General features: G+C 44.4%; 23 protein-coding genes, 1 long non-coding RNA gene and 4 other non-coding genes across 36 annotated transcripts in view; 12 read left to right on the top strand and 16 right to left on the bottom strand.

Annotated features, from left to right (window-relative positions):
* LOC6618191 (protein diaphanous) overlaps positions 1-2749 on the bottom strand; it is a 9317-nt gene extending 6568 nt beyond the window's left edge. The window contains exons 1-2 of one of the 3 annotated variants that reach the window (XM_032717813.1): positions 2231-2749; positions 135-451 (exon numbers count right to left, since the gene is read on the bottom strand). In XM_032717813.1, the coding sequence (XP_032573704.1) occupies positions 135-450 (316 nt within the window). In that variant the 5' untranslated portion in view covers position 451; positions 2231-2749. Of the gene's footprint in view, positions 1-134; positions 452-515; positions 693-2230 lie in introns of those variants that run through there. The other 2 variants (XM_032717817.1, XM_032717810.1) reach the window with 2 other exon arrangements.
* Positions 2750-3021: 272 nt separating this feature from the next.
* On the top strand, positions 3022-6305 carry LOC6618190 (ATP-dependent DNA/RNA helicase DHX36). Its single transcript, XM_002042429.2, has 6 exons — positions 3022-4937; positions 4999-5391; positions 5446-5559; positions 5614-5886; positions 5943-6071; positions 6130-6305. Exons 1-6 carry the CDS (start codon positions 3106-3108, stop codon positions 6206-6208), a joined length of 2820 nt encoding a protein of 939 aa, XP_002042465.1. The 5' UTR covers positions 3022-3105; the 3' UTR covers positions 6209-6305.
* LOC6618189 (guanine nucleotide-binding protein-like 1) lies at positions 6218-8408 on the bottom strand. Its single transcript, XM_002042428.2, has 4 exons — positions 8196-8408; positions 7777-8105; positions 6521-7712; positions 6218-6453 (listed from the first exon to the last, which is right to left on the bottom strand). Exons 1-4 carry the CDS (start codon positions 8272-8274, stop codon positions 6326-6328), a joined length of 1728 nt encoding a protein of 575 aa, XP_002042464.1. The 5' UTR covers positions 8275-8408; the 3' UTR covers positions 6218-6325.
* Positions 8409-8682: 274 nt separating this feature from the next.
* LOC6618188 (alpha-methylacyl-CoA racemase) lies at positions 8683-9990 on the top strand. Its single transcript, XM_002042427.2, has 2 exons — positions 8683-8813; positions 8899-9990. The coding sequence occupies exons 1-2, from the start codon at positions 8706-8708 to the stop codon at positions 9913-9915; spliced, it is 1125 nt and encodes a 374-aa protein (XP_002042463.1). The 5' UTR covers positions 8683-8705; the 3' UTR covers positions 9916-9990.
* Positions 9991-10776: 786 nt separating this feature from the next.
* On the bottom strand, positions 10777-18075 carry LOC6618187 (importin subunit beta). Of its 2 annotated transcripts, none has more exons than XM_002042426.2 (8): positions 17914-18075; positions 17571-17750; positions 16667-16908; positions 15565-16593; positions 14572-15498; positions 14038-14509; positions 11499-13825; positions 10777-11364 (listed from the first exon to the last, which is right to left on the bottom strand). In XM_002042426.2, the coding sequence occupies exons 2-6, from the start codon at positions 17626-17628 to the stop codon at positions 14111-14113; spliced, it is 2655 nt and encodes an 884-aa protein (XP_002042462.1). In that variant the 5' UTR covers positions 17629-17750; positions 17914-18075; the 3' UTR covers positions 10777-11364; positions 11499-13825; positions 14038-14110. The 2 variants fall into 2 exon arrangements, with proteins under 2 accessions (XP_002042462.1, XP_032581835.1); XM_032725944.1 differs by lacking the exon at positions 17914-18075 and adding an exon at positions 17837-17874.
* Positions 18076-18706: 631 nt separating this feature from the next.
* Positions 18707-22596, top strand: LOC6618186 (transmembrane 9 superfamily member 2). Its single transcript, XM_002042425.2, has 5 exons — positions 18707-19082; positions 20006-20200; positions 20262-21244; positions 21299-21458; positions 21519-22596. Exons 1-5 carry the CDS (start codon positions 18945-18947, stop codon positions 22020-22022), a joined length of 1980 nt encoding a protein of 659 aa, XP_002042461.1. The 5' UTR covers positions 18707-18944; the 3' UTR covers positions 22023-22596.
* Positions 22597-22665: 69 nt separating this feature from the next.
* Positions 22666-25835, top strand: LOC6618185 (carcinine transporter). Its single transcript, XM_032725950.1, has 7 exons — positions 22666-22860; positions 22919-23143; positions 23371-23553; positions 23700-23958; positions 24015-24606; positions 24669-25067; positions 25138-25835. Exons 1-7 carry the CDS (start codon positions 22768-22770, stop codon positions 25409-25411), a joined length of 2025 nt encoding a protein of 674 aa, XP_032581841.1. The 5' UTR covers positions 22666-22767; the 3' UTR covers positions 25412-25835.
* Positions 25836-26418: 583 nt separating this feature from the next.
* LOC6618184 lies at positions 26419-28607 on the top strand. Of its 2 annotated transcripts, XM_032727638.1 has the most exons (4): positions 26419-27096; positions 27162-27862; positions 27921-27996; positions 28074-28605. In XM_032727638.1, exons 1-3 carry the CDS (start codon positions 26502-26504, stop codon positions 27969-27971), a joined length of 1347 nt encoding a protein of 448 aa, XP_032583529.1. In that variant the 5' UTR covers positions 26419-26501; the 3' UTR covers positions 27972-27996; positions 28074-28605. The 2 variants fall into 2 exon arrangements, with proteins under 2 accessions (XP_032583529.1, XP_002042459.1); XM_002042423.2 differs by having other exon boundaries at positions 27921-28607.
* A 4281-nt stretch (positions 28608-32888) lies between these two features.
* On the top strand, positions 32889-33935 carry LOC116802034. Its single transcript, XR_004362431.1, has 2 exons — positions 32889-33050; positions 33278-33935. It is a non-coding gene; the product is annotated as an uncharacterized LOC116802034 (long non-coding RNA).
* Positions 33936-38166: 4231 nt separating this feature from the next.
* On the top strand, positions 38167-65816 carry LOC6618183 (probable nuclear hormone receptor HR38). The gene is made up of 5 exons (XM_002042422.2): positions 38167-39761; positions 61485-61795; positions 62335-63471; positions 63605-64685; positions 64869-65816. The coding sequence occupies exons 1-5, from the start codon at positions 39320-39322 to the stop codon at positions 65123-65125; spliced, it is 3228 nt and encodes a 1075-aa protein (XP_002042458.1). The 5' UTR covers positions 38167-39319; the 3' UTR covers positions 65126-65816.
* Positions 65817-68300: 2484 nt separating this feature from the next.
* On the bottom strand, positions 68301-69569 carry LOC6618182. Its single transcript, XM_002042421.2, has one exon. It carries the CDS (start codon positions 69488-69490, stop codon positions 68675-68677), a length of 816 nt encoding a protein of 271 aa, XP_002042457.1. The 5' UTR covers positions 69491-69569; the 3' UTR covers positions 68301-68674.
* A 554-nt stretch (positions 69570-70123) lies between these two features.
* On the top strand, positions 70124-72900 carry LOC6618181 (cerebellar degeneration-related protein 2-like). The gene is made up of 2 exons (XM_002042420.2): positions 70124-70320; positions 70406-72900. Exon 2 carries the CDS (start codon positions 70447-70449, stop codon positions 72817-72819), a length of 2373 nt encoding a protein of 790 aa, XP_002042456.1. The 5' UTR covers positions 70124-70320; positions 70406-70446; the 3' UTR covers positions 72820-72900.
* A 170-nt stretch (positions 72901-73070) lies between these two features.
* Positions 73071-75725, bottom strand: LOC6618180 (serine/threonine-protein kinase TBK1). Its single transcript, XM_002042419.2, has 6 exons — positions 75560-75725; positions 74461-75487; positions 74125-74404; positions 73993-74068; positions 73807-73931; positions 73071-73738 (listed from the first exon to the last, which is right to left on the bottom strand). The coding sequence occupies exons 1-6, from the start codon at positions 75641-75643 to the stop codon at positions 73168-73170; spliced, it is 2163 nt and encodes a 720-aa protein (XP_002042455.2). The 5' UTR covers positions 75644-75725; the 3' UTR covers positions 73071-73167.
* A 308-nt stretch (positions 75726-76033) lies between these two features.
* LOC6618179 lies at positions 76034-92885 on the top strand. 3 transcript variants are annotated; one of them, XM_032714550.1, is made up of 6 exons: positions 76034-76337; positions 76404-76970; positions 87771-87979; positions 88048-89996; positions 90849-91548; positions 91612-92885. In XM_032714550.1, exons 1-6 carry the CDS (start codon positions 76285-76287, stop codon positions 92376-92378), a joined length of 4245 nt encoding a protein of 1414 aa, XP_032570441.1. In that variant the 5' UTR covers positions 76034-76284; the 3' UTR covers positions 92379-92885. The 3 variants fall into 3 exon arrangements, with proteins under 3 accessions (XP_032570441.1, XP_032570442.1, XP_032570447.1); XM_032714556.1 differs by lacking the exons at positions 76034-76337; positions 76404-76970 and adding exons at positions 87539-87587; positions 87666-87687; XM_032714551.1 differs by lacking the exons at positions 76034-76337; positions 76404-76970 and adding an exon at positions 87350-87687.
* LOC6618178 (eEF1A lysine and N-terminal methyltransferase homolog) lies at positions 92718-95536 on the bottom strand. Its single transcript, XM_002042417.2, has 8 exons — positions 95363-95536; positions 95135-95257; positions 94754-94990; positions 94488-94695; positions 93808-94426; positions 93559-93751; positions 93362-93501; positions 92718-93294 (listed from the first exon to the last, which is right to left on the bottom strand). The coding sequence occupies exons 1-8, from the start codon at positions 95452-95454 to the stop codon at positions 92933-92935; spliced, it is 1974 nt and encodes a 657-aa protein (XP_002042453.1). The 5' UTR covers positions 95455-95536; the 3' UTR covers positions 92718-92932.
* A 641-nt stretch (positions 95537-96177) lies between these two features.
* LOC6618177 (protein brunelleschi) lies at positions 96178-101212 on the top strand. Its single transcript, XM_002042416.2, has 10 exons — positions 96178-96376; positions 96443-97207; positions 97262-98109; positions 98169-98412; positions 98475-99031; positions 99082-99566; positions 99629-99822; positions 99882-100073; positions 100133-100340; positions 100406-101212. The coding sequence occupies exons 1-10, from the start codon at positions 96178-96180 to the stop codon at positions 100674-100676; spliced, it is 3963 nt and encodes a 1320-aa protein (XP_002042452.1). The 3' UTR covers positions 100677-101212.
* LOC6618176 lies at positions 101169-101783 on the bottom strand. Its single transcript, XM_002042415.2, has 2 exons — positions 101504-101783; positions 101169-101427 (listed from the first exon to the last, which is right to left on the bottom strand). The coding sequence occupies exons 1-2, from the start codon at positions 101711-101713 to the stop codon at positions 101239-101241; spliced, it is 399 nt and encodes a 132-aa protein (XP_002042451.1). The 5' UTR covers positions 101714-101783; the 3' UTR covers positions 101169-101238.
* Positions 101784-101879: 96 nt separating this feature from the next.
* On the bottom strand, positions 101880-105043 carry LOC6618175 (probable palmitoyltransferase ZDHHC24). Of its 3 annotated transcripts, XM_032715346.1 has the most exons (6): positions 104741-105034; positions 104508-104574; positions 104269-104333; positions 104026-104092; positions 103788-103849; positions 101880-103411 (listed from the first exon to the last, which is right to left on the bottom strand). In XM_032715346.1, exon 6 carries the CDS (start codon positions 102914-102916, stop codon positions 102014-102016), a length of 903 nt encoding a protein of 300 aa, XP_032571237.1. In that variant the 5' UTR covers positions 102917-103411; positions 103788-103849; positions 104026-104092; positions 104269-104333; positions 104508-104574; positions 104741-105034; the 3' UTR covers positions 101880-102013. The 3 variants fall into 3 exon arrangements, with proteins under 3 accessions (XP_032571237.1, XP_032571242.1, XP_002042450.1); XM_032715351.1 differs by lacking the exon at positions 104269-104333 and having other exon boundaries at positions 104741-105038; XM_002042414.2 differs by lacking the exons at positions 104026-104092; positions 104269-104333 and having other exon boundaries at positions 104741-105043.
* Positions 103913-103987, bottom strand: LOC6618174. Its single transcript, XR_048706.1, has one exon. It is a non-coding gene; the product is annotated as a small nucleolar RNA Me28S-Cm2645 (small nucleolar RNA).
* Positions 104156-104230, bottom strand: LOC116800238. The gene has a single exon (XR_004361214.1). It is a non-coding gene; the product is annotated as a small nucleolar RNA Me28S-Cm2645 (small nucleolar RNA).
* Positions 104395-104469, bottom strand: LOC6618173. The gene has a single exon (XR_048705.1). It is a non-coding gene; the product is annotated as a small nucleolar RNA Me28S-Cm2645 (small nucleolar RNA).
* LOC6618172 lies at positions 104638-104712 on the bottom strand. Its single transcript, XR_048704.2, has one exon. It is a non-coding gene; the product is annotated as a small nucleolar RNA Me28S-Cm2645 (small nucleolar RNA).
* A 94-nt stretch (positions 105044-105137) lies between the features above and the next one.
* LOC6618171 (sperm-associated antigen 7) lies at positions 105138-106694 on the bottom strand. The gene is made up of 2 exons (XM_002042413.2): positions 106564-106694; positions 105138-106480 (listed from the first exon to the last, which is right to left on the bottom strand). Exon 2 carries the CDS (start codon positions 106427-106429, stop codon positions 105662-105664), a length of 768 nt encoding a protein of 255 aa, XP_002042449.1. The 5' UTR covers positions 106430-106480; positions 106564-106694; the 3' UTR covers positions 105138-105661.
* A 363-nt stretch (positions 106695-107057) lies between these two features.
* LOC6618170 (cryptochrome-2) lies at positions 107058-109161 on the top strand. The gene is made up of 2 exons (XM_002042412.2): positions 107058-107863; positions 107928-109161. The coding sequence occupies exons 1-2, from the start codon at positions 107197-107199 to the stop codon at positions 108881-108883; spliced, it is 1623 nt and encodes a 540-aa protein (XP_002042448.1). The 5' UTR covers positions 107058-107196; the 3' UTR covers positions 108884-109161.
* An 81-nt stretch (positions 109162-109242) lies between these two features.
* On the top strand, positions 109243-110192 carry LOC6618169. The gene has a single exon (XM_002042411.2). The coding sequence runs from the start codon at positions 109407-109409 to the stop codon at positions 110043-110045; it is 639 nt and encodes a 212-aa protein (XP_002042447.1). The 5' UTR covers positions 109243-109406; the 3' UTR covers positions 110046-110192.
* A 719-nt stretch (positions 110193-110911) lies between these two features.
* Positions 110912-111541, bottom strand: LOC116803530. Its single transcript, XM_032727222.1, has 2 exons — positions 111487-111541; positions 110912-111420 (listed from the first exon to the last, which is right to left on the bottom strand). Exons 1-2 carry the CDS (start codon positions 111527-111529, stop codon positions 110951-110953), a joined length of 513 nt encoding a protein of 170 aa, XP_032583113.1. The 5' UTR covers positions 111530-111541; the 3' UTR covers positions 110912-110950.
* Positions 111542-111756: 215 nt separating this feature from the next.
* On the bottom strand, positions 111757-112379 carry LOC6618167. The gene is made up of 2 exons (XM_002042409.2): positions 112295-112379; positions 111757-112223 (listed from the first exon to the last, which is right to left on the bottom strand). The coding sequence occupies exons 1-2, from the start codon at positions 112356-112358 to the stop codon at positions 111823-111825; spliced, it is 465 nt and encodes a 154-aa protein (XP_002042445.2). The 5' UTR covers positions 112359-112379; the 3' UTR covers positions 111757-111822.
* A 478-nt stretch (positions 112380-112857) lies between these two features.
* On the bottom strand, positions 112858-113483 carry LOC6618166. The gene is made up of 2 exons (XM_002042408.2): positions 113424-113483; positions 112858-113356 (listed from the first exon to the last, which is right to left on the bottom strand). The coding sequence occupies exons 1-2, from the start codon at positions 113464-113466 to the stop codon at positions 112920-112922; spliced, it is 480 nt and encodes a 159-aa protein (XP_002042444.1). The 5' UTR covers positions 113467-113483; the 3' UTR covers positions 112858-112919.
* Positions 113484-134130: the final 20647 nt, after the last annotated feature.

Genomic DNA, 134130 nt, shown 5'->3' with positions numbered 1-134130 from the left:
ACTAGAGATATACCCTAGTTTAGAATATTCTCTTTATATTCCATAACTATAGTTTATAGCCAAGCGATACTCAATCTTCAAACACAAATGCGGTCTTCTTTTTAGAAACCTTCACTGATGCAAGTGTTCCTTACCTTTCAAGTGCCACATAATCATCTTCTGCCGCTCCTCCTTCGATTTGGCCAACAGGGGCTCCCTCTTGTCCTTCGGAATGTTCATGTCCTCGATGATCTCCAGGAACTTGGCATCCAGCTCCGCAACGCTTAGCTGCTGGATGTACTGCTCAAAGTCCTCCACGCCCGGCACCACATAGTTGTCCGTGGACACAGGTCGTCCGCCATGGGCCAGGGTGCCACTGCTGATGGTTCCTCCCTTCGACTTCGAGGGTCTTCCGAACAGGCTGTCCAGGAGCCCGCCGCCCGTGGATTTGGTTTTCTCGTGACGAGACATTCTGCAAAGAGCACAGAAACATTGAGTTCGATTTCACCTACTTTGTACAAGCTTTAAAATCTAACCCCAGCTTTTTGAGGCGCATTGCGTTGGATAGCTAGGCGAAAACTAAACTAAGACCAAACAGCGATTTTTGGGGCCTGCGCAGTCTTCAATATTTTGGGGGATGCAACTCGCACAGCTGTTCCTTGTTTACAAGTGTTCGAGAGCAGCGAGCAGACCGCGGTTTCTGGTGGCTTCCCAGCGAATGCATCCAATCGATGGACGGATGGCTGGGAGGTGGTCGATCATTATCAGCTTGGGTTTATTTACAATTATCTGGGGTGCCGTAATGTCGATTCAGCCTCAACGGAGTGTGGAATTTTCAATTAACACGTACATTCTGAGGGAACGAGGCCCAATACAGTGGTTCTTCGTATTGGAAAGGGTGCCGTTTTCCTTTTATAAGCTTAAAATATTTAAAGTGTGGGAATCTAATAAGAATTGTATTTTTAATACTGTGTGAATGGAACTGGTAAGTTCAAAAATGATCAATTCATGATTTGGTTTATACAGCAAATAGCAAATATTCTAAAGCCTAACCACTTTCCAATTTCGAATCCGACCACTGTGCTATCCAAAACTCTGACAGCGTGAAAACGGCTGATTATAATTATAAACAAAAACGATAAAAGTTTACCGCAGCAAATTGGACAAATTCATTAATAATGCGCACTAAATTTACAAAACGATGCGATAATCGCGGCTAGCCAAAATAGGAAATAGCACGTTATTCACAGCGCAAAACGGAGAGCCAAACGAAACGCGAGAGAAATTGGTTAGAATATGTGGCTATGGACGGAGTGATTCATTTGACCAGGCTGAAAGGCTGGTCGTTAGCGTTTGAACATTTGAATTGCCTTGTATCGAAGGATGCGTTGGGAACAAGCTTTGGCTTTTTGCGTTAGCTTGGCCAACGCATCTAATGAATCACTAATGAAATCGGAATCGCAGCAGCTGAGCAGCAGAGGTAGAAAACAGAAAATCCAATAAAAAGGCAAACGAGCAACAGGTTTTGCGGATGGTTCTGGCTCGCTACACGGAAAACAAAGTGCTTAAATTGTAAAATTTGACTAGGAAATGAAATAAACTGTCGTTATTAGTGCTTATAAGTTGGATTAACTTTAAATTTCAAGCTATGAGAGCTATAAACTTGCTGCGTTTCAATATCTGCCAAGCGAGGATAAATTCAATAAATAGATAGGTCCCTGGTATTTTTTGCAGTGTGGCGAACGGGCGTGCCAACTGGCGGCAAATCATTCACAGTGCTCGGCTAGAGAAATCAAATTTAATATATGACTCCGCAAAAGGCCAATTGTGAATGGAGTGTTGTGTGTGTGTGTGTGGGCAGCAGAGTGTGCGAGGGAGGGGGCGAGGAGGTGGGTAGTGGAGAGTGGAGCGACAAGTTCAAGCAGGGCAACAATTTCTTTTCAGGTCGCCAGTACACATAAGCATCTGCGGAGGAAATGCTTTCAACAAGATTTCTTTTGCCAAAGAATTTACAGCAATTGCCTCTTTCTCTATTTTGTTTACATGCACTGCATCTCTTTCCCTCCCCTCCACAACAACACAACCCTCCACGACCAACACTCCTTCCACAGACCGATCTACATATGTCTTTCTCGCTCCCGCTCGGCATTAGTTGTGTGCTGCAACTGCGAAAATGTAAACAAGTATAAAACCGTCTAATAACCGCTGGAATTCCAAGAAACGAAGCTAGAATTGGTAAGAATGCGCTCACCTTCGTTTTGATATCTGTGTCGCCTGCTCACTTTTGATTTTTTTTCGGTGGTTTACGTCATAAGACCAGAAAAATAATGGCTTGCCACTCTCACACAGATAGAGCCACACTCGCGCACACAGTCGCACACGCACACAAACTCGCGATCAAACGGCTTTTGTTGTGGTTGTTGTTTTTGGACTCTGGCTTTTTGTTTGTTTTATTGCGCGACGCTCGGCACAAAAAACAAGCTGCCAAGCTGTGCACACCGCTCCAAACACCTTTTCTTGCAGTGTACTACTCCTTACTTATTTAGTTGTTGCTCTTGCTTTCCACTTTCGGCCACTTGTTGCTTCTGCCGGAATGACACATGGAACACACTCCGCTAGCGGACTTTTGTGCAACGCAAACACTGTTCTGCCTGGTTATTGGCCACTTGGCATGCACATCGCTGGCTCTTCACGGCCGTTAATTGCGAAAAAACAAATTCTTAGCACAAGCGATTCGATTTGCTCAGCGCGTTGAGTTGATCGGAATTAGTGTGACCGCAGCGGGATCGCTGAATGAAACCACTCCGATTTCAGCGGTTATAGAAAAATAATCTCGGTGGATTTAGCCTGTACTTGAACCAAACAATAAGCTGCAAGCCAGTTTTTATCACTTATTTATGATTTTTATTTTATTTTACTTCGTCTTTTTAATGAAACCAATTTTATTTGAATAAAATTATTATATTTAAAAATTAACTTTTACCGTAACACAATAGGTGTATATAATTAAGTTGGCAGCCCTAGTCCATCTGATTTGCACATTTTGACAGTCCGACAGCACTATGAATTTTGTTGACTTCGGGTTGGGAATTCTTCTTCTGAATTCCTTCAACTAAATTGAACGAGATGCAGCGCGATACGGACTCTTCCGGCTCTCGCGCCCGCAAGGGCAACCGTCCACCGGGTCTCAGGGGCAAGGACATCGGTTTGTACTATCGCAATCTTGCCCGGCAAAAAAAGAAGGACCGCGGCGAGGATGCGGAATCAAAGGAGCCGCAAATCCGCTTGGGCTGCAATGTCAGTGCTCCCGGTGGAGTGCTGGAGCGTGTGAAGGAGCTGATGGAGGACTATAGGCGGGCACCTGCCAGGGAAGACAAAAATGTGGATGCTAAGTTTGAGCAACAGTTTCGCCACCTTTTAAGTGTAAACTTTGAAGAATTCGTGGCGGAGACCAAGGAACGGAACGCGAATCTGGACTGGATAAACCCCAAGCTGGACGAGAGACTGCAGCTGGAACTGGAGCAAAGCCAGTTGGAGGAGAATGCCAAGAAACGTCTGGCAGCACGGAGAAAACTGCCCACTATGAAATACGCCGATAATATTATCCATGCTGTGCGGGAAAACCAAGTAATACTAATTGTAGGGAGCACTGGATGTGGCAAGACCACTCAGGTGCCTCAAATCCTCCTCGACGACGCCATTTCCCGCGGATGTGCCTCGTCCTGTCGCATCGTTTGCACTCAGCCACGAAGGATTTCAGCCATCGCCATTGCCGAGTGGGTAAGTTACGAGCGCTGCGAGAGCCTGGGCAATTCGGTAGGCTACCAGATTCGCCTAGAGAGCAGGAAGGCCAGGGAGAGAGCCTCCATCACGTACTGCACCACAGGGGTTCTACTGCAGCAGCTTCAATCGGATCCACTGATGCACAGTTTAAGTGTCTTGATCCTGGATGAGATCCACGAACGCAGCGTGGAAACAGATCTCCTAATGGGTCTACTAAAGGTTATCCTGCCACACAGACCCGATCTAAAGGTGATCCTGATGAGTGCAACTGTACGGGAGCAGGATTTCTGTGACTACTTTAACAACTGTCCCATGTTCCGCATCGAGGGCGTGATGTTTCCCGTGAAGATGCTCTACTTGGAGGATATTCTGTCCAAGACGAACTACGAGTTCCAAAAGTCCCGCGATCGTCGCCCCAAGCGGGGTCCGCCTGAGCGCAGGATGAAGCACGAGGCTATGATAGAACCGTATCTACGACGCATCAGGAATTCGTACGATAATCGTGTGCTCGACAAGCTGCGTTTGCCGGAGTCGGAGGGCTGCGAGGACATTGATTTTATAGCCGATTTGGTTTACTACATATGCGAAAACGAACCAGAGGGTGCCATATTAGTATTCCTGCCTGGTTATGATAAGATCTCCCAACTGTACAATATCCTGGATAAACCAAAGACTCCGAAGGGCCAAAGGTGGCGGGATCATATGGCCGTCTTTCCATTGCATTCCCTAATGCAATCAGGGGAACAGCAGGCAGTATTCAGGCGACCACCGGCGGGACAGCGTAAGGTCATTATCTCTACAATTATCGCCGAAACGTCTGTGACCATTGACGATGTGGTTTATGTGATAAACTCTGGCCGGACGAAGGCCACCAACTATGACATCGAAACGAACATACAGTCGTTGGATGAGGTTTGGGTGACCAAGGCAAATACCCAGCAGCGGAAAGGCAGAGCAGGTCGAGTGCGGCCGGGCATATGCTATAATCTGTTCTCCCGCGCTAGAGAGGATCTCATGGACGATATTCCGACGCCGGAGATACTGCGCTCAAAGCTGGAATCCATAATTTTAAGCCTCAAGCTGCTGCACATCGATGATCCGTATCGGTTCCTGCAAACTCTTATTAATGCCCCCAATCCCGAGGCCATCAAGATCGGAGTGGAACTGCTGAAGCGGTGGGTTTAGTAGTTTGGCCCCTTGGTTTTGCACTTATAATTTAACACTTTAATTGAACAGCATCGAGGCGTTGGACCAGACGGGTACCCTCACTCCACTGGGCATGCACTTGGCAAAGCTGCCCATTGATCCGCAGATGGGAAAAATGATCCTGATGTCGGCGCTCTTCTGTTGCTTGGATCCCATCACTTCGGCGGCGGCTGCCTTGTCCTTTAAGTCCCCCTTCTACTCGCCTTTGGGTAAAGAGAGTCGAGTGGATGAAGTCAAGCGGAGAATGGCCCGAAACATGCGGAGCGATCACCTGCTGGTGCACAATACCATTATTGCGTACCGCGATAGCCGCTATTCGCACGCCGAACGAGACTTCTGCTATAATAATTTCCTCAGCTCCATGACACTGCAGCAGTTGGAGAGGATGAAGAATCAGTTCAGTGAGCTGCTCTACAACTACAAGTAAGTTCGTACTGTGACTGGCTTGCGTAAACTAAGCTACTTACCTTATTTCAGATTTCTTGCATCCCCCAAATGCCAGGATGCTGCTTCCAACAAGAGTTCTGAGAAGATTCCCCTACTGAGGGCCATTATAGGAGCGGGACTCTATCCCAACATGGCTCACTTGCGGTAGATACCACCTAATAACAATAGCGGCATTAACTAATCCACAATTTTGTGCAGAAAGTCACGGCAGATCAGGAATAGAGTACGCGCTATCCACACCATGGCAACGGACGATGGACGCCGCGTTAACTTCCATCCCTCCTCGGTGAACAGCGGAGAGAGTGGCTTTGACTCGGCATACTTTGTCTACTTCCAGCGGCAGAAGTCCACCGATCTTTTTCTGCTCGACTCCACAATGGTTTTTCCCATGGCACTGATCATTTTCGGAGATGGCGTGGAAGCGGGAGTGACCCAAAATACGCCGTATCTGTGCGTGGCCAAGACATACTAGTGGGTATAACATATATATTTTCAATAAGATAAATTAAACTTATTTTCTTCCTTAGCTTTAAATGCAATCAGGAAACTGCCGACGTAGTCATTGAATTAAGAAGCTATTTGGAGAAGCTTCTGCTCAAAAAGGCTTGCTATCCGGCGCCGATCGAGGAGAACGGATATGAGAAGCAGTTGATCAAGTTAGTCTTAACCCAAGTTCCACTTAACAACAATAAACACGTTTTTATTTCCGCACAGAGCCATTGAATTGCTTCTCTCGCTGGACGAAAGACTCGGCGAGGTATATATTTCATCCGATGAAATCGATGACATCTAATCTGCCTCCTTAGCTTGGTGTTGTAGTTTATTGTTAGCAAAACATTATATAGCGTAATAATAAATTATAGGTGCAAACTAGTGATGCAGTAACAAAATCGCTTGGTAAATGCAACTTTTAATCGTCCTCCAGCAGAGCAAACACGTTCCGAGACCTGGGTGCGTCCTCCTCGATGGCGCATTCCTCCTCATCAGCATTGGTCTCGTCATTGGAGCTGTCCTCGTCTTCGTCCTCGCTGTCGGCAGCTAAAAAAATGATGGATTATATAAAAACTAGTTTAGTTTTTAGTCTGGGGATTTGTTAGCTACTCACTATCCGAGCAGACGGATGATGTGTCGCCGTTGGTCTCGCTCTCCGGCTCATCTAATTCGACTTGCTGGTACTTCTTGACCTCCGCCACATCGGGATGCTGAAGCCAGTGCTCACGTCGCTCCTCAAATCCGGGCGGATAAAACTGCAATACCAACAGCTGTTGGCCGGCCAGGCACATGCGAAGGATATGATTCGCGGCCCGGTAGCGATCCGGCCTGGCTGCCTTGGCGGTGAGGAATCCCCTCTTATATGCCCAAGCATCGGAGATGGCCACCGCAGACCATTCATCGTAATCCTCGGGCAGGTGGAGACGCAAAAGCTGCGGTAGATTAAGATGTTCGCCGAGGAACTTCAGGGAGCGGTAGGGAACAGCCAGTTGGGATATGGGGAAACTGCCCAAGAGCACTTGCAGGCTTTTGGGAGTACTCGAGGGAAAGACTAGACCGGGACAGTCACAGAGGCGAACAAGTGGGGTGAGGAAAATCGTCTGAAAGTGCTTCGTATGTCCGGGCGTGCGACTAACGCTGACCACCTTGCGTCCCTTCAAGGCATTGATTAGCGACGACTTTCCGACATTGGGAAATCCAACGCAGCCAATGGTCAGGACCCCGCTGTGATACTTAACGTGCTCGTGTGGCGTGGTGTCGATGCTGCTGCTGATCTTGAGTTCACCCTCCACGGCCGTTGATATTTCATCCATGATGTCCAGCTGATCACTACGCATGTCCTCTCGTATCTTCTGCTCCCAAGCCGTTAGATCCACCTCTCCCTGGACATAGCGCTGGCATTCCTTGTAGATATTATACACTCCTTCCATGCTCCTGCGATGAGCCTGCGGACCTCGTTGGCTTCCTTTGCGGGATCGCGGGAGGAAGGATGCAAAGAGCACCACTGGTAGCTGGGGGTAACGTTCGCGGAAGTATTGCCTCCAAGCCACCACCGCATCCGGGTCGACTAGATCCACCTTGTTAAACACCACTATCGCATGTTTCTTTAGCGTGTTGATAATATAGTCGTATAGGGAGGGTGGAAACATCAGCGTGGCATAGCGTACGTCCACAATGATAAGCAGGATGTCCGAGAACTCCAGGACTCGCCATAGCTGACGCCAGGTTTCCAGATTCAGTTCAAACAGGGAAAGCTCCTTCGAGTCTCCAGCACGCTGCTTCTTCTGCAGATCGTCTACGTATTCCTGACAAAAGATTATTAATGGATGTGTAAATATTACTACCGAAGTCGCCAGTAGACTGACCTACCTTAAAGTAGCGATTCTCGGTGCGATCAAGCTGTTCCTTGGACTCCGTCAGCGTCCAAGGTGGACGAACTGGGAAGTCGCAGCCGGCAAAGTATCGGTCGTCCACTTCCCGCTGAGCGGGACTGAGTTTCTCGAACGGTTTAAAGCCCTCCTGTTTCATCTGCTCCAGTTCTTTTTTGCCCTCCTGGTAGAATTGCAGATTATAGCGATTGACGTTCTTGTTTCGGTTTCCGCCGCGCGCAAAAGGCTGCTCCATGAGTTTCCTGGTCGTTTCCGGCACATCGCTGTCCTCGTACGACTCCTGCGTGCTCCTCAGATACTTCGGCGGACCTGCCGGCGTAACAATTGTTAGTCATCCGCTTCGATTTTCCAGCCTTACGCCCCTTTTCACAGGTGGGCACACAATCTCCGTTTTCTCACCTTTTGTGTTGCGCTTCTGCAGCATCTGGTCCTTCTTCTTCTTGCCGCTGAAGGCCACCTTGCGCCGTTGCTGTGGCATGGTTTTTGGGTCACGTCCTGGTCTCACTCCCGGTCAATTTGGTTTCGTCCAGCAGCGGCGGCCAACTGTTATTTGTAGTTAATTGGGATTGAATGTTGTTGCGGCTTTTCCCTTTGGCGAATTAAAAGTTTCGCACCAGTTGGCAGCACCGAGAGCACCGGGTTGTCGAGCTCGACAGTTGAGTCACGAAAATCACGTAAATAAATATAAACTGTCACTGGTCATTTCATGTGGCTCTTTTTGAGTTATCAAGATTAATTTTTATCAACAAAAATGAATGCGAGACCGGAACTGGAGGTTCAAGTTATTTAATTCGACTCCTTGTCTCGTGAGATTATAAAAAATCACCTACAAGTTGGCATCTCTGCTCCAATGCCGTTCAAAGTGCACTTAATTTTCTTATTACTTTTTCCGTCAAAACTCCTTCAAAGATGCCACTTAAAGGCATCAGGGTACTCGAATTCGTGGGTTTAGCACCAGGACCGTTTTGTGGGAAGATCCTAACCGACTTCGGAGCCACCGTCACCCGCATCGATAAGGTAAAATCCAACTGGGCGTTACATTCAATGAACCGATCACCAAATCTGATTTTCAAATGCGAATCCATGTTCCCTTCTCGTTCAGGTGATAGAAAACCCTTTGGATGTACTGCAGCAGGGAAAGCGCACACTTTGCCTGGATCTGAAGAACCCGAAAAGTCAGCAAGTGGTGCAAAACCTGGCCAAGAAGTGCGATGTGCTCATCGAACCCTTTCGACCGGGCGTGATGGAGAAACTGAATCTGGGTCCCACCGACTTGTGCACAGCCAATCCCCGCCTGATTTATGCCCGCCTCACCGGCTTCGGCCAGCATGGAAGACTGGCGCCACGGGCGGGACACGACATCAACTACGCGGCCTTATCGGGAGTGCTGTCCATGCTGGGCAGGCGCAACGAAAAGGTCACTGCACCCATTAATATTCTGGGCGATTTCGCTGGCGGCAGTTTGATGTGCGCTCTGGGAATCTGCCTTGCCCTCTTGGAGCGCCACAGGTCGGGAAGAGGCCAAGTAGTGGACGCCTCGATGGTTGAGGGCGCTGCCTATGTGGCCAGTTGGCTGTTTATGTCCCAGAAACTGGATATTTGGGGGAGGGAGCGGGGTGACAATCTCGTTGATGGTGGATCGTACTTTTACGACACGTACGAAACCAAAGACGGCCGCTACATGTCCGTCGGCGCCCTGGAACCGCAGTTCTTTGAGCTGCTAAAACAGCGCTTGAAACTGCCCGAAGATGTCAGTCAGTTTGGCGAGGAGCATCAGGCTCGGGGAAAGAAGCTTCTGACTGAGGCTTTCCTCTCCAAGACCCAAGCTGAATGGTCGCAAATATTTGAGGATATCGACGCCTGTGTCTATCCCGTTCTGGATTACCGCGAGGTTCACAGACACGATCACAATATGCAGAGGAATTCGTTCGAGGTGACGGAGGATACAGCGACGCCACGTCCTGCTCCAGTCCTGAGCAGAACTCCGGGAAAGCTGCCCAAGGCAACTGATGGTGCTCAGGTGGAGTGGATGATGGACGAACTAGATCTTAAGCCCGACGAACTAAAAGATTTGCTCGACTCGGGGGTACTCACCCTTCCAGAGAGGGCCAAGCTGTAGGATGCCAACCCCGTAGGATGTGCTACCCCCGCCCGGATGTCATCGGAATAAAACACATTTCTTGTTGCTCTTGCACTCAAAATTCTTTTATTCTCGCTCTTGCACACAGACACAGATTACATTTGCTAAAATTTCGCGTACAAACTATCAGTCATACAATTTGTTTCGGAACAGTTAGGCCGCACTTTGATATTCAGAGAGGTTTTCATTGTTTGTAGTTGGTAATACAGCATACTAAGTAACGTAACATAATCGCAATCGTGATCAAAGGTTCTCTCGCGCATCCCTACTTAATGACTAAGTCAGCATTAACTAGCATACCGAGTAGCACATATACTAAGTTTAGTTCCGGCTAAAGCACCGCGCGTCAGCGTCTCCGTGTCCGTGTATATTTAGATAATCATAATCGATTATATTGCTCATATGTACGTTGGTGTTGTGTGAGTAGGCAATGTGTGGGTGAGGTGTAAATTTCACTAGTTGGCGTTGGCGTTTCGTGTGTAGTATTGTTCTAGTGTATGTACGTATGTACGTAGAGTCCCGCGTAAAGTAATCCTCGTGAGTCCTTGGGTAAGTAAGTAGGTTGCGTTGTTATTTGCTGTTCGTATGTATATATAGTAAGTCTCAGTTCTCAGTATAAAAATCAGTACCATATGTTACGTTTCTCATTTGTTTCAGCTCACACCTTCTTGCATTTGTGCATTCACTTGCAATCCTTTAAATGTTTACAAAAAAATATCGCTTCTCTGCTGCGCGGGGTGCTTTCTCTTACTTCACAGATATCATTATACATATATCCACACAGGTCTTTCACACAGCGTACACTCCACACACAGATGATCGACTGAATCACAGGCAAAGTTACAGTTGCGTTTTTAGTTTATTGGGTTTTAAGCTTAAATCAGACGACGACCATTCGCACAGACGGCACGGGTCAAGGGGCAAGCCCATTGAAAACCCTTAGCTTGCATAGTGGGGTGCCAAAAAATGGGTCCATCCACCACCATGCCTTTTTATTGGAGCTTGCCCCTCAACCGTTCGCCAATTCCCTGGCTTACTCTAGTGACATGAACACTCTTCTTAACAGCTAGGTGTAAGAAACTCGTTAGTCCCTCAATTGTTGTAATGATTTATATTTGCTTTTGGAATGGTTACATACAAATTTACTCAGTCACAGTTCCAAACACACTACTCTTACGCTTTGTAAAACTGACAAATGTGGGTGGTATGTATAAAAGGTAGAAATTTGTGCTAAATGAGTGGCGTGACATGTTTAAGTTTGTTGCTAGACGTACTCCTCCCACCATCAGTCACTCCCATAAACAACCATCGACAAGCATCACACTTTTCCAATTCATATATATCATAATCTTCATTCAGTGCTCAAGTGTCATCCGCATAATATTCAGCACCAAGAACCAAGCATCACATCATACTCAATCAACACACCTGCGGGAGAAAGGTTGATAAATGTGATTATTAGCAACGATGGCGCTTGGATTGTGTGAAGGCATGTAAGTCTTCTACGTATATCAGCTAACTTAAGTTGCTAGAGTGAATTCAAAATTCGAGGCATCACTTACACGTTGCATGCCACAGCCATTCCAGTGGGCGTTGCTCAGCTTTCGATTTTCCAAAGATTCGGAGTCAAGTCACTCATCATCTGTATCATCCGCATCCGATCATTCATAGCTAATATTAGTGTTTATCTAATTAATGTTGGCAATTTCACGTTTTCATCAAGTGCTCTAAGCTGCCATTTCAAATTCCAATTTCTGATATGTTCAAATCTGATAAAACAAACTTTCCTTTTTCTCTGAGTGATTTCCTTCGTTCTTGGACGGCTGTGCGATACTTTATTGCGAAACTAGACAAATATTACCAATGAGATTATTTCGCTTTGAAATGGCAACTTGATGAGCCTTAGAATTCATTCGAAGACTTCTAGACGAGATTCAAACATAATTTACCAACACTTGGTTACAATGTGCGCTTATATATAAACTAGTAGTTCACAATAGTTCACTTCATTCTGGTTTTCACGTGTTCGCATTGTAATCTAAAGTTGTGAAAAGATTTTAAACGGTTGCTTTCGACTTCATTTGTATCCTCCATTTACTCTTCTCATAGTTCACAGTCGCGTCTTTTTCGTAAGGTAGTTTCTGGTTATGTTTTTGTATGGTTTGTATATGATAAAACAACTAAATCAAGTGTGTATCGCTGTTTGTCCTATCAAGCTGTCACGTGGTCTTGTCTTTATGCGTTCTATATCTCTATGTATCTTATGGTTTGCAGGTTGCCAGAGAATTTGCAGCAACTTCGAATCTCTCCTCCTCCCAAGGCATCAAAAGAATGCTGGAAAATAGTTTCGATCGAAACATTCAGTGAAATATTTAAAAAACACACTTTAAGAAGCTCTTGGATTGGTTGCTATAAATTTTCCAGCAACTCTGCGTTTTTTTGTAAGTAGTTATGTTTTTGTATACCCTGGTCCGTTGCGCATTTAGTTTTAGTAGTTGCGTTTACCTAATAAATATATTAATTATACAAGTATTGCGTGTGTGCTGCAGGTAGTTGCTTGGTTGTTGTTTTGCTGTTTTTTTTGTTTCTCGTTGCTGTTCTCCCCATTTAAGGTAACTACAAAATGTAAAATGAGGGGCCAACTAAGCGTCATTGGTTGGAATTAATGAGAGCACACTAAATCGTATACACACAAAAAAAGTAAAATAATTTGCAAAGTTCGTGCTTCCGTGGGCTTCGAGCGAGGCTGACTTAAATGTGGGGTTCTGTCTTTAAAGTAAGTTAGGATCTGGGTCTTCTAAACAGCCACGCCGACGCCTTTGTACGTCCCTAAGTCATTTCGTATTCGTAATTCGTTTTAGTTTCTAGTTTGGGTTTCGTTTTCAGTCATCTTTTCAGTGTTTTACATTTAGTTTAGTTTAGTTTCGGTTTGTTTTCATTCGTTTCGTTTGCTTGTAAATTTAAATTCAAGTCCGTTTAAAATCTTTTTGAATTGCTGTTTGGTTTCGCTTATGTCTAAAATCATTCGTTTCACTAGAAAAGTTCTTACGCTTAATCCATAATATCACACAACACGCCGATGCACACGCGCGCCAAACATTTCGGGGGGTTGGTCGCAATCAAAATACCACGTACATAGACACAGTTCCTCGCAAGCATCCATCACAGCATAACTATTGGCATGGGGGTAGGGGTCGGACCACAGGCACGCATCTTATAAAGTCTAGGTGGTACATACTCGCTCTCAGCCATATGGTTCACTCCATCACATTCGGTTCGGTTTGGTTCACACATTCATTCTTAGAATATATTTTTTTTTGTTGCGCTAGTGGGCTAGTGGGTAGATACATGAGTTCTTAGATCCTAAAGTGTGGCTCTTAAATCCGCTACAAGTTAATGTTTCCAAAGGGGCAGCAATGCATTCAATGTATTTGTTCTTATCAAATCAATTATTTTCTACCGATTTTTATAAGTAATTTTGAATTTTACATAATTTGAGTAACATAATTTGGTAATGCTTAAAATCGGGTTAACAAAGCGCTGGTTGCCGTAGCCTACCCAAAACTAAACTGCCATCAAAGCCGGCTTGTAAGAATGTACAGCAGGAACTATCAATTGCGAAGCGCTCTAATCAATGGGTAGTTCGTTTTGGGATCTGCATTACCGAGCGAGGACAATAGGCATATGTAAGGGATAATTAAACTCACACGAATATTAACAGACCTTAATTAAAATATTGAGTCGAAACAGTGGATCGAATTGCGCTTACAGCTAGTGGGGAGGAGTTTTATAAACAAGTGGTCTTAGCATTTAGAAGTTGCACAGCAACAATAGATCGGACAAACAAACTTAGCAGATAGATTCTTTTAATCAGAGAATTCAGACTGGACTGCAAAAATAGAGAAATGTGTGAAAATTAAAAATAAACTCGGATCAATCAGTAGGATAGTCGATTTTGGTGCAAGCGCCATTACAAATATAATAGTATTAAAGGAATTTTTTTTTTTGAATTCTTTCAAGAGGCACTTGCCAAGAATCGACACATCCCAGGTAACCACTCGTTCGATGACGAAATACATAGTGGAAATGTCGTGCACTCACCACTTTGACTGCATTACACACAATCTTGAGGGTCTGGTGGGAAGCTGAGAAACATTAACCTCTAGCAGGCGGCCTACTGCGTGATGACCTGGGTATTGATTTTTTTGATCTCTTTGACGGCCCAGGTGCACAGCATCTTGGTGCGCTGCGCCTTGGAGCGCTTGCCCTCGGCAAGGAATTGGGTAATGATGGCATCATCCAGCAGCGGGTATAGCCGCGGACCAAACGAAGTGCACAGATCGCCAATGAAGCCAGCGGCACTGGCCAACATCGAGTCGGACACGTCGCCCTCCTGAGCGATGCGCTTGATGAACGAAATAATGTGCATCAGGTGGGGCTCCATGTGCATAACGTCTGGATGGGCAGTCTGGTCAACGCCCTTAAGGCCCTGGATGATGCCAGTGTAGGCTTCAAGGATGCTTTCACGCAGCTCGCTGATGTATTCGTTCATATCGAAATTGTTGGCGTCCGTCTGAAAATTAATATAGAAAGTGTTAACGATTGCCTCATATACCATTCGTGTTGTAACCTAACCTGCAGATTGGACGCAACGCGCAACATGTCTAGGACCATGCTCAAGTATGGCAGGAAGTGGCTGCCTATGCTCAACGCAATATCCCCGAAAGCAGACAGAACCTGCGGCTTGACGGTTCGATGGATAGTCGGCTCCGTAAGATTGTTAATCAATACGGTCATAATTTCGTTGGCGTATGGCACCATTAGGTCCTTAAGGGCGCGGAAAATGTCGCCGGTGAGACCAATTGCTGCGCAGCAGACCTGGTACTCCTGGAAGTTCTTTAGACCCATGACGAGGAAGTCCTTGAAAGCGGGTAAGTACTTGGCAAACTGAGCTCCCAAAAGTTCAACCAGTGTCGAAACGGCAAGGAAGGCCTCCTCCTGCACTACACCCGACTTTCCAGCACTTGAAGTGAACATGGTCAGCAGAGCGGTCATGATGGCATCGGAAATTTGAGGAGCATCCTGCTCGTGGACCTTTCTTAAAACGCTTTGCAGAGTGGCGCACAGAAGCGATTGTAGGTCGTTGAACTGATTACGATCGCTGTGATTGTTAATCTGCGTTTCCATCTGCATCACTTGGTTCAAACGCTCCAAAATCACCAGTGTGGTGCGCTGGACCACCAAGTAGCAATCCAAGGGAGAGTTCTTGATCATATCCATTAGTGCCTGATAAGCCGCACACCGCAAATTGGCTTGAGCTCCGTCCGATCGGTCAGTGGTCTCCAGCAGCTGGGTAATGATGTACTCAAAGTACGGGGACAGGGCGTACGTCTCCGGAGTCTCTCCCTCGTTGGTGACCGCGGCCTCGCAAGCGGCATCGGAAAGGCCAATGAAGGCCCAGCACACGTTGGCCGCTACACGGGGCTCCGACTTCAGGCTCTTCACGAAGCACTCCAGAAGCGTTTGAAGATATGTCTCGTTGATAGCCGCCTCGGGAATTATCTGTCAGAAGAGAGCAGTAGAAGGTTAGTAACAATATGAATCACCATAAAAATCAACCCTACGAACATCGCAAATGCGTCCGAATGTCCAGGCGATGGTATCGCGCACGATAACGCTGGAGTCGTACATCAGTCGAATGAGCGTGGGCATGGCCTGCTCCACGAGCGGCTTTAAGGTATTGGTCTCCAATCCATTCAGCACGGAGCCGAAAGTCATCACCGCTGCGTCGCGGAATCGCCAATTAGGTGACTCGATGTTCTCCTTGATGAAGGGAAGCACATGGGGCACGATCTCGTCCTCGCAACAGGTGGCCAGCACCATGAGGCAAACGGAGGCGGCCTTCGCCGGGCTCCAGGTGTCCTCGTCATCGCACTCGTCCTGCTTGGTTAGTTTCTCGACGAGCACCGGCGTCACGAACTGCAGAGCACCGCGAGCATAGTGCTTGGACACTCTCTGCGGAGCGCGGCCCTGATCAGTGGCCTCCTGGCTTTCGATGGCCAGATCTATCTCCTCATCGCAGACGTTCGACCAGAACTCTATGCCCTGCAGCGCTACAGCATCGTTATCAGACTTCATGGCCGCCAAAGTAATAGGGAAGAGAGCCTGTGCCATGTAGGGCTCCATGTACTGGTAGTAAAGGGTCATAATTTTCACCAGACACTGCAGAGCGGCGACGCAGATTTGCGAGTCCTGGCACTGAGTGGCCTCGCACACCACCTCCATGATGAAGTTGCGCTCCATGTCCTTCTCAAAGTTCGATTTGGTGAACTCCAACGAGTTGTGAAGAGCCGTGGTGGCCGCCAAGCGTACATGATTGCTCGGCTCTACCTTTCGCATGCCGTGAATAATAGCAGTCAGCACCTCGTTAGACTGGTTCTCCATGACGCCGAAACGAATGTCCTGGCAAATGTAGCCAATGGCCTCCAACGCCGACTCGCGATGCATCTCGCTGGATCCATCGCTGACCACCTTGTTCACCAGTGTCTGGATGAGTATGGGCCAGCGGTTTATCGGCAGCTCGATTACGGCCACATAGGCCACGCACTGGGCTGCGCAGGAGGGCCGGGTGTTCTCGGTACCCAAAGCAGCCAGGATCTGAAAGCAAGTCGCAGTTATTCAGTGCCAATTGTACAAATCATATGTTTCAACATCAGCGTTTGTAACTCACGTTATTCTTGATCAACTCGCGGATCTCGCTGGGAAACTGATGCCAGCGCTCCTGGTACTGTTGGCTGACCTTCTCGTCCTTGCTGGTCAGGTGGTTCTTCAGCTGGAGACCGGCTGCCATTCGCGCCACTGCGCTGTTGGTCGTGTTCACCAGGATCTCTGATAGCGCCTTGAGAAACTCGGGTAGGTTGCTGGCCGCCGCCTGCTCCAGAAAGTTCTTCGCCGATAGCAGTTCATTTTTGTCTGGAAGTGCGTCAATTGGTTGGTTACAAATTTTGAATTTCCAATTATGTCAACGAAAGATGGTATTTGTGGTCGTGCCTAGACCACCATTTATTGGTCGGCTTAAAGCTTTGGGTTAAGGCCATTGGATTTTACAACGATTTACTTTTGCGAATGTGTAGGCAATATATAAACTTTCATAAAGGTAAGGAGAATATTATTTAATAAGAATACAATGGATGGTCAAAAAAGTGTATGCATATAAAGAACTAAGCAGTGAGGTCTAGTCGAATTCTTCTGAATTGCGGCGGTGGAGCATGAAATCTTCAGGCAAGGCGCATTACTTATCAGCAACCGGAAGAACTGGCCGCCAAGCATGCGATGGTGACTCCGAAGCGACGCCTCAGTGATTCCTAGAGTTAGTGAGGTTATGTCGCAGGCGATTCGTACATCCTTAATTGTAGGAGCGCAAGCATTGCGAATACATACAGACGCGCCGCCAAGGGGAAGATGGGAGTATGTACGTGGATGCACATGTGTGCGGAGGCCCCTAGCAACCAAACATATGCGAGCGCCTATTGCAACCCTGCGCAACATATAACGCGCGTCCCTCCCGCCAATCGAAGAAAAATCCATATTTTTCAGATCTATACACACACGTTTGTAGCAGTGGGGAAACTCACCTGGCGACACCGTCTTCTCCAAAATGGCAATCAATTGCATGGCGATATCGGAAGTCATGTCTTTGCTCTTTTTCTCTCTATATGATTTCTACTTCACTTTCCGTTTCTTTCTGCAGCTCGTGCGTCTGTGTGGGTGATGGAATTTTTGCGTAATTACTAGACAACTAGCTTGTCTGTCGGCTGCAAATGGTGGAGACAAAGGAGGTAAAGTTAGTGGGCTACTCCGCTGAGGCTGGCTTTTATTTTATTTCGACAGGTTGCAACACCTTGATCGTCCCAAGAATTGATTTTTTCGCACACACACACAACAAGCGCGTTCCGTGGAACTCTTCATTCTACTCACATTGTTGTTTGGTTTTTTCGGGAACGGTAAAAAAGCGCGGGATTCCTAACTGCGATTTACTAAGTTATATTATTGTACGCCTATTTAACGGTTGCAGAACCTCTGTTTATCTGCTTTTCGGGAATGGCAGACTATATTTCTTGTGTCTCCGCTGAAACGAAAGCCGATTTTTATTTGATAATACTGAGTTTCGATGAAACAGGCGACACCTATTCGAATGCTTTATTCGACTATCGATAATTTTTAAATCCAATAACGTATTAATTCAATATTAAATGCGCAGGAAATGTGCAACCATTGGACAAATTTTATTATTTGTCAGGAACGACAAGACCGAATTACTTACCAATTATATTAAAACGCGTTAAATTTAAATGTTGGATCTTATCGAAAATGTTCTCAGGCTCAGAAGCTACAAAATTAATCGTTAATTTGAATGTTAGGGCAACAACACAAACAAACTCGTGCAACTAAATAATCGAATACTTCGACTTAAGAGTCGTAGATAAAAAAATTTACAAATGAAAAAAGTTTGATTACTATTTTAAGAAACTGTGGATAAAAAGAGTAATATCTAGAAAGTATCACAAGTATCAAGTATACGTGTGCATAGTGCTTGCATTCGCATAGTCAACAGCGGAATTGATTTATTTAAATATATAAGTTTATTAGGTACACCTAATTTTGAATTGCAAGTAATAATAATAACAGCTAAACGTTTACGCGGTAATATTTAGCCTCGCAAATGGGTGTTTTTTTTTTTTGCCAGCCAGTTGGCAGCACTCTCAGCTGGCCTAGGTGGCAACGCTGCTACAGTGCTGACGTTCGGCAAAAAAGAGGAAACGTAGTAAAAACACTCGAAAAACTCCGTATATTCCGATAAATATCCAGATAGTACGGTTTGTGCGTGGCCCGCCGATCCGAAGAGTGTGGCAGAGAATCGCTGACTCGGCCACGTTGCGATTACAACCCGTACAATTAAAGGAATAAGGTCTGCTACTCCTGCCGTTCGTTGGTCATCCAAATTCGAGATGATCCTGATATCTGGACTTCTGCCGCTCCTGGGCGTCGTCCTCTTGCACCTGGCGACCCCAACACAGGCCTTCTATCTGCCCGGTCTAGCACCGGTAAATTTCTGCAAGAAAACCGACGTCTCATCCACATGCAAGGTAGGTGTATACGTATGTGCAGATGTGCAGATGTACATATGTACGTAGATAGTGGGTGTGTTTGCCCCACGCCCGCCACAATTAGCAAAGGCAGTGGAACTAATGGAGTACATTGGTGCTATATTCCTCTAATGGTGGTCAGAGGCGGAAGCACTGATAAGCGCAGTTTCTAGTTATATGTCGGGTCCATATGTGGCTCTCTATCTCCACGTCTGCTGACGTTGCCTACGCCAGCTCTCTTTCATAGCGAAAGCAAAATGGGAGTTCTAATGTTGGTTCAGCTGGCTCGCGAAGGCAGATTTTGGGGGCTCCCTACCTTAAGAATCTTACCAGTCAGTGGCGGCTAACCAATAACCGAAACAGGGAAAACGGTTAACTTGAGAATGAGATATCATGTCATTTCGTACATCCTTGCATTATGTTTGGGTTTTTTTTTCTTTTTAATAATAATAGTATAACACAATAACAACAACAATTAGTTGACATCCCAAATAGGTAGGGTTAGCCCTTTTAAAAGATGACCTAACTATTGGATGATAAAGTGTGAGCTATTGTTTTTCTTTGCTTTATCTTATCTTTAAACAAATCAAAATAACATTTTAATAAGCCCGTAGTTCAAGGAAGTAGCCCAAATCCTAATCGGTTTATACGCCCTTAAATTAGACGTTTCCCAATGATAAGAATTAATTAAGGTGTTTCACATTCAATTGTTTCTAACAATCTAAGAGAGCTTTTTGATAAGATAAATTTCTAAGAATCCAAATATAAAAGCATATTACCGGGTCAAATTATCGAATACATTTGCAAACTTTTGGAAACCACTCTTTAATAATCAACGATAAGAATAAAATACACTAGCATTATCAACAGTTGTGAATCCCATTGATTGATCTAATTCCTGATTATCTGATTATCTTCCTCAGTCGGAAATCTTATTGTACGTCAACCGCCTGAACACTGAGGAATCCGTAATACCCTATGAGTACCATCACTTCGACTTTTGTTTGGGCGAGGAGCAGAACTCTCCGGTGGAGAATCTGGGACAGGTGGTGTTCGGAGAGCGAATACGCCCAGGACCCTATAAAATTCAGTTCTTGGAAAACCAGCAATGTGCGACCGTAAGATTAAACAGTTTTAACGCATTACCAACATAATGATTTAATGATTCTTCGTATTTAGACCTGTGTCAAGACCTACAAAGGAGACGACCCGGCTAGCAACCGTCGCATGATGGTTCTTAAGAAAGGAATCAGCTTGAACTACCAACACCATTGGATTGTGGACAACATGCCGGTTACATGGTGCTATCCACTGGAGAACGGCAAGCAATACTGCGGAATCGGATTCCCCATGGGTTGTCTAGTTCGCAGTGATGGCGAGGGTTGTCCCATCAACTCTATATATAACCAGCCCATGCATTATTATCCATTCAATCATGTGGATCTCGAGATTACTTATCACAGTGGACAGTCGGAGGACTGGGGAATTCAGTTCGGCAACAGTGGACGCATAATCTCTGTAAAAGTGACTCCCAAATCTATCAAGCACACCGACAAAGAAAACCCCAATTGCTTGAGCACAGAGCCACTGGCAATCAGTGAGAACTCCTTAAAGGCTGGAGAACAGCTGGAGATTGTCTACACGTACAGCGTGAAATTTTTGAAGAACGATTCTATCAAATGGTCGTCACGTTGGGACTACATTTTGGAATCCATGCCGCACACGAATATCCAATGGTTCTCCATTCTCAACTCCCTGGTTATTGTGCTTTTCCTGAGTGGCATGGTGGCAATGATAATGCTGCGTACGCTGCACAAAGATATAGCCCGCTATAATCAGATGGATAGCGGTGAGGATGCCCAGGAGGAGTTTGGCTGGAAACTGGTACATGGTGATGTGTTCAGGCCGCCGCGGAAGGGCATGCTGTTGTCGGTCTTCCTGGGTTCGGGTGTGCAGGTGCTTGTGATGGCCATGATCACCTTAGCATTTGCCTGCCTGGGTTTCTTGTCCCCAGCCAATCGGGGAGCCCTGATGACCTGTTCCATGGTCTTGTTTGTTTCGTTGGGTACACCGGCTGGTTACGTGTCTGCGCGTATCTACAAGAGTTTCGGTGGGCTGAAATGGAAGAGTAATGTCATCCTTACCTCGATCGTTTGCCCTGGGTAAGTACTTTGAAATTAAAGCGATATTGTTATTTAATCGTTTTTCTTTTTTAGTGTGGTCTTCTCATTGTTCTTCGTCATGAACCTGGTGCTGTGGGGGGAAAATAGCTCCGGAGCTGTGCCATTTAGCACGCTAATTGCTCTGCTTGCCTTGTGGTTTGGCGTCTCTGTGCCACTAACCTTTGTTGGAGCTTACTTTGGATTCCGCAAGCGCGTAAGTATATATTTAGATAGTTTTTATCCGGATTCCTTACATTTGTCTGTATGATTTTAGGCACTGGAGCACCCTGTGCGTACCAACCAGATTCCCCGACAGATTCCGGACCAATCGATCTACACACAGCCTATTCCTGGAATCGTTATGGGCGGCGTTCTACCCTTTGGCTGCATCTTCATTCAGCTGTTCTTTATCCTGAGCTCGCTGTGGTCCAGCCAGATTTACTACATGTTCGGCTTTCTGTTCCTGGTCTTTGTCATATTGGTCATCACATGCTCGGAGACCACCATTCTGCTGTGCTACTTCCACTTGTGTGCGGAGGACTATCACTGGTGGTGGCGCTCCTTCCTGACGTCCGGCTTCACAGCAGTCTATCTGTTCATCTACTGCTGCCACTACTTCGTCACAAAGCTTTCGATCAAGGACAGTGCCTCGACGTTCCTGTATTTCGGCTACACGGCCATTATGGTATTCCTGTTCTTCTTGCTGACCGGCACCATCGGGTTCTTTGCGTGCTTTTGGTTCATACGCAAGATCTACAGTGTGGTCAAGGTGGATTAAACCGCATAATTCAAGAGGGAGCTCGTGCGAATGTATTTTTGTATGTGTAGCCACAAATTAACACTTAAGCCTAATGTGTGTGTGATTTCTGCGCTGTGCGCCCGGCACAGACAGTTTTCTGTTTACTATAATTACGATTGATATGTGTATAATAACATATGTTTGTATCAGGCAAAGAACAGTGGAGTAACGAAGCGCGCAATAATTTTTAAGCAGTAAACAGCAACCGTGTTCGAGTTAAAACGACTTGAAGCATCTTTTGTATAGCTCTTCGTTCTGTTAATCTTTAGGCGTAAAATTTAGCAGTGTCCATTTCCCAGCTCTAGCAACGATTCCAAGAAAAGAAGAAATTATTAAGAAAAAAACTGAAATCCCCTTAAAAGTATTGAGCTGCAAAACGAAGTACTTTAAACCCCGTTCTCTACTTGTAATATCAAAGCCTAACAATTGTAATTAGTGGCTCGTCTTAGCCGTAATTCGAGCAGGATTGAATTCACGTGTAATATTTTAAATACTTTAGTTTAAACTATTTAAATCTAACTTGCGACTAAAGAATAAACAAAACTATAAATTACGAATCGCGCCCTCTGCAACGAACTTTTTACTATCAACAGAACCAGCTCATTCTTTCAACCCTAGACAACTGTCAGTTGTCAGTGGGTTGCTTCTATGGCTTCCGTGAGCTGAGCCAACCAGGCAGTGTGAGTAAACATTTCCAGCTCAGAGCTTGTCTAGCGGCGCATCCATGTCAGATATTGAGGACAACGATGGGGACGAATACGATGAACTTTCGGAGCTGCGACAACGCCACAAGCCCGAATCCCAGCCCTCGGTGGATGTGCGTATCTGTGAGACACGGCCCTTGATCTTCTCTAGACTTGCTGTTTTCTTTCCAGGAGGCCTTCGATCTGGACGACCTTCTGCCCACCATTGGCGAATTCGGGAAATACCAGAAGCTCTTGGTTTTCGGAATTTGCCTGCCCGCCTGCATACCGTGCGGTTTTTGTGCCTTTAACCAGTTGTTTATGGCTGATACTCCGGATGACTATTGGTGTCGCATCCCGGAGCTACTCGACATGCCCCTGGAGCAGAGAAAATCGCTGTCCATACCCAAGGAACTGGTGAGTAATTGCAGCCATACGAGTGCCGAGGCTAAGGCAATCAAGTCAGCCCATTGATTGTGCGTTGCTTAAGGTGAAGGGTCGATACGAGGGTGGTTCGATGAGTAATCGAAGGGGCTAACAATGAAATGGGGGAGAGGTAAACTTAAACATAGTGCTGAAGCTAACCTTCTATTCTATGCCTTCTATGAATATATTAAAATAACTGATGAAATAATTCTTTCAAGGATAACGTCGAACTGGTCTACAGCAAATGTTATACCTACGGAGTCAACTGGACGCAGCTCCTTGAATCGGGGGAAGAGGATGACCTGACGACCATGGAGCCGAATGCCAGTTGGCCACTGATCAAGTGCCCCCAGGGATGGGAGTACAACACAAGCGTCGTCTGGTCCTCCATTGTGATTGATGTGCGCAGTCCAGACCATAGGCCTTCATTTGAAACTACAACGTCCTTCATGTAGGAGTCGCTCGAATCATTTCCCAAGCATCAGTACTTCCTTTAGCTTGGAGCGAGGGATTGGCTAACTCAAAACCTTAAATCCTTCACTTTCAGTTCGATCTAGTGTGCGATCGGGATATTTATCCTACCATTGGATTGGCTGCTCTTAATACTGGCGGTCCCGTGGGAGTCTATCTTTTCGGATTACTCAATGATCGTGGTGGACGAAGGCTCTCATATTTCGTCTGCTTGGCCACTTTGCTGGCTGGCAGCCTTATGACTTCGCTGAGCAAGGATTTCTGGACTTGGGCCGGCAGTCGAGTCATCGTAGGACTGACCATTCCAGCTGTCTACCAGATACCATTTATAATATGTGGGTATTTGATTGTTTGGTTCTACGATATGCCATTAACTTCTCTGCGCCTGCAGCTTTGGAACTGGTGGGTGAGAACTATCGATCCTTCGTGACTGTGATGACGTGCACCTTTTACACTTCGGGCATCATGCTCCTGTCCGGCGTCACTTATCTGGAGCGGGATTGGGTGCGCCTCTCCTACATCACCTCCCTGCCGTTTTACGCCTATTTCCTGTACATGTTCGTCATGCCGGAATCACCGCGATGGCTTTTGATGCGCGGTCGCCTGGAGGAGGCCCTCAAGATTCTGGAGCGCATGGCGAAGGTGAATGGCAGGGAGTTTCCCGAGGCTGTGCATCTCAAGCTAGAGGCTCAGATACGACGGGATAAGCTCAAGAAGCAAAAGAAAAAGATGGCCAATGTGGGGCTGGCGGATCTCTGTCGCACCCCCAACATGCGTTTGAAGACCATCCTGATCACGCTGAGTTGGTTCGCCAATGAGACGGTTTATCTGGGACTCAGTTACTACGGACCAGCGCTGGGCACCAATCAGTATGTCAGCTTCTTTCTGTCGGCTGTTGTGGAGCTGCCGAGTTATTTGTGCTGCTGGTACTTCATGGACACCTGGGGCAGAAGATGGCCATTGAGCTTATCAATGATATTGGGGTAGGTGTTTGACCCATCATCATCGGTTTTTTGTGTAAAATTCGAAATTCAACATTTTTCAGTGGCGTGGCCTGTGTGATCACTGTAATGTTGCCCGATGATGCCGTGGATGAGACCCTTGTGCTGTATCTAGTATCCAAGGCCTTGCTATCCGCCTCCTTCCTGATCATATATCCCTTCGCCGGCGAACTTTATCCCACTCAGGTTCGAGGTATCGGCATTGGTGCTTCCAGTTATATCGGAGGATTGGGTCTCATTGGCATACCTTTCATTACCTACTTGGGAAAGGACAATCTTAAGCTGCCCTTGGTCATCATGGGCTTCCTTTCGATGCTGGGCGGCATGACGGGATTGCGGCTGCCGGAAACACTGCATCATCGCTTGCCGCAGACCATCGAGGAGGGCGAGGAGTTCGGGAAGAACTGGCAGCTCAAAGATTGCTGTAGATGCGCTCAAAAGCCGTAAGTTCAAGAAGCATATGGTGACCAAAGCAGGTATAAAACTAATATATATTGTGTTTACTTTATGCAGGGAGATTTTATCTCAACCTGCGTCGTACGAGAACCTGGATGTCCTGGCTGGCTCCTCCACCAATGCTTCTGAGGTGGAACTGGAGCTGCGGGACAGTCGACGGGTTCGGGAGCCGGCTCCTCGGATTGACGAGCGTACGCCCCTGGACACAACGGCCAGTGGAAGTGGGCGACCTGTTCACCGGCCCTCGATGAAGCGATTGGTGCGCCAAATGAGCGTCATGGACACCCAGAGGACTCATGATGGCACCATGCAGTTGACTCATTGGATCTAAGATTTGTAGCGGAAAATCTAATTTAATGCCGCTAAACCTATGTTTAAAAAGATTGCATATGAACTTTTTACTAATCTATTGTTTAACGCTAAGGGATATCTATTAATTATAAAACTATCAATTAATATTATCTGTAATACAAACATACACATATAATTAATCATACAAGTTTACCATTTTTGCAGCACAATGTTAGCAATTGCCATTGTATAAAAATTGAATGTTTCAACAAGTTACTTAACACATACAACAGCACTATTTAATTACTTACTAATTAATTTATAATTTAAATAATAGTACTCTAAGTAAACGCTTTTGATTCCGTGTTATAGAAGTACCCATTAGAACTATGTGCAAATTTATAATTTTAATTTAACTGCTTAAAATTAAATCTATAACAATTTCCCCGTTTAAATACCAGTTTTGTTTTCCTTTTCCATTAATAATTATAGGGCATTGCCATTATGCCTAAGTTGTTTACTTTTGTGAATTACAAAAGCTTTGTAAACAAAAACCGAAACTTAATTCTTCAAACATATCCGGTAAAAATAAATACATAAATAAGTACGTATAGCGTATGGTGTATGGCACTTGTGCGACTTCTCAATCACCGGTAATTGATTTATGCATTTATTCAGGCAATTATGCAATTAATTGTTGTCAAACAAAAAGAAAACTTGCTCATGCGGTGAATAATAGAGGAATGCGCTAAATTGCCACCACCTGTCGACCGTAAACTGCTGGCGGTCACTGTCAACCGTAGGAAGTGCCTGGTCCCATGGGAATTCGAAATGCTGGATCAGATCACAAATATGATGACTCCAAGGAGATCTTGGACAATGCACAGATTTTCCTACTGGCATCAGCACTCACTTCCAAGTTCTAAGATTCGTTAAGATCCTAGTCGTTTTCCCTATGGATCTCTGGTGTATTCAGATCTGGATCTCTAATTACGGTAACCATCAACATGACTAATATTTACCCGGTTACACAAGATCGAGCTTAATTTTTCCTGATTTCCTATCATTACATCTGGGCAGTGTCAAAAATGAACTAATCAAAATTTACGTACAAGCAAATAATCCAAAAAATGCCTAAAGTAAAAACGCAATCGAGATCAGTGAAGTCTCCATCTCCAGTTCGCTCCAATCGCCCGGGTGGCGTCCAAAAAAGTGAGCCTTCGCCATCGCCATCGCCGTCATGCAAGACCAGTCTGCTGGATCTGCCGGAGGACATCATCCGGCTGGTTCTCGAGTTTCTGCCCAAGATTACCGATAAGGCTCTGCTGGCCTGTGTGGCGCCCAAGTTCCGAGAGACCTTCGAGGGCTGGGCGAGAGTGCAACGAAATACCTTGGACATGGTCAGCCTGGAGACGGTGCCTCTGCCGCAATTGATCAGGTTCTTCAAGGTGGCGGGACCCTTTATCAGAGTCCTTCAAGTGGACTGTGCGTCCTACCAAAAGGAGTCCCTGCTGGTGGAGTTCGTCAAGGAATACTGCCCCAATCTGGAGGAGATCAGTTACTCGAACGCCACCGATGAGTTTCACTACCGATCGATTATGTCCAAAATGACGCACTTGAAACGGGTCACTATTGAGTGTTTGGACGCAGAGGATGTGCTCAACTTTGATCTGCAGCCCAACCAGGAGCTGGAGTTTTTTGAGCTGGTTAATGGTTGCTATACAGGTAGGTGTACACTACACTCTATTCACGCGTTTGGGGCACCTCTTCAAACTTTATTTTCGCATCAGGCCAAAATCTCTGCGGGTTTCCCAATCTCAAAACTTTGGTCCTTCGAGACTGTCTGCTATGGAACTCGATGGAGTTTGGAATTCCGCTTAAGTCGTTGCACACTTTGGATCTCGACGACTGTTGTTTCGAGGTTATGAATGTGAGCTTGTACCAGAAAATCGCCGAGAGCTGCACGAACTTGGTGGAACTGATCTTCTCCGGCTGCGATACCAACTTCGAGGTAATCGCCAACCTGCCCAATCTGGAGCGCTGTACACTGAAAACCTGGATGACCTCCAACGAGCTGAATATTGGGTTCCTCACGGTTCTGGCAGAGAAACGAGGAAACAAGCTCACCCATCTGCACCTATCCGGTCAGTTCCATATCACCAATGAGCACGCCAGGTGCCTGGGACAGTTGAGTAGCCTCAGAGATCTGCGGTTCAGCAACAACGATATCCTGGACGACGATCACTTCAAGTTCTTCAACGATCTCAGCCAGCTGGAGCTATTTGGACTGACCGCGTGCGGTCGGGTGATGGACGTGGGTATGATGAGGATGGTGCGGAAGTGTCCCCAGTTGAAAGTGGTTGATTTGACCGATTGCGAGCAGATCACCGAGGAGTTTGTGATCCAGGCCATTGGATTCTGCTTGAAGGGATCGGGTCGTGATGTGGTGCTCAATGTAAAGGGAACCAATATCAGGCGGCCTATATTGACGGTGGGAAAACCAGGGCGGGAGTTTCGAAAACATATACTGACCCTTTCATGTTTTGCAGCATCCGGATTACGTGGATTCCTTCAATCGTCTAAGGGTTAATTTTATTTAAAACGACACCAATCGAATGGAAAATGGTAAGAGAATAAATGTCTACGAATTTGTTGCAATAATTTGAGCAAATTGTGTTTCTTATTGAACATCAATTATCAAGACACTGCCCAAAAATGATTAGATTTGATTTCTATTAATAAAAACCAGTCGAAAAGGAGTGCAAGTATTATGTTTGCCATAAGCTGAGATTACTGGATTAGGGAACAGCCGTGGTGGGGAATTCTTCCGTGAGTGGATGGCCTTGGAGCGCGAATGGCTAAGACAATGGGATCCTCACCGGATCGATGACTCATGGCCCCATGGCTGCCATAAGGAAGTGGACGATCGAAATTTATGATCATGCTCACATTGCTCCATTAGCACGCCGATGATTGCGGACAAGCGTGTGTGTGTCGCTGCACTTTGGGCCTTTGGCGAGTAACAATTGGAAGCTGGTCCGTCCGTCGAGCGGCTGGCTAACAAGCCAAGCGAATGGAAACCGAAATCAAACAATACGATATTGGATACAGTTCTGAATCCGCGATTCAATTCGATCCAAGCGATCGATCGCCGGCAATAAATTTCGCATTCAATTGCTGTTCAATTGGAACTGAACTTTGTTGCTTTGTTGGCCGATGATGTCTGTGTTAGCAGCAGGAAGCTAGTGACCGCGGCCAGTTGATTACACTTGGAAAAATAGAGTACTGTTTTTAGTTATATGCAGAATTTAGGAACTAATGTATGCTGCAGGATTCTTATAATACACATGTCCAGTTGGGATAAATGAAATCCTTTTAGCCTGTCATTCTCCACAGGTTTTTTGAGTGATTTAGAATTATTTGCAGTACAGATCGTAGAGCGAACTCACCTGTGGCCACTCCACTGGTTAGGTTAGTCATCGATCGTTTTGATTGTTTTTTGCGTGTGCTATTTGTTTCACACTGACCTCGAGTGGCTCCTTAAATGGCTGTCGGCGGCTGCAATCGCCGCGACTCTCCGATCGACGGGGCTAGAAGGGGGTTAGCAGGGGGCTAGAAGGGGTTAGCAGGGGGCTAGAAGGGGTTAGCAGGGGGGGGGGTTCTGGTGGCCAGGGGCTCCCCGGCGAATGCCTTGACATGTTCAGGTGTCTGCCATGCTCGGCTATCTGACTAATTAGTGTACTTTAACTGGACCAGCAGAGCAGGCAGCTTGCTGACATTTGGCCACAAGTTGCAGTGGCATCTTCTGCTCATCCGGAGGAGCAGGGTTTGCATGAGTGGGGCAAATTAAGCAGGGATATTTGGCTTACCCTGCCCCTTTGCAATCGTATCTTGCAGATACATACTACTACTATTTACTCGAAGCGTGTCCAATCACGCCTGTGAATTATTTAAAAATCTCGCTGGGCTGTCGTATTTCATAAGAGAGACAAGCCTTAAAATTGTTACCCTGATGCCATAGAAATTCGTGTTGTCGTTGTCGTTGCTCGCCTGTTGTTGTTGTTTGTAGAGGGGGGAGGGATTGCGATTATGGGAAATGGCTTTTGCTATCGCTTAGCACACCTCTCGATGGATGAACTTTTGGTATCGCCCAACGCCTGGGAAGAACCCAATCGAAAAGGGGCGGAATCTGGGGGTTTTCGCTTCAGTGGAGTGAGTGGAAGTAAAAGGCACTCGGTACTCGGCACTCGTCACTCTGCGGACGGTTGAGCTCTGGGAAAGTGCAGCGAATATAATTATATAACGAGTTTTCATCAATTACGCCAAGTACCAACACTGACAATATGACCGACATAATATCTTGAGAAGTTATCCCATTTGCGTATCAACTTTCTAATCAATATATTGCATATATTGAGAAACATTGGCTCTCTTTGCTGGACTAACTTTAAGATGTAAATTCCACTTACTATTACAATTCCTAAACTTGCGTTTTCAAGCCAAATCTCTCTTAATTTCTAATGCTTTTTGTGAAACACTTATTCCGCTCGATTGGAAATAAACTTTTATGAGACACCCACAGTCATGCGGCGAACGACCCACTTTGTTGTGGACTCGCAAATTATTTTGCGGCACGCCACATGCTGCAACACCATGGTGCACCAGCAACAAGAAATCAAGAGCTGCCAACATTAATTTAATATTGAAATTACAATATTCCGTTTCTTTTCTGTGTTTGGGGCAGATCCGAATTCATCTGATTCCCCGGAGATGTTTTCATGCACGATTCGCTCGCTAGTCGATGATGCAAAAGTTAATTTAGTAATGCACACTCCTTGTTCTTTGATGATGAACTTTTTGGCTGCCTGGCTGATTGGCACATTAGCAACAAATTGTTAGTACATCTTATTTAAGCCGCTTAATTAATTCCGCGCATTCTGACTGCCCGAAAAATGCGAGGGAAGTGAAATCAAATGGGATTTGATTGGCATTAGGTAAGCAAGTGGATGCTCTATGGTTCCTAACTAAATATGCTTTCAAATTGTATATTTTATTTTATAACATTTATTTGGTTATACAATTACAAATAAGATTTAGTACTAATATTTAGTTTCTTTTGCTTACCACATGTATTTATAAATCACATAGGATAGGGTATTGCCCGCATTCGGCATCTTGGAGGTTCGTGGGACAACTGAGGGGGAAACAATCAGACGGGCCCGACTGCGAGCAACATCTCTGGCCAATTGGCGGCGGAAGACGTGCCTGGGCTTGTCAAGGTGCCTCGACTTTGTGCGGCTCCCTGGAACTCCATTCGCCGGATCTCCAAGCTGTAGAGGGTCGAGTGTAGAAGCTACCTTCAATTTGACAAAAGCCGCTGGCAGACAACGCGATTGCATGTTGCCTTTCAGCTGCTGACCAAGTTCTCCGTCCTGTTCTGCTCTGTTCTATTCTGCACTATCAATTGATACAAATCTATGCATTTTGGCATAGAAGACACATACAACATGGCCCACTGCGGCCAGGCGATTGCCTCACTGAATGTCAATAAATAATACACTGCAGCCAAGCGACTATCCAAGCATATAAACTCGCACATATCCATATATAAATATATATTATATATATATTATATATATATTTATATATATCTATATAGCTTGAGACAGGTCGAGGTCACCTTTGAGCGCCGCAGGTGAGAAAATAGACAACCGCCGCCGAGGGAGACCAAAGATGCCACTTCTGAGCCTCCGAACATGCAACTGGTTGCCACAGAGTTGGACACTGGAAAAAATCAGGGGATGTTGTAAGCTGAAAGGATTCTTAGACTCACAATTGCTGACTGAATGTTAAAGGTCGATTCTATGTACACAATTTGTACATTAGATAACAAATCAATTGTGAGTGAGTGAGTCCAACTAGATTAGAGACATATTATTTAGCAAATTATGTTTACTTTCAGACGAACTTTTCGCTCTGTGTTCTTCTAGTTTGTGGTGGGCAATTAGAGAAGTCTGCACTTGCAATTGACTATGCACTGGGATTATTTCGTTTTTTATTGAAGAGCCAGATACCGAAGTGGTTTCTTCGTGATTATTAAAATGTTTATGTTTAAATAATTAAAAAATCAAACAGTGCACATACACATACAACATAACTATAAACTCGAACATTTATTATTTTGCGTTGTAATTGTGGCCAGAAGACCTGTGATTTTGGGACCCACAACTCGCGAATTAATTCAATATATATATAGTTTTTTTTTCAATGCCGCGGCATCTTCCATCTTGGGAACTTGCAACTGGAGCTGCCTGTGGTTCTGTCTAGAACATCGTGTGCTCTTTATCACTGACATATTGCAGCGGCCATTTAATTTATGGCGATTTTCACATGCAGTGCATCTCGGAACATCTCGGAACATCTCGGAGCATCTTGGCTCCGCTGGTGGACAACAAAAAGTGTGACGGTATCCAATGGCCGCCGGCCGCTGATGGGGCATTGGAGTTATTCAATCCACAATCCGTTCGCCGGGGCAACCTTTAGAGCCCCATCCATCTGCATAAATCAATTGTTGACGGCGCGACTTACAAATGAGCCAAGGCGGATATCTGCTGCTCCATTGCGGGAGCGGGCTATTTCCCTAATGCCATCGCATGCGGACCGAATCAATGTCAGGTGATTCTAGATTCTCGTTGAGAGGGTCTTGAGATGTCTCATTAATCAGTTTTAGTTGTCGGTTGTTATATAATCTGCATAGTAGGTGATAAAATGAATGCTAACTATTTCATAATCGTTATTTTATAGCACTACTTTTGCGATTTCTAGCCAACTCCACTGGGAAACTCCCCCTACAACTCACTCAGTCCTACTAATTTATTCGATATAATTTTAAAATATTCCATTGTTATTTTCAGCCTTTTCCCACTCAACTTTCCCTGCAACGTGTCACGCTGCATTTTTATGGTCACTGCAAAAACTATTTTAACGGAACAAAACCAGTGGAAGGAATAAGCTCGCGGGGAGCGGGGGCTGCAGCACGTGTCGTTATCCTCTGGCTATTTCCGGGCACTTTCGCTGCAGCGGAGCGGAAAGGCAGGCAGCACGACGGTGACGTCATGGGCGGGTGGTGCTGCACACTCGGAAATAGACCACCCCGTCAAGGACAAGTGACGTCAGACGAGAGCGAGACGACTGGTGTCGCAGCAAGGACGTCATCGCGCAAGCGAGATGGCCACAAGGAAGGGGAACACTGAGCCGCCGGCCGGTGTTTTTCCTCTGCCGCTCTGCCTACTCACCTGGCTATTTTCACCTGGGCGCGATAAGCAGTCCTCCCCCCTCCGCTCACCTCCCGCAAATATCCACTCATTCATTCATGCCCGAAGTCTGCTGTCTCGCTCTGCTCCGCTGCGCATGTCCTCCGACGGCAAAGTGATGACGTCTTTGTTTCGCCAATCGATTTCTCTGCTCGCGCTTTCTCCTGTGACGTCATTAGCTGCGTGCCATCAGCCAGCCGTCGTGTGCTCGCTCGACTATAAATAATGCACAATTAGCGCTGGAAATTGATAATCGACAAAGCCAATTGATGGGCCACCGACTGAACCTGAAACTGAAGCCGCAACCGAAGGATAATGGGATACCGACCTAATGGGATCCTTAGTGAGCGGCGAAAAGGATGTGTGGTAGAGTTCTGATTTAACTGTTTAACTGGGTGGATTCAAAATCGATTTCGCACTTAAAGCCATCTAATAACGTTTTAAAACTATGTTGTCATAGCAAGACCAAAGACATTAGAATAATATTCTAGAGTAGATTAGAATAATATTTTAATGTCTTTGGTAAGACAATCGTTTCCTGGAACCGATTTACCTCGTAATGGAGTTAAGTACAGCTTTCAACGTACTTATAGGTACAAACTGTTTTCAATGAAATGTACAAACCCCATCAAATTACCAAATCACGGCCATCATCCATAATTTATACTAAATAGGTAAGTAATTACAGGCCGGAACAATCTGAATTATTTGGAATGCCGGGTGCCATCCCCCTTATCAACGACTCCTTCTATTGATTTTACACGCATTTCCCACTCGACCACGAGTTCATATACCTATGTGAGAGGAATACAGGACCGCGTTAAGGGGCATATCTATAACTTGGGCTTGTCCGCTGAGGTCAAAGACACACACAGACCACCGGTTCCTTACCCACACCCACCGCCCACCTAATGGAACCGAATGTTCTGTGTGTGACCGAGGTGCCTCCGACGTCATATACTCACTTTATATATCCGGAGGGCCAGCCCCTGCGTCAGTTAATTCAATTTCATTGATAACACGGCCGGGTGGAGATACCTGCGGAACATATTTAATGGGACACACGGCCTGACAGAAGCACTGGAAGTGATGGAAATATGTGTACATGGAGGGAAATGGTTTATCCTGGAAATACATGGTTATTCTGTAAGCACTTCACAGCAACATGAACTCATTTCGCTTAACAAATTTCAATTGTATTACTAGTATTCTAATTATAACTATTTTATAAAATAATATTTCAAAAATGTGCATATTCATTACGATTTTTACTTTCATTCAAGGCAACTCTAACGTTTTTTCCCAGTGTGGAGAACAGATAAGCAAAGGACAAACACGCCGCTGAAAGTGTTGCCTACTTAGGGGCGTGCGTGACGAAAATGCTAGTCAGTCAGTCAGTCGGGAAGGGGGAGGGGGGTGGTGTATATGCAGCAGTGGCAACTTGTAGACGTGACGCGGTCAAGACGCAACGGAAGCAGACCATAAAATCAATGCCGCACTTCCGCTCATCCGCTGGATGGCTCCCTCCTCGGATTGCCGGATGGCGTGCCGATTGCTGCGTAGGGAATTCAACTCCTCGACAGCGGGACAGCTGTGCTCAAGGGGGGGATGTGGGGTTGGTTGGGTTCGAGTGCGAGCTTTCAAGGTCGCGGCTGTCAGGAATAATGGGATAAGTTGTGCGGTCGGACTGGGAAATGGCACTCAGCTAGCTGGGGCAAGTTTAATATTAAAGAAGGAGCAGAACAGAGATTTTAAGGAAAAAGATTCGACTCTCTTGATTTAAACAGAAAATTAAGCTACAGACTTTGTATTTGTCATTCAAATCTTGCTTAGTTTGCTTACTGAAATTCCACTAAAATCAAATAGCTCACATTTCCGCAGACCCAATAATCCTTTGCTTTATTAAGTCATATTTCAACATGAAGTTGATCATATTTATCCAGGTGCCCGCCACAATAATTTGCCAGTGAGTCCGTAAATCATCTCCCTAACCATCGATATACCCCACTAAAAACCGCAAATGGGTATTGCCTCATTGCATTGGCCGTTTTGGAGCAAGAGATTTACCCATGCCAACTGGGCGTATACTTGATGATGTTATGACATGTTCGCCTTTAAAGCCCCCACAAAAATGTTATTTAGGTAGAAAATAGCGCAAAATTGCCAGGGCACTTGGAATACACCTATATATTTATGTGAAGTTACAAATATTAATAGTTAAACGAAGACTGAAAAAAATAATGACAATAATTCGCCACAAAATGCACCTGCAGGCTAAGCACTCAGCGGAGTTTTTGGTTTCGTTTTCCATTTGGTATTAGCTTTATTTTTGTTTTCAGTTAGCCAGGGGAAGTCACAATTTTTTGGGCAAGGCAAAAAGTGGGCATCGAAAGTGAAGTTTATAAAAAAGGGTTGGCGAATCCCAAAATGCAATTTATGCAAATGAGCCGAGAGGCGCCGTTGCAAATGCGGCAGCAATAGAAGAAGTAAAACGGCAAGAAACAATGCAAAGTGCCGCATGCTAATTGAAATTTACAGGGGGGTGGGGAGGGGGGTGGCGAATTTTCGTTTATTTTTTTCCAGCGTTTTTCCATTTTTTTTTCGCAGCAAAATCAAAGCCTAAATAGCAATCAAAAAGAGCAAAAATTCCTTAAATTAAACTCACGAACTGGCGGGCGCAACGATGCGAAAATGATACATGCATTAAGGCCCAGCCAAGTTGACTTGTCCAAAACGAAGCGAATTTGGCTCGGCACATTTAGAATATCATCGCAGTGCAACTACTACGACCACAACCATAAATAATAGACAAAAGGCAGAGAGACAAAAGCAAGGAGTGCCGATTCCGAAGTCGACTTCGACGGAGACTGCGACTTTGGTTTGGCTTGGCTTGGCTCGGCATGTCATGCTTAATACAGCCAATAAAACCGCCAAAAACAACAACAGCAACAATGGCAATCGAATCGCTTTGGAAGCAGCCCAAGAACAACAACCAAGGCACAGCAACAACATCGGCGATAGCCAGCAACAACTAGGAGACTCCAACGCTAAGCTGTTTGCATGCACTTTTTGGGGCCACCAGCAGGTCAGCCAACAGCAGCAGCTCCACTAGCCCCACTAGCACCACTGGCACCACCACCACCACCACCTTAGCCACCTCCATCACCGCCAAAGGAACAGCGGCAGCACCATCGACAACAGCAAGAAAGCTGGCCCAAACCGTGGCTTACAGCCCATTTGATTTGGAGGCGGCTTCTAGGAAGCTTAATGCGCCATGGAACTACTAAAGGGTACTAAAATTGGGAACATTTACATGCACTAATGAGTAACATGGTTATTACTCATAGGAGTATAGAAATGCTACCAAAGTATATAATATACTTTCAAGTATATATAATAAAGATCGGGAATAAACGGATATATAACAAGGATTACTACTTCAGCTCCTAATTACCTCCAGTAGAAGAACTACAATATAATGGCAGCACCACTTTGTCCTAGAAACTACTTCTTTAGTAACCAAGCAGAGGCACCATCCTCTTACGAGTGTTCCACAGCCACTGTGCCGAATGCACATGGTGCCTGCCACAGACCAGTTCCACTTGCGTCGCTCCCAAATCCAACTAATATATATGTACATGGGAAGCCACACCACAGAGCGGCACATTACAGCACACCGCACCCCGGAGCCACCCAGAGCCGGACAAAAGCATTATGGGAAAAAATGTAGCCGAAAACGAAAGGAAGAGCCACTGCGCCCAGAAAGCCAAGTCGCTCGGCTCTGTCGCGCTCGACGCAGCAGTCGGCCGACCCAGCGATCTCACGTTTTGTCTGCTTCTTCCACATGGAGAGGCCCAAGTGCACAGCCCGCGATCTTCGGCTCGTACGCTAATAACAGTTAGAAAACGTGGCTTGGAACCTGTCTAAAAATAGCCACAGCGAATGCAGCCCAGCACACGAGCGGCCGAAGACAAGCCGAATGAAAACGAAACCTTAACCGCCAGAAGACGAGTCTGCGGATCGCGAAGATTTGGACTTGGGTTCGGGTGCCGAGCGCCAAGACTCTCACTCTCTGTGCAGTCGACGCTGGCAGCGCGGTCGACGCCGCGTCTTCGGGTTTACCGTTCTCTGCTCGTGTTTCGCCGATCTTGGGAGAGAAGATTTGGACTGGCTTTGCGTTATTGTTTTCCTCGTTGTTGTTTACGAGCTGCAAACGCCGGTGTCAATGGTAAAGTGCATTAATATTCCCGCTTTTCCGACGGCTCGCGGGGCGGGAAAATCGCTCGGATCGTGTTATTGCTATATTGGCCAAATGATTTGTGGCGCAGCTTATTTATACTTGGGGATGAGGAAAGAGTGATCTCGTTTATGAAGTGGCAGGATGGTATTTTGTTAAGTGGACAAGCGAAATTGGCCTGGGATCTTGTGTGAAATCGATTTGTCTTAGCACTTGGAGTGAAAAAAGCGGGTAACCGAGAAAAATATGACAATAAATTCGTGCTTGAAGTTGAAAGGAAAAGCAGTATCTTTTCTAGTTCGTTTTGCTTATCAATTTAGATTTGAAATATTTATAGCATAATTGTGAATATATTATTAAAAAGTAGTTAATCACCATAAATAGAATATTGAAGGATTGAATTCTTCCCAGTTGATACTTGTTATTCGTTTCGAAATTTCTATCCTCCTATTTAACATGATAGCTTTACTTTTCCACCCACGCGCACCATCGTGGGATTTAGTCGGATAAACATATTCCTAGAAATCTGGTCCATATTCCTTTGAATGCTTTGAATACACCCACACGAGAGCAAGGAAGTCCTTTCCACCAAAGCGACACCACAGAATGCCCACACAGACTTAGTACACTGAGAAAAACAAATTTAATCAATACTGGTTTTGCTTTTAATACACATGGAAAAGAAATTGATATTTAAATGCAAGTGTGTAGATGATGTACAATGTGCATAAGGGAATATTCCTACAAATTGTGCGTCCTAATATATCCTAAAATCCTAAAACATGTTTCCTGTGTACGATAACTGAGAGAAACGGAAGTTTTGGCAGCAGGCGAGAAGTGGATGCCCAGTGGGCGGTTGGAAAAGCGGGAAAGTGGGTGGAGGAGTGGTAGGCCAGAGCAGGTGAAACGGCACCAAGAGCCCCAATCAATCTCAGATGCGAGCAAAAGAGATGGCCAACGTCGCTTTTATGACGCACATAATTTCCGCTTCCGAACTGTCCCACTGGACTGCATTCGGAAAATCGGTCGCTGAAAACGGGCGGGGATGGGGTTTTCCGGCGCAGGCGCTCTGCCAACGACGTCATCGATTTTCCTCGCACGAGCTGCGCTCAGTTGTTGGCCCCAAATGACGTAATAGCCGGGCCGCAAAGGTAGGTCGTGTCCCGCTCGCTCGCCGCCGCCGCCCCCTCTCCGTCGCACACTCACTCTCGCTCTCACTCGCTCTCGCGAGCGCTGCGCGGCGCCAGCTGAGGCAGCGCTGTCGGCGCGACGCGTTGAATATAGTCGCGTGTAACCGTAAAGATAAGTTCAGTCGCGTCACAGACGCCGCATTGTTAACAACTGTAGCCCAAACAGCCACCGCTCACGGAAAAGCCAACACAAAATATAGAACTCAATCGAGGCGAGCTCGGTGGTTCTGAATTTCCGATCTTAAGTCAGCCAACTAAGACTATAGTCCACACAAGTATATAGAAATCGCGTTCAGTACATAAGAAACACAAAGCTAACGCAGGTGTGAGTGCTCAAGAGTTAAACAATTGCAACAAGTTGTCGTTCTTTATCGATTGTGCATTCGTTCTATGCGGAAACGGAAGCCGGTCGACAACGCGGCGTATGCGTAATAACTTCCAACGGTTGACAACACGGCGTATACTTTACCTGTATCTTTCTTAAGCGAACAATGCATATATTTCGGTGTTTACTCTATCTTAACCCGCGAATGTGCATTAAATAAATCTATAGAAATTCAAATTTCGTTTTACTTCTGAGAGACAAGACACAGATATTTTTGAACTGAAAGTTTTGCTAACATTTAATGAGCACGTGAGCTGAAGAACAGTAGTAATTGTTTTTGTGCTGCCCGTTGCGCGCGTGTGTGTATCAGTGTGTAAAGTGTAAGCAACGTCCTTGTGCCTCCCACTACTGCAACTACCACAACCGAATATATATAGAGACCCCAGTTGATATAGTATAGCGTGCGTAAGTCGTTACGTCGCTCACATCGTCACTTGGCCACTGCGCAATCGCCGGAAAAAAGGAAAGGAAAAAAAGGGAGAAGTAAAAAAGAAAGGAGGCAAGTTCAAGTCTAAGGACACACAACAAAAACAACAGTCGGGCAAGGACAGGAAAATGAAGCCCGATTATAACTACTGCAATCAGAGCTACTGCGACAAAAGCTTCGGTCACAACCAAGGAAATTGAGGCAAAATCGCAGCCCAACTCGGAACAGTCGTGCTGGATCACCAGCGCCGCTCGGGGCGCCAAACAGGTGCCTATTTAGAAACCATATAGTGTGTGATCTGTGTTGTCCCGTCCCGTGTGCGTTTTATGTTTGTGTCCCATCATCACCATCCACATCATTGTTAATTTTGGGTTCTTTAACGGAGAGTCGTGGTCTATGATGCGCGATCGGCTTGCCTCGCTGATTGTGGTGAAGCAAGAGGGCGGCAGCAACACGAGCATTAGCCACCACCAGGCAACGGCCATCAAGTGCGAGGCCGCACTGTACACTCACTGCGAGAGCAGTTTGTTGCAGGAGATCAACAACAACTCCTGCTACAGACAGAACCTCAATGCCCCGACACACCAGCAGCAGGCACACACATCACACCTGCAACACGCACAGCAGCACCAAACACACCAGCAACATCCCCTCTTGCCGCCGCCTCTGCCGACTTTGCCTTTGATTTACCCCTGCCGCAACCTCTTCCCCGACGGTTGCGATATCAATCACCTGGCCTGCTGCAGTTCCTCCAACTCCAACTCCAACTGCAACTCAGACTCGAACTCCACCTCCAGCTCACCCGGCAACAGCCACTTTTTTGCCAATGGAAACACATGTATGTATTTGGTTTTCCCTTTCGGCTTATCGGTGTTGGTGTCTTTTTTTTGTATTTGTGGTGTTTTCTTCTAATTCGCTAATAGCACACGCGGCGTATACGCAATGTGCAGTGCGCATTGCCAAATCGCCCAAGAAGCTAACTGTTTGCTCAATCCGTTTGCGAGGGCAGGTCGGGAAAAAAAATCTGAAAAATGCACATTGAATAAAAAAGGGGGCGTGGCTGGTGGGGGTAGCTTGGACAACGCACAATGACGACATAAATTTGCATGAAAACTGTTCAAAATGCATCATAAAAACGGTGAAAATATTAAGCTCCTATTCGCAAAATACGAGCGCAGCCACAGCAGAGGTCAAAAAGATAGGTCAGAAAGCTTGAATATCGTTAAGCAATTATTAAAAAATAATTAAATAATTAAAAAGCATTTGGTGTTATGAATAAAAGGGTGTAAAAGCAAAAGGAGCTCAAATAAATTTCGGGATTTATTAAGCACCACATCAGAATTAGTTTCAAGTTCTCATTTGCTTTAAAAATCGTAAACTATGAAATTTTGTGCATTTGCATAAAATTAATTGAGGCAACTATCCCGAACTGTAAAGACGGGCTTAAATCGATTACCACCACTTTGACCTTAGTTGTGTGTGCAGACCCGTCTTGGCTCTTGGTGAGCATGTGCTGCTGTTTTTGGTGTCGTACACATGTTTACCAGCGTCAGCAAAGCGCCGCAGTTTCAGCAGACGGCAGCGGACGCAGCCTGACGCAAAATGATTTACAAGCTGCACAATAAACACCGCACACAGAAGCAGTGCGTCCGATTTCCACACAGATACTCACTATCGACGGGCAGGGATGACCAATGCATTTTATTAATAACCGCATAAAAAAACATCGCCGATTGAAGCTCAAACATGGGGAAGATAGATCGATCACTTAGTTGCCGAGTGGATGGTTAGGTGGGTGGTTAGGTGGGTGGTTGGTTGGGTGGTGTTAGGGCGCCGGTGGTGGGGCATCCGATTATTGGGCTTACTAAACGGCTTGAAAGGCTTTGCCAATTCATTCGCTGCGGCAAAGTCGGTTAGCCACTTGTTAGCCGCTTCTTAAGCGACTGTATTTTGCGGCTAACTTAGCGCCCATTAAGTGTTTCGCAGCAATCAGCTTTTAAGCACTCTGCGGTTAGTGTTTTCCACTGCAAGTGAGTCATTAGCCTTCAACTCGCAGGAATCTACTATATGCACATTCTAAATTGATTTAATTGTCAATATTACAGCATGATTAGCATATGGATAGGTATCCTTTCGATAGTCTTCAGATAGATTTTTGAAGAACTACAACTACTTAATTAGTTTTTATGGTGAAACACCAAACCGAGGGTTGCCAATCGATTGCAGAAGTGAAAATGCAGGGCGAAATGCTCTAGACTCAGTTGACTATTAGCCGTGGCCAAACAAACATCTCTATTTATAAGTTGGCTATATAGTACCATAATGGCGATGGGCGCCAAAAGTGCCCGACATCGGATGACAAGCCAGAGCAAAACAAATCGCCGAAGAACATATGACCAGGTGAGGTGCATCCACCAGTTGGGGTACATAGTATTTAAGCCATGACGCCAGCGGGGCCATGAAATCGGCCAGTTTAACGGATTAGGCGGCACACAGTTTTCACATTACGGGTGTTTTCCCGAGGCACGAGTGCCGAAAACGTCATCGTCGCGGCGAAAACGAAAATATGTGACGAAACCGTGAAAAGATTGCACTCTCCTTGCGTCAGCTGCATCCCAAAATGTGCATCTCTATATATATATATATCTCATAATTGGTTCGATTTTATTTTCATTATATTTATGGCTGGCCACGTGCTGATGACGTCTTATTCGGGGGATGAGTTGGCTGAATGCCGCGGTATTATCACAAGTCAGCGTATTTCTTATTCCTACGACTAGTCACATTTCGAATTTTGTTTTTAGTTGTGTTTTTATTCGATGCTCACGACAGGGCGTGTGAAAACACCGTTGCCTTTACTCTCTTCTTTCCGATTTGCCTTGATTGCTCATACGCCGCCCGTTCAACATGGCAACATCTCTTGGGCGTAGCCAATTGCATTTCAACATGGCCCAAAGCGACCGGGCAAAAGGTTCGCCCGAGCCGCACATATGGAGTCGTTGGATGCACTTGGCCAGGGATCGAGATGCTCTCGGCTTCCCTCGCTGATTAACCCCAGCGAAACGAGCTTGATAAATGATGCAAAACACAAAATACCTACCTGCTCACATATCTATGACACCCGAAAAAGTTAAGATACAAAATATATCGTAGCCCCTTCATTGTATAGTTTTATTCACGATCCGTCGAGCGTTGTGAGTTATCTCCGCGGCAGCTGTCGGGATGGCCATTGTTGATTGTTGCCTCTTTTGGCCATTCCTCATAGTCGCAGCGACACCCCACACCGCCACGCAAATGTAAACCATCCCCGCACACAGCACACCGGTTTACCCGGAGCAGCTCCGTCTGCCAAGACCAGTAGTCGCCTTCCAAGTTTCGTTTTCTTTGGCCAAACACACGAGCAAACATTCACAGACGGCGGCACAGGTGTATCGAAAGGCGTTAGTCGGATAGCCCACTAACATGGTTAGGATCTGAACATTTTGCCAACTCTTTGTTCTTCGGTACTGGGCTGAGCTTATGCCCAATTCGATGGGCATTTAGTTCCGCTAATAGTGGACTTAGAACAAGGGAATACAAATAGTTTACAAAAGCAATACCAATTATAATTGCAACTATCTAAGAGCTTTTAAGAAAGCGGTTAGTAAAATGATCCATTAGATATTTAATCCAGCTCCATTAAGCTGTCATCAATTCAGCTCGAAACTTTTCCAAATACTTCTGTCTGTCATAATCGCAATCTTCAAATTTAAATCCATCTGCAACCTATGTATCTCAACTATCTCTGAATCAGCTCGTCTCGCACTTTTGCTATTCATTTTCGCACTGTGCGAATGAGTAAAAACCACAAAAGTGAATTTGTTAATTTGTGTTTTTGAGGTGATTTTTGCTTTGTCTAGTTTTGTTTTGCTCTGGGACTTGGGATTTTTGTTACTTCTGCTATTTCTGTTGAGGATGGGATGGGAGGCCCGCGTCTCAGATGGCTAGGCAGATGGATAGGAAACTCTCGATATTAGCGACTCGGGCGACTGCTTAATTATTTGCGTTGATTTATGCGAATTTTATAACGAAACGCGTTGGGGGAGGGGAGGTGCCATTATGGTCGTCATCGCTGATCGATGGCCAAGACATCCACAAAGCCACAAAGCAACAACATCCAAATGGCCAGAAAGCATTGATGGACCAGAGACCACAGACCAGCATTAGTTCCAGTTCCCCTCGTCGGATTATCGGGGAACTCAAATCAGATGCATAATGGACAACCCACCTCAATTACGTAATAATTATGGTGCGCCCGGTTTAATTGTGTTTATTATATTGATTGTGAGCGCGTTTCGTTATTAATTGCCGATCGATTCGATTCGTCCGATGGTTCACACGATGGCGGCGATTCGAAAACGAAAATAAATGCGGAAAGCGCGAATTCTTCTGCTTGTGCATTGTTAGGATAATTTCTAAATGCGTCTGCCTTGTTTTAAATTTAAACAATCGCCGCGTAATTAGCCAGCACCAATATGCCCAACTAGCCGCAGCCAGCATCGCTCTACCCTCCCAGTTCGATGTCCAAATTGCAGGTATTTCTGGCTGATCGCGAATAGAACCCGAATAGAATCCCGGGTCGATGAAACTATTCCAAGTGCCATTCGATTCCGCATAGTTGTCCTCAGTCGGGGCATTCGATGTAATATATAGCCAGGGCGGAAGTCATTCCAGTCTAGTTCTAGTTCTAGTTCTTTCATTTGATGTTCAATGATAACATATACTTCTTAATCTTAAATGAGAAGATGAAAGATATATTTTCATTAAAATTTAAATTTTACCAAAAGGCTTTAGTAACTTAGAGATAATTTGGGGATGCTAAAGTGCTTTTCCGCAATCAATCAGTACTCAGCGGTCGTGCTTCTGCATTTTAGCCAACATTCCGCGGCTGGGTTTGTTTTGGTTTCGATTTCTATGCCACTTCCCTTCCCTTCCCGTCGAGTGCAATGTCCACGGATCACGAGGCGTGGTGGATGTCCCATCGGTGGCATGCCAGAAGAAGAACGTGCTGTCAGTCGGCGGATGAAGCCACTGCCAAGACGATGTCATCAGTGCACCACTAGCACCACCAGCCAAGTCAGCAGCATCCTCATTATCATCTGCTGATCGGCGGCCTGGGAATGCAATGCTTCGGTGAGGCGTCGCCAGAGTTCATCCGACATCGGGTATTGGACAGCGGACAGGTTTTCCTTTCGGACGGCTCCCCTTGGCGGGTCTTTCTTTTATTTTGGCCACTTTGTTGCCGGTTGTTGGCTGTTGGTTGTTGGTCAATTTCGACTGGCTCTCGCACATGTAAACCTTAATTTGAAACTGATTGGATTGCCTGGCCGTTGGCCTCTTGTTGTGGCGTTTTTCTATTTTTTCTTTGTGCATTTTTTGGTTATTTCTTAATTTTGCCATGCACTTGATGAGCTCGATGTGAATTTAGAGGTTTTTGGCAGTTCGACTGCCTTGAATCTGTCATAATTTACAAGACAAATTAACTATTTAAATGTGGATATGTACGAACGAAATAAATGTATAAATTTTCATTTAAGCCACCACATATCTGCAAAGTTACACATATATGTTGCAAGACATTTGAGCAGATGCTTTGTTTTATTGCCGCAAGTTTGCACATGGTTTTACATTCAACGTAATTTTGGACACCTGACACCTACGTCTCTCTTCACTTCATTCCCATTCAAATGACCTAAGGTGTAATTAAATTCGGCAAAAGGCATTGCACAACGTTTAACTTTAAATTTTAGCGAGAACAGGCCCAGCCATAAATTGCAATCAAATCGAGAAAATTCCGAAAAACACGTTGAGAATTAAAACCGAATGAAAAATCCGGCAACAACACAAAAACCAAACATCAAGCATTAGTGCGTCGTCAAAAATGCAAGAAAATTTATTGTCTATAATGTTTGCTTGGTTAATTTTATTATTTTAATTATTTGCTGCTGGCTCTCCTGCCTTGACGAATGTGTTCGCCGAGTTGTGAAAAAGGCAGTAAAAAACGTTGGAAAAAGAAGCTGCATTTAACAAGTTTTCCCCTTGTGCGTACGTACGCCGTTGGTTTTGTAATCAAACATAAATTGTTTGCTAACAGTCTGCATCTCTGTGGCCGGGCTAGAAGATTCGTCGTCTTCGCGGCCAGTTCTTGTCCAAAAGGAAAATCCGCCAACTGCCCAGCAATCGAAAATAAAAATGGAAAAAATTTAAAAAAAATTTTTCAAAAATTAAAAAAAATACCTACGAACAACGATGCGGTGTACAAATTTTCGTTGTTCGCCTAAGTAAGGCTCAAATTGATGCGATTTTTGTATGTTCTCTACAATGTTATTTTCGGCATTGCAGTTTATGAAGCTCTTCGTTTAAATTTATTTAATTAAAATTGAAGAATTAACACAATTATTACAGCTCCAATTAGCCAAAACAAGGAATTATTTATCACCACTTTACCATTTAAAATTAAGCAACCGCTTTGCTCATAACTTGTTGGCCACTTCACGCACTTTTCGATGCAACTTAGCCTCCATACTTTGTATTTCAGCAGGAGTGCATTTGCAATTCGCCAGCAGCGTGGCCAATAATTCCATGTTTTTCCTTGCTACATTGTCAATTGGCTTGTTTATTTCATGTTTTGGCGCGCAACTTGTTTGCCAGCCAGCGTTTCGTTGTCTCGTTTGTCGTCGCACTTGAAGATGCGGCAGACACTGAAAAGCGAGATTGCAACTGCCGCATCGGTTTGATTGGCAGACGGACGGCCCACGGAAAGTCCGATCGGCCTAAAGAGTCACTGGAGGTGTTTAGGCCAGACAAAATACCAAACATAAAATCAGATTGCCACCAAGATTGCAACTAACCGGAATACTTGGGTTTGTCAGAATTTTTGCCATTTCAGTTGACATCAAGCAATTCGATTTGGCCACCTTTTACCCATTTAACCAGATCATAACTTACGCTCCTTTTGCCTTCTTTATCTCTGATTGATAACACGTAACATTGCTGCATTGGCCAACTATGGGATATTTAAGCCCCTGCTTAAAGGTTACACGCTGAAAGCGAAACTCTGCCGAGTAGAAAAACAACATCCTGTGGCTATAACTATTTTTAAACAGCCGCCTTTTTGGCCCACTGCAGAGGCGGAAGAAGAAGAAGGAGAAGAGGAGGAGGAGCAGGAGGAGGAGCAGGAGGAGGAGCTCACGTGCAAAAATAACACCGAGCTGGGAAAAATCGAAGACCCCAACGAGCCCCTTCCAGTCGCCAGTTTGATGGCGTAATCATCGTGGGCAGACGGGAAAGGGAAGGGAAGACACCGCCGGACGGACACATTGTATATATAGGCCACAGATACACCCCCTGGAAACTCTCTGTGACGTCATTGTGGAAAAGTGCTAGGTCGGGGTCGTCATTCGGCGTGTATCTCTGGCTGGGCTCTTTCTCTGTGGCTCTCTCTCTCTCTCTCTCTCTAATTTCCAACAGCTGCCAACGAAAGTTGAACCCAACCACCCACTCGTTTCGCCCAGAGAGGGCCTCACGACTCTCACGTGGCTCCCAAGGTCGTCCGTTGGTTGGGTGTTCGCTCTTCCCCGCTTTTGTTTTTGTTTGGCCCCCCACGATGATTTCACACTTGTAGATACTGCCAGGATACACAAAGCACACACACACACACACCCCCCGCCGAGGTCCTTGATGTAACACGCCTTCTTTTACCATCAGAACTTTGGGTTTGTTTCTTTTTATGGCTGGGTCGGTTCCAAAGGACCTTGGAAGTCGTGTGCGGAATTTAAGCAGCAGGATACGAATTTTCAGGCGAAAGTAGAGGCAGCTGATTATTTAATGGGGGCTTTACTTCATTTCGCGGGTGTCCCTGAAACTTTATACTTAATTACTTTGAACGGTGCGAAAAGTAGAACCTTATTCAAATAAATCAAATAGATACGTTTGAGAGGAATTTTTAAAATATGTTGAAATATTTTAAAACCAAGATATGTTAATCTTAGGCGATTCGCGGAAAACCTATTGGCTGGTGCCCATAACCATAAATAAACGATGAAAACTCAGCCTAGCCCAACAGCTCATAAATTAAGCGCAGGAAAACGAAAAATCACAGGTGGAAGTGCGTCAAAGAACCGACTTCTGCTCCCCCGAGGCATGCAACATAAGCAATAATCGGAGACAAAAGACATGCAATTATACAACTTGAGGCGAAACAACTCAGACTTTGGGGGCTCGTGCCAGAGGCATATAATTAAGGCCCGAAACACAAATCACAAGCAGACCAGATATATACGCGACTTTGTGTGCGTGTGTGTGTGTGCGACACGCACTTGAAACTGATGACGTCCTTGGCTTTGGACTGGCACAATCCTCGGCTTGGGGTTCACAGGCGATCGATAAAGCCACGCAGGACTGTTCGTGACCAGCGGCTGTTGCCAAGTTCTAAATAGAACTCGTGACGTCAAGGCGGAAGCGAGACGGATGCACTCGCTGTCCCACTCTGCGTATGCGTAATATTACGTATACAACGTGTGGGAGCGAACAGTAAACAAAAAGACTGTCCAGCGAATTAGGAGCGCAATTAAACGGCTGATTTCGGTAGCGCGACAATTAGAAGATACTCACAATCTATATAAATAAACAAAACACAGATACAAAGATACAAATGAAATCACTGGGGAGCTGGCTGGAAGCTGGCTTCGAGCCAAGATGCCATCGCAATCAGCCGCATCGAGATTGGCTTAATTGAAGCGGCGACAGCGAGCGTGTCTCATTACCAAGTCAAACACAAGCTGGGTAGCAGACGCCGCTGGAGTTTGGCTAAAATAAAAACACAACAACAACAAGAAGAAGAGGGCATCGATGTGACAAGATTGTCAAATAACTGGCGGCAGTGACATCAAACATTCGATGCAAAACACACTCCGAGATACGGGTATTTGGGCTATAAAACACATCTTGAATTTCCATAATTTCGACTCAGCCGGTTCTTCGGTGTTCTTCGGACCGCTTCTTGCCATAAATTCGCGGCTCGAATTCAGAACATTGCAATTAAAATAACGGATCGGTTCTCTCTGGCCAAAATGGCCAACAATTTTGCTTATTCAAGCTAATCTGCATTTTCTCTCCCACTTTTGGCAGCTTCATAAACTTGAATTCATAAATTTGCTTCGCGCATTTCCTGACCAATAGACAAAAGCAAAAAAAAAAGAAGAAAAAAGCGTGATTCAAACTCTTTGCTGACCTTGAGAAATTATTGACAGCTTCGCTTATAAAATTAGAATTCGAAAGAAGAGAAAAGATTCGTATTCCTCCCTTTTGTGCGATTCTTATTTGGACTTTCGCTTGGCGATGTGCAGCTTGCAGCGGGAATATAACAAGTTCTTAAGTTCTTTATAATATTAGATTGTTATATATGGCCATAGAACTCTTTTATGATTTCAAGTTTTCAAGTTTTGTTTATTTCATTTTCGCTTTGTCAGGCATAACGAATGGGGAGTTGTGAACAAATGCAGATATAAATGAATCGATTAGCAGCGAACCAGTCGCCGAGATGAATTCCAAAAGATTTCGAATCGTTAAGCAGTTGAGATATGATCAAAGGAAAGCTCTTCGACTCAGATACATTAAATTACATTAAAATGTTCACCAAGCTTCTTGGTAATTGATTCAAATTCTGAAGAAAGTACATCCTTACAACTATTCAAATATCATTTACAATCGAGGGTATCCATAAGTGAATCAGACGTCATCATTATATTCGCACCTTGCTCTGAACAGGATCTAGATACTTTCTGCGGCTCCCCCATTAGGCGGTTAATTTATGCGCTACTAAGAGAATACATTAAGTCGTTCTTCCCGATGAATCTCAGACAATCGGTACATCTGAATCTTCAGTTTTATGGCCCCAACTGTTTGGTGCATCATAAAAATGTTTAATTAATTTTCGTTATATCCATCATAATATCGCTTTTAATGAGTTGCTTTTAGACACAAATTAACACTGCGGGACACTCACTTGACCGAGTAAAAAAATGTAATTCAAGTTGTGCGGGGCACTGAGTTTATTTGTTTATTTGCAATGCATTTCGACAGGAGCGGCATTAAAGGGAGCTAAATTTATCAATTTTATAAACAAGTCTGCTTAATTACTTTTAAATTTCATTAAGAACTTTCTAGCAGTGCGGAGAAAAGAAGTTTACTTGATTAAAATTATAGAATTTACTATAAGAATTTAAATGAAAGTAATATAAAATAACCCAAGCTGAATTGAACTAAATAGTAGCCTTTGTGTAGTCTTTAATCACTCCACTTCTCCCCAATCCCCGCAAGTCTGAGCTCCCTGGTGCCCACATTGTGTTCTAGTTACGTGAAGGGGCGCCCACAATCATCGCCACTGGTCGGATGGCCAACTTCACCGTGGTTGCGCAACTAAGCCGTAAGCCGTGCTGATCCGAGATCCGAGCGGACTCTGTCCTTGAAAATCTAATATTCTCATTCTCATATACTCAATTAAAACCGCTGCTGGTTGCGGCGAATAAAAACCGGCGCTTAGTTACAATTTGCAGATGCTTAGGAGCCGTCAACGAAACTCGATTTCGGAGTGCCAGACGGCTAGTGAATTGCAATGGTGCAGCCAGTATGCACTTATCCATGTGCATCTGCAGGTGACTTGAAAGTTCTCAGACTTCGGCTGACCAAATGGCGGTTTCATTGGATGGATGCACTTTTCGAGTCTGAGGCCAAGAGCCTTCACTTTTCTTGTACTGCTGTACTGCAGTTCCCCCAGGGCATTGTTCTGGCACTGCGCTCGTCTTCGCCAGCTGGGAACATTTTTGGTTCAATTAACACGTTTGTTTTGCAATCGAATTAATTAACTCTCTCTAAATACGTTCATTTGGCAGCCAAGCAATGGTCGTGGCTACAGGTTTCGCCTAAGTTATGGCACTATTAAATTCTAACCAGACAAATCAGCGCACTCAAAATGTACAGCAAATCACATTAATCGATTAGCGATTTGGCGTTTATGTATTTCGGGCTGATAAAACCGTTTTGGGTTATAAATTTCATATTTAGCGTTAATTGAAATATTTCCAAGTAAATGCGGAATAATTTCAGAAGAGTTGCGTACGAGAAACCAACTCACTGTTAATGATTTTATTAAATACCTTTAATTTATTGTGGTGTAAATATAAACTATTTGGAAGATCGTTTATTGAATAAGCTACCGCTCCCCTTTTGGCCAAGTAACCACCACAACCACGTCCTTTGAGCCACTGTCAAGCAAAAGCCTTGAACCACAAACCCCAGAAAACCCAGAAATTGGTAACAAGCAGCGCTAACTAACCAAGCCAATGCAAAGCAAACAAGACAAAGGCTAAGACAAATAGCTGATCCGAAACGCGCCCAGTTTCGGATTTGGGTATTCAATTTGCTGGGACCTCCTTGGCTCTGTGGGCCCAGTTGACTTACCCAGTTAACTGTTAACGGTCTAAACGCTCCAGCTCGATCGCAATTGGATAATGAATGATGCTTTGAACTGTGGCAAATTCTTTTGTCTCTTGCCTTTAACATTGAACTTTTCGCCATCTCCAGAGCAGCGGCGACCGATACAGATGCAGATACATCTACAGCTACAGATACAGATAGCGGTAGAGATGCAGATATAGATTCCGAGATACACTTCGATTCCCACAGCTCCGGATGATTTATGGCCGCTCAGTGGGTATGTAAGTGGTATGTGGTTGTGGTATGATCATGGCGGATCTAACGGATGAAACAAGAACCTTGTTGTGCATTTGACACGCCACGGAAAGAGGGAAACATCGGGGCATAAAGAGTATCTCAGCACAATAAAAATAAAATGCGATGAATTTTTGTAGTTGCCAATAAGCATAGTCGATGATCGGTGATCGGTGGATGGATCGCTAGATCGGCACCCATCACTTGCCGGCAATTGTGCATCGATCAAGAGACACCGATTCCGACCTTGTGCCCCAATCCGCGGCAGGGAAAGAAATGCGTGCAAAAAGCGCCACAGTCTTGTGCCTCTTACAACGATGATCTGTGACTGCGATCCAAAGACGCGAAGGTCTAACGAATTTTGGCTTCCAATTAAGAGTAACAAATAAATGCCGATGATTTCGGCATCGCATTTGACTGCGTTTCTCGCGTGCTGTCGCCCAATTGATGTTGCCAACTCGCAGCAATTAGCATAAATTAAAATTGGCTTACGGCGCAATCCGAAGAGGAGGCGGCCAGCGGGTGCGAGAACCCAAGATGCGACCGGCAATCCGCTGGCGATGAGAGTAAAAGTGAACCAACCGGTTCGGGTCGTATCGCATCGGATCGGCTTCTATAGTTAGTCTCTGAATTTATGACCCGAGAGCCGCCCACTCCCCCACTCCCTGGCCACCAGATCCGAGCGATTCGATGCGGTCTTAGAGCCAAACGCAGCATTCTCCGCTTCTCGCAACAAAAAGCAGATACTATTTGAATTATGTAGCCTGAAAGCCCTTTTAACACTGAAAATTCACAGAACTATCTTTTCATGGCTCAATTCCAACCGATTTTTAATTTTTACAATAATATATATATATATATACAATGCTTCGATATCACCTTAGTGTTAGTTCTGCTTCTCTGGCTAGCTAATATACCCGCGGAAAGGGTAGAGAGTCAGAAAAAGCATCATCGCAGTTCTTACTGTTTTTCTGGCCCATAACTGTGACTGGTGCTTGTGCGGTGATTTATTCTCGAGTTGGCCGCTGCTCGTGCTCTTAACTTGGCCATATCTCAGCGTTAGCTTTTGCTTTTGCTTTCATTCGGCTGCTGGATGCGCTGGAGACTGGCGATTTAGAGACATTCTGACACAAAAGCGTTGATGTGGCTAAATTGGCAATGGCTGCAGCATTAAATTGTAATCAATTCTTGTGTCCACTGTTTTTACCTTGTTTTGTTTGTTTTGGCCCGGCTCGCATGGATCGTCGACTGGTTTATCCGAGATCCATAATGAACAAAACACTATGTTCTTACAGCTCCATTCTGCGTGTCGCTGCTCAGTGAGCTGTCAACGGGCAGATTATCGTTATTTCCTTGGGCCGCATGGTGTTGTAGTTGCTTTTTGTAGCGGTGTCGGCTTACCTATTTAGATTGCATGGCTAATCAAGGCGAACAATTAACAAATCTAAAATAAACAGAAAAGGAATTTATTAGTGTTGATTCGGACTTGTGTTAAGTGCAGCCTTAATTTGCAACAGGTGTCGAATTGGCGCTTTCTGGCAATTAACAAATGGTACCTTTAACTTATTTAAATGTATGTTTCAAACATTTTACCTAGAATTAGGTACACATTTTTAAGGATCTGATCTGATTTTTCACTTTCATTTGCGGACACCAAGAGTAAACAGTCCATGCCACTTATTTGCATGCCTCAACACATTAATTGTGCAATTAAGATTCCCCTCGCCAAATGCAACCGATTTGGGGAAAATATACGAAACGCATTTGGAGATGGAGATTCCTCGTCGTCCTGCTGCAAAATCGTGACTCTTCTGCCTCGGCGGGGAAATCAGTTTGCGATCTTTTCACAGCAATAATGCATATTAAAATGCCACGCTAATTGTTATTGCAACCCCCGCCATCGCCCCCTTAACCCTATACCCCAGTTGGACTGGCAATTAAGTAATAGACAAACAAACTTTGGCTTGCGTGTTGCCACTGCAACTGCAACAGCAGCAGCAGCAGATGCAGCAGCATCTGAACTCTGTGCATCCAGCGAATGGACAAATTTTTATGCCCAACCTGAGAGCCCGAAGTTGTGTGTTGGCCAAGGCGCTTCTGTTGCTGCCTTAGACTATTAATTACCACCAAAATAAAAAAGCTAAACAAACTTGGGGAAATCGAAGCCGGCAACTACTGTTTTGCGTTGGTGAACGAGGAAAAATATGTTGCAGGCAGCCATAAATTTACTGGACAACTTCAATAAAAGCGTTCTGTTGACAAGACTTTAGTTTGTGCAGTCAATTGATTGCAGGCCATTAAATAATCGTATAAAATTTCAGTAAAGTATTTGCTTAATTTTCGTTAAGTGCAATTAAAAATTAAGGTGTAGAAGTAAAGAAGTTCGTGGCATCGAAGCTCCACTGCGAGCAAGTGGCTGCAATTGAATTTAATGCCGATTGTCGGGATCAGAAGACGTCTCTCCGTGAGAACCCCCTAAAAAATGGGATTAGGCCCAGAAAATTAAGGCAGATCTTGTAGAGCGGAGGGAGCGCAGTCACGAAGCTGGCCCCTCGGTTGCTGCTCTGTGGGCCTGTTGGTCGGTCTAATCCCTGCGACGAGAATGAGCTTGGCCCCCCGCAAAAAGCCAAGACCCTATATAACCAAGACCATAATAAAACAATTATGACGAAAAATGGAAAACAGAAAACAAAACGCCAAGACTAGGGCGACCTATCGATGGCAAAAATTTATCACACCTTAGTTAACCCCGACACCTTGCCGAGCCTGAAACAGCGACAAACGTGGCTGGAATGCGCCAAAAACCGAAACCAAAACAGAAAACTGAGGAAATATGGCAAACGTCTCGACTTTGACTTACACTGACTGCAATAAGTTAATAGTTCGAATTCGATTTCTTTCGGGGAGAAGCGCCCCCAAAAAAGCAAAAAAAAGAAAAACCCAACCAGCGACCAACTTTGGTGCTGGAAAACAAAGCTTGTCTAATGCCAAAACCGAACGAAAAATCGCAGGAAAACGGAGTTTGGCTTTTGGGTGCGTTCCGTGAACTCCACGATGTTTTTTGTGTGTCAGCCGGTGTGGCAGAGAAGCCGACAACCAACCAGCACTACCAACATCTAGTGCTAATGATGTAGCCCGATCTCCATGATGATGACGATGAGGCTCCGGGGCGATTCGTGTGCTTCATTATTGATTTAATAACAGTCTTGAAGACACGCTTAAACTGCAGCAAGTTGACTTCGGCTGAGAGTCAAGTTGTTGCCGATGATGATGCCACGAATTCCACACCACACCACACCAGAGAGCCAAAAGGCAGGCAAAGTCTGAACCTGGCCAAAAGACAGCGCCATGTCAGTATGGGCTTATATCTGTGAATGAAATGGGGATGTGCATATAGTGGCCGATCATGCTGATGATGATGTTTGCTCGTCTGACGATCGTGTTTGTGTTTCACAGTGCGCCAAATGGCCATTTTCCCAGTGCTGGCGTGGGCGTTATCAAAATATGGCCAATACGGGCAATGGATATGGGCTGTGGACCGTGGACTGCGGGCTATGGGCAATGGGATGGCAAATGCGAAATGAAAGTGAAAGAGTCACGGTCTTGCGAGCTATTAAAAACTAATAAGGAAGCCAGGATGCGACGATGAGAGGGCCAATGATGGGCGTATGTGTAATTCGACATGTTCGCGTTTCTAGATACATGCATATCTTTTAATGCGAAGCAAGAGGTGAATAGGAAGTCCAGCATTTGGTTACAGCACAGATGCCAAAAGTTTATGGGCTTGCAGTTTAGGGTGTTCGAAACCATTACGTACTCCTTGTGTCTTTGCAGCACTTGGAGTAACTTGGGCATAATGTCGTAGCAATCCTAATGGGCTAACAATTTGCTGTTTCGAAAAGATTTTCCCAAGAATCCCTGCTTTCCTAGCCGGCTGCCATTTCGCGATTGCTTTGTGCCGAGGCGCCGAGGGTAGGCCAGTTCCCAAATAGATAAATCTATTGTATCTGGCAGATACAAAACTCAAATTTAGATATGCAAACGTTCGTTTCGAGCAATTTTCCCGTACTCACACTAAATCAAATCTTCATGAGCATCGGCCATAGCCATAGCCCCCAAACGACAAATATATGGGTTAGGCTCACTTTGCGCGGTCTGGTGGCCCAAAGGGGTTAGTGGTGGGGTGGGGTAGGGGGAGGGGCAGCTGTGTGCATCTCGCAGATACGAAGGCAAGACAAAAGGCAATATTGGCGTTTTAATGCATGTTTTGCCTTTGGTGTTTGTGGCTGCTGCAACCTGCTGGGAAAAACACGGAGCTGCCCGCTTTGTTTACGACACTTTGGAGGGGGTTGGCGGGGGCTAATCGATTTGGGAACCGATCCCCCGCATGCTCAAAGCGCCCACCTCCCCCCAAGCCACCCACCCAAATGTTTGCTCAGCGAATGAAAGCGAAACCCGAATGCAAGAAAAACCCAAAACGTGCAACAATGGGCACAAAAAGGGTAGGGAAGCCAGCTGGAAATTAACACTAATACGATTCCGAGGCGCAGGAGTTGGAAATCCGCACAGACCCATAGCCAAAGCTACAGATACATCTACTGCCAGACGTCGCGTGTTTTGATAGCTCGCTGATATTTCGGGGATTTTGAGGGAAAAACAAAAAAACGTTCAGAAAAGCCAACAATGCAGCGAGAAAATGCCGATTTCTTCTAATGAGCAATTTTACATTTGAAGAAACGACTTGGCTTCAATTAAAATTAAATCCAGAATAAATGGTTTTAAATATAAGACTTTACCTAGATTTTTGTCACAGTAATATCTAAAATTTCAATCTTTTCTGATGCTCATTCTTTTTGTTACGAATTTTTAGTTAGATATTTTTTTGCATCTATTTTTTTGTGTTGGCCAAGCTTCCCACCTCGAAAGCAGCTGCACCTTCTTTGGTGGCTTCGATTTTGCGAGTCGGATGCGCCTGGCAACCGATAGAAAAAATCTCTGCCAGAAACCTAGCGAAAATCCATTCCATGCCCGTAATTATGTAAGCGGCGTTCCAAAACTGGCAGCTTATTTATCTTTGTCTCAGCCATGTCAATCAGTCGGTGGCAGAGCCAAGAAGTCGAAGGCAATGGCAAAGGCACCACCAGCTCCGCTCCACTGGCACTGATGCACTGCAGCATCATGGGCACCTTTGACCCGCCAGAGTGAGCCGAGTTTGGTGGGGCGCCGCTCAACATGCAAATTAGGCGGCTCAATCTGTATAATAAATGTGGGGAAAACCAAGACCTTAGCGGGGTAATTCGCGTTGGTATTGGAAGTGGGATTGGAGCTGGAAATGCGACTGGAAGTGGAACTGGGAGTGGAGGATCGATCGAGGGCGAGGGTCTTCTAAATGGGCAATCACATGCCGAAATTTCGGCAGCAGGAGTCATGATTGTACAGCATTTGGTCAACATATGCAGATGTCTTTTTTGGGAAAATATAGAAATATATCCACGAATACTCGTTCATCCTCTTGAAAATAGATTCAAATTTATTGTAATATATTCAGTTTACTGAAATAATATTTAAATCACTTATATTAAGATTATAATATCATCATTCTTTTCATATCCAGACAAACTGTTATAGAGTTATTTTCGCTCACATTGCACCCATCTAAATCAAGCCAATTTGGCTGGGATTATCCAATACAATAAGGCACACACAAGTCGTATAAATTAATTCAGGCCATCTTAACGTACTCAGAGATACTAGATGTATCTGTGGAGTATTAGTCATATGCTGGCCTCTGCTCGCTTTGGGCTGCGAGTAAGAAGAACTCAGACTGGCATCGATGATGATGATGAGGCCGGTGATATAACAATTCAATTAAACCAGTTTGCACAACGCGCAGGCATCTGCAACTGATCCCGGCTAACACCTTAACGGCAGAATTCCTTTATTAGAATTTCATGCTAATGCCTCACACCCATTCCAACCAGATCGGATTGCAGTGGACACCTCCTCTTCGCTGGTGCTTCACTTTGTATTTGTATTTTATTCATTTAACGAATCTGCTCTTTGCATAATGGCACAGTGGACACTGGGCTGCGCGGAAAATGTTTTAGCCATCGCAGGAATTGTCTGTGCTTAGGTGCACTTACTGTACTTGATAAATTTCGCTCAGTGCACGTTGGCGACAAGTGTCGAGCACAGGTATTGGCCAACTCACAGATATAGGCATTTAGGTAGAAGCGGGCACAGATACAAATATAGATACAGATACAACTGGTTGAGATGCGCTCGAAAATGACTTCAATCCGTTCGGCTGGCCGTCTCGGGTTCGTTTTGATTTGGCTTAAAATCGGAGCGAGCGGGACGGGATGGGATGGGGCTGGGGATGGGTATTGCGACTATGAAATGTCCAAGATGGCCTTCGGTGATTTTTGCAGCGATTAAAAAGCGATGACGATGTGGTCCCCGCTGGTTTACTTAGCATTCGAAGTGGCGCAAAGAGATTTATACGAATTGCTGCGACAATTCCAAGCCATTCAACCATTTTTTGTGCCCGTCGCCGATCTTGACTCACTCAATTGAAATTCTTGGACAATGTTATTGTCTTTTAATGATTTTGTCGCTGTGCATCTCGACAGTTGATAGCCAACACTTTCGACCTTTTGCCACGGACAGTTAGCTAGTTCTATATCGGCATTGGCATCAGCATCTGCATCTGCATCTGCATCTGCATCTCCGAACATGGCTGACACAGTTTCGGATTACATTTAATTGTACGGCGTTATTAGGTGCGAGTGCGACTATTTCCCCCAGTGCGGAATAGGTGAATAGGTGCTGCTAGGTGCCAGTTGGCTTTATGCCGGCCGAGATTTATGCTCGCCTCGAAGAATCCATTAAATCTGAATTAAACGACCGGCGGTCAACTGCATATTAGTTACCAATGGGCGATTTCGTTAGAGATTCAAAATAGAAGCGGCGGGCAGGCACGAAGATCATTAGGTTGAGCGGATTCCCCGCTAAGTATTTATTTTAATTAACAAACAAAGTCGTCAATAAACATCCATGTTTAACAACTTGAGAACTCCGGTCAACAAAATATTACTATTTTAGGCATACATTCCCATTCAACATAATAATCCAAGAGCTTGGTCAGCAAGATCAGGTTTTATCAGTTGATTCCAGGAAATATTACAGCAGAAATTTCCCTGAATGAGAATTGAATATTTTCGTTTTTTAACTGGCATGTCAAAAGTCACGCTCAGATTTCTGTATCTCCCACATTGGGAGTACTTCTTTTTTTATGCTCTTTCTTTGTTGTATTTTTTTTTATCAATAAACACACCTTTGCGGTGCGGCAGCCTACTTGGCCAGAAACAATGCCTCCGCCGGAGAGCCAACTCCTGGCCTGGCCCGTGTTCCCAGATCAATGTGAAATATCATTCCGAATATGGCCTTGGGTCATTTAGAAAGCAATTCATCGAAGACGCGGCTGCGATCTGCAAACAAAGCCAATAAAAATAGAAATATAAATAAAAGATGCTGAATAAAACTACCGTGGGCTACTGCCAAAAATGCTACCGGGAAGAGTGCGCGATAAGATAAACATTTAAGATTGCCCATTTGAGCCATTGTCTGCCGATGGCCCCAGAGCGAATAACATTAGGAGATTTGTAATTTGGGCTGGGTAGCAAATTTCCAGCATATGTATATGCATTTTCCAGCCTCTTTCCGGCAGCATCTTCCCCGAAAAGCTTGATTTTCTAATTGTTAGAGGACCCGCAGAGCTGCAGATTTTCTGGCCGGCTCGTTAACAAATTTATTACAATGCAGACAGGAGGATGAGGAGGAGGAGGAGGAGGAGGAGGAGACGTGGCCATTGCATAAGCTTGCTAATTTTTTCGTTCGTTTCTCTTCTTTTTATATAATATCGCTAATACATATTATTTGGCAAGCTCTCGGCCCAGGCTCTGTACTTTGAACTGCGAACCCACAATGGAGGCAGATGGAGAGGCATGGTGGATGAGGTGGAGGCAATGGGGGACCTGATCAATGGACCTGGACATGCAGGCATCTGCCGAAATTGACAGGCGAGGGGAATGGGGGGATGGGGAGGAGGAGCTGCTTGCGCAGTGACCCAAAGAAATGGTAATGCGAGCCGGCTCGTCTCGTCTTCACTTTTTGGCCAGGTCAAAATGGCCCATGCCCGGCCACTCAGTCATTGAGTCAGTGGGTGCCACAGTCCGTCGCCGTGTGAAGATCTGTGAGAAGTATACAAATGGGTCTCGGGTTCGGATCGGTTTGGTCTATGGTCGGTCTATGGGCCAAAGGAGTTTACTCATTTTGGGGCAGGTTTTTCGCTTTTTCTTCTCGACTGCAACTGGCAACGTGGCAGCATGGCAACTTGGCAACTTGGCGGCTTCGATGCTATCGCCTTTGAAATCCACGACAGCGACAAAGCCAGACTCATGGCCTAATAGACATGGAGGAGTCCCCAGTCCACAGTCTGCAATCTGCAGTCTGCAGTCCGGGTCTTCGGTCCCCGAGCAACTAACTTCCTGCAGTACCTTTGATGATGATGCTTCGTCTGGGCCTAGACTTTCACTATTAATTGTCGATTTTCATCAATTGTTGTTCATTGTTGTGCTAGCCATCTTTGTTGCTTAATGGGTAGTGGGTACTGGGTAATGGATAATGGGTAATGGGGTTGGTATTTAAAGTTGTGCAAAAGCCCAAGACCCACAAATAGAGACACAAAACTAAAACTAAAACTAAAGAAGAGAAGAAACCCCAATTTCTGTTTCATATCGAAATTGGATCTATTACTCAATGAGCGACCGAGTGAGAGACAATTTGATTGATTTATGCAATACCCGTCGACTTTTCGGACCTTTTCTCCATTGTCAGTTAATTGCTCGATGCAAATCAGAAGATGCACTTATATCACGTGCAATTTGTGGGCCAAAACAGCCTTGCAAGCCAGCAGATACTTCAGCCCATCCGCGAGCTGCAATGCTGAGATACTTTCTTGGTTAATAAGATAATTCAGTGTACTATGCAAAATGTAAATATCTCACAGCCGAAGAATGCGGCAAATTTGGGAGCAGCAGCAGCACAACATACATATGTGCATCATTTTTTTTTTTTGTTAACCAAATGCAGCAATTAAGCACCCAAAAGTCAAGTTATGCGTTTGGCTTGCATTTCGATCCGTTGATTGCGTTGAATGCTTGTTTCCATGTGGTTTTTATTCATGGTTGGATGGAAACTGGAAATTCTAGTAGAATCCGAAAATGGTTTCTAACTTGCAGAAGATGTTCCAGTGCTCGCATGATTTGTTGCACCTACTGCCATCGCAGACTTAGCTCGCCTTACCTTACCTTATTTTAAAGTTTTCCAGAAAGCGAACGTTTATTGAACCGTCTTCGAACACATCTTGTGCCGTATTTCATCCAGCTATCATGTATATTTACATCTATATAAATGTATTGCCTTATCGACCAGCTCTCCCATTATTTTTTTATGACTGCCCCTTTGAACTGTGTCCACGTTTATGTTTTGTTTCTCGACTCTTGGCTTTGTCCGAGACAACTGACACGACAGCCGCAGCAACATTTATTAATTTGTCAAATTCAAGCCGAGGCAGACACGTTAGGAAATATTGCGAGAAACTAAAATCTGCTAGGCTGTGATTATTATTTTCGTCATTTTGTTGCCGCTTATAACTAATTCTCGCAGATAAAAAGTGTCAGGGAGTCAGGCGGCCAGAAGTCAGCAGAGTTGGGGGAAAATCTGTGGAAAAGATTAAATGAAAAATATGCGGACAAAACGCCAGTTGATTGGCAAAACATGAGCATGTGTGAATAATAGTTTTCGTTTTTGGTTGCTTAGCTTGTCTGATTGTTTTGGCCGGTTTAATTAATGGTTAATAGAACTCGCTGACAGTTTATGAGTTGCCAAAAACTCTAACTGGCTCTACATAGTTTAATGGGAATTAACGTAATATTGAATAGTACTATATCAAATATGATCATATCCGATCAAATATGGCTGGTCTTTTTTGATTTATAACATCTTGCCAAGAACCTGGTCTCCGATTTCCAGCATAAATTATGCAAATTGTGCAAAATGATTTCGCAGGGGCGCCGCGAACTTTAGCTTGCATTTTGCAACGCGAAGCGGCCAAAATATTTATTATAATCAAAATCCGAACACCCGCAACGTGGCCAGGTTGCAGATCCGCGCCGTGCAACATCGGACAACACAATTTATTACATTTTATGTGCCGCATTAAGCGGCGATGGAGATGTGATCCTCGCTCAAGTTTGTTTCCTAAGTCTTTGCTTGAATCTTTGTTGCAAGTTGCTAGCTGCAAGTTGCTAGCTGCAGCGTGAGCGTGCCTCTTGGCCAATCCCGCCACACACAATGAGGAGGTGTCTCTCGACGACTCTGGGATGTTCGAAGTATATCCATACACATTGTGTGGCTACCTATGGGGACAGCAGAGCCTGGGACTGAGATTGAGACGGAGACCCACAGACGAAAGACCGACTGCAAGACCGAGCATTTCTAATTAAGACATTCGATACGCCGCTTGCGTGTGGAACGCGAGACAATTGGGCAACGAGCGGCGGCAACATTAGCACGGCAGCAATATGAATCTGCCCATATCAGCGCAGATTTGGCATTTCACCAGCCATTTAGCATTAAGCTCACCCCCGGGACGCCGTGTGGCATTCATGCCCACTTGACTCTGCGCATTCTAAATGGCTAAGACCTTTCCTCCGAATTATCCTTGCAGGTGCAGCGGCACTAACACCAGCACCGCCAGCCACTGAGCCGAGGAAAATAAAACCACTCGGCGCGGGCAAATTGAAAGTCGGGAAAACTGACAGCAACAGCGACAGCAACAGCAACAGCGACAGCCGAGCAGCAGCAGCTACCAGCACAGCTGCCACATCCGCGACAGCGACGACACTTGCCGCAACAGCAGCAGCAGCAGCAGCAGAAGCGGGAGGAGCAGCATCAGCAGCATCAGCAGCAGCAGCCAAAATCAGCCAAGTGAGGCTTACTAACCAAGCCACAACAAGCATGTTACTTCTGCAACCCAATGTAAGTAGAAAGTATCTAGATACATTAGTCCTTGCAAGGGATAAAGCACTAGTATCAGTTTGAATAGTAAGATGCCAAAAGTATTTGTTTATGTTTTTTTTGCAATTGAAAAGCCAAACCCCCACTGAGATACCATTTGTGAAAAATTAAACACATAAATCCATGCAAATTTGGCGAGCCCATAAATGAATGGCCGTGCTAATTGCCAGCTGCGAGGAGGTGACTCCTCTGGAGGAAAGTCATTTGGCGAGGTGAGGAGATCAGTTGCGGCGGTATAAACAGCAATTAGCCATCTATTGTTAGGTGCGTTATGTTGGGATAACACCTCGGCATAAGCATAACCAATTAGGAAATCATCGACGAGGAGTTTTCGCAACAGGGGTTGCTTTGCCGGCCAAGGAGCCAATGGCAGTTGCTGCGGGAAATGCGCATGTCGCTCGCCGGAAAAGCTAGACTCCACCCCTAGGGCTAGGATATCTATCTAGACGGGAACCGCAAGCTCACTAAGTCATTCGTGTCGCGACTGTCTTTCGTTGCAGAGCTCCTTTAGTTCATTGTCGCCCTTCGATAACTTTTCCACGCAAACCGCCTCGACGACCACCACGACGTCGGCATCGGCAGCTGGACACCACCAACACCATAACCACCTCCTCCATCAGCAGCATCACAACCAGCAGCAGCAGCAGCAACAGCAGCAGCAACAGCAGCAGCAGCACGAACATCTGCAACAGCAACACCAGCAACACCTTGTGAATCCCCAGCAACACCTGCTTAAGTCGGAGACGCTGCTCTCCCATGAGGAGGATCAGTTGATCAGCAACCTGACAGACTCGTCTGTCGTGTCGCACAGCGAACTCTTCTCGGATCTCTTCTTCCCTTCGGACTCCAACAACTCCCTGCTCTCGCCCACCACCAGCGGCTATCCGGACAATCCCGCCGAGGATCTGACCAGCTCCATTGAGAACCTCACCAAGTTGACGTGCCTGCGGGACAAGCGACTGTCCTCGATCCCCGAGCAGCAGCTCAGTTCCGAGCAGGAGCAGCAGCTCTGCCTGCTCAGCCTGCGTTCCAGCAGCGATCCGGCTATAGCATTGCACGCACAGCAGCAACAGCAGCAGCAGCAACAACAGCAGCAGCAACAACAGCAGCAGCAGCACCAGCAGCAGCAACACCTTCAACTCCAGCTGATCTCGCCCATCGGAGGGCCCCTGTCCTGTGGCAGCAGCTTGCCCAGCTTCCAGGAGACCTACTCCTTGAAGTACAACAGCAGCAGCGGGAGCAGCCCCCAGCAGGCGTCCTCCTCCTCCACCGCCGCACCCACGCCCACTGACCAGGTGCTGACCCTCAAGATGGACGAGGACTGCTTCCCGCCGCTGTCGGGCGGGTGGAGTGCCAGTCCACCCGCCCCCTCCCAGCTCCAGCAGCTGCACACTCTGCAGTCCCAGGCCCAGATGTCGCACCACGGCAGCAGCAGCAACAACAGCAGCAACAACGCGGGCAACAGCCACAACAACAGTGGGGGCTACAACTACCACGGCCACTTCAATGCCATCAATGCCAGCGCCAATCTGTCGCCCAGCTCCTCGGCCAGTTCCCTCTACGAATATAATGGTGTCTCCGCAGCGGACAACTTCTACGGACAGCAGCAGCAGCAACAGCAGAGCTACCAGCAACATGTAAGTACAGGAAAAAGGGAAAAAACATTTAAATAATAATTTTTTATTGTAAAACTCTTTTGGTTTCCTTTAAAGTTTAAAATTTATATAGTAGTATATTACTGACTCTCCATAAATGGCTCTCTTCCCTTAGAACTACAACTCGCACAATGGCGAGCGTTACTCGCTGCCCACGTTCCCCACGATTTCGGAGCTGGCTGCGGCCACCGCGGCTGTGGAAGCTGCTGCGGCGGCCACCATCTCCTCCCCTTCGGTGGGCGGTCCGCCGCCAGTACGCCGAGCATCGCTGCCGGTTCAGCGAACCATTTCGCCATCCGGCTCCACGGCGCAGAGCCCCAAGCTGGCCAAGATCACGCTGGGCCAGCGGCACTCCCATGCCCATGCCCTACAGCTTAACTCGGCGCCCAATTCGGCGGCCAGTTCGCCGGCGAGTGTGGATCTCCAGGCGGGCCGCCTGCTCCAGGCTCCGTCACAGCTGTGTGCCGTTTGTGGCGACACCGCCGCCTGTCAGCATTATGGAGTGCGAACCTGCGAGGGATGCAAGGGATTCTTCAAGCGGACCGTGCAGAAGGGCTCCAAGTACGTCTGCCTGGCGGACAAGAATTGCCCGGTGGATAAGAGACGCCGCAACCGTTGCCAGTTCTGTCGGTTCCAGAAGTGCCTGGTCGTAGGCATGGTCAAGGAAGTGGTGCGCACGGACTCGTTGAAGGGTCGCCGGGGAAGACTGCCCTCAAAACCGAAATCGCCCCAGGAGTCGCCGCCATCGCCACCCATCTCGTTGATCACGGCCCTGGTGCGCAGCCATGTGGACACGACTCCGGATCCCTCGTGCCTGGACTACAGCCACTACGAGGAGCAGTCGATGAGCGAGGCGGATAAGGTGCAACAGTTCTACCAGCTGCTGACCAGCTCCGTGGACGTGATCAAGCAGTTCGCCGAGAAGATTCCCGGCTACTTCGATCTCCTGCCGGAGGATCAGGAGCTGCTCTTCCAGAGCGCTTCGCTGGAACTGTTCGTCCTCCGGCTGGCCTATCGCGCCAGGATCGATGACACCAAGCTGATCTTCTGCAACGGCACCGTGCTCCACCGCACCCAGTGCCTGCGCTCCTTCGGCGAGTGGCTAAACGACATCATGGAGTTCAGCCGCAGCCTGCACAACCTGGAGATCGACATCTCCGCCTTCGCCTGCCTCTGTGCCCTCACCCTGATCACAGGTGGGTAACGTGTCCTTATATAAGGAAAAATACTCTTGCTTTCTAAACTTGATCAATCCTACTAGAATTCAAATTAAACCTTCTGATTTAAGTCTTTGTTCTTGCCACTAACTTGATAAATAGTTTATAATTGATAAAAGCTAATGCTAAATTAAATCCCCTTATTATTGACTGAATCTACAGAACGCCATGGCCTGCGGGAGCCGAAGAAGGTGGAGCAGCTCCAGATGAAGATCATTGGCAGTCTGCGTGACCACGTCACCTACAACGCCGAGGCCCAGAAGAAGCAGCACTACTTCAGCCGCCTGCTGGGCAAGCTGCCGGAGCTGAGATCCCTGAGCGTCCAGGGATTGCAGAGGATCTTCTACCTGAAGCTGGAGGACCTGGTGCCCGCGCCAGCTCTCATCGAGAACATGTTCGTCACCACATTGCCCTTCTAGAGGCGATCATCAAGCGTATCATCACAACTTGCTTCCTTAAACTAGCCCCTAAGTTATGCCTCCTAGGATATACAGAGAAAGGACCCCATGGGACTAGCTTTAGTAGAACCCTGAAATAAATAAATCTCACAACAGAAAAAAACAAAACCGAACCGAACAGAAATGAAGCGAATCGCAGACCCAGGCCATATCCTTAGTGTAGAGCTAGGTAGTTAGCCGGACAGCCCCGGCTCCTTCGATAATTACGGACATGAATATTTGAGAGGGGGTTTCCAGTGCACAGCCTATGGCTCCTGCGTGACTCGTCAGCACCGCGAGCTCCAACTTGTTGACGTTAATTGTTAAATTGTTTAATTTCAACTGTCAAAACCGGAATCAACGGCCGGCCACGCAATGGCAACACTTTTTATCTCGGACTTCGAAGCCTGGTCAACATTCGGCACTACGGACGGAGAAACAACGGACAGGGACAGAACTCACTCTTGCTCTCTTGCCTTTTGCTAACTTCTAGTCAATTGATTTAGGCGAATCAAATAAATAAATAAATAAAATAAGGGCGCGCAGCAGTAGTGTTATATAATTTATATGCCAGACCCCGGCGGTTCTCTTCACGGAAATCCTCCAATGAGTTGCACAAATTGGGATAAAGTACGATAGCCTATTATTCTTAGATTTCTTTTAAAAGCTCGAAGATAGAGGAGAACGCTGTGGAACTCCACTATCATATCATATAGTTGCTATAAGCCGTGCTTGCCCTAAACTAAGTTAGACCCGCATAAAGTTGATAGCCCAACCAAGTATTTCGGTTTTTTCCTAGCCTAAGGTCCTAATAGTTATAGGCTAAGACTGTTCTGTTCGATTTATCAATGCACCAAACAGTGCACAATGAGAGTATAAGTACCTTCTTGTGATGATTGTGTCTGACACAGAGAGAGTTGCACACAAGCACACAAACTAGCCGATAAGTTACTATATACGATCTAATATCTAATATATATTCGATATAACCTGTAGCCTAAGTCCAAGTATTCGGAAATCCAAGACCCGTGTATAACCGCAGTTCGTACGTTCCAAACGAGAAAAGAACTTTATTTAATCCTAGACCACTCCATCTAAGTTCTCAAAGAATCGTATGTGGATCGTTGGATCTGTTTCTCTATATGTGTGTCTCGATAGAAAACCCCTCTATGTGATTTTGTGATAGATTGGCATTAAACTCTATATATTTATATATATATGTCTATAATATATATACACGCATAAATATATATTTTTATGTCTAACTTTTGTATGGTTTATTTTATACGTACCACTTTCTTTGATATCAAAAAGAAAGAAGTAAGAAGTAAAAAACTCGTTAGATAGCAAATATTTCAAAGGTATGTTACGAGGACTTTTCAAAGTACCAGTCTTTAGCAACTTTCCAATTAACGTTCGTATTAACGAAAGACAGATTTTCTATGTGTTAAATTGAAGACTTCTATAACTATAACTAAATGCAAACTAAGAGCAAAAACACAAATCCACAAATCCGAAAGTGAATAACATATCTCTTCAAGCTTTCGAGTGCACGGAACACGTAGAACCGAAACCCAAGTGTTACTAAATCTATTTAATATTCGGCAAGCCTGGGGCGTCGGCGTGGTTAATAAGTTTGCATTACCTATACAATTTAGATAGATCATTATTAAATTATTGTACATCTAGCACATCAAATGTTCGACAACTAGATTTTGTACCATCTTAAAGAAGAACCTAGGCCAAGCTAAACTAAGTATAAACTATGATCTGCATGCGGCTGAGCTGTAGCTAAGAGAAATATACCCGCGTGGATCCAAGTGAAATGGGGCACTTTGAAACTACATTTAGATATGAAACGTTATAAACGCGACGTACTAACTCACCCAACTGCGAACTCTTAAACATCTAACGAGTTAGAAAAGTTTCCAGCAAATGTGTCAGGATTTCAAAGCGACCCATCTCACTTGAGCCCACCAATCTCAACAAACACAAATCCTAGGGAAGTTGCGAGGTTCAGCAACCATAGAGCAATATTTCACAAGGAAACGCACCTTAAATTACTGAAAAACATAGATTAAACATAATCTTGTAACGGAAACAGGAACAGTTAGGTGACCAAATCAGTTCGAAACGAGATGATAGATAGGTTCGGGTTCGAAACCCTCAACGCGATGCCATTTTAGCCGTTACAACATTGGATATCAATCATGCACATGAATATGAATATGAATATTATAGATATATATCTAGCTATAGGAACCTACATTGTACCTACACGACATGGAAACATCAAACCTACATGCATATTTACACATATATTTTGAATAGAGCGACGACTTTTACAAGTTTCGTACAAAGCTATAGCTATAGCTGGATATGGCCATCCCAGAGCGAGCATATTCATATATTTTGGGTTATTGTTCTTTTGTAATTTTATAAATGCATACATATTTACTACGTGAATGTCAAGTGTGGATTCATATTTTTGAGATACAGCTACAAAACGAAACAAAACAGAAGAGTAAACGTGAAATTTTTCGATGAAACAATTTTAAATGAGAACTTTTTAATATTGCTATTAAAGGATATACATATACACACTAACATACATATATATTTTACTATGTAACGGATAGAATTAAGCTAAATGCAGCGCATAAAGCTTTATACAACAAATTGAAAAGCAACAGAAGAAATTGGCACAAATTAAATTTATATAGCATAATTAGACGTCTTTCGCAAGATAATGTTATTCGTAATAAGAGCGTCTATCGGTGCATCGGGCGCTATTTCCCACTGCACCCCCAACCCCACAATAGATAACCTAAGCTATGGATACATAAGCTATGCATATCCAGCCCAATTATGCGCCTACTACTAGAAATGCAGATAGCAGAAAGAGAGGTGAAACCTATAGACGCTATGACAAATGTCTATCTGATAGACATCGGTACTACCAATGCTATATTGCCAGTTGTGTAATTTACTCTTATTTGATCGTTTCATTTACCAGTTAAGTACCCAAATCATGTGAGTGTTATGAAGGAAAAACTATAACTTGCAATTCAATTAACTCTGCAATACGATAACAAGCAAAGCGAATCATTTCATTTCGATTTAATCTTAAATTATATACATAAACGATGTAAGCCCAAAACAAACGTTTTTTCTATATCTGTCTTTTGAGCAAATTAGTTATACGCAAAACCAAACCGTATTTACATAAATGTATACAAAACAAATCGTATATTTTCATTGGTTTGAAATAAATACATAAAACAATTAAACTTGTTTTACTTGATTTTTGGGTGTCTGGGAATTGAAAGCTGCATTGAAATGTGTTGTCTGTTTTGGTGATTCTGCTTTGTGGGCATTGTTTAACTTGAGGAGATTAGTTGTTTTTCAATTACAAGTGTCTTTACCAAGGACATTTGGTTAACTTGTCAGTGGCAGATAATTACTTATAAGCTAAATTCCGATCGGCAGTCTTGTATACAAGTCAAGTGCAGCGAAGAAGAAATGATTGTATCAAACGTAAACTGACAGGAACGACGTAATGTTGTGCCTGCAGACAGGACAACGGTCTTCTAAGAGCAGCATCAGCTGCATGGAGCACTCTTTGCAGAGGCAGAGGTGCCGGCACGGCATGACTACCACGTTCCTGCTTTGAGCCATGCACACGACACAGCTTTCTGGACTCGCGGATCCTGCTTTTTCCGACGCATACCAAAAATTGTGCATGAAGTGTTGCAATTTGTATTGGGTCCATAGGTAAACGCTTTGCGTTTTCGTTGAGATCTCGGTGCGGGCACGTTGGAGCAGGTAGATGAGCAGCAGGTACACATAGCGACGGAACATATAGAGAATGAGGAGCAGGGCCAATCCTATCGAGGCCCGGAACGCACTGTTCAGCAAGCTCAAGCCATGGGCCACAATGGAGTGCACCACAAAGCCTAGAAGGCAGTCCCAGAGAAATAGTATGGCCCTCGGCAACAGCATCAGCAGCCACAAGATGCCATCGCCCAGATCGATGAGTAAGTTGCAGATGAACCAGTGACCAAAATCCAGTGCCTTCTTGAGCCCGCCTTTGATGCCGTCGCAGAAGAAGTTCGCCACATCTAGCGTGATGGGGGCCAAGTAGCGGATGCCTTCGTTAATAGTCCTGACCGTCGAGCTCAACAGATTCCACCCTTGCCTGCTGCCCTCCACCAAACAGAAGCCGACGAAGTAGCTGATCCACAGGAAGTAGTACACGACAGCAATCACTACATCAATCACGCTGGTCAGCGGACGCAGCAGGACCAGATCCACAAACTTCGCTGCCTGGGCTAGAGCGTCTAGCATGGCGGGGGCCTCATACTATCATGGAATTGAAAAAAGGAAAAAACACAAAATCAAAACAAGAACGACCGCCGCTTAATGTGACCAGGCGGTGGTTGATAATTAAGCCAAGCTATCGTTGCGATAAGGTAGCGACAAAAAATTACTAATCTTAAATATTTTTAAAATTATTATAAATATTTATTTTTAACACTCCACACATTATGGGTTGCACTTCTTAGAAATATTATAGCTTAGATGGTATATGAACATAAATACGCCAAATTCTAAGGTGACTTAAATTAATAATGTTCAAAAAAATATTTCACTCCTATAAAACTTCACATGAATCACTAAAGAGGCATAACAATTAGGATTTATTAATTTTCTCAACTATAAATATGACTAATTATTAATATGGGTATTCGCGTATTGATCTATTATAATATTGCATACTTCTTTCAAAGACAATGAAAGCTTAAAAATATAAATACATCTATGCATTTTGCTGGTATTTTAGAATCCAACAAGGTTTTCCCAAACAACTTGCGTTCTGTTATATAAGAAAGGCGAGCTTAAATCATAGCCCTATCTGAACAGGAATCCCCCTAATGCGAGTAATCCTCTTAAAAAATTATTTCCGGTTCTGCAAGGAAGTGCATTTCGGTTCTTTGTCTGCAGAAAGATTGTGTATAATAAAAAGCATTAATTAACTATTCGTACATGCAGTTGCGCCCAAGTACATAGGGCTTTTTCTGCACTCGCTGCAATACCATACTTTTTGTTTTTGGGGATGAAACAGTAAAAAAGTTACTGTTGTAGCAGTTTTCCACCATTGAGAGGACATTTGCCAAGTAATTACCGTTTCAGTTTGGCTCTGCTCAGAAAGCTCTGCTGCGAAATGAACTAAAATCGATTAAATCTTTGAATTTTCGCCAGAGTTCGCATCAAGCCCAAGCTTAGAAAGGTCCAAGTCCAAGATGGAGGAATCCAATCACGGTTCGGCTGGCTGTGAAAACGTATCGCAGTTCATGCTCGATGACCTACAATTGGCAGCAGAGCTGGGAAAAACGCTCCTGGAACGCAATAAGGAGCTGGAAACCTTCATCAAGGAGTACAAGATTAAGGGGGATGAGCAGGAACTGGAGATCTTGCACCTGCGCAAGCACATAAATGCGATGACCGAGGTGAATGATTCACGGCTTAAGGTCTACGAGCAGCTGGAAGTGGGCATTCAGGATCTGGAGCGTGCCAATCAGCGGCTGAATCTGGAGAAGAACCGGGACAAGAAGCAGATTAAGACGCTGACCACCAACACGGAAGTCCTGGAAGCCCGCTGCGAGGAACTAAGTCAACTTCTGAGCGATGCCCGGCAATCCCTAAGCACCGAGCGGCGGAAGGTGGATCAATACCAGCAGGAACGCTATAGGATGCAGCACTCGGCCGAGGGTTCTGTGTCCAGTCACAGCATTCAATCCCTGTGCAAGGAGCAGAGTGTGGAGTTCTCCAAACTAGATGTTATGGCCATAGCGAACTCGACAGGATTGGAGGATATCTCCTTCAGTAATGCAACCATGTGCGACAGGACCGCCGTTAAGGGTGAAGATAACGAGGAATTGGTAAAGCTGCTCAGCGAAATGGAGGTGTTGAAACGAGACTTCGTGGCCGAACAGCAGCGGTGCACCGAACTGGAGGAGCAGTTGGTGACCATAATCCAAGACAACCAAGGTCTGCAGACACGTCTGCTGGAGAACAGTGCCAACGAGGGAACAATGTCGATGCACGAGGAGTTCAGCCTCCTGGACGACGTGAGACAAGGCCAAATGTGTAGTCGCTGCCTGAGGGATATTAACGAAAGCAACACCAATATGGATGATCAATCCTCCATTGCGCCAACCGAAGAAATCTACGAAGATGACGATCGCAGCATACTAAGCGAAAGCACCTCGAAATGCGATAATAGTGCTGCGGATTATAAGGAACGCTTCCGGATTCCCGAGGACCTCAATCCCAACTCTAGCGACAAACCAAATCCCTATCGGGACCTAGTCGAGAAATATGAAGCTCTGGTGGAGGTGAAGAGAACCTCGAATGCGGTCAAGAGCAACTTCACCAGCAATCCAGATGGGAAGACCATGACCGAGTCCAGTCAAGGCAAAAAATCAGAAACAATTGTTAACAGCTCAAAGGAATCTGACCTCATGTTGGACTCAACACGTAAGCGCACTCCAACCGAGTTTTCGGAATCAGAAACTACATCGTCGGGATTCTCGGATGAAACTAGCAACAAATCTACACAAACTGACGAGCGACCTAGTTACTTCCTTTGCTCAATAAGTAATGGAAACGATTGTAAATTCAGTATTTATGACGACGTCAGTCCCATTGAATCTCACTTCCGCAATCGCCCGGAGTACAGGGAACTCTTCAAGGAGATATTTGGAGTGCTCAAGAAGGCAGCTGATAATAACGAAGAAGACAAGCTTCCGTCCCTGCATGACGACGCACAGATTACAGAAAAATTACCCTTGGTGGCGGCCAAAGTACCCCCGGTAACACCCGAGAGGGAGGAATCTCCAGACGACTTCATTGACGACACACAGAGCGTCGTATCCTCAGTTATATCCAACCAGTCCATTGCGATGTCAGAGTGCGTTACCAAACTGGAGCGCAAAACAGCCAAAAAACACATCTTTGATGTCCGAAACCAACAGAACCAGTCGTCCCTAACGCAATCCACTTTGTTAAACAGCTCCTCGAAGGAAACGACTGTCGGCGAACATAATTATAAACCAATAAGGGAGAATGGCCAGATACTTACTCCACTCAAGCGCGAACCACTTGAATATCTAACCGTAGGTGTCGGAATCAAGAAGAAGAACCGACGAAAGCACCGAAACCAAAACTCATCTGGAGATCGCATCGAGTTGTTTAACTCCCGGGAATTTACTCCCAGGAACAGTCCCCTGGCCATGAACCACCGTGGTGGTGGGCAAGGCAGCTCAAAGATGTGTACGGATACATTGAATGCTGAGTTCGGACGCAGTAACCGCAGACGGACAACTCCATCCTCGAGCAACTGGAACGGCTCTCCCATGGTTATCTATAACAAGAATATGAATACTCCCCAGACTTCTCGGGGTCGAGTAATAGAGCTCAATGGCGTCGAGTTTTATCATAACACGGTATCGCAAGACTTACATAAACTTAAAAAGTTAGACTTATCCTACGCCGAAGTTTTACGCCGGGCCGATGCCGGCGACCATGGACCCACTAGATCACATTCCCAGCGACAGCAACACAACGGAGCCAACATTCGCAAGAGTCATCATCATCAGTATCGTCAAAAGTAAACTTGTTTAGAGAATGTAAATAAGCAATTATACAGTGCATTCTAGCCATAGGGCATTCTACCATTTTTAAATTGTGTGTGCCATGCAGTCTAGTCCGCTTTTTCATGTATAGACAGTTAAATAACAATAACTAAATAACTATTATCGGAAATTAAATTGTATTTCAGCATGATAAAATAAATAATTTAATGACCTACAGAAATCCTACTCTTTCACGATATTCAGCCAAGTTTCAAAAGAAATATATGTAGTTGCTTTGCAAGTTCAGATATAAAAAAGTAAACATTTATTGTTAACTTACAAGGTAAAGGCGAATAAAATATTCTTGCACTTTCATGATATGCCCGTCTAACTACTTTCCAGACTTCCCTTGGTAATACCCAGTTTGCTAAGCAAACTAATTATATCGCTGTTGGTTCTCATGACAGCCATAACTTCCTGTTGCTGCTGCTGCATGACCCTTAGCCGATTCCGCTCCTCAATCTTGGCCAGCTGGTTATTGTTCTTTATGGTCTTGGTGTCCACATCCAGCTTCAGCTCCGACTTAACGTGATACAACTCATCGCGTATGCCGTTCAACTTCCGCTCGCAATCGCGCACGTCCTTCTCCAAAATTTGAGTTTTAAGGTAGACGGTCTGAGCCAACTTATACCAGTCCGCCAGGCACTCTGCGATTTGTGCCACTGTCGGATTTACGTTATCCAAAAGCAAGGCCTTTATGCGTTTGCCATTGTGATCCACTTTAATCTTCTCCAGGGCATGGAACTGTTCGTCGTTGTAGGTCAGCGTGCGCGTTGCACGATCCCGGAGCAAGTGCTGCCAGGAGTCCCGCAGCCTTTCTACCAGATACTTGGCCTGGGCACTGGCTCTGGTCTTGCAAGGACACTTCTTTCCGTGCATGGAGGAGGTCCATTGATCGCTGGGTGGGAAATCGATAATGTAATTGGTATTATAACTTATTCCAAGCACATTTAAAACTAAACCTACTTAAGTTCGTCATCTATTACAAAATGTTTGTGCATCTGTGAGATCACATCCGCGGCTCCATCAAAGTCGCTTTTGACATTTTCCAAGGCAGTCAGCAGGGTCTTTATCTCCTGATCTCCTTTAGTCTAAAATAACACCAATGCAGTTATACCAAGGAGTTATCCACAGGGAGCCCTAGCCACTTACCACTCTGGCCATGCTGTGCACCACATCTGCATAATCAATCACAGTGGAGAGCAAGTTGTCAAAACTTTCAGTTTTTCTGAAATTTAAGTTAATTAGTATTTGGTAATAAAGTTTATCCACTATATTACTTACTTCAATAGTAGAGTTATTGTGGTCACTAGCATCTCTATGAAGTGCTCCACTCCCTTCTTAATAAGGATATCCATGGAGGTAAAGATGTCCACGCGTCTTTTGCATTCATGGCCCACGCTGCAAGCGGACTTGGCCAGACTGGCGTCATTTTCCACTGAAACATTGGGAGGGAACACTGGGAACTTGGGGAGATCTAATTGCTGGGGCAACTGAACATTGTTGTCGTCGTTGCTGTAGAGGAATATTGGCTGCTCTGTTGTGGTGGCAGGGAATGCTTTAGCTGGAATGTATAAATTGTTTTTCAATTACCATTATATATAAAGGGAACTGACTCACCTATCGTTCGTGGAGTAACCTTCTTCTCCAGATGCTCGTTGTTGAACAATAGGATCTGCTTCTCCAGCGGCACTTCGGTTTGCAGGAAAATACGCTCTCGGAAGTTGTCAATTTGCTCGTCTGGCTCCAGGAACACTTCCACCGAACTAGTCCGATTGGTGAAGAACACATGGATGACACGCTTGCGGAGAATGAGTGTCACCTCATGGAAGAACCGATCGAAAGACCAGGTCTTCTCCCTATTCTCCTCAAGAAGACCAGCTAGAAGAGGCGTCACCAGGGTTTTCAGCCCCTGCGAGAGATGGGCGTGCGGTGGCAACGTGGTGGACCATTCAATTGGTCCATTCTCGGACAGCTGAGTGCCGGAAATCACCCCGGAAGCCTTTTTGGTGGTGATTTGGTGCATGGTCTCTCGGTTTTTCCTTCCACCAAAAGGTCTAAAAGGCAGATTGCCGGTGGCCACATGGTAGAGCGTGACCCCAATTGACCACAAATCCACATTGGCGGTGAAGGATCGCTGGATTGACTTCCTCAGTACAGCGCGCTCGTAGAGATCGGGATGAAGATACTCTTCTGTGCCGTATAGAGAGGCAAATGGCTGATTATCCTCCAGTTCTCTGGCAGCACCGAAATCAGTAAGCTTGTAAATAGTTTGTCCGTCCTCCGAGATGAACTTCATTATGTTTCCGGGCTTGAGATCGCGATGCACCAGCTTGTTATCCCGCAAGTGCTTCATTCCGGCACACAAGTGTTCCAGGACCAGCAGAAACTCATGTTCCGGCAGACCGTACGAGTTCTCAGGATCATCTAGGATGTTAAATAGACTTCCGCCGGTGCAGAGCTCCATCACGATCACCTTGCCACGTCCCTCCTGATCCTCCTCGATCGCCAGCAGCTTTACTATATTCTCGTGGTTGACCTTCTTCAGGGCCTCGAACTCCCGCATCTGCACATCAGCCGGTCGCATGTGACTGTAGGGATTAAAGGTCTTCACCGCCACCGATTCGCCGGTGATCTTGTTGACCCCCTAAAAGACAAGGAAAATACGAAAGGAATGTGAGTCAGGTGGGAAATTCGGAACACCGTAAAGCACACTGACCTGAAACACGGAACCAGTGGCTCCCTTTCCCAGGACGCTGGTGGTGCACCACACATAGCTCACGGACCCGCGCAGGAAGGACATTTCGCGGCTGTTTTCCTCCTATTTTGTATTATTTTGATATAACTCCAAGCGCTTCCTCGATTGTGACAAACAAAAACACTGGTACAGAAGTTCTATCGATAGCACGATAACAAGGCAAAACAAGCTGTTTATTTTGGAACAATCAATAAAATATATAATATTTATTTTATTGTGCTTGTCTGTTTTATAATGTACACACACAATTGTTTTAAACATATCTGCTAAGGAAATTATTTATTTATATTATAATCCGTTTTAAGTTCTTTGTTAAACAGTGTAGTCGATAGGAAGTACTGTGACTGCTTCCCACGATAGCTGCTATTTCGATAACTGCTAATTCGATAGCTGCCTATCGCGTGCACGGGCATCTCCAGTTTTTTGTTATTTTACGTGCGCGTTGACATTTTTGCAGCGCTTTTTAATTTATTATTATTATTTAAACTAACTTACAATGGAGCTGGCTGCGTGCTAGACCCGAGATCGATATCGTGTGAAAAAAACATCACCGAATCCATGACAAAATTTCTGGCCCGACGGTACACGTACTTTTTGGCGAACGCGAGCCTCGTCTGTTTGCAAAAATAGTATAGTAAATTAGCCAATTGAGCACTAGCCACGGTTAAGTCAAAGCGACTAAAACGATGCAAATGCGTCTGCACTTGGTGCGCTTTATGTTCATAAATCTGCTGCTGAGGTGAGCTGACATAGATACCATCCATGCCTATATGGAGCGATTTCTAAGTGGATTTTCCGATTGCAGCTGCTGTTTCTGGTTGTACGACAATGTGGCAGCTGCAGACTCACAAATCCCAAGCAGCGATGGCGACTCAGTCAAGGATGCAGCTCGGAAAACCAACATAGAACCCGAGGAACCGGCGACGCCTCCAAGGCCGGAACCTCCGCCCCCGCCACTCCGCGACGGAGCTGGAGTTCTGTTGCCCTCTCCACAGGAAGCCGCGCCCTTCTTTGCCACATCCTCCTCCTCCTCCGCCCCGGTGCCTCAAACTGGCAATCGGCCAATATCCGGGGACACGTCAGTGCCTGTGAAGGAGCTGCCCGCGCTATCTGACCAGCAGCGGGCCAATAGCCATAGTGAATATCTTAGTAAAATCGATTTAGCCGCTGATGTGGGTGGCTCATCCACCGCCCAAGTGCCAAATAATCAATTAAATTATAATAAGCGTAGCAGTGCCGGGAAAGTGCATAGTTTTAGTGAATCGCAGCAATTAGAGCAACCAAAGCAATTGGAGCAGGAGGGGCCGGCGACGGGGCAGCCGCAAGCGCCGGAGCTGCAGGAACCACCACAACCACCGCAGGCGGAAGAAAGGTGAGTGGTTTATTGATCCCACACTCGCGGCCAACGTAATAGTGGTTATGCAAGTAAGAGGATTTATACGAATACCTTTAGCTTAGAATTTACTTAATATTATTGTGAGTTACTGAGTTATATATTTTTGGAAAATCATTATTGGAGATCCATTACATTTAGTTGGAAACCTTTTAACTTCAAAGTTCACCGCTGCTGTTTGTACACCTATGTACATGTATGTGCACACTTGACTGGGTTTTCGCTGATAAGTTCTTGTGACGCACTGACGTGCCTTTTTATTTGTGTTTCCACGGGAAGTATTTCCCGCTGGCGTAATTTTGGTCATTAGTACGAAAGTATTTTTCGATCGACTTGACTTATTTACTTGAACTTGAACATGAATGAGGGCTACCACAAAGGCCAATCCTAACTTATTTGAAAAGGAAAGAAGGAAACTGACAAAATACAAATAAAGATAGCGAAAAATAAACTCTATCGCTGATATGCAATAGCCAGTCCATGAAGGAGCCAAAGAAAACTACGGAAACTAAGAATAATAACTAAATACATTGTCATACGTAGATGAAATTCCCAGGCGAACGCAGTCATCTCCAAACTCGCGCTGTTATCAGCTGTATTAAAGCTATAGCGTTTTATATAGGGGCTCTTAGTCCCCCAATGACCCTTATCAGCACTCGGGGATTGTTGTTGTCACGTCTCGAGGTTGTGGGCACGATTTGGGTTCGCTCACATGCTGCAGCCCACCGACAGCTGGATGAGATCAAAGATGCCTTTCACTCACTTGCTCGCTGGCAAGGTCACCGCAAAATGTTTAGCTGGCGCTTTGCTTTTGTTGCCTATAAATAGAACTGTCCATTAACATGATTATCGATGGGCTACGATGCTATCCACCACACCAGCAACGTGAGACATCCGAGCCTTTTCCACATTTTCCCCGGCATTTCCCAGAGTTTTGTTTACTTACTTGCACGCGAGTGTGCCACGTCGTTAATCTTCGTGGCTGCGACTGCAAATTGTTTTGCTCGTACGCCATGCATAGTATAACGTAGTAACCACATTCACTTGATTGCGTTTCATTGATAGAGCTGGCTTCCTATTGATTAAGTGCAGTAATTGCAGCGAGCTACGTAACTGGCATCTATTCTTAGATGTTCTCTGGCGCCACACACGTAGGTGCTATCCTATCAAGTTTCAGATCTCGATCTAGTTTGGGTTTACGTGCATCCTCGTCGTTGGATTGTTGACTTTGAAAGGGCATAACGATTTCTCATATTTGCTTGGTAATTACTGTGCAGTGCTGGAATGCTTTTCCTCGAGATATATGATTGATTTTGTATCGAGACGATTGGTTTATCAACGGAATGCGCTATTGGTTTATACACATGTAATGACTGCCCAAAACGTTGTCTCTGGAAATTCCTTTCGCCAATTTAGGTGCTTATATAGCCCTGGGTTTATTGCGTTTTAGCAGTTAAACCGACATGTGCTAAAGTATTTCAATATAACTCATTCGCTGCCATTTCGTAACCGGGGGCCAAACTATATGTGACTTATATACGAAACTGTCGCTGTCCAGACCCAACGCCACTTCCATACCGACCGAAACCGATTCCAATTGCAATCCCAATCCAACTACAGCTCCAGCTCCAGCTCCGTTGCTCTGGCGATCTCCCACGCGTTGTCTTGTCACAATGCCTTTTGCCGGTAATTTGCTTTACAGTTTTTCAATTTATTTTCCCCTCCGTGAGTGTATGTACTTTCTAAATGCCTCCTCCGCCAGTCAGTCTGGGCCTATCTACTGCTGGCCGGCCGGCCAGTTGCACAAGTGGCAAACAAACTTTTGGACGAAGGCCACCTCTTCGATTTGAAGACTGAAATATACCCGCCATTTAGTGTACTTTAGTGCCTTCAACTAATAATGATGTGCAAAAACAAAAGTTGCAACTCCTTAAGGTTTATCATAATTTGAAAGAGGTCGCAGGAGTTCTCCATTTCCACCACAGTTTCCTTCGAGTGCAGCGTTTCTCCACCACTACGTGGCGTCCAGTCGCGAACAGATCCTTTAAAGGCCTCGTTGGACACATTTGCATATCGTTGGCCACTCGGATTTTAGTGCGCCGCTCTATCGCGGGTGGTAAAAGTGTTAAATGGCATCGAATCAGAGCCTGGCTTCGATTTGATGTCATGTTTGTGTCTGGCTGGCCCCGTAAATGGCTTTATCAGTACGAAGTTACTTTCATTTTTTGCATTTTCCGCGAACAATTTTCGCCAGCACCTCCTGACAGACAGACAGACCGACATAAATATGTTTTCCAGCCGCGGCGGTAGCACGCAGCCGACAGAATCAAAATCCATTTTGGCCTTCCAGACATCTCACACATTTGCTGCTGGAGACGGTAGATACACATATAGTGTGTGCACTTGTGCATGGTTTGCATTTGGCAGGTGATCGGCGGCGAATCTTTCGCCGGCGGGGGAATTACTTTCACTTTCGACGCGAAGGACTCTCTAAAGAGATTTTACCATTTGGGCTTTCAAATGCATCATGATCTCGTTGAGCGTAATCACACTTGGCAAACCCATTATCATGTGTGTACACGTATGTACGCCCAGTTACACAGCGGGAAGTTGCCCATCATCATCATCATCGTCCCGGGATCAAAGACACATGTTCAAAAGTTTCAATAGCCTGTTCTCATGCTGTTTGATAGTTGTGTTTCAATTATGCCATTTTACCAGTTGGAAATACATGTAATTTCCGAATTTTAGGCAATTGGCCTTTATGCAAATGTCGCGGACTTACAGCTCCAGAGGATTATATTATATATATTGCATATATAAAACCGCCGATCCGCTGTCAATGATCGCTCAACGATCCGCACGATCGGTCCTCTCCCACGACGAAATGAAATGCAATGATCGATCTTATCGCCTCGCCTCAATGTCCAAATACTTAATTGATTGTGAGCGTGCGCCCATTGACTTTCGTCAATCAATTTGATCGCGATCGCTGATCGCCAGGTGACCGCCGATTACTGATCTCGTCCAGCTGCATTGATTAAGCCGCCGTCGTACGCCTTCACCTGTCTTTCGTGGGCATTCCTCTCGCATTTTTCCCTCTTGTTTTTATGTTTCACTTTGTTTCATTTATTTGGGCGCCTCTCTAATGAAAATCGGAAAAACAAAAACTCGCGATCGACGCAGAGAGAGAGGGCTCGTGAAAAGCCGGTTTCTGCCGGCGTTTTTCTCTCATCTCCTGCCTATTGCATTTGTTTTTTGTTACTGATTATCTGGCGAAAAAGCCGGGTGGAAGAGGAGGCGGTGGCGGAGTAGGGACCCCAGACGTAGACGTAGACGTGTAGACGTTTTGGCATCGTGCGGAGTGAAAAATGCTCGAGACGCGTAGGTGTCCAACTGGGAAGTGGGTGGTGGCGAAGGGAAGGGGCAAGGCAGCTGCCGCCGCTACTTTGAGTTATTATGCGTTTTTTGTTGTTAAACAAATTAATTCGAAATTCTTCAGTGGAAACTGAGTAACTGTTTGTTTGGCTGCACTTTTGATGGGGGTTTATTGAGTTGTGGGGGATTTGCTGGAGAAATATTCCTGCGAGTGGGAGTTACATAATTGAAATTCCCCAATAGTTGAATTGGAAAAATGAAATGATGTTTGATCTTATCCACTTTAAATTTATAACGTGCTTTAGGTGCTCTTTAAATGTTTTTCCATTTGGTTTTAGGCAGCACGGCTCCCAGTTCATTGTGCGATTACTTAATTACATAACCTGACAGTTTCCAAGATACAAACATCTACATTGCCACAAACAAGCATTACTATCTTAACTGCCGATCGAGGATCTTGCCAGCAAATCCTTGCACAGAGTTCAATTGCTTCGCTGTGAGCCAAACTCTGAACTGGAATCCGCCCTCGGAGGCACCTAGAGAAAATCCTCGTTTGGTCCCCAGCTGCCATTCCAACTTTCTTCTGCAGCTTGGAGACCGTCTCCCGATTATCCCCCTGCTCCGCCTCCAATGGCCACCCACTCAACGGACTGATGGCTCTGCCAATACTTTAACCACTTAACAACTCGTTTGTGTGTCTAGCGTCTTAAATTACACGAAAAGAAAATAGCAGAGAAAATATCTAATATTTAATAATATTTTGAATACCTACCGATATGGGATAGCATGGCTAATAATGTATTTTGTTTTGCAATTAAATGCCAGCTGCATATATTGCTTATTTTGATTCATTTGTTCGGATCAATCATAAAAATGTTATGAGCTATAAAACAAAGCGCTTTCGGTGGCACTCGTGTGCAATCTCAAACGGAGATGCGTTTCTGGATAGGACAATAGGCCAACTAATCGTTTACTTTTACTTTAAGGATGATCGTCAACTTGATGTTTTTGAAACATCTATCATATGACATTTGTTTTCCAGCCCATACATTTTAATGAATCACTCTGTAAGCTTGTGAATCAATGTGCGCGGCTGTCAGCGTAATGACGAAACGCACCAGGCGCGTGTTTGAAGGCGACTCCTATATGTTCACTAATCGATCATAATGCGTAATCACTCAATGAAAAGCTAGCACAAAAACTAATGGGATTGCATACCAAGACTTTACAAAATTGATGCGGCTAGTGAGGGTAACGTTCAGACACAAAAAAATATGTTTAAAGTACAATATTGAAAATATACACTATAGAAAATGTAGGAAATATAAAATGGCTACCCTGCAAAGTTAATATTTTAGTGAAACACGCCGAAGGAGTAAATTTGAAGTACAATTCTCTACGTGCACAATTTGTAAATATAAATATATTGATAAAGCGTGCTGAATGAGTAAATTTTGTTTATATTATATAGTCAAGTAAAGTATCTTTTTCGTTACCTATATCAGAACTTCTGGGTGTTGCAGGTGCGATCGTCACTAGTTTTTACCTCGCTAAAAGGGGTTTTTGATTAACTTAATTAAATTGAATCGTTTGTATATTTCTTTCCGTGCATAGTTTCTGGCATTGTTACTGCTGCAGTTAGGTTTGCATTTGCCGCTGTTATGGGTGATGTTGCTGCCGCCGTTGCCATGGATCATTGTGTAAGCTCCGTGGGTTCAAAAGCACTTTCGCATTACAAGTGTTTATCTTTCAATGGCGTTGTTGCGGCAAGTGCAGCAGCAGCAATAAGGCAACTGGCTGCAATTGCAGTTGCAACTGCAACATGGACAGCCGATGCTGCTGCAGTTGGCATCGTTCGATTCAATTGACACTTTTGGCCCGCGTAGTAACCTTTTTGCCGTGTTGCACAAAAGGAGTCAAAACAAATTGCTAAACACACACGCATCAAAGACAATCGGCGGCACTGAGTCGGCTGTGTCTTTCACCCAGGCAAATTTGATTTTATAGACCTTATTTGCCTGGCCAACAGTGCAATCTGTCTGTGCCCACGTCGCCGCCCGTTTACGATTAACAATTTCACTTTCCGTTGCACTTGCAATTGCAATTATGCTCGGCCAAATATTTGCTCATATTTATTGGCCCGATGTCTCTGTCCATCCAGCCATCGATCGCTATCGCCGAACGTAAACTATATGGCCAGACTCACGGGCACACCGTAAACATTTTACATTCATATCGCGCTTGATTTGCATGAGGACATATGCCAGATCTGGGCCTGGCCCACGCCGCATGCTAATGCTCCTGGCTGGCCAACAGATTTAGACATAAACCTGCCACATGGCGGGGCCAAACCCCCGGCCGGCGGGCTTCCTGTGCAGGAGGCACTGGGATCGGTGGATCGGAGGATCGGGGCGTCATTGTGGGGGCTAAAGCCGTTTCCGACACCTTGTGCCACCCAAATGCAGCTGTGCCCCGGGCAAGGAACACACGGCTCCATCCATTCGGCCCACAAAAATGGTTTGGGAAAACTGCTTGGTGCAGAAAATCTATTTTCCCCCGCTGCCGCCTGGTGGGTGGGTGGATAGCCTGAGACCAAGCCTGAGAGCCTGGCTAGGAAAATGGGTATAAAACAAAATTGAAATGACTTTCCTGATCGGTATTTTTATTGTACCGAATAAGATATAATTATTTTATAGCTCCTTATACTGCCTATTTCAATTCAGCCAACATGTGTCGGAAAGTGAGCCGATTGCTTTCTGGTGTAATTCATTAAAACCAAAATGGCACAAATATAATGCCTATTAATTAGTTTGGTTTATGTGACACGGTCTTCCTTTTCCACATTTTGATTTGCAATTTAATCCCTCGAATGTTGAAGTACATTTTACTTGTGAATTGACTGTGGATTTGAGTTTCCTTCGAGCAGTAAGTAGCTTCAAAAGTAATTCATTTGTAATAATCGAAAGTATTCAGATGCTCATTTGTGATTTATCCCTCTTACTAGCGATACATATAGATAGGTGCAACTTCCTTGAGAAGCTTTGAAAAATGATCTGCTCGCACCTGAGCGCTTTTGAAGCACTGCCACTTTTAGGGGCTTTCCTTTCTGGCCATCAATTGGGTGTTTTGGGGGCAACACACACACAGGATGGAGGGGGGCAACCTGGGCGACAAGTTTGCCGGCAAAATGCAGCCGCTGCTTCTCACCTGCAAGTGCAGGCCGATCCGAGATGATTGCGAGATGTCGAAGTGGATGTGGCTGTGGATTCGGATTCGGATTCGGATGTGCTGAGGTAATGCTCTCTGCCCGACTCACTCTCTCTCACTGTGAGCATGGTAGTAGTGGCTCTGGGAGTCGGAGCTTGTTGGCCGGGTGCGCCGCTCTCCGAGATGTGGCGGCAAATATATCTGCGCACTTGGACCACAATTACCTAGAGCCGACTCCGTAATACGTTCAGTTCTCATTTCGATTTCCAGTGGTGCGATCGTGTGCACCGCTACCACACCGGTGGTGCCACCTCATCCTCATCCTCCCGTCGCTGGGTGTTTGGGTTCGCGAGTCGGAGTCGGATTCACTATCTAGTATCCTATCTAGTTATCCTTGTGAGCCATCGCGTTCGCGTTGTGCGCGTACTCGTAGATGTGCCTGCAGTGCACTTTTACCCAAGACCCTTGATTTAGTTCGGAACCTACAAGTAATTGCCGATACGCAGAGAAAACCAATCGATATGCGGATTCGACTTACAATTTTGTACATTCAGTTGACACTTTTCTAACCAATTACCAATTGTAGCTCCTCAATCAAGACAAACCAGTCGCACAAATAGTGTACAATATACTTTGTAGAGTGAGATGCATTTCATTAAGATAAACATGTAATCTGCGCGTATTTATGAATTTTCTCTGTGCGTGGCATAGGAAAGTCCTTGAAAGGACTTCAAACTATCGAAATCACAGCTGAGATCCTTGTTAAATAGTCGCCATTTATCCTGAAAGCCAGCTGAGGCCAAATTGATTTCGCATGTCGATCGAGTAAACATGAATAATAGCTCTTAATTGCAATTATTTCCGCCAACACCTTCAGTTTGCCAAGTGGCAATATTGATTGAGTTAATGTCTGTTTGATCTGCCAACCGGATACCCATTAGGCCAAGCTGGCTCCAAATGTTTATAATTCGGTTAGTGCCTCAAATCACTATTTGAAGCCACTCTGAGTTGTGCAAATTTTGGCGCAGAGCAAACAGAAGTCGTCGATTTGGGAGGAACAAACACTAGATGCTCGATCTATATTAATTGTAAGTGGGTAAACACACCCTCTATACATAGAAGTATTCAGAAGTTTTTATTGTGCGCAATATTTTATGTGCGTGCGACATTTCAATGTTGTCCCAGAATAAGTGCAAAAGATATTAAAGCTATTTCAACGCATAATTCTTGGCCGCAGTCCAGACAAGATACTATGTTCATGGTGAAACTGCAATTAAGATGCATTTTTCATGCTCACAGCTTTGTTTTGATTAAGCTTCACACATTGTTGGCTTACAATAATTTACATAATAATGAGTAAACATTTAGATAAGATTAAGGTATGCCATCGCTAGTATAAATCTGTTTTCAGTGAGATTTCGGCCTGGAATCATAAAATATTTTCACTTTTCGCACTCCTTAAAACTGCAGCACTTTTCACGTCGTTGCTTGGAACATGTTGCGTTTAATAATTTATTCAAAACTGAGCAGAAAAGAAAAGCCTGAAATTCCCGACCAACGTGTAGACAAGTTGGTTAAAAAGTATCAAGAAAACGCAACTGCCGGAACGGCCGGGCTAACCCAAAATGGCTCACATGGCTCGACTTGACTTACTGCCCAGGCAGACAGTTTGAATACCCAACTCGGCGTTGTTGTTCAGACAAGTCATAAATATGTGTACATATGTGTAGCCAGCTGGGGAGTTTTCCTTCTTGAGACCTGGCAGTTTTTGGGCGATTGCGGTGGGCGTTGCGCTGTTGACAAGACTCGCGGCGCAGGCCAATAATTATTACAGAATACCTGGCTACAGGAGGTGAATTTGCATACATGTGTTGGGCCAACTCGAATGGCAGTCACTCGCCCCCTTGGAGCTGGCGAATCGGAGGCATTTAACACCTCTCGCAGCGCCCATTTGATGCACTTTTCCGAAAAGTCGGGAGAAAGAGGAACTAACAGTTGCCCATTTCGGTTAATTAGCTCGGGACCTTTAAACGAAAACGCTGCAAAGAGCTAAGTGAACTGCTCCGGCGATGGACACTCTCGGCATCGGCTTTATTATGCAATAAAAATGCATTCAAATGCGCGCTAATTGTTGCATGCTGCCCCTCGAATGGCCCTTTTTCTCACTTTTCTCGAACCACTTTGTTCGTGACGCCTCGAGAGATTCGAGGTGGGCCAAGTCCACTCGAATACTTCGTTTTCCCATCCCGACTGTCATCTTGAGGTTCCGGTTTGAGGCATTGAAGATGAGCCGTTCCTCCAGCCATGGTTTATTTACTTGGATTCATTTTTAATAGATATAATAGATATACATAATACCCAATTGAGACTACAAAATCAGTGCAGCTCAACACTTTTTATTTGCTCAGGTCAGTTACTTGCGTTTCAACTGCACTTGCTTCGTTTTTCAGCCTTATTAGTATTTGCTTTTGATTATGTCAAAAGCGCATTGTTGAATTATTTTCAGCTTACTCGGGAATTGTATTTTTGAGCATAATACCTGTTGTTGCTCACATTGTGACGGCCGATTCCTGGGCAAGACAATGCTGTATTAGCCACGTTTTGGATTCATTTAAACGGGTAAATGGGACCTTTAAATAAAACAAAGTTAAGGGACGGAAATAAAGGGTTATTCTTGGCTCATTTAGCTCAAAAAAGAAAGCATAAATCAAAATGCGAATGTCTGTCTGTCTTTAAAATAAAGAAAAGTTTACACATCTGATCAAGATAAAAAACATACTAGGCAAACAGGGATATATTTAAAATCCATATTTAATTCTTGTGACGCGAAACTGGGAAATCCCAACGAAATGAGTAAAAGTTATCATCTGCGACTTAATCTCGTGGATAAAGGAGCAGGAAATGCGCACTCTTATGGGAACCAAAGTGTATAAAAATTTATTAAAAATGTATTCAGCCCCCGTTAATTCGCAATTTTGTTTTCCTTTTTCATTGTGAAAAGCGGCCAGTGACAAAGAAATACCATATAAAATCCGACTATATATCCACCAAATATAATTACTCTTATCGCGTTCTCAACTTGACATAGTTTGATCCCATTTATGTACAAACTGTCAACGCCCCCAAATATATTTTTAAATTGGCGCTTTGACACAATTTCTATTTTCACGCACATTTCCTTGAAAGGCATATATAATATATATATATAATGAGCCATATATGAGTATATTATATAGCTTTTCAGTCTGCTTAATTAGTTTTATGACTACTGCATTCGCCCTGTCAGATTTTCTTTGACACAGGCATCCCAAAATCATTTTTAGGCAAACATTCAACATAATTGCAAAACTGCATTGAATATTTTCCGCAAAAGTGCAGCCACAAAAGTGAGAAAGTAGAGAAAAAATATGTGTATATTTATAAACTGGTGCTTTCGAAATTTGATTTGACTCTGAGATTCGAAAGCAGTTTAAACTGTGAATTTCCCAGAGTGATTTCAATGTTTCTCGGCAAGATCATGTCAAGTAATAAATAAGCGATTCTTATCGAGCCCGCTTTTAAATGTAGATCATTGAATTCGCTTTGCGACGCTTCGGTTTTTTTACCAACCTTTTTAAGTTCGCCTGACGTTGTTCACAGCTGCTGGGGTTTCGCTTCCACAAAGTCTAAAGTGAAGTAAAACAAAGCGTTCGCATTGTGAGCTAGAGTACTTGTTTTCATATTTACATACTCTGCACCTCCGTCAGTCGGTTGTTATGGTTGCTCCAGATACTCACTTCGCGGCTATCAGCTGGAAGAGATTCCAACGTGGCTTCTAGCTGGGTTCTCGACTCGCGGATGCAGACGGATGGGGGCGTTAGAATACAGCAGGGTCACAGCTGTGGTTGTCGATTGAGCCCCAAGCCGATACGAATGTATGTATTTGAGCAAATAAATTATCACCCGCAATTAGAGACCCGAAAATGAATGTAAGAAAAATGCTGCTACAGTTCGTTATGAAGTTCATTTGTTGTGAGTTGAAAAAGCTTAAAACCAACCTGGTCATGTTTCTAATATTCTTCTGGATCATATGGTTCTCCCAAATAATAGCCATATCAACGGTGTTCATGAGGTGCGATATTGGCCGAATGGCCACAAAAATACCCAACAGATTCTCAATCAATACTGATCTCCCAATTATCATCCATCTTTCAGCTTTCCCGAGATCATAACGGAGCTGCCGACTGTCACAATAACTGAACTCCCGCTGGATCGAGTTAAAAACCGCCTGGATTCGGTTATCCTGGACGGATCCCCGGCCACAGCCGGAAACCATAGCGATGAGGAGCAGCATCAGCAGCAGCAACCTCATGAGGACCAACACATGCAAGTGCTGGAGGCTGACGAGGAAGTTCCTCAAAAAGGCAAGACATCTCTATTCTCTTACCGCTTTCAGAGCCAAATTTTAACTTTTCAACTTGTCTCATTCTAGATGAGCAAATGCCGAAGATAAACGATCCCGGCGGAGGCATTCAAGTGGATGGAATGATCACACAAGAAGCTGCGTCAGTGGGCGAAACCCAAGAGAGCAGCGAGGAGTTGCAGCCCGGATCAGCTGCATTCAATGAGACAGAGGGCACTGCCAACCTGACGAATGCCAACGAGGAAGTGCCCATGCCAGTGTTTTCCGAGTGGGCGCAGAAGCAAATGGAGGCGGAGGCCAGCAGGGAGCAGGCCATGGAGTTGGAGCAGCAGGTGGTAAATAAGTCCGCCCAACGCAAGAACAACACTGGATCTTCCAGTGGAAAGCCGCCGACACTGAAGCTGCGCTCCAAGAACTACGCCTCGCCGGACTGCGGAGCCAAGATCATCGCACACAATTCGGAGTCCAAGCATACGGAGGCTGTGCTAACCCAATCCACCGATGAGTACATGCTGAGTACTTGCGAAAGTCGGATTTGGTTCGTGGTGGAGCTATGCGAGGCCATTCAGGCGCAGAAGGTGGACGTGGCTAACTATGAGCTGTTCAGTTCGTCCCCCAAAAACTTTACGGTGGCCGTCTCGAAGCGATTCCCCACCCGAGACTGGAGCAATGTGGGACGCTTTGCGGCGGAGGACAAGCGAACAATTCAGACTTTTGAGCTTCATCCTCACTTATTTGGAAAATTCGTGCGCGTCGATATCACCTCGCACTACTCCAATGAGCACTTTTGTCCGCTTTCGTTGTTCCGAGTATTTGGCACCTCCGAGTACGAGGCTTTCGAAACGGAAATCCGACCAAGCGATGACCTGGACGATTTCTACGATGACTACGGCGCTCAAGAACAGAAGGCAGCCGTGGGCAGTGGTGGCAACATCTTTCAAAGCGCCTCGGATGCAGTGATGCAAATGGTCAAGAAGGCCGCAGAGGTTCTCGTAAAGCCCACAAAGGCTCTGAAGTGGTCAGAGGAATCGGAGCTCTGTCAAACGCCAGCATTTGAATCCTACAGCTGTAGCAATTGTAATGCCACCCTGGTAGAGAGGATTAACAGTCTTTTGTCCTGCCAGTTCCAGCAGCTGCAGGCGCTCCTCAGTCTTAGTCACTTACGGTCAGATCTTTTAAACAGTCGCGTGTGCCACGAGGAGTTCGGCATAAGCCTTACGGGCTCGGAGTTCGCAAGTAAAATGGGCAAGGAGCAGAGCTATTTCCTCAGTATGTTGCCTGCGGAGCACTTGGGAGCCATGTGTAAACTGATTCAGGCGGAGCAGAATGTGACTGACCAAAACCATACAAAGGCGCCTTCTCTGAAGCAACACGTCAGCTCACCAGAACCAGTGCAGGATAACGCCACTGCTACGGGTGTTCGTCAGGATTGTGAGAACAGTAAGGAACGCCAGTCGAGAAAAACGCCCACAAAGGAACCGCTAACACCAAGTCTTGAGGTTGTGGTGCCCGAGGTAAGCCAAGAAGTGCCTTCATTGGAAGACCAGTCGTCGACCTCCAGCGAAACAGTCTCCACAAAGAACTCCACGCCTGCCGACGTCAATATATTCAATATGCCGTCGGAATCTGAGGAAGTGGTTAAAGTGCAGCTTCCTCCGGAGCCAACACTTCCAACAACCTTGCAGCCCAGCGATGTGGAATCTTTCACTGACGCTCCTAGCACAAATGCACTCCGTGCCTCTAGTGAAGCGAACGGAGATCTGGGTATGGAGGAGGGTAATCCGGCTAACTGGGACGGCATTGACAACCTACTGACCACGACGGTGGCTTCGATAACCGCTGGCGGAGGTGCAGCTGCCGCTGCAGCCGCCGTGGTGAACGGAAACGGCAACATCGGAGGAGCCGGCGTTGTCGGAGCAGGAGGACCAGCCAGTGTATCCAGTGTTAACATGCAGCAGAAGCTGACGAATGGAGCCCAGTCGGAGAGTGTGTTCATCAGGCTCTCCAATCGCATAAAGGTGAGTGGCTCGAGCTCCCTGTTTTAAGTGGGTTTTCGCCCATTGATGTGCGTCATCAGTTGAAGAGGCAAATAATACAGAAATAAACAAACAATGAAACTAGAAACTAGCTAGACAACCACCCACACAGGAAACGGCGGAACATGGACGAAGCGTGGCAGGGTGGGAAGTCAAAAGCAAAATGATACCCTAGCAAGGAGTTAATTAATTACAGTGACAAACCAAGCGCGAAGTGGTTTCAAAATTATCAAAATAACTTTTTCATTCATTGTTTTTTTCTCATTCCGGTTTATAAAGTTTAAACCGTTTGGCATAGAAATCGTATTAAGAAATTATGACTTCCTTGCACAGAGCTAAAACCAAAACTTACTTGGTAGCCCGACTAAGGTAACCCATATTCGGCTTCCTGCTCCCTAATCTCTTCTGACTTGTTAATAGTCGACTTGCGTGCCGGCTGCTCATTACCAGCGGCAGCCACTTCCCGTTTTGGACTCCGTCCAAGGACTATGCGGGGTTCATCCTTGTAACAATTCTGCCAGCCAACTCGCTACCTTGCCGACCGACGTCATCAATATACATATGCGAATCCATTTGAACATCGCCACAGCTACACATAAAAAATTCATATGAAATGCTGAAGAGTGCCCTTTTTTCAAATTTTTGATCATTTATAAGAGTCTCTTAAATTCCGGTTGATTCTTTTTTTAAATGGCTGCACAGCTTTGCTAATTTAGTTTGAAATATTTGTTTACTTGATGGAATAGTATCTGCTTCAAACTAACTATTTCTCTCCGTGTTCCTCCCACAACATTCGCTAGCCACTGACGTTCACTGGTATTCTGTCTTCCGTAGGCGCTCGAACGAAACATGTCGCTTTCTGGACAATACCTGGAGGAGCTCTCGAGGCGCTACAAGAAGCAAGTGGAGGAGCTGCAGCAGACGCTGACACAACAGACGCTCACGGTGCGCCAACTGGAGGATCAAAGCAGGCGGTACGTAGAGCAGGAGCAGCTGTACCAGCAGCACAGCGCGGAGTTGGCCGGCGAGGTGAGGGCATTGTCGTACCAGGTGCAGGCCTGCATCCTGGTCATCATCATTGTGGGCACCTGCATCTTCCTGATGCTCGTCCTGGGAACTGTATACTATCGCAAGCTGCGACGCCAGCAACAACAGCTACTGAAGAAGGACCAGGCGGACCATCCACCTGTGGCTGCAAAACCGAAACTGGATCGCCGTAAGTCCTATGAACAGATGCCAAATCAAAGCACACCCAAGCAACGGCGTCCAAGTGAGGAGGCCATGCTCATTCTGAAGGAGTGCGGGGACAGCAACATGCAGGAGCTGGATCCACCAAGCCGGCAGCGCAAAATTTCAGTTTGCTATGGCAGCAACAATAACATAGCCGCCAACATGGCGATTGCCAACACAAATGGCGGTGCAAGTGTCCGAAATTCTCTGCACAGGCGAAAGGGAGCCAAGCACTCGTGGCACAGCAGTCTGGATACCACGGAGACGACCTGCGGCGAGCAAACGGACAAGTTCTTCGATGTGGGTAAGTACTGGCTTGAAGAATCCTGAAACGAATTCAAATGTAATCGAGAAATCCCCTTTTCAGACACGCTTAAAAGCATAAAGCAAAGCTGCGGTAAGCCGGGCAAGAAGAAATCCCATCAGCAACTGAAACCATTGAGTCTTAAGCGCCAGGAATCCGCGCCAGCCACCTATACGCCGGATTTGCAAGGTGAAGAACCAGCCACACAGAGCGACTTCGACGAGAGCCTGATGCTTGACGATGATGATCTAGCTAACTTTATACCCACCAGCGATTTGGCCTACAATGAGTTTATGCCAGAAGGACCCTCGGGCTATCAGATTGTGGACACCGTAGACGGAAAACCTGGCAAAGAGCCAGGCACCAAGAAATCGAGACGCCTGTCCTCGCCGGCATTCTTTAAGTCTCCCTTTAGCAAGAGCAAAAACAAGGGCTACAGCTTTAATGGCGTCAAAAACAGCCATTCGGTGCACGAGCCCACATCCTGGGAGTGGTACCGCCTCAAGCGAAGCGAAAAGCACCAGCAGCAACAGCAGGCGAAGTTGGCCAGCAAGAGTCTGCCCAGCGCTAGCCTGGACAGCTCGTCGCTGTCGGAGGTAAACTTTCCACTTAACTCCAGCACCGCACAGAATTCGTTTCGCATACTGGGCGAGGCCATTCTGTCCTCCGGGGAGGGACGCATCACCCCGAATGGGAATGGCAACGCAATGTCTGGTGGTCTGGCAAGCAGCAGTAGTGGAAGTGGCAGTGGTGGCAGCACCACCTCATCCACCACCAAGAAGAAGCAGCGCGCCCTTAACAACCTCTTTCGCAAGGCCTTCGATTTTTAACTAGAACCCAGTGTTTCGACTTAATAGCGTTTTTAGATTTGCGCATTTGTACATTTTTGATTTTGTATTCGGATTGAACCTTTTGGGCTTATATTTTGATAAATTTTAGTAAATATAAAAAATAGAAATTTTTTGCAGATTATAGAAAGGTCTGTGAAGTGAAGTGAAGAAAAGTGAGTTCCTTTTGTGTTGCAGTGAAATGCAAATGACTGTTAGGCGAAAAACAACAAATTTAAGTAATGTACTTATATATTTTGTAGAATGCTTGCATGCGTAAAGTAAACGATATACCAGCCTAGGTTAATTATGTACGTATATTCCAAGCCTCGTCATTCTTACTACATTCACCCAATCCCACAGTTATCTACTTTAAGTGATGAACGAAACATTTGCAAGTTGTTGCCACACATTTAGTTTGTTATTCTTAGCAATTTCTACATACAATTAGTTAATAGTTTAGTCTTTATTTATAACTAAATACAATTAACATTTATTTAAAAACGTAAATTGTCCTTGCTAATTGTTCTATGTTAAAGATTATATTTTCAACTCGCTCAGGAACTCTGCCACCTCAAGGGCGTCTTCACTAAACCTCGACCAGCGGTTCCCATGTTCTTCTTCCACTGCTCGACAGTTTTGTACTTTTCATCGTTGGCACAATATATTATCTCGTTGATGTCTTCCTCTAGTTTGTAGCTACACACAGCGGGAAAGACTTGGTGCAGATTGTGGAGGGCTTCTGCACGAAGGCTCTCATCGCGACACACGAGATTTAGCATAAAGAGACCTTTCGGACCGATAATCTCCTTTATGTGCTGCAGGATCTTCGTGGCTAGGAAGCTTTGGGGCGGACAACTCATTCCCAGACTGAGATCCTTGCTGTCAACATCGAATAACACGGCATCGAAGTGGATATCTAAACGAAAATTCATTAGAATAATAACAATTTTTGTATAATACGAGATTGTATCGTGGGTTCTCACCTTCATTGCGACATCGCTCAACGAAATCCAAGCCATCGTCGATAACCACATGAAAGCGTTTGTCCTGCTTGAGCTCAAAGTACTGCTCAGCCACCTCCAACATTATAGGATCGATTTCAACGGCCGTAATTCTAGCTTGCCTGAAAGGAAAATTGCATTTCAAAAGGAGTATAGTGGTTAAACTAAATAAGACCTACGGCAAAGCGGCGTGAAGAAAGCTACACAGACCGCCGCCTCCCAAGCCGACGACGAGAACATCCTTTTCCACATCCCTTTTGGGGTTCTGCACCGTTGTGGCCAGTTGGACACCCACGGACATGTACAAGTGATGCTGGCAGGCTAGGTAGCCGAAGTCAATCTTCTTTCGATCCTTTTTGCCTTTGATTTTGACTGCAACACAATATGTGCATTAACAAAATTGCAATTTGATAGTAAGCTATATTTACCTGTTTTAACTAAGGCTTCCGACTGCACAACAAACTGATTGCTGAGAAAAATAAGGCGTCGCAGGGTCTTGCCATTGGCCTCCACTTCCTCAATGCGGAAATCTCCAGATATCTTAGAGAACCCACAAATGAGAGTCTCCCTTTTGCCCACATCGGATCCAAGACTTAGATACGGTATCTGCTCAGTGAGTCCAGCTGGCGATAGATTCTTTATGCTGTCGGCCAACTCTTGCTTCACTTCGTCCAAGGTACTGTAAACCTGATCCCGATGAAGTGTAACCACAGTCAGTCGCTGGAAGTTGGCAGAGTCCTGGAGTTTTTTCCGCCCAGCAGGCGTGGAAAAAAGCCACTCTACCTCTCTTCCCTGAGGAACAATAAACGCCGCGTATTTGCCCAGGCCGCGAGCTGGCGGCTTATCCAGTATGTGTATAGTATAGCGAGGGGTTTGCTCTGATGGTCGGTGCAGATCCATGATCACCTCATTGTGACCAGCTATGTTGGATCTGGCTAGACCGTTGCAAACCAAAGCGGCCTTTTGGACTGATGAAACTGCGTTATTCAGTTCGGAGACCGTGGAGAATCTTTGCATCTTGTCGTTGCCGAAACCGAATTCGAGTACCTACAAGTAAATCAAATTGTAATATGAATGCAAAAAGTTAATTGACTAGGGGTCTACTCACTGGCATTGGAAGGCTCTTAAATTTAGTAGCGACGACTACGAAAACAGGCAGCGTCAAGGCATCATCGGCATTCTTCTCTTTGTTGGCCTGTTCCACCCCCAAGCAGTGAACAATCCTCAGCATGCAATTCTGCTTGGGCAGGAAGTCCAGTAGGAAATTGAGGATGTGCTCTTGCAGCAGGGAGATACCCACATAGCGACCACCGTTCCTGATGTACAAATAGAGAAATTTAATACCTTCGATCTGAGACTGTGCACATTACCTACCTCATGGTTCTAAGAATTTCCTTGAAATAGTTTTCCACCACCGCTATCGTTTCAGGTTCGTCGTCGGCAAATAGAGCATCCAGCGTTCCCTTGTCCAACGACACTGAAAAGCTTTCATCCGGGAACGTCATTGCTGTCGCGTCCATTTGCAGGAACTTCATATCTGGACGGGATTTGGCATTCAGTTCCAGCATTTTCTTCACAGCGATGGGAGATATATCTATGTTTGTGATATCCCTGAGGGGAAAATGTAAAATATGAGTACCAAGCGAAAGTTATTTATAGGGCCAAGTTCTAGATCTGATACGTATTGGAAAGGAAAGTTATATGTAAGGAGGCACATGCTACTTACATTAAAGCTTATTACAGAAGATTCCTTACCGAAATCCTGTGTCGTACATATCCATGCTCAATTTTGAGTTACCGCATCCCAGCATCAGAATCCTATCCGCTGGCTTGATGTATTTGTGGATCTGATCGCACAACTCCAGGTATTCGCCGTACCTTCGCAGTTAAGGGAACTTTTAGTTGGCCAAGAAAACACATGTTGCTCGAGTGCTTCCCTTCCCCAAGAAGTCATCTCGAGCTTAGTGGGTGCCATATACGTACCATTCGAAGGCCTTCTCGCCGCGCTTCTTGAAGAACTCGTTCCAGTAATCGGTCTGTGCGAACTCCTCGCGTGTTTTGGGCAGTAAATTCATGGTTTCAACAACTACAAAAAGGATGCAAAATATAAACAATAATGCGGCAAAATGTGATTGTTCGGGGCATTGCCATTCGACTGGATGGGCGCACAGCAGTGTGGCCGGAGCCAAAAAGTATCGGTAAATTAGCAAAGGCTAATCTGCAAAATATTCAATAGCTTACTTCGCTAAATTTACACAAAGTAATACAATTTAAGTTTTGTTAAGTAGCATTATAAGAAAAATAGGTTTTGCATTTTATAATTGGTACTAATATTTTATCTGATTGTCAACACCATCGATTCAATTAGTGTGACCCTTCTGCCGTCAATCTGTGCGATGTGCCATTCACAGCGACTAGTCGACAGGCACTGATTGGACAATTTCTTTGCCAAAGCAAACGGCTAAACGTTTATCTTCGCTTAAAAAACCATTTAGACATTTATTTGCTGGAATTTTCGCCTTCCTCCGAGTGCCCAGCATCGGTACCCATGTGAAGGAGTCCAGCGGATTCGTAAACAGCCCAGAAACCAGGCGAAAAGGGTGGTGAAAGCAGGCTCTACTGCCCATGAAAAGGGGGAGGAGGTGGCTCCTCTGAAGAAATCGAATCCAATCGAGAGCTTATCCACTTGACAGCGGTATGGAACGCCTGTGAAGCACTTGGCAAATGCAAAGGAAACTGGCGCTCGCATCCTCTGGACTGGGACAGGGATTGGATTTGAGAGCCGCGCCGCGGTGTAAATGCGTGCGGCCGTTGGCCTGATGCTGTCGCACGGTGCTGGTGGCATGGAGCCAGCGTTGTCACGCCCGGACTACGAGCAGAGCGCCCTGCACCACAGCTGCCTGCTGGTGCTGCTCCGCGGCGTGGGTCCATCGCGCGCTCGCGTCCTTCAGCGGGCGTTCGAGAAAGTGCGACGTGTCAATCACATCCGGGTCAATGGTGTGTGGTGCTCTTCCTGCTTTCTTGCTATCTTTTTGATTGCAAATCATTCCATTTGCCTTACAGACTCCTCTGGCCATCCCCGCTCCATTTGGATCCGCTTCGTTCACGATCATCCTGTGGAGCACAACGATTGGGGAGACTTTCAGACCCATCGCCGACTGCTGGGACTTGTCACCATCGGCAAATTCGATAGCCAAATCGAGCTAAATGAGCTGTGCCGTCAGCACGAGTCCTTGAAAGTTCGCTACGGGTCTACTCTGTACGAGTCCCGTGCCATTTTCTTTGGGCCCGATGAGCCGCCACTGGAAATCATTGGGGAGGTGCTGGGACCACCAGCAGCTGGTGGACGACGCCTCCAAGATGAATTCACAACGCCATCGAATTTCAAGGCGCAGGCCTTCTTCTATCGCGAACAGGATTCGTGTGCTGATCTCGAAGCCCGAATTGGAGACTTTGCCAGCGCGTTGTTTTGGGTCCTGGAATCGCGACGATTAGAGCGATCTCGCGAGAAGGCAGACAAGGTGAGCCTGTTGCTGGCACCCTTTGAAAAGCGAGACTTTGTGGGCCTAGACATGGAGTCGAGAAACAATAGGAAAAGGTGCGTGGGTCGTGTGATGAAGAACCTGGCTGATCTTTCGCTGCAAGCCGGCCTGGTTGACGACGCCTTGAGTTTGTACCACAATGCCAATGAGACCTTGAGGTCGGTTGGTGACTCCCTGTGGGTTGGCGCAACTGAAGAGGGTTTGTGTGCCGCTTCCGCAATGCTGTTGTATCCCCAAATGCGAGAAACCGAGACACTGCACAGAAACTCGTCGCTTCAGGAGGCGGGTAAGTACCTACAACCTAATTGAATAGGCCTTACTAATTCCTCATCATTTTCAGGCACCTCTCCCCTAAAAAACACCCCCGAAAAGTGGCGTGCTAGCGACGCCACCAAGAAGATTAGCGCCAGTGACGCAACCGCGAACAATGTGGATTCCAGCCAGCCACAGCAGCGCGTAACCTCGAACTCATCTTCTTGCTCGTCCGTGTCTTCCCTGGTGACAACGGCCACCAATTCCTCCGCCTCGGACACGCCCACTACATCGTCTTCCTCCACTTCGACTTTATCGGCAGCTCCGATACCAGGACACCAGAGAAACGGCGATCTGCCGGGCAACATCCTCAAGGCGGAGGAGATCACCAACTACTATCGCAAGGCCATCATTAACTACAGCAAGTATAGGCATGCAGCCACTATAGAGACGGAGGCGGCACTGAAGGCCTCGCGGATTTGCATCGAGCAGAATCGTCCCCTGGACGTGGCCATGTTTCTGCAGAATATACTCTACATAAACCTGAGCATGAGCGAAGCCGAGCGGGTAAAGAGATTCGAGGTCATTACGGATCTGTATCAGCAGATCGGATACCAAAGGAAGGCGGCATTTTTCCAAAGACTTGCTGCACTCAAGCACGTTCAGCAGGGAAGCCAAGCGCCGGACTGGAACCAAAGTTACCGCCTCATGTTGGGCAGTTTTACGGGATACCGACTTTGCCTCGACCCCTTGGAAGTAATAGAAAATGCTGCCGGCTGGCCGGCGTTGCAAATCGATCTGGTCCAGACCCTTATAACTGCCGCCAGGCGTTTGGGACAGTCCGCTTTGGCCACGCGGCACATGACCTTTTTGCTGCAAACTCAGTGGGACAACATGTCGCCAACGGAGCAAAGCGAGATGGCTGTGCAACTGCAGGTAGGTTATCAAAATAAGATGCTAATTCATTCACACTAATATCGGTACATTTTCTAAAGAATTTAAGCGCTCAGTGCGAGGGCTCTCCTGTGCCCTTGGTGCTGGAAAATGGCACTGTGATACCACCCGCCAATCTCACGGATCTGCCCTACTGCCTCGATCTTCAGGTTAAAGATTTGCCCGCTCATTTGCGACCGCAAAGAATAAAGGTGGCCAAAGCGGACAGTGGGCCTTTCTTATTCACGCCAATACACTTCAATTCTGTCGACAGAAGGGACAAGAAAAAGGACAAAAATAAAATAGGTAAGACCTGGCTAATATCTCTGCATGATAATATACACATACATAACTAATTTTCATATTAGCTTTCCAGTGGGTGCAAAATGATTTAAGTGAAGTGACTGTGCGCCTGCGGAATCCCCTGCCCTTCGAGCTGCCCGTCACGGACATGAGATTGCTGACAAACGGCGTGGTGTTTGAGTCTTTGCCCCAGTCTCTTGTACTCCAGCCACATGTGCCCACGTATGTGGCACTACATGGAACGCCAATTGAGACGGGGCAACTCGATCTGCAGGGCTACAGCACGCACACGCTGGGTGTGAAGTCCAACTGTCGGCTGAAGCACATGCGTGGACGCAGCTTTCCGCCCAACTACGTGGTTGACGTTATCCCCGCCCTTCCTAGGATATCTGTGAAAACTTCGCTACCACAGACAGCGACGTTTAGCAACATGAACAGTGCGGATATCGTGGTGACCTCTGCCAGCTTGACGCTGTACAACGGAGAATCTTCCAGCTGCACGATAACTATTACCAATGAGAGTGCCACGCTGCCACTGGAGCACCTAGAGTTCAGCATCAACTCAAATGTGGAGCAGGAGCTGCAGCAGAAGATCTTCCGAATAGATGAAGAAGCCATTAAGGTAAGATTTATAATCTTATGTTGAGTAAATGAATAATCCTTCCTTTGCAGGCCCAGTTGCCAGTGCCTCCCCAGGGCACCATTGAAATTATAGTGGATGTTTATGCAGAAGCGGACTTCGTTTGTCCTCAACCACCGGCTTCATTGCATTCTGCCGCTGCTCCTGGGGACTACGGTGCAGCGTCACTAACGCACTACTCGAGCGTGTCCACCTCTGGGCACGCCAGCTTACCCTCCAGAGTCGGTTCACCGCATCATCGTCGAAATGAGCCACAGAATTCCAGTTTCCGGTCGACCATTTCTGGCGGTCCACCATCGCTGGCTGCCTTAACCCTGCAGCCTGGCGGCGGTGGAGGAGTAGGACCTCCCAGCCTTGGGTCACAATATAACCAGCACATAGAGGCGCAAGTCAGATTCAAGTACTCCGGCGGAGATGCTTTGACGGCGGGCTACTGCCGCCAATGTGCGGTGTCCTTTAATCTAGAATTGTTGCCTAGCGCACAGATTACAAGCTGGGATGTGCTTCCCGCAGAGGTGTAAGTGCAATCTCCTCGTTTTTCAAAGCAACTCCTTCTACCATTGTCTATATCATTTACAGAGCCTCCCAATTTTACCTGGTACTTGACATCTCCAACCTAACCGCTCAAGAGATGTCGCTCAACTATACGGACACCAAGAATATACTCATCGAGGCCAAAGAGAGCTGCCGAGTGCCCATACCTGTGGATCGGTGCTCCTTGGAGAAAGTGGTGGCTGCTCGGGCAGCCGAGGTAGCTGAGAATCTGGAGAGAGGTATGATGAGTCCCACTTAATATGAGCTCATTACCTATTTGTGCTTATCTTTTAAATAGAACTCTGCTTTCGGACGCAGCTGCTGTCGTTTAACGATGCTCTGAGTAAGCTCTGCTCAATTCACATAGCTGAAAGGGTGAAAATCAAATGGCTGTTAACGGGGACGGACATTCAGGGAATCGCCTCACTGCGAGGAATAGTTCTCTCCCAGTCTATGGTGGATTTGACAGCTGTGTCGCCTTTGGAGTGGGGTAAGTTGTTTGGAATTTTCCTTACCGACTTTGTAATGACAATTGTATTACACTTCCAGCTATAAGCTTCCAAGACACGCTCGTGCAGCCGCACAATGAGATTGTGTGTACGGTGGGCCAGCGATCGCTGCTAAGCATCCAGCTGGCCAATCAATCCCTGCAACCACTTAGAAATCTGGTGCTGAGCATAAAGTTCTATCAGGATTACCTGAACGGAATGGAAAATTACAATTTAGAGACACGCGTGGCCATTTCAGGACCAAATAGGTGAGAGCTGAAGAAAAATATTGAAACGAAGCAGTTAAATATGTAGACCATATCAACCCTCTTAGAATTGCAATACCACTACTGGAGAAGCAGGAGCAGAAACAGCACACTTGCTCTGTGATATTCTTTACCCCCGGACGTTTCAAGGCCAGCATCGAATGCACCAGCAATCCGCAGAAGCAGGCAGAGCAGCCGGGAGCATTGCTAACCCGCTCCTGTCCGGCGGAAGCGGAGAGTGCCGGCCAATCGGTCATGTTCTCCTCCAGCTACGATGAGCAGCAGGCGCATGTGTGGAAGTTTATTCCGCCCATTGAGGTGACCGTCGTGGAGCAGTGAAATGTTACCTGTCGCTAGTTTAATTTCGTTACAATGTTTGTGTATGTATTGTGTGTACACCCCATACTAATCCCCTACTCTCGTTAAAGTATTTGATTCCCACGCGCCCTGTTATATCCGTAAACACGGAAAGCAATTGTTTGTAAAGAATTCTTACCTACATAGATACAACATGTAACGCATAACACTGTATATAATTAAGCTGAAACACAAAGTAATACTGTGCCCTAAGCTTGATAGAGAAAATGGCCATAACATAAATCGTATAACCTATAGTTCATGCCTGTAAAGCATATACATATTTAAGCCAGCGATGAGCTATTTAAATAGATAGCAAATGTTCCGCGCACTAGAAGCCACGCCAAGCATTATACATTTTGATAACAAGCTCGTGTTTACAAAATATTTTTATACAATTACCGGGGCAATACATATGTATCATAATGAACTACATATTAAGATTGTTGCTAAAGAAATTATGCCAATGAAATGTGTGAATACTGTAGTGTAAAAGCAATAAACTCTATTTGACGAAACATTTGGTCTCTTTGGTCTCTCCTCCTCAGCCGAGTCTTCGTATCTCGTCCATGGTGAATCCGTTGCGATTGAGCATTATGCAGAAGAGCACGTACACATAGTAGCTTCCCGGAATGAAGGTCAATGCCCCGATGATACCCAACGCCCACACCCGATCCGATCGCTCCCGGCTCGTGTCCGTCACCCAGTTTAAGGTGGCGAAGGCGATGCAAGCCTGAAGACAATGACATCAGATAAGAAGTCCGAAGGGACAGTGCATGCATGTGTGGGCACCAGCAATTATTACTCACAATGCCACCGATAAACAGCAGTAGAATGATAATGATGGTCTTCCAGGGCACTGGACCTGGCATCGCCGGTTCCGTCCACTGTTCATTAACGAATCCATCGGTCTCGCATTGGTATTCCACCACCTTGATGTATTCTCCGGAGCCTGCTGGCGCGGAACTCCTGCCCCCTCCATTTAGGCGATGTCGCGACTCCGATTCGGTGGGCTCCATATCTGGTCTTTACCTACTGGCAGTCGATCTTGACCAGATACCAATTTCAGACTACACAAACATTTTGCGGCGCGTCAATGTTATCAGGAAAACAGCTGACGAAACTGCCAACCTGGAAAAATCTGCAAGCACAGTAGATACCAAATAAAACAAAAAACATATCGCATAAAGAAATCTAAAGTATTTGCTTTTTAATTTGGACAATTTTCTTGCATGCCTAAACTATACTCGAATGAATCCGAATTTTAAATTTTTCATCGCACCGGCAATTCGGAAAACACAGAGAATATATACAATAATTTAGCCATCCTTGATGGTTGTTTCTGAGCACGGATCTGCCACACGTTCGTTTTCTGGATCCAAATCAAATCCGTCGTGGTCCAGCTGGCTGGGAACGAATCCGGAGATCCAGGTCCACCTCATTCGCCTGCCCAAGAAGGTCTTGAAGTTCCGGCGCAGTTTTCGGTCAAAAGGAAAGATTTGATGTTCAAAATCATAGCAAAAACAGCCACGAGACCACTGATCATAAGCCACATAAGTAGCTACGCATACCCCGATCCACAGCAGGACGAATACCACAAAGAACACCAGCTCGTATATATCGGGCAACTTAAAGTAGATTATCCTCATAATAAGCGAGTTAAAATAGGCAGAGTTCGGTGCGGGATGAGGCAGCATAAAGAGCTGGTATCTGCCCCCATGCAGCACGTAAATAAATATCGAGGACGACGTTAGTGATATCATGCAGCTTAGAAAAAAGTAGATAAGAAAATAGAAAAAGTATCTATAGTTCTCATGACCAATGCAGCAGCCCGTAAAGAAGCAGTGATGATCTCGCATCAAGACACAGACACCACACTTCCTGCAGTGACGTGACCGGGGTGGAGCAAGAATCCCGCACTTGTCGCACTCGTGCCAGTCCTCACTGTGCTGTCCGCGCTCCATCTGAGTCTTCATTAGCTTGGGATCGATGCTGGGGTCCACCAGGATGCACATGACATAGTTGGACATCACATTCGAAAAGAGGAACAGTCCCAGCAGCAGCTGAAATACGTAGCCAGGTGACCAGTAATCCGACAACTCCGGCAGCATAATCTCCATTAGAACATAGTATATGGCGGGCAAGCCACATAAAATGAACAAAAATAGGAATTGCTCCAACTTCTCTTTTGGCCAGATGTTCTTCAGCGACCGAAACCTCATTATAACAAAAGTGATTTGATCAAGTTGTAAAAACTTTACTGACTTTGAATTAGTTACTCTAGCCTACACGATGTATCAATGTTTTTTCGGTTTTATTTTTCCATTCCTTTTTTTTTTTTGGAAAAATCCTTTATTATCCATTAATCATAAAGTCACTAGGAATCGTTCAGTTCCTTCTGAGCTTAACCTAATGCTTAATGTGGAAGTTTATTTGGTCTCCCAGTGGTACAACTTTTAGCCCAGATGAATGTCGTGCCGCTCGCGATTGTATTACTCTAAGCCTATTGGGCTGAGTCTTAGAAGCAGTTCCCCAATCTTGGACGGCGTGGGTCAGTGTTGGACCTAATAAAGAGAGCCTTAGTAATTCAAACACTTCCTCAAAAATGTTTAAAAATTCAAATTGTCGCAAGTTGCATTCTATGTTCGTAAACCTAATTTTATTATTATTCTTTTTCCGTATGTCCGTTCACTTTGTTGGCATCATGTAAGGGTGCCCTGTAAAATAAATAAAAATATTGCATAAGTATGTAATCATAATTCAAGGGATGCACTAAATATATATATTATATATATTTTATATATATTATACAGTGACCCGATCGCATATTGGTTAGACAAATGTCACTTAACACTGAAAAATGTACATATTACTTTTCTTTACTTTTATTTGTGGATCATTTTCATATATTTAGAAAATACAAACAAAGTTCAAGTTGTTTTAAGGAATACCCTTAGATTCGTTTCCGTATTTGTTGTTTAGAGATTATTCGGAAATCCAAAATTGATCGAGATTACCAGTTTCCTAGACAATAGCTTCATATTTGGCCTCAAATTCTCCCCTAGACATACATATTAAAATTATTAAACTTACAAGTGTGCAAATCCTCCTTTCGTGGGTTTTTCAGTCAGCGACATCAGGTTTTTCAGCATTATCTAAAAATAAAGAGTTATTGTAGTGTTGTTGAACATAAAAGCACGTAAGCTAGCAACATTTTTAAAATCAGATCTACTATCGAGATAAATCAGTCACAGACATCAGAAGTCCCTATCTATCAATTTCATCACAAAATACAGCATAAATCTTTAGCAATCATTATACTTATACTTACAAGTGTGGAAATCCAAATCCTTCTTTATTCGGTTTTCACTCAGAGACATCAGGTTTTTCAGCATTATCTAAAAATAAAGAGTTATTGTAGTGTTGTTGAACATAAAAGCACGTACGCTAGCAACATTTTTAAAATCAGATCTACTATCGAGATAAATCAGTCACAGACATCAGAAGTCCCTATCTATCAATTTCATCACAAAATACAGCATAAATCTTTAGCAATCATTATACTTATACTTACAAGTGTAGAAATCCAAATCCTTCTTTATTCGGTTTTCACTCAGACATCAGGTTTTTCAGCATTATCTAAAAATAAAGTTATTGTAGTGTTGTTGAACATAAAAGCACGTAAGCTAGCAACATTTTTAAAATCAGATCTACTATCGAGATAAATCAGTCACAGACATCAGAAGTCCCTATCTATCAATTTCATCACAAAATACAGCATAAATCTTTAGCAATCATTATACTTATACTTACAAGTGTGGAAATCCAAATCCTTCTTTATTCGGTTTTCACTCAGAGACATCAGGTTTTTCAGCATTATCTAAAAAGAAAGAGTTATTGTAGTGTTGTTGAACATAAAAGCACGTAAGCTAGCAACATTTTTAAAATCAGATCTACTATCGAGATAAATCAGTCACAGACATCAGAAGTCCCTATCTAACGATTTCATCATGGTTGTGGAAATCTTCTTTCTGAATTATTCTTACCGCGTAAACTTCCCATGCTGGTTGGTCCCCAGAAGTCTCAAAGTGAGACTCTTTGGGTCACAGCTGCCAGGCTGTCAAAGGGAATTGCTCGTTTCTCGTGATCCGCACATCTTTCAGTTACTATATAACTTTCACCTATTAGACATATATTTATTTATGTTTTTTTGCGAAATTTTGTAGCGTTTTCTATCAGCCATCGTCCCTAATTTAGTTTATATTTCTTTAACTGGGCAACACGTGGTTTTGTGGCTCTCGGCTGGCATTAAACTGTGACTGCTTCACCACCGTGACAAGAAAGAAGTGACGAGCAAAAAAATACTGGAATGGAAATATTCTGTATTTTTTTGTGACTTTTGAGTGGCGCCCCGTTTTTAAGATTTATTTGAACCTTGCGACGTTTTTTTTTGGGTTTTTATTATATAAATAGATATTGCGATTCGGACTCTGCTACGGACACATAACTTGCTTAAAACATTTACAACTTTCGGATCTTAATTGGCCAACAAATGAAATTGCTTATTACTTATGATTTACATGGCAGTCAGAGACCTTTCATGTGACTAATCTGAATCAACAAAACTAATCTCACTCGATACAAGGCTGTCATTACTCAAAAAAAGGGCATTTAATTTAATGGAGCTAACCTAAGATAAAAATTAGTATCAAGCCTATTTCCTTTTACCAAATACGAATAATGTGAGCAAAAGATAGTATAAATACTACAAATTTATAAATCTTTGGCCCTCTAAAAATGATGAATGCTCTGTTTTGTTAAATATTATCGATGTTATCGAGCAGGAGTTAGCGAACAAGACGAGCATGTCATGTCTGATTCTGATGTATGAAGTATAATCCTTTTTTTTGGTTGCGACAGTCTTGCATTAAGTGAGCTATCTGTATACTAATTGGTTTCCAGGCGACTCATGGGTCCTCTGTGGATGTGGTTGCCTCTTGCGGTTGCTGCTCTTGCTCCAGCTCCTGCTGCTGAGCCAATCGCAGACGCTTTTTGGCCTGGATGTCGGCCAAAGTTTGTTCGATGGAGCGCACATCTTTCTTGTTCTTGCTGGGCACGAATCCGTAACTTTGGTTGGTCTCCGTCTTACGGGCCGCCTGCAATGCGGCCGACTCTCCGATGAGGTGGGCATACTTGGCCTTGTAGTTGGTCGTGGGCTTAACTTCGCCGGAGTCCTGATCCGCGGCTGCAGACGTGGATGAGACTGAACTTGCTGCTTCGGATGTGGAGGCTTCTTTGTCACTTTGCTCCTGCGCCAATCGTTCCCGTCGTCGCTCCGCGTACTCCTTGGCTATCTCCTCGGTCCAGCCGTCTCCGTTCCGACGGGCCGTGACCTCATCCTCGCCAGGAGCATGCTCCTTTTTGTACACAACCGAATGTCGGTCCACATCCTCGCGGCCAAAGCTCATGGCAATGAAGCCGCCATTTTCGGCTACTTCGTGGATCACCGAGCGGTGCACTTTATCCAGCGGCTGGAACTCGATGCATCGCCTGTCGTCCTTGGCGAATCGCCCCATCCGTTCGTCAACATACTTTCGGAATCGGAGGAGCTCCTCCTTCTGTTTGTTCTGCATCCGCTCCAACATTTCGCGCTGTTTCTTTATCAGCGTCTTCTGTTGCTCGTTGTTGGCAGGCGGCGCATCCATGGCGTTGAGTATTGAGTCGAGCAGATCCATTTTTCCGCCGTGTTTTCCTCGCTTGATGTTGAGCAATTGGCGGATGTGCGCCTGCGATGCCATCGAAAGATATACGAGGGAATCTCAGTTAATCGAGCTGTTCGCTCTTTGTGGCCGAATTGCTAGGGACTTACCACTCTCTGGCGTTTATTATTAGCCTGTTGAGATATTTGATTGCGGTTGATCAGCTTGTTTTAGGTGGTTTAATGTAATTATAATTATATTGACTACCGGTGCTTGTGCACCAAATAAATTCTGCAAAAAATACTGAATGTGAGGATGGCCAACTTGGTCGCTATTGCCGCACTTCGGTATTTTCGAATTGTAAAACAGCTGTGTACACTCGTCAGACGACTTAAAACCTAAATTCTTGAAAGATTTACAAAAATATATATTAACAATATTTTGATAAAACCATGTATTAAGAGGGAAGACATATTGTTTATTTTTTTTATAATATTATTAAAGCATTTAGAGCATGCTCTTTTGAAATGTACAACGTTTTTATATCATACAATATTATTGTGAACATATTTAAATTTCATAATAAGCAATGAAATTTGTCTTCATTTTATTTGCACTTGCTTCATCTATGTATGTGAACAAAATTAACCGCCCACCAAAACACTATACAATTTCCTCGCAGCGCAGTGTAAGAAGGTTCAGAAAACGTGTTGGCAGGTTCGTTAGAACGCTCTTGGTTTTGAATTATATTTTGTGCGATAAATCCGCATAGATACCGTTTGAAATCGGGGACACGTGCCAAAATGGATGCACAAAGGTCCACGCTGGTCCACTGGTTCCGTAAAGGCCTCCGGGTGCACGACAACCCCGCATTATCGCACATTTTTACCGCCGCTAACGCTGCTCCAGGAAAATACTTTGTCCGTCCGATTTTCATCCTGGATCCAGGAATCCTCGATTGGATGCAAGTGGGCGCCAATCGATGGCGATTCCTGCAGCAAACGCTGGAGGACTTGGATAACCAGCTTCGGAAACTTGATTCCCGTCTGTTTGTGGTGCGTGGGAAGCCCGCAGAGGTTTTTCCCCGTATTTTTAAGAGTTGGCGCGTGGAAATGCTGACTTTTGAGACAGATATCGAGCCGTACTCCCTGACCCGGGATGCTGCCGTCCAGAAGTTGGCCAAGGCAGAGGGTGTAAAAGTGGAGACTCACTGCTCCCACACGATTTATAATCCGGAATTGGTTATAGCGAAGAATCTTGGCAAGGCTCCAATTACCTATCAAAAGTTCCTGGGCATTGTGGACCAACTGAAGGTACCCAAGGTTCTAGGGGTTCCTGAAAAGCTTAAAAAGATGCCTACACCACCCAAAGATGAAGTGGAACAGAAGGATTCGGCGGCCTATGATTGTCCTACGATGGAGCAATTAGTGAAACGACCGGAGGAACTAGGACCTAATAAGTTTCCGGGAGGTAAAAATACAGTTAAAGTCTTGATCACTACTATAACAATGTGAAATTCTTTTTTATCAAACAGGTGAAACGGAGGCACTGCGCCGCATGGAGGAATCCCTAAAGGATGAAATTTGGGTTGCCCGCTTTGAGAAGCCCAACACGGCGCCCAACTCGCTGGAGCCTAGCACAACCGTACTGAGTCCATACCTCAAATTTGGATGTCTTAGTGCCCGACTGTTCAATCAAAAGCTCAAGGAAATTATCAAGCGCCAGCCGAAGCACTCGCAGCCGCCCGTTTCACTCATTGGACAACTCATGTGGAGGGAATTTTACTACACGGTGGCGGCTGCGGAACCCAACTTTGATCGAATGTTGGGCAATGTATACTGCATGCAGATTCCGTGGCAGAAGCATCCTGATCACTTGGAGGCCTGGACTCACGGACGCACCGGATATCCTTTTATCGACGCCATCATGCGTCAGCTGCGGCAGGAGGGTTGGATCCATCATCTGGCCCGGCATGCGGTGGCATGTTTCCTAACGCGAGGAGACCTCTGGATCAGCTGGGAGGAGGGACAGCGGGTGTTCGAGCAGCTGCTGCTGGATCAGGACTGGGCACTAAACGCTGGCAACTGGATGTGGCTATCTGCGTCCGCCTTCTTTCACCAGTACTTTCGCGTCTACAGTCCGGTGGCGTTTGGCAAGAAAACGGACCCCCAAGGGCACTATATCAGGAAGTATGTGCCGGAACTCTCAAAATATCCAGCTGGCTGTATTTATGAGCCCTGGAAGGCGTCGCTGGCGGATCAGCGGGCATACGGCTGCGTCCTCGGCACGGATTATCCCCACCGGATTGTTAAACACGAAGTGGTGCACAAGGAGAACATTAAGAGAATGGGCGCTGCCTACAAAGTAAATCGGGAGGTGCGCACGGGCAAGGAGGAGGAGTCGTCTTTCGAGGAGAAATCAGAATCCTCCACTTCAGGCAAGCGGAAGGTGCGAAGGGCAGCCGGAAGTGCCCCTAAGCGAAAACGTTAAAACCCATAATATGTTCGCTACCTTGTGTAAGAGGTAGTTAGATCTGCGGAGTGAGTTAATATGAACTTAGGATGGAACAATTGTTTGATGTACTATTTTAGGTATAAGTCTAACTTCTTGATTGTTACCTTAACCAATTTTAGGTATATATCGAGTATATAGTATTTGTTATGCATTGGAATACGCAAGTTGTCAATAGGTATAGGAGAGTGACTAAAGAATATGTTTAGGCGCTTGTGTACTTGACATAAAATGCACCAATAAAGGTATTAATACGAGGATGGGGTATTTCATTTATATTTCAATGAAATTATTAGGAACCACTGTAGCCTGGACTTTAACTTCCTTCACAATCGAGATTTGTCAGTTGTCGGGCTCAGCTGGGAGTTTTAGTCTTATCTAAAATTTCGGCAACATAAGACCTTCCAATTTTTGTTCGTAAATAAGTACATTTTTTAAATTTAACTTCGGTTTCTGGTCTGATAGGTAGTTAGTTTCCAGACTCGATATACCTACAAAAACCATGTTTCGCAATCTGTCGATGCTGAGGAATCAGTTGGCGCTGCACCGAGTCCTTGTGGCCCGCTCGACCTTGCACTCAAAAATGTCCACTGGTCTTACTTGCCTCACCATTGACCGTCCGCGGAACATCGATGGCGTGACCGTGATAGATATAAATATTAATGAGATGGCCAAGAATGACGTGGAGTTTAATCGCAATTTCGTCAATTCGCTGACATTGATGGACCGTTCCCCGTTCAACGCAGTGGATGCGGCGGATGCAGTTGAGTCGCCACCAGCAGAGAATTCGATTTCCGGAGATACCGTCGAGGTCCTGCCTACTGGCGCACCCAGTTCCGTTATAGGCGTCGACGGAAGCCCCATTGTCCCCATCGAGATAGATGGCTGGAACCAGGACGAGGAGGATCCCACCGTGCAAAAGAACGTCCAGGACGTGGACATTGGCAACGATGACGAGTACAAGGCCGAGATGGAGCTGCGCGTGCCAGAGGTCAGGGAAGGTCGAACCGAGTACAAGGGCATCAAGGTGACGCTGCCGGAATCGGCCAACCAGGATGTGGGCACATATCGCTTCCGCCGCGATCCAAAGGATCTGGAGGAGGTCGGCGACGACACGCGTCTTGTTCGATACGACAAGTAGAAGAACTGGTTCCTCAAATAGTAAGGATCTTTTGGCCGACTTCCGCTTGCGAATTTTCCAATTTTCTAGTGTATTCATTAGGGTTTCGGGAGTAGGCAGCCTAGCATTGCTGTAATAAAACTTAAATATGTGTTCAGTTAAGGGAAACATGTATGTGTCCTTGCTTCACTCGTAAACTATAATCTGGCCTATTGCCTGATCTAGAGGGAAATGCGGCCATATGGACTCGCATCCGCAATCTGCAAAATTGCAAATTTGTTCGGACTTCGATTGATGATTATGATGCGGACATGGCCACTAAGAACTGTCAGTTGGCAACCGGTCATGCTTTAATGACGACCACTATTTTAACTCACCCATGCCGCATGCCACATGCCCCATGCCCCGCGCCCACATCCGCATCCACATCCACTCTCCATATCACAAAAGATCGCTTTGTGGTCAGTGGCAACCGAATCCGGGGCAAACACTTCCCATAAATTGCATTAAAAGCGGGCCAGGAGCGAAAACTACTCGCAACAATGCAGCCGGACATAAACACGCTGCAAAATGTTTGTAGGCTCTAAACCAAAATTGAATTTGCGGTTTTGCCTGCGGGGCGTGGCTGTGGGCGTGGGCGTGGGCGAGGGCGTGGCTGTTGGCGTGGGCATCAAGTGGGCGGCCGGTGGTATGACACTACGAGTGCAGGTGGGGGCTGGCAAATAACTGTAAATGAAGCTAAAATGTGATCAGCCGAATTGTGGATGCAATAAAAATGGCCACGGGCTCTGCGAAATGAAAGTATGGTCATCAAGATTGATTATAATCAATATCAACAGTGCCGGAAACTCGTTGCTGGAAACTCTCGGAAGATATAAATGTACATATATATTTATATATATTGATATAATGCACTATCTACTAGCTTAGTAATAACTATACTCATCCGGATTTTCAGAGCTTTCACTTAGTTCGCTAGACTGCACTTTAGTTGTATCATTGCATTGCTTAGAGTTGCGTAAGAGGTTTGTCTGCTTAGTTAAATTCGAAAAATTGTGGGCCATTCTTAGGGATCTCCGCTGGCGTTGGTAATACTGAAGACACCCTTTATCCTTATTCGGGGCTTTGGCCATAATATCGGAAATGAGGTCATCGATCGTCCTAATGCGTTCCTTAATTTTATTTTCCAATTTCTGGCGACGTTCGTCGTAGTTCATAAATTCAGCTTTGACCTTCATTTTGTCTATCAATCTGCTCGACCTGCTGGTTTTCTCAAGTTTCCCAATCCACTGAGAGAATTCGGGATTGCTAAGAGCTTGCAGTTTATATTTTTCCACAAGACCTCTTAGCCGAATTGTGGCTTCGTCATTAAGCTGGTTAATTGTAGTGCCAAGTACTGGATGTATATTGCTTAAATGAGTGACTGTCTTGGGATATCTGTACATATGTACTATGTACTTACTGCAGCCAATATTTGCCAACAGGCATATTGCCATAAACTTCATATTGGCAGTTCGAAATGCTAACTGAAATGAATAGCTAATATGGGAAAGTCTAAAAGGGCAAAACAAATCGATGGATATGCATATTAAGCATATTAAATAGATTAAACTTAAATACTTAAGCCATGCAAAGAAACTGCGGGTAAAATCACTTTATCACATAAATTCAAACAAATATTCAACAGGTTAGCCCATAATCAATTACCCTTGAATTAATACAATTGTAGAAGTTGAATAGGAGTTCCAAGTATGTCAAGCAAAAGCGAGATTTTATTTGATTTCTTTGAAAATGTTTATCATAAATAGTCTACAAAGTAAGGGTCACCCAGCCTGCCGTCATCCACTCCATGAGGGCATGCTACACTATTTTGGTAGAGGACCTGCCGTTTTCTTTCGTTGGAGGACTTGTAGGCACTTTCAAGTTCAGCTTCCTGATGAAGGTAGAATCGCAGACATCTCTTGCTTGCGTTCCTAATGGCAATTATGGATCTGATCGTTATCAAGCGCTCAGTAATCTCATCCTCAAGTCTTTGGCGATGCTTGTTGTAGTGATTGAATTCATCGGCCACAGTGTTTACCCTTTCTATCCACTGGTAGAACTCGGGGTTTCCGGTGGACAGGAATTTGTACTTGTTTGAAATATTTCGAAGCCTCCACGTCGCCAGCCTGTCCATTTCTGCTAAGGATTCACTGAGGGCTGTGGAATATATTGGAATTCCCTGTCATATTAGAGGCTGATATCTGAATATGGGGCTGCGATTAACTCACCAAAGCCCAGCTTTGCTAATACTAAGAGTGCTATTATCTTCATTCCGCTGACCAACAAATGCATCTGATACGGATATTTTAAATATTGTTAATTTATAAAGCTAAAATGATAGATAAAGTAGTGTAACAAACCCGTTTCGTCAAGCTATTCAATTGACTTTTTACACTCTTGAAAAATATGTATAGAAAATGCTAAGTAAACAAGACTTGAAGGCATTTGATTCGATACAAACATGTTATGTTAATGCTCGTTTAATATCTTTGGAAAACCGATGGAGAACGAACAGCTAGGAGAACTTATAGATATAAAAGCGTTCGTCGTATCTGGCTGCCGGGAAAACTTAATTTATAATTCATGACCAAGTCTTAACCATAAATGTAACTACCGCAGTTAGAGCTAGTTTCGCCGGTAGTAAATCAAACATCCGTCGCCAAAAAGGAGTGCGGTTTTAAATAAAACAATATTACATGCTCCAGTCGAGTTCCTCGACTATCAGATACCCATTTGTCAGGTGGTCGGAGTGCGAACAAGAATTTTAATATTTTGGTATATTGGTAGAATAGGTGTTTGATACAGGTTAACCAAAAGCGAGCTTTTATTTGATTTCATTGGACATATTTATAATCAATAGCCTCCATAGTAATCGTAATCATATCCTTGTATCACCGGTCGTGCAGGGCATTCCATCCCATTATTTATATACAGCTCTTGCTTTCTCTGATTGGAGAGCTTGTAGGCATTTTTAAGTTCGTTTTCCTGATGCTGGTAGAATCGAACACATCTCTTGCCCCCTTTTCTTAATGATATTAGGGATCTGAGCGTGTTCAAGCGCTGAGTAATGTTATCTTCAAGCATTTGGCGTTGCTTATCGTATGATTTGAAGTCACTTTCTGTTAGCATCCTTAAGCTAAAGCTACTGTGGGTAGCAGCGTTGTTTACTTTTTCAATCCACTGGGAGAACTCAGCATTTCCGGTGGCCAAGTATTTATACTTGTCTACAATATTTCGAAGCCTCCACGTCACCAGCCTGTCGTGTTCTTCATATAACTTGTTACTTAGGGCTGTGGAATGTATTGTAATTTCCTGTTACATTAGAGGCTGATATCTGAATATCTGCAATGAACTCACCAATACCGAGATTAGCCAATACTAAGAGTGCTATTGTCTTCATTCCGCTAACTAGTAAAGCCTACTGATACGGTTATTTTGAATATTGTTTATTTATAATGCTAAAATAATTAATTATTAAAAAGTGTAGCAAACCAATTCGGCAAGCTCGACAATTTAATACAATTGACTTTTTACACTCTTAGAAGAAATGTGTGACGCGGTCCGAGCACATTAAGGACCTAATATATATAAATAAAAATATGAGATATGAATAATGAAGAAAAGAACTAAGAAAGGAAAATAATAAAGTACACATAAAGAACAAACGGAAGCAATTCAAATTTAAATATTTGAGAGCGCGCGCCAACAAGCATGGGCGGATGGTCACACTGGACCGAGCAGGCTGGCCACGCTAATCAAGGCAAAAGCCACTCAGGCGACGGGCACACTAAGCCCAGCCGGAGCCTATATAAAGCAGCTGCGTGTTCATTTTGGTGGGCCCGATCAGTGGATCAGGTCGTCTCGCTCTCGATTGCGGCGGACGTTAAAAGGGCTCCCAAGTGGTCTTTCTTTTCCGTCCCTTTTCCAAGTAAATTTTAAATTAGAGACGGCATTTGTTGATTTTTATACGTTTTTCAATGTCTTAATCTAATTAATAAAAACAAAGTGGGTTTAAAAAGTAATATAATATATAAAAAGGTTGAAAAAGCTGAGGACCTACTGGATAAGTGGCATTATCGTGGAAAGGGTGAGCGTTGGAGGCGGTGCGGTGCGTTTTGTTTTCGAAGGTCTGGATAATGTTGATATTACATTTCGATGCAGTGCCCCACAGTTGAATGCCATACGTCCAGATTGGCCTTATGATCGCTTTGTAGATAAGGAGCTTAGTGGAAGTCGGTAGTTTAGATCGTCTGCCCATCAGCCAGTAGAATTGACGGACTCGGTTCTCTGCCTGTTTCCGCTTCTTTAGCAGGTGGCTGGTATTGATAGTAGTTTTAAAGCTACCTTTGACAAATGAGGGTAACAGTTTACGTTATTTTTTCACTATTCGATTGCTTCAAAATTTCGGAAGAATGGAACTCTTTGTCTACAATATCTTTCAATTTCATCTGATGGAGTTTCAATACAGTTGGAAATAGACGCAGTTACCAGCTTTGGGGAGAAAAATTCGGTTTTAGAAAATGTTGGTTTTTTGTTTTTTTTTTGGAAATAAACTTGGACTTTCTGGAGTTTCTGAGCTTAATGTGAATTGAATTGGGAAACCTGAATTTCAGGTTGAAATGGTATCTAAAATTTGAATTTCAGAAACACAAAACACTTTAATTTCAAAAATATTTTCTTCCTGCAAATGTGTAGCGGGTGGTTATAAAAAAACGCCACCTTATGCCATATGCTTAGATTTGCCATCCAAATCTCACGAATATTTTTCAAAATTCTTTCTTTAAGCAATGCTACTACCAGAAGGTCTAAAATATTTGGCATAATTCTAAAATTTTAGAAATGGAAGGCAATACAAAGCATATAGATGGTGAGCTAGATGTTTGCAACTCCTTAAATATTCTCTCAAAATCTTCCAGAAGATCTACCACAACTTTTAATGCTGATTTATTTACATCTATATGGATTTCAGTCTCACTTAAGATTTCATCCACACCACCCCAGTTATCCAGAATGGACTTCATCATTTTGTAATTGGAGTTCCATCTAGTCGGACATGCGCTTTTCAAAGTCGTTTCTGAAGTATGCTGCAAATTTGACTTTTTGAAATACTTTCCGATTTTTTTAATGGCCTCGTCATAAGATTTTTCTAAATCATTTGACAACAGGTTTTTTTTTTTTTTTTGTAGCGTGCGTTTATTTATTTAAGATCTGTCCGAGAGGACAATAATTAAATGGTTTGGCGGGTGATTTACTTAAGGGATACTACGTGTATTTGAGTCGGGTCTTAAATTTGTTGTGGTACGTCAAGGGGATGTCTCCTCATTAGTCGTCTGCTGGTTTGGCTGTTGTCCAATAAGTTTACGGCGGGGTGGTTGGGGCGATTCTCAAGCACCTGTTCTGGAACCGCTGTATTATCTGGCGATTCGAGTGGCTTGCCGTGCCCCACAGCTGAATCCCGTATGTCCAGATTGGCTTGAGAATTGCCTTGTACACCAGGATTTTGATATTTTGGCTCAGTTTGGACATTCTCTTAATGAGCCATTGCATCTGCCTCAGTCGCGCATCGGCCGGTATGCGTTTTCTGAGTAAGTGGAAACGCCATGTGAGCCTGCAGTCCAGTGTCAGCCCTAGATACTTGGGTGCGGACACGTTAAGCAGCTCCTTGAATACATTCGCTTATACTGCAGCTATGCCGTTCTTGAACTCAGCTCGCTTAGCTTTGTGAGCCTCAATGCACTGGGCGTGGTGCGTTTGCCCTCTGGATCGCTGCGCGTGCCTCCTTGCCCTGATGCAATCCATCTGAAGCTGGTTTAAAGGGGCACTCCACCAGTGGACAGGGGGCTTGCGTTTCGCATTCCTTTCCCTGGGCATTACTGCATCGCACGTTGCTTTGAGCGTATCCATAAGCGCAGTCACCATGGTCTCCGCGTGTCCATTTGTGGACTCCATAATTTCGATCTGGTATGCCAACATATCCTCAACTAGTTTCCTGATGTCGCATTCTGGCCCTAGTGCTCTTCTCCTCAGTCCGGGCATCGTTCTCGTCGTTCTCGTTGAACGAGATAAGGTTATGATCGCTCAGCGATACGTCTTCTAGCACCATCCAGTTCGCGTTCACCACTAAGACTCTGCTGACAAGGGTGACATCGATAAAAGACTTCTGTCGTTATTAAACGTCGGCTTGAGCCCGTCATTAAGCAATACAAGCTCTAGCAAGTTCATGGCTTCGATTACTGCCCGTCCTCTTTGGTCCGACTGCCCCATTCTGTGAACTTTAGGTCACCCACTTGCATGGTCAACCAGTTTTTCAAGCATGTTCTCGAATTGCTAGGTGGAGCATAGTAGCTGTAGAAGTGAATTCCTTTTATTTTCGCATATGCCATGCCACGCATTCGTACGGTTTCGCACTCTTCTATAGGTAGACTAGTTGCACATTTAATGGCCACCTTGCCTAATTTATCGAGTAGCACACCTGAGTTATCCACACCAGGAAGGTATGGTTCACTCAGAATCACTACGTCCGCATTGCGCTCCATCGCTATTTGAGTCAGAAGGTTCTGTGCAGCTGCGCAATGGTTCACGTTGAGCTGAATGAAGTGTAACGATCCATAAGGCTAGTGTGGTGTTATGAGATATTCCAGGACGCACGCGCGAAGGTTCAGCTGCACCTTGTCTTGGTTATGTGGGGTGGTGGTCTTGTCCTGGAATTTCAGCCTAATTTCATTCCAATGATTATTGATATAATTGCGTGCTGCGACAATTAAGAAAAGGGCGGCAAATCGCCATTCACGACACAAACAACGGACAGAAAGATTCTTTTACCCTACAAGGATAGGACCAAGTCTACATCGCCGTGCGGCGACGTCTTATGTTAACGCTGCGCAAAATATTCGTAATTTTCGGAGTTGAGTCGTCCGGTGCGTGCGGCAAACTGGCATAAACACACGGTGCCATAGTTTTGCACGGCAATCACGCGAGTTAAATGTACGCCTGTTGCAGGTAAATAGCAAAACTACAAGTTAGCGATTTCCCACAGGGGATAAAATCTGGAGAGGGAGGCGTTGCCAGATCAACGGTGCGATCAGTGTTGTGTTGCGACAGTAGGGATCGCAATTCAAAATTAAATTTAAAATTAAACCGTTAAAATTTAATTTTGATACTAGTTCCTTGGGATCGCACCATTCGCTAAAAAAGGGGCAAAGGCACAAAGGTCGCGGATCACCGTGCTGGTGGGGGGCAGGCGCTCTCTCAAGGCGGATCAAACCTCCAACTGTAAAAGCCAGGGGGAGATCCGTGGCCTACGTCGGAACCCCTTTCTAAACATGTGCCTCACCTGGGTAACCGTAGGCCGAAATTGATGGACAGTGCAGTGAGGGCAGTCCCCCTGATCGCAACGACCCGTTCAGGAGGAGCTCCAGACTCGCAAGATCCCCAACTATAGGAGTCGGTAGACGACTCAGGGTGACGGAATCTTGGTTCCGGCAGTGTCGAGGGGTGAGCAATCAGCCCCCCATCCGCCTTTGCGCCGTTGCTAGCGACTGCAGTGCTGCTGTAGAGGTGGAGAACTTGGCTACTACAGTAGCTACCATCGCGACAAGTCAGAGGACGATGGGTCACATTGCCGTGCCATCGCAAAAGGCGGGAGCGAAGTCCCCTGCTGGATCCCCCCATCGGTCTTCGGAACTGACCACGGCTCTCCAGAATGAGGACCTGAAGGGAATACTCACCATGATGAATGGGAAGATTAACATCCTGCTATCCCCATTCGAGACCCAACGGCACGTCACAAGAGAGGCAAAGGGTGTAGCTTCTGAACTCTCAGCCCTTAACAACAGCTGTGCTACTAGCGAGCACCGCGTGTCGAACAGTGCTTTTATCCTACAAACTTCTGCTCGATCCTCAGATGTGGTGGAGGATCATTACACGATCCTCCCTACCTTGTCTATTCTTTACCAAAAATCACAAACAGTTATCATCCTGAATGGCCCCTTTTGGTCGCTAACCGCGGCTCACACGGAATACATCCTAGTCATAGGCAAACAAATTAGTTTTTTCAAAACAATATAAAAAGGAGTATTAAAATGAATAAAATTTCTTACAGCTATCATACATGTTAATTGAGACTTAAATAAAATTCAGACCGCCAATAATAATCTTTCCATTTACAGCTTTCGATTTCCCTTTAAAATAAATACTTAATTTAGATGAAATAATTCCAGGGGGGAGCGACAATTTTGTACCTCAAAAATCAATTAAAAATGAACAAACATTTCTTTTCGGACATATGTGCGTGTGCACGGCCGGCAGCCAAAAATTAAACGTTACAAAAAGAAACAAAGAAAGAAGCGCTCTTGTTACAATTCTGTGGCCGAGGGAGGAAAGCTTTCACCAAAACAACTGAGCATCATGGGTATGAGTCAGGTGTAATGATGAACTCCAATTAAGAACACAAGTCCGTTTTAAAGTTGAATGCAGCCGTCGGGCTGACTTTATATTTATTCAATTTATTCTTTTGATTTTAGAGTAGGCAGAAATCGTTATGCCAGCTCAACGTCTACAGAGTATCTGATTTTACAGTTTTGAATATATTTGGACTTAGGCTAATCCGCGTAGCTGCGCTGCCGGGTACGCCAGCGGCGGAGCGGCGTTCTTATGTATATCTTATATATCTAGGCTTATCGGGAGAGCGAGCTATGTATGTACGTATGTAATATGCATTTGGTCGGCGTGTGAATGCTGACCATGCACTTATACTTCGTGGACTTCGAGTGGGCGATCATGTTACATCCGCCCTGGGTCTAACTGCGTGCATAGACATAAACATAAACATAGCACCAAAGTGCTGCCATATGTTAATATGCTATTTTATTTAATTGTTCTTAATATTGCATAGGCACATACTACATCTCCCTCCTTTTGAAAAATAACGTAATAATATGAAGTTATTTTCAAGTATATAATTTTTTTTTTTTTTTAATATGTATATTAATATTTGAAATGAATGATTAAAGAGATATTAAAAATATATATATATATTTTCATTGTATTTTGCAAAGTAAAAGTTTTGTATTATAATGTTTTTATTGGTTTTTTATTTGTGGTTGGCCAACCAAACAAAATGTATTATGAATTAAAAATTTTTAACCTATCTTTATGGACTATCTGTTTTTTATTTTTATTTCCTATAATTGTAATGTTGTCATTATCTCCTATTTCTGAAACTAAATATGGTCCTAAATAATTATTGTCAAGTTTATGACCCGTTTCGTTTTTAAGTAATATCTTATCTCCTTTTTAATTCAAAGTTACTAATATTTCTATCATATTTTATCTTTCTATCGGCTTTTGCCTTGTCTAACATATTTTTAGCTCTTCTAGAATAAAATTTTCGAATATAGCCTTAGCAACTGATCTTGCACTTTTATTTGCAATAGGTACCGTTACCAAATATTTTGTTAAATCGCAAATGATAGTAACAGCATACCTATTTCCGTTTTCTGATCTTGGCAGTGGACCAATGGTATCTATCAAAACTATATAAAATGCTGTTGCTGGCGTTTCTGTTATCGTCAAAGGTGTTTTAGTATGTTTTGTTGTCTTGGCTTGTTGACATTTTAAACTTGTTTTAACATATTTACTTATTGCCTTTGTCATTTGTGGCCAATAATAATAGTTTTTTATTTTCCTCAGGGTTCTAGAAATTCCTGAATGGCCTCCTTCTGATGGATCATCATGATATTTAGACAGTATTGCTTTTATTTGAACCTTATCATTTTTATCTATCTTAGTCACCTTGTTTAATAGAGCTATTTTTAAGTTTTTTAGTATTTTATTGCCCTTTTCTTTAAAATTCTTTATAGTGACAAATTCGAAGATTTGTTCACTTGGTGACAATTGTGTTTGAATGATGCTATTTATTCTTGCTTCTTCATTAAGCCTTTGAAAAAATTGATCTAAATCGATTATTTCATTAGAATAAAAATTAGTCATATCAAAACGTGTTATAATTTGTTTTCCTCTTTTCAACAAGCACTTATGCTTGTCTATTTTGAGTATAACATATTTTTTGGCATCAATGTTATTGATTACCTGATAGATATTGGGCATTTTTATATTTTCTTTCTTATTTGGTTCATGAAATTTTTCACCTGCGCAGGTATTTTTCTGTCTTGTTGTAGATCTTGTTGTGACCTTTAGTATCTGTCTATTCATCGCTTTAAGTTCTCCGATGGTTATTCGGGACAATGCGTCTGCAACATGATTATCTTTCCCCTTGAGATATTCTACTGTGAATTCAAACTCCTCCAAGTCTAGTCTCATTCTGGTTAATTTTGAACTGGGGTTTCTCATCGAAAAAAGATATGATAGTGGCCTATGGTCACTTTGTACTAAGAAATGTCTACCATATACGTATGGTCTGAAGTGATTTATTGCCCAGTGAATAGCTGCTAGCTCCTGCTCTGTAGTGGACTTATTACTTTCGCCTTTTGTAAAACTTCTTGAAGCGTATGCCACTGGTAGCTGTTGACCGTTATGGTCTTGACAAGGGTCATCATTCTTTGGAAAGAATTTGGGGCTATTTTTAAACCAAATGGTAATCGCGTGTAGCGGTATGCTCCTGTTGAAGTTGAGAATGATGTTATATTTCTTGACCTTTCGTCTAATTCTATTTGATGAAATCCTGACATCAGGTCTAGGCACGAGAAATATTTTGCTCGACCTAATTGATTAAGAATATCTTCTATTCTTGGAAGTGGGAATTTATCTGCTAGCAGTTTCTTGTTGATTTGGCGATAATCGACTACTAATCGCCATCTCTTTTCCGCCGAGTTAGGCAGTGATTTCTTGGGTACCAAGAGAAGTGGGCTATTATATTCTGAAATAGATGGTTCGACAATGCCATCTTTTATTAATTTGTCAACTTGCCTTTGAATTTCTGGCTTTTGACTTTCTGGCATTCTATAGTTTTTGATATACAGAGGTGGTCAAAAGTATTTTCACAACGCACAATATTTGCAAACTTCAACTTCTTTTTGTTATATTTCTTCTTGTTGTTGTCCGATTTGCCTGAAATAGTTCTTATCGCTTAGCTTGATCTATGCAGAAGGTAGTCGAAAAGAAATACGAAAGATAACGGTTCATAGCACAAAGCTTAAAGCAAAAGAAAATATGCATGCAAGTTGTCAATAGTATTTTCACATGTTTATTGCGCTTCAAAAGTATTTTCACTCAACTTAATTTAGTAAATTTCAGCTTAACATCTAATTTCAACATAAGAATTTCTTTATTTTATATAAATACAATACTAATATTTTGTAACACCACCTTTGGCATCAATAACTGCTTGAAGTCTTTTTGGTATTGACCTTACCAAAGTTTGTGCAAATTCTAATGTCAATTTGGACCAAATCTCCGCTATTTCAATGATGGCTCCCTCTCGTTTTCTATTTTTATCAATAGTTCGTTGGTTTTTAATAAAAGCCCAAACGTTTTCAATGATATTAAGGTCTGTGCTTTGGGGGGGCCACGGAAGAACCGCCTGATTAAGGTCGTTTAAAAATTTTGTTGGTATCCTACCCTTATGGCATGGAGCATTGTCCTGCTGAAGAATCCATTCAGTAGTTGGAAAAAGTCTATTTCCAGACGTAAAAGCATGGTTGTTTAAGATAAGAAGGTATCCGTTCTGATTTAAAGTTCCTTCTATCGGTACCAAGTCTCCGAATCCATAATAGGAAAGACATCCCCAAAACATGACTGTGCCCCCACCAAATCTATTGGTTGGCTGGGCTGCCAAATGCTTTTGATTATTTTTCAAATGCATAAAATGCTTGCTGTATGACCCCTGGTACTGAAATGCAGACTCATCAGTCCATAAAATATTAAACCAAAAGTCAAGAGGCTTCTTAACATATTCCAACGCAAATCGAAGACGTTTTGTTTTGTTGGTTGGTGTGATCTCAATCGTTTTGCGAACAACGTATGTCTTAAAATCAGCTTCTTTTAGCCTGCGACGAATTGTAGAACTACTAACTTGTTTGCCAATTGTATTTTTTGATTCTAAGGCAATTTTTACCGGACTGGCACTAGGATTCTTCGCCACAACTCCAAGTATTTGCCTGCATTGCCTTTGGTCCAGCACAGGTTTTCGGCCTGATCTTTTTTTATTTTTTAATGTGCCAACTGTATCAAACGTTTTTTATTAAGTAGTAGACAGTTCTACGCGAAATTTGATATATTTCAGCTATTTTGGCCGCAGGTGTACCGGCTTTAAACCTAGCAACAATACCAGCCCGGGCCTCAACTGTTAACTCTTTTGTATTGGGCATTTTATTTAATAACTGTAATAGGAAAATGATTAAATCTAATTTTTATTCAATAATTTAAATGTATTTAAGCAAACAAACCGGCACTTGTCACTCTAAACCAATCACTGAAGAAGAAATTGCGTTGTGAAAATAATTGTGATGCGACGAAACCGTGTGCAAATACTTCTGACAACTGATAAAGACCTCTTCATTTGCCTCTTCCTTGCGCATAGGAACAGTTATTTTTTCAATTCTTCTTTCATCTGACTCTGCATAGGTTTGAATTTGCAAAAGCAAAAGTTTTTTTGCATTTCACCTCCCCGCACTTGCTGCACAAGCAACTGTTTGTGACCCATGCACAAAAATGCACTTTGTGAAAATAATTTTGACCATGACTGTAGACTGGAGTTTTGTCATTTAATCTCAATTTTTGCTTATAAAAATTATTAGCTGTTATGGTTTCTGTTTCAAGACCAAAAATATCGCTATATTCGGTGCATAATTTTGTTAAATCGCTTTTGAATAACGATGGAAATTTAAGAAGTTTTAATACTTCTGAAGTTCTTTGTGCACTATTTTCTATATTTGCATTGTATACATCATAATCATCCAATGATTCGCTTTTTATATTTGCGCTACTAACTATAGCGTCTTTTTCAGTTGTATTAATAATTCGAATCAAGACGTTCTGAGTGTTTACGAGTGCACTTGCTATTATTATGCCAGGTTGCAATTCCTGGTTGGGGATGAGGACATGTGTGTCAGTAGATGTTAGTTGAATCTTTCGAATCACTTCTGATCTAGCTGGCAAAATTATTTCCTTATCTAGTGAATGTATAATAGGAATGTTTATGTTCCTGAAATTTTTGGGCCTCAAAGTGAACCAATCTTCTTGGTCGTGGAATTCCAAAATACAATTGTATTTCTTAATGAAATCCAAGCCAATTATACCATCCCCTTGTATAGGAAAATTGTCAGGTACGATATGGAATTCATATGGTATTGCTGCATTAGCAATACACATTTCTAAATGTAGTGTACCTAGAGACTGAATTGTCCCTTGCCCTATTCCTGATATATTTGTTGTGTTTTTTGGATTTAAATCGTTAAGATTATTGTTTCTGCATTTAAGCAGGGAAATTTCTGCACCTGTATCTATTAAAAGAGTTACCCATGAATTGGTACTCATATTCTTTAATCGTATAAAAATGCTTAAATTGAGATTAATTTTGTATAATTTTACTGTAGATTGTCGCTCAAGGGGGCATGTTCGTTTTCCGATCGTATGTTTCGGACATTGTGGGTATGACTTGTTTTATAGTTATGGTTTTGGTTACCTCTTGAGTAACCTCCACCTCTATTATAATTTTGGTTACCACCTCGTCCTCTGTTTCCACTATGGTAACCACCTCGACCTCTATAATTGTTGTTGTATGAGTTATAATTTCCTCGGCCATTACCTCTGTTTTGGTAATTTCCTCGGTAATTATTACCTCGATAGTGTCCTCTATTATTATAGAATAATACACTATTTGAATTGCCGGTCATTTCTGTACTGCAGTGTATGTATTTTTCAATCACGCTATTCATTGTGTTGAAATTTCCAGCTTCCAATATGGTTTTGAGCTTCTCGTGCCCACAATTCTTGGTCATTGCAGATATGGCTTCCTCTGTAGCGAATTTGTCTGCATTGTTTGAATCTAAACCATCATCTATATAGGCTGCTTCGAGCAACCACGTAGGTTTTCTATCTCTGTGGTATATTGCGCTGCAGTTTTGCCGCGCTGTTGTGTACTAAGCATTTTTGCTTTGATGACATCGGGCGATTCGCCTTTAACTGATGCTTTTAATACATTTATTATACCGATAATGGTCTTTTCATTTTCATCTTTGTATGATAATGGACCAAGTATCTTTGTCTTGATTACCTCTATCGCTAGCATCTCCTGATCTCCTTTTGTCAGATCTATTAGCCGGAGGGCCGTCAGGAGTCTATTTAAGTTTAACTTTTTGCTGTCAAACTCAGGTATTGTGGACGAAATTTGTCGCACATATTCCCTTGATGTTGCGGCAGAGTCTGTCATTTTGGCTGTTTCCTGTATTCTTGAAGTATTTGAGTCTGAAAGTTCTTCTTCAAGTAATTCGGGTAATGTTATTACCGCTGGAATTGCAAGATCGTGGAGATCCTCTTCTTTTATTTCTATTTCCGATTCTCCTACACTTTCGATATCCTCACCGATCTCAGCCACTATAGGTGTGCTTAAAATCGTTGGGATTGTAATATTTAAGTTATGTCTGTACTTGACGTTTAACCAGTTCTCACGGAACCTGCTTAGAAATTTTATTGCTTGAGATAAATGATTTTTTGTTAATCTTTTCCTTTCTCTGTAAATTAATTGGCGTGCTTCATTAAAGCATCTTACCAATATCTGCGCATGCTTGTTGAGAGTGTATTGTTGCACTTCTCTATTTGGTGTCATGCATTTATAAGACTTGTCGAAAGTCGTTTTAATTTCTTTAATCTAATATGGATTTATCTGTGCAATCGAACTTTATAAATTGTGGCCTCTCCTAAAATGGTTTCTTCAATAATCTTTTTTTTTTTTTTTCATTCTAGTTTTCTGGTATTAAAAATAAAAATTTTAGATCATCTTAATTCAAAATACATTTTGGGTGTGTTTTTTTTTTTTTAAATTTTATCTGCTCTGCTTATATAACGCTTCTTTATTATCTTGTTATGCTTAACATATAGCGTTAATATAAACTGAGCGACTGTTACGATCGTCAAGATCAAAAGGAGTAACCACAGTGACTGAATGTCTTCTGTATGGTCGACTATTTTTAAGTTATTGACCACATTGGCCGTATTATCTTTTGTCTGACTATCGTCAGATCCAAACCAACCCATTTTTGTATATTTTTTTTTTTTTGAATTCTAATCTAGATAAAGTCAATATTACGTTTGTACTTTTACTTATTATTTTTTTTTCAAAAATTCATTCAAATTTCAAATTCATTCATGATTGAGTTTTTCAAAAAAATGTTCAATGTTCGTTAAAAAAAAAGAAAGAAATTGTATTTTACATTATTGCCTGCCTGATTCTAGCTATGGCTTCACGGGCCATATTGGGTTAACAGGGCATAGTAGTATATGCTCCGTTTTACAATATTTCTTACGAGTTCTTATATATATTTTATACCGCTTTCATTTATTTAATGTTATACTGCTGCTGATGTTCATCTGGTGTCAGCTGGGCGTCGCCGGGGGTGGCACGCTGACACTCCCTCGCTGCTGTCTGTTGCTTCGCCGCTGAAGACGTCGATGGCCGCTCACAAGTCCCCAGGCAGTAGGGACTCCAGATTCCTTCGCAGCCAGGGGGGCACGACTTCTTTGGTTTAGTTAGTGGTGGTGCCGGTGCTGGACATGCTCAGATTTTTCCTTGGCAATTCCATTCCAGTTTTCCTTTTGATCTTAGTTCTCGACTAAAGCGATGTCCGCACTACTGCCCGATAATCCAATCCAAGTTCCAGTTCCAGCTTGTTTTTTTTTTTTTTTGTTACTTTTACTTCAGTCTATTCGTCCAGCGTTGGACGACTGTCACGGTCGCCATGTAATGATGAACTCCAATTAAGAACACAAGTCCGTTTTAAAGTTGAATGCAGCCGTCGGGCTGACTTTATATTTATTCAATTTATTCTTTTGATTTTAGAGTAGGCAGAAATCGTTATGCCAGCTCAACGTCTACAGAGTATCTGATTTTACAGTTTTGAATATATTTGGACTTAGGCTAATCCGCGTAGCTGCGCTGCCGGGTACGCCAGCGGCGGAGCGGCGTTCTTATGTATATCTTATATATCTAGGCTTATCGGGAGAGCGAGCTATGTATGTACGTATGTAATATGCATTTGGTCGGCGTGTGAATGCTGACCATGCACTTATACTTCGTGGACTTCGAGTGGGCGATCATGTTACATCCGCCCTGGGTCTAACTGCGTGCATAGACATAAACATAAACATAGCACCAAAGTGCTGCCATATGTTAATATGCTATTTTATTTAATTGTTCTTAATATTGCATAGGCACATACTACAATATATTGCCCCCCCATAAGCCTTTTGCGATGCATCGCAAAAGCCATGATGCTCGACCTTGAAATCTGGAAGAAAAGATAGCCAGCGTGGAATGCGTATCTGCTCTAAAACCAAATAACTTTGGAGAAAATTAAGCCATCGCTGAAAAAGCTCATTTGGAATGTTTTCTCCATTTTCTCAATCTCCTGCATGAAAATTTTAGCTCGAACGATAAACGGCGCTAACCAGCCTGCAGGGTCGAACAATTTGGCAATTTGGGACAGGACTTGGCGTTTTGTAAAGGACGTTTCGATAGCCAACTCTGGCGGGACGAAGAAGAATTCGTCGGAGGTTGCCTTCCAGCGAATACCGAGGGTTTTGGCAGTACTTTCTGCATCGATCTCGAGAAAATCAGTATTTAAAAGATGGTTGCTCTGAATGGCCGCTAAAACTTCCTTTTGGTTGGAGGTCCATTTCCTTAATGAAAATCCGGCGGAATTCAGAGCGTCTTGGAGCTCTTGCACCATGAGCTGAGCTTCTTCCGTGGAGTACGCTCCGGCTAGAACATCATCCACATACATGAAATTTCGAATGAAATTGCTAGCTTTTGGATGGCTGAGTTCTACGTCAGCTGTTAGCTGCTGCAGTACTCGGATGGCCAGGAAAGGCGCGCAATTGACTCCAAAGGTTACTGTTTTCAATTCGAAATCTCTGATTTCCCCTCTATTGTTACGGAAAAGTATTCGCTGGAATGGAGTGTGTTTTGGATCTACCCAGATCTGCCGATACATTTTTTCGATATCGGCGCTGAACACGTATAGGAAATAGCGCCACTTCAGAATATGAATGGTCAAGTCGGACTGTAAGACAGGGCCAGCATGAAGGATATAATTTAAACTGGTACCATTCGATGAAGGGCTGGAGGCATTGAATACTACACGGAGTTTAGAGTTACGCTTTCCGGTTTTAAGACGGCGTGATGTTGCATATAATAGGCGTCGCAATCATGGGTAGGAAGAACTTGTCGTATGTGCTTTAAGTCGAGATATTCCCGGATCACCGATTCGTATCTCGCTTTCAAGGCCTCATCTCCTTTTTAGACGCTCCTCATTTCTTAAGAACTGAGCCAACGCGAAAGACCTAGAATGTCCCAGCCCGGAACCGATATGTTCTGGGTCGCGAAAAGGCAGAGTAACGACATATTTGCCGCACTCGTTTCTCGTGGTCGTTTGAAGGAAATTCTTCTCGCACATGGAATCGGATTCTTTTACCAACTTTGTTGGTATATTCTCCACCTCCCAAAATTTTGTGAGTAGTTTGTCCAGTGAATTATCGTACGCGTGGGAGATCTGTGTCGAAAAAGAGGAAATTCTGCTTTGGGCTGAAGCTGACACTGGCCCAGTTAGTACCCAGCCGAAAATGGTCTCTTGCCCCAAGAGAGAGCCACAGATGTTGGTTTTTGCTCCACTCAGAAGCACCGAAGGCAGGATGTCGGCTCCGATAAGTACATCTATTTGTGCGCTCTCATAGAATTTTGGATCCGCCAGTGGAAAATCGGGAAGATCCCGAAGGAAATTTTGCGGAATTGGGTAGGAAGGCAGATTTCCGGCTAGTTGAGGGCGGACATAGAGGGAGGACATAGGCCGTCGTCTCCAACTGCAACGCGGGCCTAGTCGGAGATCGGTGAAACTGCAGAGCTTCTTGGACTGAGCAGCTACTGTTTGGTTTAAGCCCGAGACTTGGGCTTGAACCACCTGGAATGGCAATCTAATCTGACCGGTCGTCAACCGACATTTGGAGAAAACGCGGACATACACGGACAGGATGGTTTTCCTTGTTGCACAAGTCGCAACTTTTCGATTTTGGAGCCACTTTCGTCTCATAGGAATTTAGTTTTCTAGAGGGCCCACTTGAGTTTGTAACGTGTAACGAATTGAAATGATGGATGACTGGAGTACCTGTACTTGCGAGCGCACGCTTTAGAGGCCGGCTCTAGCTCATGGCATTGGGTGTGGTGGTCTTGCTTGTACAGATCTCTTTTCGTAACGGACAATAATGAATAAGATCAAGAAATTGAGCGTGCTTGCAACAACAACAAAATGAAGGAGCTAGAATACAAAATCGGAGGAAGCAAATTAATACTTTCGGAAGCGGACAGTTCTAGAATGGGAGGAAAGTTTGAGAATTTTTCGCCTGCGAAGCACAGGTGGAATCGTGTTCGCGTATTGCCCTACCCTACCTAAGACCACTTTCCTTAAGAGCATAGCTCTAGTGGCCCCTTTAGTGCCCTACGTCCGGAGAAACATCAGCCGAGTCAGTATTTATGTTTAAAGAAATTCATATTTTCAATATCAATCGGTACTTAATAATTAATAACAATATTTATATCTAAAAATAAGTACATACTAAAGGAACCAAGTAAATATAGAAATACAGTCTAGTGTAACTCAACGGAATCTAAAGCAAGGTTTTCTTAGTTGTGCGATCAGAAAATGTAGGCTTAAGTCGATATTCGAGACCATTACAATTAAAGAGTTAAACATACTAGCGACTAAATATATTTTCAGGAAGGAACAAAGCTTTCATTTAAATCTTCAATAATTTCTCGTTCTCTCTATAATCTTGTTCCATGAATTATTATTATTTTTTTTTTAATTTTTTTTTTTTAGTTTTCCTTATAAAGAATCTATAATAATCTATAAAAATTAATTTCGTTTGAGAGAGAGCCGCGAGTAAATTCGGTTAGATTTTTTTCTTTTTCTTTCTCTTTCTTTTTTTTTTCTTTATATTTCGAACGGCTGCTCTCGCCACTCCATTATTATTACTTGTTTATTAGCAATGTGTATACAATATATGCAAAATTTTATCGGCTTACTACCGAATATTTCCAATAAAAAGTAAAGTTTTATAAATGAGACTCACTCAACTTTTCACTCCTCGGCGAAAGATCGATCTCCCGGCGCAGATGAGCTGAAACGAAAGTGTGGCTTTTTCCACAAACACTTTAAGGAGGCATAATTTTGGATTACACGACTGCGATCAAACTTTTATAAATCCCTACTCGAAAATTTAAACGAGCACTTTCCGAAAATGAACTCTTCTTAAAAAAATTTAGTTAGCTTAGGTCAGTTCACATACTATATAAAAATTTTAATCACTAATGAGAATTCAATTTAAAGAAGAATTTTCCAAGAAAAATTAATAAACAGCATGACTGAGTTTCCTACTCGAGTACATATTCTTATAGCTTAACGTTAAACTTAAACTACATAAAAAAATTTAACTTCTTTCACTCTATGTTCAAGATGGCGATCCGGCTGGATTAATACTCTCGAGTAAAGATTAGGTCTGACTTTTATCGTTTTTACGTATAATTAGGAATTTTGATCAACTTAACTTTGATTTAATTTAATTTCTGGCATTCTGGACTACCAAACAAGCTAAAATTTTCCATTCACTCTAACCTCACTTTAAGCACTACTTAGGTTGTGTTAGGTAGGTTAGGTAGGTTGCATTTTTTGATTAATTTAAATATCCCTCCTGGTGGTCCCGGCTTAGGGCAGTTGCGGTCCTGCTGCTGCGGCTGGTCCTTCGCTCCGGCTCGCTGGGAACGCGCTCCACTTCACGGCCTGGCGCAGTTACCGTCTCTCCTTCTGCCCGCCGGTGGCGGCTCCGTAGAACCGTGGGACCCGGGCAGCGATGCGAACGTAAAAGATGCCAAGCGAAGACCCTCCGGCCTTCAATTTCAGCTGCGATTACATTTCCCGCATCAAACTACAGTTCACCATTTTTCGAAATTCACTAACCTGTAATTGACCCAGTCGAAACTAGGGTCTGGCGGCAAGGCGGCAGTGAGATGGCTGTGACAAACGCCGATCTCTTCGGCTTAATATCGCCGGGAAACACATGTCGGACTTATCTCGCGCACCACTATAGGCGAAGGAACGCAGTACTTCCGATATTTCGCGCGACGAGAAAACACGTATGCCCACAAGTTAAAATTTTTCAACGCACTTTCGCAACTTGACTCGTTGACAGTTCTGATTGAAAAGAAGGCAAACCGGAAACATTAGCCGAGGCGTAGGCCATCGGCGGAAACCACGATCAGCTGAACAACACTTTTCTCCGATTACCGAATTTTCCCAAACTTATCGGGTGCGGCCAATAAGGGTTGCATCCAGTCTGGTATATTCTTGCTACTTCTTGCTACATCTAGTATGACCTCACATTAGTGTATCACACCTGACCGCCCTATCGATTATTAATCGAGATTTTTATCACCCACTGCTTCAGTCGCCTCTACAAGTTCATCGCTTTGGAGTGCGACTGACTTGGTACGGACGGTCTCACATCATCGATGGCCTCTAGGGTTCGATGACGTTCTGTGAGGAAGGTGTTCAGCTCTCCCCATGTCGGGATGTCGGTTTTCTTATGTAGCGACTGCTCCCATAAGGAGAGAGTTATCTTCGGGAGCTTGGATGAACACAGATATACCAGCAGGCAGTCCCAGTTCTCAGTGTTGATGCATGACAGTTCTAAGGCAGTCAAGCAACTTTGAACAGTACTTTGCAGTACCTTCAAGGCCGCCCAGATTCCTGTGGTATCGACTGCACATTAAACAGTATTTTCAATTGACTGTTTACCAACAATCGTTTATTTTCGAAACGCTCTATTAGGTTTTCCCACGCAGAGCGGAAACCCTCGTTGGTGAGAGACGAAATGGAATAACTTTTCAACCGGAGTCAGCCGTGAATTATTGATATAAATGGCTGTGAAAAGATCCCGGAAAGTCGGCCAGCGAAGATAGTCGCCTGCGAAGACTTCTGTATCGCATGGAGGCAACCGACAGCAAGAGGAAATGTAGGCCGGGGCGCAGCGTTCGCGGCTGGGATGGACTGAGACGTGCCCTGCTCGATTTTATCAACGAGCTGGGCAACACACCTTTCATAGACTGAATAGCAATAACTGTATTTAGCCCTGAGAATAGGCATGTTGCTTGCTGCCGCTTCGCCTGCTGACACAAGGCACTCTGAGCAGAGGTCGAATTCCTTTTCAACCTTGTCCCATAGGGTTCGGACTTGGTCGCGGCGGACGCTAAGCATCGTGACGGTTGGAACTGCGGATTCCGGAGTGTTGTTCTGAGCCTCAAATTCGCTTAAGCGGTCAGAAACCGAAATGAATTTGGATAGCGCTAGATCGGAAGCAGCCATATTTTTAGCTGTGAACTGTACTGTGGCTTTGGATGGAGTAGCACAGTTCTCGGAAATCTGCGCAGGCGTTTTCACCGAAATGCTTGAGATTCTTGGACTCTTGGGCCCTTGTGGTGAAAAAATAGACCTGGGTTTGTCAGCGGACAATTTCTTCTTATCGTCCCCGATGGGCATAATGGAAGAAATACGAAATGGAAGGGAAGCGGTTTCGGAGCCCGGTCACACTTTTGAAAAAGTAGACAGATTCCTCAGACTGCACTTAATAAATTTAAGCTTGCCGCCGTGAACGGTATAAAGCAGCGGAAAAAGACCGTATAGGATGTAATGGGTGAAAGAGTGGTGTAAAATTTACGAAGTGGAAACGCCGTAGTTTAGACTAATTGGACATGAGTCGGAGTGAACAGCGAATTGTATAAATGACCTGTGATTTATGGTAATTAGGTCCACCTTATTTACGGTTGGAACACTTGGAATGTGGAACACGGTGAAATAAAATGTTTATTAGAACGAAGAAAAGTTTATTTTTTTGTTTACAACTGGAAACGGAGAAAATGGAATGGTGGAATTGGAGTCTTTTCTCTGCGTTGTAAGTACTTCTAAAACAAACAAAAATTAATATCCAAGCAATACAGGAAAAAATATTTGTCGGGTGAACGACTTGTATTTGGCGGTCGTATTATTTATTTATGGATGATTTTTTTTGTAAATTTTCAAAAAAATTTAAAAAATAATTTAATAAATATTGAAAAAGTTATTTGTTAAAAAAAAGAGAAAAAAAAACGCTTTTAATTTATTGCTCGGAAATTAATTTGGAAATTTACGGAAAAAATTGATGGAAAACAAAACACCTTTTCCGCGTCGGCACTTGGAATAAATTTTATTTGTGGTTTGGATTTGCCGACGGGAAACAATTTAAACTTTGGTATATGTTTAAAAGGAATGCAGATAATATGCGCAATGTATGTCGGTAATATATGTGGATATAATATATGTTGATGTAATATATATGGATGTAGTATATGTAGATGTAATATATGCAATGTATATGGATGTAGTATATGTTGATGTAATATATGTAATATATATGGATGTAGTATATGTTGATGTAATATATGGAACTGGCGGGTAAATGTTTAATTAATATTTTATTTGGAATGGCCAGAGGGTATGTGTTGTTTGTTTCGTTGTTGTATTCTTCTATAGCTAAGCAAAATGTATTAAGTGGACTGCGGAGTTAAAGCAAAAAATGTGTTGCGAAAAGAATTTGGGTTTTGGGTTTGCTTGCGTTGGACACAGTCATACGAGAACAGAATTTTTGCCACTTTTGGCAGAGCTTTGCACTTAGAAATTTTCACTGAACTTGGTACAAATTATTTTCACTTTTTCACATTTGGACTTTTGCACTTTTTGGACTGGATGAATATTTAAATATATTCGGAAATTTGGACTTAGAAATTTTCACGAATGAGGGTGAAAGGAGAACGGTGGGTAATATGGCGGCGCCTGTGAGAATGGATAAGTACTTTTCTTTAATTGCCTTTTGTCGGAGAAATCCGTTAGATTTGACAATAAATCTTATAGCAAATTGACCGAAATTGGATTTTCGAACCTTTTGCTGCAGACCGGCAATTAAAAGGAATGGAAATTTCGTACTTATCTTATAATTTGGTCGCTGGTGGACAAACTTGAAAATCCAGGGGATCCGGCTCGAAGGACCAAAAAATGATGGGTTGTTGGGGGTTGCTGTCCTGGAATTTTCCAAATATGCTGAAAAGAAAACGCTCGAAGAAAAGCGAACACTAGACTTTTCGTAAATGCGCGGGCGCGACCGGGCGTATGTTTATTCAGCGTGGTTAGTTTTGACACTGGTGCTTATTCTAATTAGTTAGGCTCTCCCAAGCGCAGCGGAGACTCCTTGGAGACTCTGTGGTGAAGAGCAGGAGAGCGTAAGAGGGAGCGGAGAGCGTAAAAGGGAGCGGAGAGCGGGTGACAGTCCAAACCCCGTAACTTGAACACTAAACATGCGTTAAAGTCGCCCGCTATGAGAACCTGGGTGCGGCCTCTGTCAACGGTGCTTCTACAGTGGACCGCTATGTGGCCTTCTTCCAGACATCTGAAGCATCTTTGGCGTGGCTCCAGCTCCTTGATCTGGCATTGGGACCATCCTACCCTCAGCTTGCCACGCTTGATCAGCGGGTCCGCCAGATCGGCTGGGACTGCTATTACCGCAGTCTTCCCTCCATACTGCGTTTGCCGGAGGCTCTTGATAGCCACCACTTATTAACTCGTCTTCCGTAGTGAGCTCGTCGAGGTCGCGAATCAAGAATACCTTTGATTGAGTTACCGCGCGAAGGCTGGCGCGGTCTCCTAGCACCGCTCCCATATCCATCTTGAGCTTCTGCGTCAAGTCTTGCGCAGAGGCACATAGCTCGAGGAGCCTTTGGCCGTCCTCTTAACCGTTGATACGTTCTCCCCGA

This window comes from Drosophila sechellia, chromosome 2L (assembly GCF_004382195.2).
Source record: "Drosophila sechellia strain sech25 chromosome 2L, ASM438219v1, whole genome shotgun sequence".
Taxonomy (NCBI): domain Eukaryota; kingdom Metazoa; phylum Arthropoda; class Insecta; order Diptera; family Drosophilidae; genus Drosophila; species Drosophila sechellia.
This window is presented reverse-complemented; position numbering and strand designations above follow the sequence as displayed.

What these genes read in the sequence shown, in the direction of transcription:
- LOC6618190 (XM_002042429.2), top strand. Translation starts at nt 3,106, where the DNA reads ATGCAGCGCGATACGGACTCTTCCGGCTCTCGCGCCCGCAAGGGCAAC. An exon ending in GGAGTGGAACTGCTGAAGCG is followed by an intron (nt 4,938 to 4,998) that starts GTGGGTTTAGTA and finishes TTAATTGAACAG; the next exon opens with CATCGAGGCGTTGGACCAGA. An exon ending in TATGAGAAGCAGTTGATCAA is followed by an intron (nt 6,072 to 6,129) that starts GTTAGTCTTAAC and finishes ATTTCCGCACAG; the next exon opens with AGCCATTGAATTGCTTCTCT.
- LOC6618189 (XM_002042428.2), bottom strand. Translation starts at nt 8,274, where the DNA reads ATGCCACAGCAACGGCGCAAGGTGGCCTTCAGCGGCAAGAAGAAGAAG. An exon ending in GCAGAAGCGCAACACAAAAG is followed by an intron (nt 8,106 to 8,195) that starts GTGAGAAAACGG and finishes TTACGCCGGCAG; the next exon opens with GTCCGCCGAAGTATCTGAGG. An exon ending in CCGAGAATCGCTACTTTAAG is followed by an intron (nt 7,713 to 7,776) that starts GTAGGTCAGTCT and finishes ATCTTTTGTCAG; the next exon opens with GAATACGTAGACGATCTGCA.
- LOC6618188 (XM_002042427.2), top strand. Translation starts at nt 8,706, where the DNA reads ATGCCACTTAAAGGCATCAGGGTACTCGAATTCGTGGGTTTAGCACCA. An exon ending in CCGTCACCCGCATCGATAAG is followed by an intron (nt 8,814 to 8,898) that starts GTAAAATCCAAC and finishes CTTCTCGTTCAG; the next exon opens with GTGATAGAAAACCCTTTGGA.
- LOC6618187 (XM_002042426.2), bottom strand. Translation starts at nt 17,628, where the DNA reads ATGACTTCCGATATCGCCATGCAATTGATTGCCATTTTGGAGAAGACG. An exon ending in GCGAGTTGATCAAGAATAAC is followed by an intron (nt 16,594 to 16,666) that starts GTGAGTTACAAA and finishes ACTTGCTTTCAG; the next exon opens with ATCCTGGCTGCTTTGGGTAC. An exon ending in GCGTTGCGTCCAATCTGCAG is followed by an intron (nt 14,510 to 14,571) that starts GTTAGGTTACAA and finishes ATTAATTTTCAG; the next exon opens with ACGGACGCCAACAATTTCGA.
- LOC6618186 (XM_002042425.2), top strand. Translation starts at nt 18,945, where the DNA reads ATGATCCTGATATCTGGACTTCTGCCGCTCCTGGGCGTCGTCCTCTTG. An exon ending in AAAACCAGCAATGTGCGACC is followed by an intron (nt 20,201 to 20,261) that starts GTAAGATTAAAC and finishes CTTCGTATTTAG; the next exon opens with ACCTGTGTCAAGACCTACAA. An exon ending in ACCTCGATCGTTTGCCCTGG is followed by an intron (nt 21,245 to 21,298) that starts GTAAGTACTTTG and finishes TTTCTTTTTTAG; the next exon opens with TGTGGTCTTCTCATTGTTCT.
- LOC6618185 (XM_032725950.1), top strand. Translation starts at nt 22,768, where the DNA reads ATGTCAGATATTGAGGACAACGATGGGGACGAATACGATGAACTTTCG. An exon ending in TGTCCATACCCAAGGAACTG is followed by an intron (nt 23,144 to 23,370) that starts GTGAGTAATTGC and finishes AATTCTTTCAAG; the next exon opens with GATAACGTCGAACTGGTCTA. An exon ending in AGCTTATCAATGATATTGGG is followed by an intron (nt 24,607 to 24,668) that starts GTAGGTGTTTGA and finishes AACATTTTTCAG; the next exon opens with TGGCGTGGCCTGTGTGATCA.
- LOC6618184 (XM_002042423.2), top strand. Translation starts at nt 26,502, where the DNA reads ATGCCTAAAGTAAAAACGCAATCGAGATCAGTGAAGTCTCCATCTCCA. An exon ending in GGTTAATGGTTGCTATACAG is followed by an intron (nt 27,097 to 27,161) that starts GTAGGTGTACAC and finishes TTTTCGCATCAG; the next exon opens with GCCAAAATCTCTGCGGGTTT. An exon ending in TCAGGCGGCCTATATTGACG is followed by an intron (nt 27,863 to 27,920) that starts GTGGGAAAACCA and finishes CATGTTTTGCAG; the next exon opens with CATCCGGATTACGTGGATTC.
- LOC6618183 (XM_002042422.2), top strand. Translation starts at nt 39,320, where the DNA reads ATGATGCGCGATCGGCTTGCCTCGCTGATTGTGGTGAAGCAAGAGGGC. An exon ending in TTTTGCCAATGGAAACACAT is followed by an intron (nt 39,762 to 61,484) that starts GTATGTATTTGG and finishes TTATCCTTGCAG; the next exon opens with GTGCAGCGGCACTAACACCA. An exon ending in AGCAGAGCTACCAGCAACAT is followed by an intron (nt 63,472 to 63,604) that starts GTAAGTACAGGA and finishes CTCTTCCCTTAG; the next exon opens with AACTACAACTCGCACAATGG.
- LOC6618182 (XM_002042421.2), bottom strand. Translation starts at nt 69,490, where the DNA reads ATGCTAGACGCTCTAGCCCAGGCAGCGAAGTTTGTGGATCTGGTCCTG.
- LOC6618181 (XM_002042420.2), top strand. Translation starts at nt 70,447, where the DNA reads ATGGAGGAATCCAATCACGGTTCGGCTGGCTGTGAAAACGTATCGCAG.
- LOC6618180 (XM_002042419.2), bottom strand. Translation starts at nt 75,643, where the DNA reads ATGTCCTTCCTGCGCGGGTCCGTGAGCTATGTGTGGTGCACCACCAGC. An exon ending in ACAATAACTCTACTATTGAA is followed by an intron (nt 74,069 to 74,124) that starts GTAAGTAATATA and finishes CTTAAATTTCAG; the next exon opens with AAAAACTGAAAGTTTTGACA. An exon ending in TGCACAGCATGGCCAGAGTG is followed by an intron (nt 73,932 to 73,992) that starts GTAAGTGGCTAG and finishes GTGTTATTTTAG; the next exon opens with ACTAAAGGAGATCAGGAGAT.
- LOC6618179 (XM_032714550.1), top strand. Translation starts at nt 76,285, where the DNA reads ATGCAAATGCGTCTGCACTTGGTGCGCTTTATGTTCATAAATCTGCTG. An exon ending in TTCATAAATCTGCTGCTGAG is followed by an intron (nt 76,338 to 76,403) that starts GTGAGCTGACAT and finishes TTCCGATTGCAG; the next exon opens with CTGCTGTTTCTGGTTGTACG. An exon ending in GGACAAGTTCTTCGATGTGG is followed by an intron (nt 91,549 to 91,611) that starts GTAAGTACTGGC and finishes TCCCCTTTTCAG; the next exon opens with ACACGCTTAAAAGCATAAAG.
- LOC6618178 (XM_002042417.2), bottom strand. Translation starts at nt 95,454, where the DNA reads ATGAATTTACTGCCCAAAACACGCGAGGAGTTCGCACAGACCGATTAC. An exon ending in TTAAGAGCCTTCCAATGCCA is followed by an intron (nt 94,427 to 94,487) that starts GTGAGTAGACCC and finishes ATTTACTTGTAG; the next exon opens with GTACTCGAATTCGGTTTCGG. An exon ending in GGAAGCCTTAGTTAAAACAG is followed by an intron (nt 93,752 to 93,807) that starts GTAAATATAGCT and finishes ATTGTGTTGCAG; the next exon opens with TCAAAATCAAAGGCAAAAAG.
- LOC6618177 (XM_002042416.2), top strand. Translation starts at nt 96,178, where the DNA reads ATGCGTGCGGCCGTTGGCCTGATGCTGTCGCACGGTGCTGGTGGCATG. An exon ending in AGATGGCTGTGCAACTGCAG is followed by an intron (nt 98,110 to 98,168) that starts GTAGGTTATCAA and finishes CATTTTCTAAAG; the next exon opens with AATTTAAGCGCTCAGTGCGA. An exon ending in GCCATTTCAGGACCAAATAG is followed by an intron (nt 100,341 to 100,405) that starts GTGAGAGCTGAA and finishes CAACCCTCTTAG; the next exon opens with AATTGCAATACCACTACTGG.
- LOC6618176 (XM_002042415.2), bottom strand. Translation starts at nt 101,713, where the DNA reads ATGGAGCCCACCGAATCGGAGTCGCGACATCGCCTAAATGGAGGGGGC. An exon ending in TGCTGTTTATCGGTGGCATT is followed by an intron (nt 101,428 to 101,503) that starts GTGAGTAATAAT and finishes CATTGTCTTCAG; the next exon opens with GCTTGCATCGCCTTCGCCAC.
- LOC6618175 (XM_002042414.2), bottom strand. Translation starts at nt 102,916, where the DNA reads ATGAGGTTTCGGTCGCTGAAGAACATCTGGCCAAAAGAGAAGTTGGAG.
- LOC6618171 (XM_002042413.2), bottom strand. Translation starts at nt 106,429, where the DNA reads ATGGATCTGCTCGACTCAATACTCAACGCCATGGATGCGCCGCCTGCC.
- LOC6618170 (XM_002042412.2), top strand. Translation starts at nt 107,197, where the DNA reads ATGGATGCACAAAGGTCCACGCTGGTCCACTGGTTCCGTAAAGGCCTC. An exon ending in ACCTAATAAGTTTCCGGGAG is followed by an intron (nt 107,864 to 107,927) that starts GTAAAAATACAG and finishes TTTATCAAACAG; the next exon opens with GTGAAACGGAGGCACTGCGC.
- LOC6618169 (XM_002042411.2), top strand. Translation starts at nt 109,407, where the DNA reads ATGTTTCGCAATCTGTCGATGCTGAGGAATCAGTTGGCGCTGCACCGA.
- LOC116803530 (XM_032727222.1), bottom strand. Translation starts at nt 111,529, where the DNA reads ATGAAGTTTATGGCAATATGCCTGTTGGCAAATATTGGCTGCA. An exon ending in GTTGGCAAATATTGGCTGCA is followed by an intron (nt 111,421 to 111,486) that starts GTAAGTACATAG and finishes ATATACATCCAG; the next exon opens with TACTTGGCACTACAATTAAC.
- LOC6618167 (XM_002042409.2), bottom strand. Translation starts at nt 112,358, where the DNA reads ATGCATTTGTTGGTCAGCGGAATGAAGATAATAGCACTCTTAGTATTA. An exon ending in ATTAGCAAAGCTGGGCTTTG is followed by an intron (nt 112,224 to 112,294) that starts GTGAGTTAATCG and finishes TATATTCCACAG; the next exon opens with CCCTCAGTGAATCCTTAGCA.
- LOC6618166 (XM_002042408.2), bottom strand. Translation starts at nt 113,466, where the DNA reads ATGAAGACAATAGCACTCTTAGTATTGGCTAATCTCGGTATTG. An exon ending in ATTGGCTAATCTCGGTATTG is followed by an intron (nt 113,357 to 113,423) that starts GTGAGTTCATTG and finishes TACATTCCACAG; the next exon opens with CCCTAAGTAACAAGTTATAT.